General features: G+C 41.4%; 3 protein-coding genes and 1 long non-coding RNA gene across 4 annotated transcripts; 2 read left to right on the top strand and 2 right to left on the bottom strand.

Annotated features, from left to right (window-relative positions):
* The first annotated feature begins 35,544 nt into the window (after window positions 1–35,544).
* On the top strand, window positions 35,545–40,210 carry LOC139030389 (uncharacterized). Its single transcript, XR_011482754.1, has 2 exons — window positions 35,545–35,670; window positions 36,757–40,210. It is a non-coding gene; the product is annotated as an uncharacterized lncRNA (long non-coding RNA).
* Window positions 40,211–40,740: 530 nt separating this feature from the next.
* On the bottom strand, window positions 40,741–93,388 carry DSG2 (desmoglein 2). The gene is made up of 15 exons (XM_020902011.2): window positions 93,306–93,388; window positions 73,515–73,550; window positions 70,705–70,839; window positions 65,578–65,739; window positions 65,302–65,446; window positions 64,305–64,471; window positions 61,426–61,563; window positions 61,127–61,312; window positions 57,867–58,132; window positions 53,654–53,796; window positions 53,133–53,360; window positions 46,982–47,209; window positions 45,106–45,227; window positions 44,055–44,393; window positions 40,741–42,332 (listed from the first exon to the last, which is right to left on the bottom strand). Exons 1-15 carry the CDS (start codon window positions 93,342–93,344, stop codon window positions 41,307–41,309), a joined length of 3,360 nt encoding a protein of 1,119 aa, XP_020757670.2. The 5' UTR covers window positions 93,345–93,388; the 3' UTR covers window positions 40,741–41,306.
* On the top strand, window positions 93,388–107,746 carry LOC110142699 (uncharacterized). The gene is made up of 4 exons (XM_070452784.1): window positions 93,388–93,907; window positions 101,578–101,652; window positions 102,087–102,184; window positions 107,461–107,746. The coding sequence occupies exons 1-3, from the start codon at window positions 93,530–93,532 to the stop codon at window positions 102,099–102,101; spliced, it is 468 nt and encodes a 155-aa protein (XP_070308885.1). The 5' UTR covers window positions 93,388–93,529; the 3' UTR covers window positions 102,102–102,184; window positions 107,461–107,746.
* A 621-nt stretch (window positions 107,747–108,367) lies between these two features.
* DSG3 (desmoglein 3) lies at window positions 108,368–140,723 on the bottom strand. The gene is made up of 16 exons (XM_020902014.2): window positions 140,309–140,723; window positions 131,057–131,092; window positions 130,396–130,527; window positions 128,361–128,516; window positions 127,658–127,802; window positions 126,849–127,015; window positions 125,721–125,849; window positions 125,250–125,435; window positions 122,509–122,780; window positions 121,580–121,719; window positions 119,545–119,772; window positions 118,194–118,451; window positions 115,001–115,140; window positions 114,629–114,692; window positions 112,703–112,950; window positions 108,368–111,044 (listed from the first exon to the last, which is right to left on the bottom strand). Exons 1-16 carry the CDS (start codon window positions 140,354–140,356, stop codon window positions 110,424–110,426), a joined length of 2,970 nt encoding a protein of 989 aa, XP_020757673.2. The 5' UTR covers window positions 140,357–140,723; the 3' UTR covers window positions 108,368–110,423.
* Window positions 140,724–144,179: the final 3,456 nt, after the last annotated feature.

Here is a 144,179-nt window from a genome sequence, read left to right as displayed (position 1 = left end):
AACTGTTAGTGTCTGTAGGTAAAATTCAGAAAACCTGTGATGCGTGCGTGCTATGTCACTTCAATCATGTCCAACTCTTTGCAACCCTATGGACTGTAGCCCTCCAGGCTCCTCTGTCCATGGGATTCTCCAGGCAAGAATACTGGAGTGGGTTGCCATGCCCTTCTCCAGGGGATCTTCCTGACTCAGGGACTGAACCCAGGTTTCTTGCATTGCAGGTGGATTCTTTACCATCTGAGCCACTAGGGAAGCCTTATAAATGTCAACAAAAAACCAAAATAGATATTAGCAGTATCTATGACTTTGTCCCAAATAAAAACCACAGATATTTTCATAATCATCTAGTTGGTGGATATATTTTTAAATGGTCTTCATTACTTTGCCAACAAAGGTCCATCTAGTCAAGGCTATGGTTTTTCCAGTAGTCATGTATGGATGTGAAAGTTGGACCATAAAGAAAGGTGAGTGTAGAAGAATTGATGCTTTTGAACTGTGGTGTTGGAGAAGACTCTTGAAAGTCCCTTGGACTGCAAGGAAATCCAACTAGTCCATCCTGAAGGAAATCAGTCCTGAATATTCATTGGAATATTGGAATATTTATTGGAATATTCATTGGGAGGACTGATGCTGAAGCTGAAACTCCAATACTTTGGCCACCTGATGCGAAGAACTGACTCATTTGATGTTTTTAGTTTTTTGGCCGTGAGACATGTGGGGTCTTAGATCCCCGACCAGGGATCAAACCTGCACCCTCTGCACTGGAAGGTGAAGTCTTAACCCCTGGACCACCAGGAAAATCCCAAGAACTGACTCATTTGAAAAGACCCTGATGCTGGGAAAGACTGAAGGCAAGAGGAGAAGGGGATGACAGAGGATGAGATGGTTGGATGGCATCACCGACACGATGGACATGAGTTTGAGTAAACTCCAGGAGATCGGGAAGGACAGGGAGGCCTGGTATGCTGCAGTCCATGGGGTCGCAAAGAGTCGGACACAACTGAGCGACTGAATTGACTGACTGATGCTCATAACTACTTTGAAGTTATGGTAGTTGTTAGACCCAGTGCTAGATTTTGTAGTTAATAAAGATACACATGTATCACAATTTGAAAAATATTTTAAAGTGTCATTTCAATGTCATTGATTTCCTTTGTAATCCTCTATATTTAACTTTATGAACAATGAGATTAAGAATCTGGGGGAAGAGATAGGATGGACCCGAGGCCAGCATGGCATGACTGTGCTCTAATGGACTCTACTAGCATATGTAAAGTAAGAAAATGGGAGTTATCCTTAAGACTGGTTAGCAGTGGAAGGAAATAAAGAGGAAGTTGGATGTTGGTTGTTGGACTGAAGATTTACAGTTTTATGAATAGGATTTGCCCTGGATTAGGAAAGGGTGTCATAAAGAATTCCCCGAAAGGTAGAGAAATTATCTGTTGTTATGGCCTGTGTGGCGCTAAGTTTCTCATGGGATGTCACTACATCGAATTCTTATTGATACTTCAGTATTTGTGAGCATGGTTATGAGAGTCCATCTCTGAGATTGCAGATGAAACAGCGGTTCTGAGACTGCACAGTTGACTTTGAATGTTGATCAGCCCATGTGAATTGGCAAGTTCACCCAGGAAATGCCCCCTAGGGAGAGGCCAGCTGGGCTCCACCAGGAGACACTCACTGATCTCAGCAAAAGCCCCTCTTATAAGGTCAATAGCAGTAGGTGAGCTGGTGCGGTTTCACTGGTTTTGAAGGAAGGAGTGGATGCAATAGATAGTGCTGAGCAGATGGAGGCCAGAGGAACAGTGTCGAAAGTGGAGTGGGAGATGATTCTCCACTATTTAGAACCTGAGATGAAAGATGGGCTCTCTAACAGAAAGACAGAAGGCAGTGAATCAGAACAACAGCCAAGTAAGCTGAAGTTCTCATTTATGGAAAGAGCAGTCATCTGAATATTTAAAGGCAGAGGCCAGGGAGACCTTGCAAGTTCAATGTCCCCAAAACAGCCATGCTTCCCCAAAACATGGTCCGTACCCTTCCACTCCAGGGGGCACGTGTTCAATCTCTGGTCCAGGAACTAAGATCCTGCATGCATCTGGGGCGGGGGGGGGGGGGGGGGGGGGGGGGGGCCAAAAAAACTCCAAAAAACCCAAGGTTCTTAGTGTGCTAGAGGAGAACATTCTGGACCACTGGACCAAGAGAATGTAACAGTGCAGGGATTCTTAGGTTGATCTACATCATCACTTAAAGATGCAAAAGTATGATTGATTTTTCCAGTTGACATGACCTTGAGGCCTGCTGTGGGAAAAAAAAGGGGGGTTAACCCACAAACCAGCTTGTTCTTCTATGTCCCTATGGGCCGCAGACTCCCTCTTCTCTCCCTTTTCCGTTTTTCTGTTCACTTGTGCTCACTGCCACTTACATCACTCCCCTGCCCATTCTCTCCCCTGAGTTCCAGAAGACTTCAGTCCTCCTGTGCCCAGACTGCCGTTTCCTTAGCTGGTGTCCCCAGCGCTCTGTCTACCTCTTCATTGTAACTGAAATCTGGTTTCTCCCCAAAACTGCATTTCTTCTGAGCTTTCTTTCATGGTACCAACTTCCCCATCTGACCAAGAAACCCTAGAGTCCTCATTACTCCTGTTAGGGTTTTGCCTGCCTGTGTCCCACCATCAGACTTCAGTTTCTCTCACCAGGCACCCTATATGCCTCTTATCCTCAATCTTCTGCCATTTCCCCATCCAGGTATCCACCCACCATCTGACTGGAGGAAGATGGCAATGAGCTAAGCTTGCTTCAGGAAAAGTGGCAGAATTACCTTGATCATGCCCTCAAAAAATTCATTTAATTCTTGTGTAACCCTCATTTTAGCTTGCTTATTCTTATATCTGTACCCATGCCTCATTGATTCCTTGTTGCCCTTCCTATATATTCTTAGATTTGGGTTAAACACTCAACCTTCGTTTCTTTTGTGAACTATTCTGTGACCCTTCTGCTCCCATTTCCCCATTCAGAAGAGAGTTCATTATTTGTTTTTAAATTACCCTCCTAGTTTTCACCTTTCTAGACTGATGTTCCCACTTTGACCTTGATCTTGATTTGTCTTCTTTTAAGATCATCCATGACCTACTCTTCATTGTATTTCACTCGTTCTCCCCACCTCTTTCCTTCCTTTGTACCTGAAAACTAACTCATGTCAGCCAAGGTGACACCTCCCTCCCATCCTTCCGTTCCCACCACCACTACAGGGTAGTCACTTCTCCCTTCTCATCATGCACGGTGGTGATGACAGTCTAGTTTCCCTGCCACTTCCCTCTTCCAAGACCGCCTTTACTGCAAGGGTTCTTGTCATCACAAAACCCAGAGGTACCCTATCAGCTGTGTCTACCTTTATCCTTTACTCCATAGCTGCTCTATCACCTCTTGGTAGAAACATCCAACTTGGTTCTTTCTGGCCTGTCTCATTGGTCCCCTAATTGCTTGGCTATCTGGGCATCCCAATCATATCTCCAACAACATGTCTAAATGTAAACTTCGCAATCCCCATTGCCTCCCACCTTCTTCCTGCCCCCAATTCTCTTTCTCCAAGTGACATTACTATGCTCTCCGTTGGTCAGGATTAAACCTCTGGAGTTACATTTGAATTCTCCTCCTCTTTGGCACCAAAATTTAAAAGTAACAGCACTTCTGTGTCCAAAATATTTCCTCCACTTCTCACTTTCTGTTTCCACAGCTGCCAACTGAATTTCAACCTTCATTGCTAATCACATAGCCTTTTCTAAGTATGTCTAATTGGTCTCCTTCCTGCTAATCTATTTTCCATATAATCTTTTCTATAAGCTACTGCCAAGTTAATCTTCTTAATGCATACCTCTGATTACATCACATCTCTCTTCAAAAGCTTGCTCTCACTCCCCATGGTCAACTAAATAAAGTCAAATGTCCTTTGCCTGACATTCAGGAATGGCCAAGATTTGGTTCTATTCCATTGACTCCATTGACTGTGATGGTCCTCCAGCACGCTGGACTTTGGACAGATCCCGTGACATGCTGCCCCAGGGTCCTCACCCCTTCCTCCTCCTGGTGACTGCCCAAAGGAGCAAACAGAGTTGCACAGAGGCTTTTAGCATTTGAAAGGCAACCCACTAGGGATGGGTGAGACTTGAGGCCGAGGTCTCAAAGAGGAGGTGGTTTCAGTAAGCCAGAGAAGTGATGATGAAGGCAACGATAACAGAGAGAAAAGGCCAGGTGAGATGCGGTGTGTGTGTGTGTGTGTGTGTGTGTGCGTGTGTGCATGCTCAGTCATGTCCTCCTCTTTGCGACTACATGGACTGTAGCCTGCCCAGCTCCTCTGTCCATGGAATTTTCCAGGAGTGGATTGCCATTTCCTTCTCCAGGACATCTTCCTGGCCCACAGATCTAACCCCCGTCTCCTGCTTGTCAGACTGATTCTTTACCACTGTGCCACCTGTGAAGCCTTGAGACACAATGATGGAGGTAGAAATAAGAGATCCTGGTGACATCAGGAACAGAAAATGAGTGAGAGGGAAGAACCAAGCTCCGATTGAGTATTTTAGCTTGGCAGCTAAAATTAGATGTTTAGATGATAAAATCATTGGCTTATACAGTTAGAAATAGGAAAGAAAGTGAACCTTGCTTTGGACATGAAGGTTGATATCCAGGCACCCAAGCTCAGATAACAGTTGGAAATGATAGCCTGGGAGACAGAGCTTGGGAGAGATCATGCTGGAGATGGAGATTCAGGGTCATGAGCCTGTAGGATGGATCCAGCATTTGGAAGTCACCAATAGACATTAGCAGTAAGAAGTGTAAAGATAGAACGCTGGGGTAAAGTGACATTTAGTCAATGATAAGACCAAGGGAAGCCTGAAACCTAGGTTTTTCCTAGGCAGAAGTTACCTCTCTCCTTTAATATGTTTTATACATCCCTCAAGGGCTTCGCAGGTGGTGCTAGTGGTAAGGAACCCACCTGCTAATGCAGGAAACATGAGAGACATGGGTTCTATCCCTGGGTTGGTAAGATCCCCTAGAGGAGGGGATGGCAACCCACTCCAGTATTCTTGCCTGGAGAATCCCATGGATAGAGGTGCCTGGTGGTCTATAAGTCCATGGGGTCACAGAGTCCGACACTACTTGAAGCAACCTAGCATATAGCATACATCCCTTAAACATTTATGCTGTTCATCAGAGCTGTGTGTACTCACAGTTTCTTTTTCCTTGAGTGTACATGCCTTGAGAACAGAGACAACACCTTCTGATATTTTGGGTCCTAGTCTCTAGTTAGTGCAGGGCCTGGCACACAGGAAACACCCCCAAAATGCTGACCAAATAATTCAATAAATGCAACTGCACCTCCCGTTGCAGCTGGGTCTTGCTTACTCTCTTAATGAACCAACAGTTGCATTGCCCTCCACACCCAATTTTTGGCATGTCTGATGGCATATCAACAATCTAACTGACATTTTCCTATGTTCTCTTTTTAAAAAGTGTTTGTATTGAGGTATACTTGCTTTACAATATTATATAAGTTACAGGTATATAGTATAGTGGTTCACAACTCTTTAAGGTTAGACTATGTTTATAGTTATTGTAAAATACTGGCTATATCCCCCATGTTGTATAATATATCCTTATAGCTTATTTTATACCTGACAGTTTGTACCTCTTAACCCCATTCCTCTGTATTGCTCCTTCCCCTTCCCTCTCTCACTGCTAACCACTCGTCTGTTCTCTATATCTGTGAATCTGCTTCTTTTTTGTTATATTCTCCAGTTTGTTGTATTTTTTTGAGTCCACATATAGGTGATATTATATAGTTATTGTCTTTCTCTGTCTTATTTCACTTAGCATAATATCCTCCAAGTCCATCCATGTTGCTACAGAGCATAAAATGTCATTCTTTCCTAAGGCTGAGTAGTACTCCATCGTATATGTGTATCACATCTTCTTTATCTGTCCATCTGTTGAGGGATGCTTAGATTGCTCCCATATCTTTGCAACTATAAATAACGCTGCTGTGAACATTGGGGTGCATGTATATTTTGGAGTGTTATTTTTGTAAAATAAGTACCCAGGAGTGTAATTGCATGGTCCTATGGTAGTTCTTTTTTCAATTTTTTGAGAAACCTCCATGCTGTTTTCCACAGTGGCTGAGCCAGCATTGTTCTATGCGTTTGATTGCACGTGCCAGCAGGGCCAGACTGAGCATGAGCGCCAAAGTTCCTCGTTTCAGCCCTTGACCAGTACCTCTGTTTTCCTGCTCGCTCACCTGCTGTTCATCTGCTGTCTTCACCCTGGTTAATCTTCTATGCACCTCTACCTGGCTTCTGCATTTGTCTGAGGTTTCATTTCTTCATTCATTGATTTCAGACTCAATTTCAAAACTCCTTTCCTGTGGTTCAGCAGGAGGAGTAGAAGACTTTTCCTCTGACATTTCATTGCCTCCAAAATGTACATTCTAGATGACAATTTCACCTAAATTACTTAGCCCAGAACAGATTTAGAAACTGGAACAAACTGCTTTATTCTGAGCTTGGGGATAAATATATTGCGTCTTTGGATCCAAAGAGCAATTTCTCCTTCCTTATCGTACATCCTAGATCAGTGGTTCTTCAAGTGTTGGCTCCTGACGAACAGTTATCATCATTCCCCGGGAACTTACTAAGAAGTGTAAATTCCAGAGTCCCACTCTGGAAATGTGGAATCTGAAACTCTGGGAGTGGGGCCCCACAGTCTGCATTTTAACAAGGCCTCCAATCTGAAAACCATTGTCTTAGATGCAACACAGATTCAGGAGTGAGGTCGGGCAGTGGGGTCCAGAGTCTGGTTTCTTTAACAGCTCTGGCACCTTCTAGCTAGGTCACCTTGGCCAAGTTATTTACTTACCTTGTTACTTATCAAGCTACTTACCAAGTTACTTATCTTACCTCTGGATCTTAGTTTTCTTTTTAATAAGATTCACATTTCTGAGTCAGCGATTACAAATTTGAGTCATAGAATTCTTGGGCTCTGTGAACACCTATGAAGATAATATAAATCCCCACAGGTTCAAGTAATCCGAGCTTTAGGGCTGGCCAGACACATTAAAAGGGCTAGGCTGGTGGTGGCCAGGTATATGGCTGTCTTTAGAGCCCCTCAGTCTTGCTCAGGAGCAAATCCATTTGGCCAGGGGTCTATGAGGAAAATTAGAACCTCCTGGCCTCTGTGTCAAAGTCCAGTGTTGAGAGCAGCTAAGTAGATGATCGATGTCAAGTGGTTGTTATTGAATCAGTGTCTTTAACCTGTAAAGAAAGAACTATTTGCAGATACTAGTAGCTTAGGAAGGCTGATGCATGAACAATGATCAACCCAGATTTCAACAGGCAAAGTGTTGCTTGTTGGAAAGCCTAGAAATTGGCTCAGGGCTGCTGGGTGTTTGTTACTTATGAATTCAGCAGAAGAGCTTGTCCATTGTATTCTCCACTTCAAGAGTTTAAACTACAAGGTCACTCTGAAAATGAGCGCTGATTCATCTTGAGAAGTAAACCATGTCATTAGCTGCCTATAGAGTCAATACAACTTACTTGGAAGACACTCAATTTCTATTCTTTTAATGCATATTCATGCCAACACTGTAATTCTTCAGTTGGGACAAATGTTCGCATAAAGGACAAAATCAATTTATCCACAGCTTTATTTGAGTCATGTTTAACCCCACTTGGCCTTCTCCCCACTGCTTAGTTCTGAGAACTGCTCCACAGTCATCATGAAGACAAGGGCTATTGCTGACTGATTTGGACAGAGCTGTGTTTCTAGCAGCATAGTGGCAGTCAGCTCACAGCGTTCACAATCTCTTATCTCCATCCTTGAGGGTGCTGGGGGGTTCAAGACAGCTCCTGAAGCAGGTAAGCTGCCCCATCTTGCACCATGCCCATCCCCTGGGTCCTCAGACTTGGTTTCCATCTAGAGACCTCAAGGGCTATTGAAATGCTGCTCACACTTAGAACCCCAAATCGGTGACTCAGTGTCCATTTTTTAAAGAAGGTCACACATGTGAATAAGTGGGACGTGTCTGCTTATATTTGGTTGCTGTTGTTCAGTCTCTCTATGTGTCCAACCCTTGGCAACCCCATGGACTGTAGCACGCCAGGCTTCCCTGTCCTTCACTATCTCCTGGAGTTTGCTCATGTTTGGTTATGTATTTATTTGGCTGCATCAGGTCTTAGCTGTGGCACATGGGATCTTTTGTTGTGATGCACAGACTCTCCAGTGGTGGTGCTTGGGCTCAGTAGTTGAAGTACTTGGGCTGACTTGCTCCACGGCATGTGGGATCTTAGTTCCCTGACCAGGGATCAAACACATGTTCCCTGCATTGGAAGGCAGATTCTTAACCACTGGACCACCAGGGAAGTCTCTCATATTTGGTTTTTGAAATCTCTGTTAGCAGGGCTAGTTGAGGGCATATTGATAATGTACTTAACTAAACAGGGGTAAGAATAGCATCCTCTACCTGTTGGGGAGGATTGAACGCAATAATGAATAAGAAGCTTGGCAGGGTGATTGGGCACATAGTAATTCATCAATGGGCTTCCCAAGTGGCTCAGTGGTAAAGAATCCACCTGCCAATGCAGAAGACATGGGTTCAATTCCTGGGTCAGGAAGATCCCCTGGAGGAGCAAATGGCAACCCACCCCAGCATTCTTGCCTGGGAACTCCCATGGACGGAGGAGCCAGGAGGGCTGCAGTTCGTGGGGTAGCAAGGAGTTGGACACAACTGAGTGACTGAGCACACATGCAATTCATAAATGCTGGTCTAGTTGGTAGAGGTGGGAGAGGGGAGGGGGGTTGGCTGGTCCTCCTTGACTTTCTTAAGCTATTTATTTATTTTTAATTTTTATTGGAATATAATTGCTTTACAGTTTTATGTTAGTTTCTACTGTATAGCAAATTGAAAGCAGAGATTTGTATACACATATCCCCTCTCTTTTGAATGTTCCCATTTAAGTCACCACAGAGAACTGAGTTGTTTAAGCAATGTAAACTTTGGCTCAGTTTGGTGTGGACACCCCATAGAGAAAGTTGCAAGCCTCTGGCTTCTCGTTTCTAGGTCCCAGCTTTCGGGATAGGAATCACTATCTCATATCTCAGTCAAACAGTCATTGCATTTTTGCCCAAATGCAAAGGTTGATATCATAAACTATGGGAGCCCTGTCAGAATTAGGGTATCTGTTAGTTAACTTGGCAGTTGCTTCTTGGATTATGAAGCATGTAGAAATGAAGTGGAAGTAATAATCATAACATATCACTCATAACATTCGAGTGATATCTGTTTATTTCAGTGAAATTCACTATGTCCAGGGGTCCCCAACCTCCAGAATCTAATGCCTGATAATCAGAGGTGGAGCTGAGGTAGAACTGATGTTATAATAATATTAGAAATAAAGTGCACAATAAATATGATGTCCTTGAATCATCTCCAAACCACCCGTTCCACGCCCCTGGTCCGTTAAAAAATTGTCAGCCATGAAGCCAGTCCCTGATACCTAAAAGTTTGGGGAACACTGCTCTATTTGGTATGACTGTCACACCAGTTTGTGAAAATAAAAGTAGTACATTAGGTTAAGGAGCGGGAGGATCTCTGCTGTCTCCATTACTATTGGGAAATATGACGAAGTGTTGCAGTCTCTTCCTCCTGGCCATTCAAGGATGGGACTCTGAAGAATCTGCCCTGGGGAGGGGGAAGGGTTGGAACTGGACCTTGTTGATTGTCAGATGAACTAGAACTGCTCCAATCACACTTCTAGATTTCGTCTGACTGCAGAGGTCAAGGGTGACGATTGCATCAGTCGTATCTATACTTTGCCCTGGGCTTTGAGCTTCTGTGCATTCAGAACGGCATCTTTGGCAGGTTCCAAAAAATATTCACTCGGAGGCACTGACCCTGCAGCAGGTTGAGGTCATAAATGGGGACTCAAGGCCCTGGGCTCCGGTGAGCAGCATGTTGCCTGCATTCAGTGTGTGGCTCAAGCGTTCCAACCCCTTCTAATATGATATAGAAATTCTTTTTCTAAGGTGAAAAAATGTCTTGGACCCAAACTTCTAATATCTACCTGAAAACACCCTATGACAAAAAGTTAATAAGAGGTAATCAGTGCCTTGAAATGACTCTGTGTTTTATAAATCGAGTGTGTGTGTGTTTGAAAAGCAGTCATCGATTTCTGGATGAAATGCCAACTTCAAACACTTTCCGTGGTTGGGCTGGCAGGCCCCATCTAGTGCCTTCATCTAGGAGGCCCCTGAACCTGCAGTTGGTCCTGTAGGGGGAGCTCTCGAGTGTTCTTCTGCCAATGCCTGGTGGGAGGAAGTGCAATTAAGAGAGTCAACACATGCGTTGTGCTGAAGGTCTTAACTGCTATACTAGGTCTTAGCTGCAAGGGACGTTTGAGCATAATCTTGTCCTCAAACAACTGAGACCTCTTGCTGGAAGAGGAACCAGGTTCATACACTTGAAACCAGAGGCATGTTATCAAGCACTTGGCTGGCAGTTCAGACTGAAATTGCCCAACAAGCTTGGGGGAAAGAGAGGTTGCCAGAGTCAGGTGACGGTGAAGAAGACTCAATGGAGGGGAGTTTTGAAGAGGGGGGCAGGGCTAGAGCAAAATATGAGATTCAAAGATCCAGAAAAGAAGAGGGAGAGGGAAGGGAGGTGGGTTTTGCATCCTGACGTTTCCATGACTCTTTGCCAATCTAGACCCCATCTTCATTTCCCCAGCTGTCCTGCCTCCCCCACTCCTCACAGTCCCCTAGTCTCTCATACCCTCCTTTTGTCCATCCTGCTAGCGTGGTGTCTTTGTTTTGTGGCTGGCTAGCACCTCTAGGGGCTTCCCTTGTGGCTTAGCTGGTAAAGAATCTGCCTGCAATGTGGGAGACCTGGGTTCAATCCCTGGGTTGGGAAGATCCCCTGGAGAAGGGAAAGGCTACCCACTCCAGTATACTGGTTTATGGACTTCCCTCATCGCTCAGTTGGTAAAGAATCTGCCTGCAGTGCAGGAGACCCTGGTTTGATTCCTGGGTCAGGAAGATCTGCTGGAGAAGGGAATGGCAACCCACTCCAGTATTCTTGCCTGGGGAATTCCATGGACTGTATAGTCCCTGGGGTCACAAAGAGTTGGACATGACTAAGCGACTTTCATTCATCATAGCACCTCTAGAGGAGAGTCAGGAGAAGCACAAGGCAGGTAACTCTCCCACAGAAGGCTATATTGAGTCAGTGGTGAGGTACCTCCGGCTTTAACCTGGGCGACCAGGTAAAGATAGCATCCTGGGGAGAGGGCGGCAGTGGACCATCCTGGGACCAAGGTCCCCAGGCCCTCTGCTCAGTGTTAAGGACCCTTCCACAATTGATCTGGAAACCACTCTGGCTCTTTCTTGTTAGTTATTTCCTGGTTTTGCCCACTGGAGGCTTTTAGAGCCAAATCAGAGTTTAAGATCCCAAACTCAGAGGCAGACAGCCTGTGCTCTGACCTGGGCTGAGGGCAACAGGCTACTCTGCACCTGCTTCCTCCAGCCTAGAAGTGGTCTCCTTGCTTCTTCTGAGGCTGTAAGCCTGGGTCCGGAACTTTCTGAGAGGAATGGGCTTGAGAGCTGGAAGCTCCTTTGGGCCCTGGTGCCATGTTTGGTTAGATTCTTGGATTAGACTTGACATTCAAAGCCATCAACCCTTCTTTGCTTGTTTTTTCCATTTAGAGCTTGGGCTTTCTGGGAAAACAGTATTAAAAAAAAACGGCACAAATGAGGTTGGGGGATTATCTGGGGATTTCAACAATGGTTGATTCCCTTTAAGGATAATCTGGACTTGAATGTGTAAGGGCTGCAATTTCAAGTCTTACACAGCCTGCAGGGGGCCAAACTGGGTGAGTGAAAGCCAGTGAATAAGAGGGAAATGATGTCTCCACAAAGGACACATATCTCACCACTAGAACACAGGAAAATTGGTCATCTCATCACTGTTTCCTCTTCGCTCTAGGGCTGGAGCCGCTGGATCAGCAGGAAATCAGGGCTGAGAGGCACTCAGAAAATACTCCTGTTCTTAAAAGAGACAGGACAGACTCATTCAGTGCCGTCTTGCTGGGGCATCACTATGACTGTGAACCTTCTGAGATATTCATCTCTCTGTTTCTCTCTGGGATTTCTCTCATTTGTTAGCAGGATTCAGTATGTTCTGTTCTTGCAGAGAAAAATCTCCCTAGGCAATTGCATTGCATTGTTTTTAAAGTTACTTTATTTTTTTGTTTATTTTTGGTTGCCCTGGGTCTTCGCTGCTGCGCGTGGCTTTTCTGTAGTTGTGGTACATGGGCTTCTCATCACAGTGGCTTCTCTTGTGTGGAACACCGGCTTCAGAGCTCAGGCTCAGTAGCTGTTTTATTTTATTCACTTATTTATTTTTGGCTGCGCCTTGCCGCAGGTGGGATCTTAGTTCCCTGACCTGGGGTTGAACCCATGCCCCCCTGGCAGTACAGGGCTGGAGTCTTAACCACTGGACCACCAGGGAAGGCCGTGCTTTTTAAAAATCTACACTTTCTACAGGCAAATACATCATGACCAATTGGAATTTATCTTTTTTAAATAATTTTATTTATTTGTGGCTGGCCTGGGTCTTCGTTGCTGCATGGGCTTTCCTCTAGTGGTGAGGAGGGGCTACTCTCCAGTTGCCGTGTGTGGACTTCTCCACTGCATTAGCTCCTCTCGTGGAACACAGGCTCTAGGGCTCCAGGGCTTCAGTAGGCGAGGCTCCTGGGCTCTAGAGCAATAGCTGTGATACACGGGCTTAGTTGTTCTGCAACATGTGGGGTCTGTCCCGATCAGGGATCGAACCTGTGTCTCCTGCGCTGGCCCGCAGATTCTCAACCTTTGAGCCACCAGGGAAGCCCCAAACCTATGTTTTATAGATGAGAAATTGAGAAATATTTGGGCAAGGTTGACCTGTACCGGACCACTCAAGGCCATACACCTCTTCAGTGAGGAAACTAGAGCTGATACTAAAATAGGTTCCCCCTTTTTCCTGCATGAGAATACCTTTCCAAGGCCCTGAATGGGACACTCTGCCTCAAGGATGCTATGTGTTCTTTGAGATAAAGAAAGGTCCCTAACAACATCTAAGAGAGCATTATATATAAGGAAACACCTAGAAATGTTTTTTAAATAGAGAGTATTCTTAGAGCAGTTTTAGGTTTACCAAAAATGAGTACAGAGTTAAGAAGGTCCCACACACCCCCTCAAACACGGCCCCCCCACCCCACCCCCGCTACAATTTCGCCTATTAGCAACATCTTGCATTAACCTGGCATATTTGTTACAATTGATGGGGGAAATTCAATACATTATTATTAACTAAACTTGGTAGTTTGATTAGGACTGACTCTTTGTGTTATACATTCTAGTTCAGTTCAGTTCAGTTCAGTTGCTCAGTTGTCTTCGACTCTTTGCGACTCCATGAATTGCAGCACGCCAGGCCTCCCTGTCCATCACCAACTCCCGGAGTTTACCCAAACTCATGTCTGTCAAGTCGGTGATGCCATCCACCCATCTCATCCTCTGCCGACCCCTTCTCTTCCTGCCCCCAATCCCTCCCAGCATCAGGGTCTTTTCCAATGAATCAACTCTTAGCATGAGGTGGCCAAAGTACTGGAGTTTCAGCTTCAGCGTCAGCCCTTCCAATGAACACCCAGGACTGATCTCCTTTAGGATGGAATGGTTGTATCTCCTTGCAGTCCAAGGGACTCTCAAGAGTCTTCTCCAACACCACAGTTCAAAAGCATCAATTCTTCGGCACTTAGCTTTCTTCACAGTCCAACTCTCACATCCATACATGACCACTGGAAAAACCATAGCCTTGACCAGATGGACCTTTGTTGGCAAAGTAATGTCCCTGCTTTTTAATATGCTATCTGGTTTGGTCATAACTTTCCTTCCAAGGAGTAAGCGTCTTTTAATTTCATGGCTGCAATCACCATCCGCAGTGATTTTGATCCCAAAACCATACATTCCATGGTTTTAACAAATGCAGTGACATGTATTCACCACTGTCCTGTTACTCAGACTAATTACATTGCCCTAAAAATCCTCTCTGCTTCTCCTATTCATCCCTTTTCCCCCTGTCTTGCGTAATCACTGATCTTTTTACTCTCCACAGTTTTGTTTTTTCTGGAATGTCATCTAGTGGGAGCCATACAATATATCACTTCCCTGGTGACTCAGATGATAAAGAATCTGCCTGCCGGTGCAGGAGACCCTGGTTTGATCCCTGGGTCAGGAAGATCTGCTGGGGAAGGAAATGGCAACGCACTCAGTATCCTTGCCTGGAGAATCCCATGGGCAGAGGAACCTGGCAGGCTATAGTCCATGGGGTCTCAAACAGTCAGACATGACTGAGCAACTAAACATACATACAATACATAGCCTTTTGAATTGGCTTCTTTCACTTAGTAACATGTGTTTAAAGTTTCTCCATGTCTTTTCATGACTTCATAGTTCATTTTACTTTATGGCTGAATGACGTTTCATTGTATGGATGTACCACAGTTGGTTTATCCATTCACCACCTGGGGGACATCTTGGTTGCTTTCACATTTTGACAATTATGAACAAAGCCACTATACAAATCCATGTGCAGGCTGTTGTGTAGTAGAAATGGTTTTTGATTGGCAGCTACAATGACTGGCTGAGCTTTAAGAATACTCTCAACTTCTCCAGCTACACTTATTCTAGTCTGGTTTACTTCATCTAATACACATGGAGATTCCTTGGTTCCCCAAGCCCATGCTCTCTTTAAAGAGGAACAGTCTATACCATATAACAGAACTCTGAAGCTTGGGAACTTCTCAGACTGATGTCCCCTTGGCCCCCAGATTTGATTAGACTTAAGGGAACTTCTCATTCTCAGAAACAACAACCAAGGAGTCTTAACCCATGCCAATTTCACATGAAGGATTCTGGAACATTGCAGGCAATTTTTGACACCTTGGTCACAGGCAAGATTCTTCTTGAATTTCAGTCTCATTGTTCCTTCTAAAGTTGCCTCAGGGAAGAATGATTTCTCAACAGCTAATGTTCTCCAGAGCACCACTCACGTTCAGGAGAGCGAATGTGAGAGACATTAGACCACATGTAGACCAAGGGGGAAAGACCAAATTTTAATGTTGCCCTGTTACTATTTAGGCAAAGCGGTTGTCTCCACAATCACACATTTCCCAATCACCCTGCTGACTCAGCCCCGTCCTTCCTTTCACTCGTGGCCTAAGACTTGCAAAATTCTCATGTTTAGTTTGCTTCTGTTAACATTTTTACAAATGCATTTCTTTTCCTCTCACCTTTATTTACCTCCATGGAAAGAACCCTGCTAGAGAGAACTCTTCTAGTGATAATGGTGTCATGTTTTAGTTCAAGCCACTAGGATTTTCATTTGATTATTACTCCCTGTTCTTTTTGGTAACCTTGGTCAAAACTTGAAATGAAAATAAAAATATGTTCTTGCAGTCGTTTGGGAATGATTTGTTGGGGTGATGGAATTTAAACATCCCCTTTTTAGTTGCTAATGTTGAAAAAAGGAAGGAACTGAGGTGAGAGAAGGCAAAAATAAAATGAGACAGACACCCTTTTTTTTTCATGTCAGAGATGTCTTTGTATTTTTCAAAAATTTTTGTTGGAGTATAGTTGAACTACAGTGTTGTGATAGTTTCGGTGTATAGCAAAGTGAATCAGTTATATAAATATCTGATAACATATATATAATATGTATATCCTTTTTCAGATTCTATTTCCCACATAGAATATTGAGTAGAGTTCCCTCTGCTATACAGTAGGTCCTTATTATAATAGTTACCTATTTTATATATAGTAGTGTGTATATGTTAATCCTAATCTCCTAATTTTTCACTTCCCCCCACGTTTTGCCTTTGGTAACCATGAGTTTGATTTCGAGATCTGTGAGTCTCTTTCTGTTTTGCAAATAAATTCATTTGTATCATTTTTAAAGATTCCACATAGAAGTGACATCATATGATATTTGTCTTTGTCTGGCTTACTTTGCTTAGTTTGATAATCTCTAGGTCCATCCATGTTGCTGCAAATGGCATTATTTTGTTCTTTTTATGGCTGAGTAATATTCCATTGTATATATGTACCACATCTTCTTTATCCATGCCTCTGCTGATGGACATTTAGGTTGCTTCCATGTCTTGGCTATTGTAAACAGTACAGAAGCTGACTGGTTCTAGTGTTATTAATGAAAGAGCCCTGGGGATGCATATTCCAATAAACCACATGTGAAAGTACAGTCATATTACATTTATAAACTGGGTGTACAGGTAGTTTGACACTTAGAAATAAATACACAAAGGACCCCAATTGAAGGTGGAGTAGAGGGAAGGGACAGAGTTAAGGGGAGTGGTAGGTGGGCCCGGGCAAACAGGCAACACTTAGAACAGTTTGATATCGATTCGTGGGGCCAAGAGGCAGCATTTAACCTGTGGTAGACCTAGCTGCTGAAGTTGCCGCCCTATGTCAGGAACAGGCTCAGTACGTGTGATGGGAAAATGTTTGATGGCCTGGCCCTGTTCTCTGTCTAGATAAGGATGTCAGAATAATGTGTGTCCAAATGTATTTAATGTTAGAGCTGAGCCAAGACTGAAGTCTTCGACCAAGAAGGGTGATTAACAAAATTCACGCCGAAGATCCTGCTTACTTTTTATGGTGAAGTATATGTGCTTTTATTATGAAGCAAGTCACTTCAGTATGTCTGACTCTTGCGACCCCATGGACAGCAGCCTGCCAGGCTCCTCTGTCCATGGGATTCTCCAGGCAAGAATACTGGAGTGGGTTCCCATACCCTTCTCCAGGGGATCTTCCTGGTGCAGGGATCAAACCCGTGTCTCCTGCATCTCCTTGATTGGCAGGAGAGTTCTTTACCACTAGTGCCATGTGGGAAGCCCATTATGAAGTATGCACAAACTCAAGGCTGATGGGATGCCTTGATTATAACATAAATAATTATTGAAATGAGTGTTTAACTTTGAAATAGATGGCAGTACAATTCTCACCTGTGCCTACAGTGAAAATTTGATTACATTCTTTATGTTAATAAAGACAGCCTCTTCTATGAAGTATGATAAGAATTATTTGTTCAATGAATTATCCATCAATAGTATCAGTGTTGCTGCCATTATTATTGCAGAAGACTGCCAAGCAAACAAATACTTGATTAGGGTTGATACACAAAAATGTCTTAAGTCTCTAGTGAACTTGATATTATTCCTCCTCTAGGCATTATATCTGATTTCCACAGTTCCTTCTTTTGTGGTGGACATACATTCAACTCTAAGGAATCACATAAAGGAGCATATATTGTAAATCTAGAAAAATCCCATGAGGCTGTCCTGCAATCTTCTGGGCAAGACCTCATGGTCTCCATTTATCCTTCTGAGGCCTGTAGGGGGAGCAGTGGGACCGGTCCGGTGGGTGTGGAGTGGTCCTGGCTGACAGTATCAGGTTGGAGCATGAGGTTACCGGGGATACAAAGATGCTCTGGGCAAGAACTGGAAGTCATATTCAGAAGGAGAGCAAAGGTCAACGTGTGTTAATACCTCCAAAGCCTACAATGAATGAAAAAGACTACCTGGCCCGCAAATCTTTGACAAGAGAAAGTAGCAAAGCCAAGAGTCAGCAGAATCTGACCAGGAGAATGAAAGGAAAGCCTGGAGGTCAAGGGCAGACCGCTGGGGGCTTCAGTGGATTGAATGTCCTAGGGCAGTGGATTCCTTGCAAAACTGGGAATGCTGAGATGGTATAAAGCTTGGAGGTGAGTCTGTGGAGGAAGAGTGCCTGGAACACGTGCTTCTCTGCTCAGCTATGAGTGGTCGAGACATAGACGGGTCAGAAGTCTCAACCTGTGGTGTCATTGCTCTGAGCCCAGCTTCTCTGTGACTTGCTTGACTTTCCCGAGGGCTGTTGCCCACCCACCATGGTTGCCCCATGTGTCTTCATTATTATTTTTTTCCCTGCACCACATGTTATGTGGGATCTTAGTTCCCTGACAAGGGATGGAACCATGTTCCCTGCAGTGGAAGCACTGAATCCTAACCACTGGACCACCAGGGAAGTCCCCTGCATTGCATCTTCAAACAACAGCAACCTGAACAGAAGAAGGGCATTTCTGTTTATTAGAAAGAAAAGCCTTTCCCACGACTTTCCGTCTGAGCCTGTTAGCCAGGATGAGGCCATAAACCCAGGACCTGGCACCAGGGTGGGCTGTAAAGCTGGTGTCTGGCATTTTCGCCTTGAATCAGCCAGAAAGGAAGCCAGTCCAAGGAACGGCAATTGTGATTCTGCAGACAGTGCTGGCTGCAGTGTGTACATACATTGGGCCTCTTTTAAGTCTTGCTCAAAACGTATAAAGTTCAACCACGTTACTCTTTCACAACTCAGCCAGCTCATTTGACTGTGCTCCATCCTGGTTGAAAGAAGAGTTATAGACGTGCCAAGTGTTGTTGAGAAGCTAAGTCTGAGCCAGACAGGAAGTGGTATTTCCTACCCTCTTGTTTCCCGTATCCTGCTGTTGTTTGTGGAGTCGCTGGAGACGGAAGGACCTGGTCAAGAGCTCTCTGCTGAGGAGGAGTGAGCGTTTGGGCGGAAGTGCAAGTATCAGGGATGGAACGTGTGTGGGTCATGAACTATGTTGTTCATCAGAGAATCTGTCCCATGCCAACTACCATGTGACAAACACTTCCTCTGTAACAAGAATTTTAGATCTGCTCTTACAGTCAGCTTTTGTCCTGGCATTCTCTGAATTCAACTGACTTAGACATTGCTCTGTGCCCATGTGTCTAGTAAGCTTCCAGCTGTTCTGAGCAGGAGGAAAACGTAGACACTACGTGCTGTGTTGTTGTTGTTTAATATATTTATTTATTTATTTTTGGCTGTGCTGGGTTTTCATTGCTGCGTGGGCTTTCTCTATTTGTGGCGAGTGGGGGCTACTCTCTAGCTGTGGTTGAGGGCTTCTCACTGTGGGGGATTCTTTTGCCATGAAGCACAGGCTCTTGGCTCACAGGCTCAGTAGTTGTGATGCATGGGCTTAGTTGCCCCATGGCACGTGGGATCTTCCCAGACCAGGGATTGAACCCATGCCACCTGCATTGGCAGACAGATTTTTAACCACTGGACCACCAGGGAAGTCCCTGGTATGTTCTGTAACCACTTTTAAGGAACAGAGGTTTAACAATCCAGGAATTCAGGAAACCAGGAGGGTCCACGTTGGGGACATGGAGATACTGAAAAGACAGGTGAGCCGGGGGAGACCTGGGGTCAGGAGGTGAGGGCAGAGTGTGTGGCTGCCTCAGCAGCCCAGGAAAATGTCAGGGGCTTTAGGGGACTTCCCTGGTGGGCTAGTGGTTGACTCCACGCTTCCAATGCAGGGGACACAGGTTCGATCCCTGGTTGGGGACTAGAATCCCACATACCACGCAGCACAGCCAAAATAAAACAGTCAGAGATCTTGGTTCTGATGTGTTCCAGGGTCCCCTTCCCTCTATGTCTGAGTGAGAGTTGGCTATCAGAGACACCTGCATGAGATTTGAGAGGCAGATAGTGACCTGTAGTGAAGTAGTGAACTGTAGGCTTTAAAGCTCTTTGCAGGTTGATATGGTGGCACCTGGAAGGAGGTGTCCAGTGGCTTCAGCCTGTCCTCACTGCATCCCTCTGGTGTCCAGCTCTTTTTCCTGATTGTTGGCCCATCTGAATGACAATCTAGCACCAGCCATGTGGCTGTGGATCTGTAGTGCACCCCCCGCCCCACCTCCACCCCATACAAGTGACTACTGCTGTTCTCCTAGTGACTAGCCGGCACTTGGCCAGCTCTGATCAGCCCACCCAGCCACCACTTCAGGAGTCTGGATAGTGAGTTTTCTCCGATTGTCTCGCTTCTCTGTCCAGATTTTTTGCTTCCTGATCTCCTCCCACAGTTGGGCCAGGTCCACTTCCTAGACTAAATCTTACCCCATAACATACATGGCAGCTCTCCTTTCCTGAGCTGGCTAAGGAAAGCAGGCAGCCTGCCTGAGACACATACTACTCCAATGTGCATAAAGCTAGCCTCCATTCATCTTCTCTACACCGTGTTTGGAGCTCCCATCTCTGCTAGGGTGGGGAGTGTGGGGTGCTACTTAAACTTGCCAAATTAAGGAAATTCTGTCTCTTAGAGTTTAAAACACTGATTTCTGGGTTAACTTAAGCTGCTTTGCATCCCCCTCCCTCCTCTGTTCGCTGGGTGCCCTGTCCCTGGGAGGCAGGAGAAAGACCCATATTCCTGGTGGGACAACCCTCTCTTGGCATGTGGATCTCCGCTTGGTCCAATCAAGCCACCCTCTGGAGGCCCTGGACTGCTGTCCCTTGAGACAGGGCTAATTCCACATGGTCTTCCAGTAAAGGTGCTGGACCCTTCTACTGGATTCCAAGATCTCTGACTTGTTTTTTTTTTTGGCTGTGCTGCATGGCATGTGGGATCCTAGTTCCCCAGCCAGGGATCAAACCTGTGTCCCCTGCGTTGGAAGCGTGGAGTCAACCACTAGCCCACCAGGGAAGTCCCCCAAAGGCCTTGACATTTGCTTGGGCAGCTGAGACGGCCGCCCTCTCTGCCCTCATCTCCTGACCCCAGGTCTCCCCCGGTTCACCTGTCTTCTCAGTATCTCCATGTCCCCAACGTGGACATGGTTTCCTGAATTCCTGAATGCCCAGGCTGTGTAGGAACTAGGGCACGGTCAGAACCATTTAGGGAGTGTCTAGAATCCACGAGGAGGGGAGAGGGTTTCCAGAAGTCTCCAGAAGATTGAAGAGTAGATGCAGTGGGAATGGAGACCCGCCTGGGAAAGTGGGACTTGAGACTGAGGTATTCGAGGTGGAGGAGTTTTCTGGAGCTGACAGACCCAAGGATATTCCTCAGAAGTGGGGATGGAGTGAAATGGGCCGGAAATGGAGCACATGGCCAAGTTACCTTCCTGAGTGGAAGCTCACCTGTGAACGTGCTGGGGAGAGGCTCCAAGGAGAGCAGCAGAACGCCTAAGAAGGAAGCTTAGGAGACTGGAATGATGGTGGACTTTGCAAGTCAACTTCCTGAGTTTAAATCCTGGGTCTAAGGTTGAGGTAAATGCTTTTGTAACCAAAGGTGGGATCCAGCTGCTCACTGTTCAAAAAGCCAATAAAGAGGCCAGGTTGGTGGAAAGGAAAGTTTCTTTATTTTGGAAGCTGGCGAGGGGGAGGGGAGAGAGGGTGGGCTCCTGTCCAAAGGTCAACTCCCCCTACTCGGACAAGCATTGGGCGAGAGCTTTTATAGACAGAGGGAGGGGTCTACACCCAGAAACAGCACAGTCAGCTCAGGTGCTCATCCTGAAACTGATCTGACTGATGTCATCTTGATTGTTTTAAGTACAGTTAATCTGGCGTGCTGTGATTCATGGGGTCGCAAAGAGTCGGACACGACTGAGCGACTGAACTGACTGACTGAACTGAATCTTCAGCTCTGGGGTTGGTTTGTTCCCATTTTCTGGAGGCCAGTTCTCAGAACTGTGGCAGCTCATGTCACGGCTACCCTGGTGGCTCAGAGGTTAAAGCGTCTGCCTGCAATGCGGGAGACCTGGGTGCGATCCCTGGGTCGGGAAGATCCCCTGGAGAAGGAAACGGCAACCCACTCCAGTACTCTTGCCTGGAGAACCCCAGGGACGGAGGAGCCTGGTGGGCTACAGTCCACGGGGTCGCGAAGAGTCGGACACGACTGAGCGACTTCACTTTCACTTTCATGTCATGGCTCCAGTCATTGTGTATTTACCTTCTTCCATCCAGTGGGCATTTCAGTGTCTGTAAGACAGCTCACAGGGTATAGTGAAGTGAAGTCACTCAGTTGTATCTGACTCTTTGCAACCCCATGGACTGTAGCCCACCAGGCTCCCCTGTCCATGGGATTTTCCAGGCAAGGGTACTGGAGTGGGTTGCCATTTCCTTCTCCAGGGACTCTTCCCAACCCAGGGATCAAACCCAGGTCTACCCGCATTGTGGGCAGACACTTTACCGTCTGAGCCGTTAGGGAAGTCTTCACAGGGTATTGTTCAGAATATTGTCTATAGGTCTTGAGAAGGAATTGAAGGTCCTTGACTTTGCCTACTCACTAAACTAGTCTTGTTTTGTCCTGTTTGACTGCTTTTATTTGCTTCTGCATTTTCTTATTTCTCTGATTAAACTTATTCTTTGGCTGAAGTTTTTCCACAAACAAAAGGCAGGCAGAGATCATGGGCGGGGAAGGCCCCTAGGGTCCTGCTCTGTTTCACTATCTTTGAGCCTCGCTTTGCCCAGTGTTAAACAGGGGCCTTGATGGTCCTTCTACAGGACGACCGAAATAGTCAGTGGGTACTTGGCGCTCTGCAATCCGTCATTAGTTGCATTCATCACTCATCATTAGCTGGCAACAGCCAGAAAGGAAAATAATAAAAACGCACTACCATATTTCCATGGACTGGCCCCTTGCACTTCCCTTGGATTTCTAGAATCCAGAGGGCATGGGCATTTGTTGTACTCACTCCCACTTCTGTCCTCTTAGTAAAGCAGTGGGTCCATCTTATAATTATGGACAAGACCAGGAAAGATATGAATTTACTGCCACTCCATGTAATACCTGGGAACAGGACAGGATTTGATGTTCCTTTTATCCCATTTTGCAACTAGAGGGCGTCAGTCAGTTGAGTCGCTCAGTTGGTACTCTTTGCAGCCCAGTGGACTGCAGCACGCCAGGCCTCCCTGTCCATCACCAACTCCCGGAGCTTGCTCAAACTCATGTCCACTGAATCGGTGATGCCATCCAGCCATCTCATCCTTTGTCATCCCCTTCTCCTGCCTTCAGTCTTTCCCAGCATCAGGGTCCTTTCCAAGGAGTCAGTTCTTTGCATCAGCAGAGGGCGTGCCCACCTGCTCTTTCTGCCCCAACCCTTCCTGGCTCTGCGCCTCTCTCTCCCAGAGGAAATTAAGAAATGATTGGGTTTTAGTGTAAAAACAGAGTTGAAACTTTGAAATGGAAAATTTAAGGTAGTTTTGGTTGGTAGCTCATCAAAATGCAAAATTTCAAGAGAGAGCATTCCTGGGATTTCCCTGGTGGTCCAGTGGTTAAAACTCCTCACTTCCACTTCCAGGGGGTGCAGGTTCGGTCCCTGGTCTGGAAACTGGAGTCCCATATGCCACATGGCGAGGCCAAAACGATTAAAAAATTTAAAAAAAAGAAAAAAAGGAGCACTCCTGAAATTCACACAGCTAGTCTGCTGCCATTATTTCATTAAATATCTGTCTCACCACAGGAGACCACAAGTTCCTTGCCAGCGAGGACCATGCCTTAAGAATCTTTGTATAGGACTTAGCCTAGAACCAGACCCAGCAAATGTCTTTCTAATGAGTGATTGAAAATTTGAACCTAGAGAAGAGAAAGGTCCATGTGAATTTATGATGCCTGTCAACTTAATAAGAGACTAAGGAAAATCTTAAGAAAAATAGATTCCTCTGTTACGAACAATAGAGGAAGATATTGGCTTAGAACAGTAGCATGAGGGATTCCAGTGAGACCTAGGGAAGAACTTCCTGACATAGAAGCTGTGAATGGTAGTGGATAACGAAGAACAATGGTGACCACCCATGTGCCGCTTTCCTTTCGTTGGTCAGGAGGTGCCTCTGAATGGGAGGATGCTTCTAGCTATATTCCAAGATCCTTTTTAGCTCTGAGACTCTGAATGTGATTTTTCTTCACTTACTGCAAATTGTTGCTGCTTTCTCTGATGCCTTGACAAATTTTTTGGAGGCTTCAGAGCATTTGACTGCTTATCTTAACTGTCATGGGCTGGAGTGGATTTCTATGGATGTAGAAAGTTTGAGAAGTTTCAGAGACTGAGTAATGAGTGCAAAGCCCACCTGGGTGGAGGGAGACTGAGTGAGCTTGGAGACCCTCCCCACAGCCCAGAATCTGGTCTCTTTCAAAGACTACATGCAGTTTATAAGCCCAACAAGCGATGAAGACTTGCTTTGCACTGAAGAAAAAAAACCAAACCAAACTGAAAACAACTTTGCCTGACCTTTTAAAACCCCTTAAGCCTCAGGGCTGTTGGCTGTATTTTGCAATAACTCTGATCTTTTGACTAAAAAAGAATGCTGATCAGTCCCGGGAGGCCAACTTCCATTTGTTACCCGGTTGCTAAGTGATAGCTAAAGAGGATTAGCCATCACAGATCACAGGTGCATGGAAATTTCTGCCCTCTGCTTTTGTTTGTAGTGATGAAAAATAGTTTAGAGCATTTGAAGAAAAAAATCTTTTCCTGTGTCTTTGGCTCTTGAATTGTTTTTAAAGAGCTGCTCTCTGCCCCAACAAATCAAAGATGGAAGCTGGAATTCAGATTTCTGCAGACCTGCAGTGCCTCTTAAACTTAGTTTTTTCTTCTTCCATCATTATTTCTTTAGCTTGGGCTAAATGTCTGATGATGCAGAAGGCATGAGACAGATCCTCTAGATTTATATATTGTTTAACTGTGCTAACCCTCAACTTACTCATCCATAAAATGAGGGAAAATGATAGGAGGTATTTCTAGGATTGTTGAGAGGATAAAAATAGATTAGTATGAGAAATGTTTAATTAGCATTGTATTTGCCCATAGAAAGTACCCAGTAAATACTGAATGCTGTTATTAGTACCATTGCTATTGTCATGCGTAAGTTTTCTCTGGCCTTAGAGTATTATTATTTCAAAGTGAAATGTGCATTTATTTTCCTGTCTTAAAGACTGACTGCAGTTACAACAAGTTTTGACCAGGGTGAGGACCACCCAGGGACAAGGGTCACCGAATGCAACAACTTTGCCCAGCAGCATGTACACGGGGCCACATACTTTGGTTTGCTTGTCTGAAAAGTGAGTTTTTAAGCCCACTATAACTGACACGCTGTCATGAAGGTCGGATGGAGCAGTAGAAATATGGATTCCATGTCCCCTTTTATCCTTGGAGTTGTACGTGTGTGTGTGCTAAGTCACTTCAGTCGTGTCCAACTCTTTGCAACCCTATGGACTGTAGCCTGCCAGGCTCTTCTGTCCATGGGATTCTCCAGGCAAGAATACTGGAGTGGGTTGCCATTTCCTTCTCCAGGGAATCTTCCCAACCCAGGGATGGAACCCAAGACTCTCATGTCTCCTACATTGGCAGGCGGGTTCTTTACCACTGAGCCACCTCAGAAGCCCCATCCTTGGAGTTCCTGAAAGTAATTTAAGAAATGTCACCCGTATTCTTGGGGCTTCCCTGCTGGCTCACACATAAAAGCAAGAGACCCGGGCTCAATCCCTGGGTCGGGGAGATCCCCTGGAGAAGGAAGTGGCAGCCCACTCCAGTATTCTTGCCTGGAGAATCCCATGGACAGAGGAGGCTGGTGGGCTACAGTCCACAGCGTTGCAAAGAGTCAGACACTACCGAGTGACTAACACTAGCTAACTAGCTAGCGGTATCACAGGAAGCCCCCCGCTGGAAGCAGAGTTCCCTCAATTCTGTTATTAGAGCTGTGTCAGAGCTGAGGGCAGGGGGCAGTGGGGAAGACCTGGAGAATTTGTTTCCCTCTGTATTTCTTCCCCTTCTTTGCATGTTTCTCTGCTGCTTTTTTCAAACATCCTGATTTGTACTTAGGATCAAACATTACTGGAGACAGACAGACAGACAGAAAGACAGAAGAGAGAGAGAGAGAGAAAATATTCCTCTTGATTGTTGCCTTTATATTTATTTCAACCAAGCGATTGTCTGTGGATATGGGTCCCTAAACCAATTTTTTCCTAATTTTTAAGAATTGAAATCTTGCATGAACAATAATAAGGTGGATTATAACACCCTTTCTGAGAATGCTCTAGATTATTTCTCTTCATTTGTAAGGGAAGATCCTGGATGAAAAAGCTCATTCCTTAGAAAAGCAAGAATCCCTATTTGTCTCTTTAACTACCAGCTTTAACTGTTCTCAAAGAAATCAGAAGAGTGATTAGTTTCTTTTTTCTTCTGTGTCCACTTTTAACTAAATGCTTCCTTCCAGTGTCTCCAGTTTCAAATTCTCAGAGAGAGGAATTAACTGGGCCAGTTACTCACCATCAGTGTGCCGTGAGCAGATCTTTGAATCAGTCTTTTTGGCTTCTAGACATCCTGCAGATGACCACTCTTGGGTTAAACATTCCTCTCTCATCTAATCAGCTTTCAGTTCAGTGTGTGTGTGTGTGTGTGTGTGTGACATGTGTGTGTGGGGGGGGGGTTTGCCATTCTGTTTGAGCTGCTATAATAGAGTGGGAGGCTAAAAAACAAATTATAAGAACAAATTAATTTCTCACAGTTCTGGAGGCTCAGAAATCCAAGGACAAGAACATATTCAGTGTCTGGTGAGAATCCACTTCCTGGTTCACAGACCAGGAAGTGTCTTCCCAGGGTGGAAGGGATGAGGGAGTTAGTTCTCTGGGGTCTTAAGGGCACTAATCCTGTTCATGAGGGCTTCATCCTCACAACTTAATCACCTCCCAAAGGCCCCACCTCCTAATGCCATCACCCTGGAAGTTAGTTTGAATTGTGGGGGACACAAGTATTTTTTCTATAGTGAGTGTGTATCACATGGAGTGGGAAAATTCCTCTGAAGTTCTGGAGTTCTGAATGAGCATTCAGTGGACACACTCCAGGTTTCTCTTGGATTGTCAAGCCAGGGGAGATAAAGTAGACTGTGAATTACCAAACATTTTATAAAAAGGAACTCCTGAAAATATCTAACCATTTACACTGGGCCCAGCAATCGCAGTCTTAGTTATTTGCCCAGGAGAAATGAAAATATATGGCTGCAAATACCTGAAAAGGAATGTTCGTAGTATCTTTATTCTTGATAACACAAAATTGGAAAACCCCCCAGCTGTCCATAAAAATGAGAATGGGTAACCAACTTTACATAATTAAATATAGAATACTGCTGCTAACAAAAAGAAATATATTACTGATACACACAACATAAGGGAATCTCAAAAACATTATTCTGAATGAAAAAAAGACTCCCAAACACACATTCTATATGACTCCATTATGAAGTCATAAAGAGGCAAAACTAAAAAATTTTTAAATGATTAAAGAAGGTGATAAAATGAAAAAAAAATGATTTTAAAAAATGTTTGGGAGTGGGGCTTTGGCAGGAAGAGGCATTAGTATTTTCTGTTGTGATGATAATTTCTACATCTTGAAAGGGATTTGAGTTGCACAGGTATAAGCATTTGTCAAAACTTAGCAAATGTACACTTAAAATTGATACATTATCTGTAATTTTACATCTGAGGGGGAAAAATGTAAGCAAATCTTGAACTCTAGTTAAAGATATGCACACTGACATATATAGGCAGAAGTTTACTTATGGCTATATTGTAATTTGAAATTGACTAAAAAATAAGATGGATTGATGGATGGAAAGAGAAATGAGTGGGTAAATAGCTATGTGATAAAGAAAGAATAATGAAATATTAGTGGTGGAGTTTGGTGATGGGATTTTGGGTATTCTCTGAAAATGCTTTCAAATTCACTGCATGTATAAAATTTCTCAATAAAATATAAAGGAAATATCTCACAAGTAATGCCTTTCAAATAATTTCATTAGTCCTCAGTTTAAGGAGAATTCAATAACAACAAAAAATAATTGAGCACCTGTCATCTATAAAGCAGTGTTATGTATTATACTAAGATAAGAATAAAGACAAAGTACTTGGCTCAGAAAGCTTACAATTTCATTTTTGTTGTTGTTCAGTTGCTAAGTCATGCCCGACTCTTTTTGACCCCATGGACTGCAGTATGCCAGGCTTCCCTATCCCTCACCTTCTCCTGGAGTTGGTTCAAACTCATGTCCGTTGATTCAGGGATGCCATCCAACCACCTCATCCTCTGTCTCCCTCTTCTCCTCCTGCCCTCAATCTTTTGCAGCATCAGGGTCTTTTTCATTGAGTCAGCTTTTCCCTTCAGGTGGCCAACGTATTGGAGCTTCAGCTTCAGCATCAGTCCTTCCAGTGAAATTTCATAAGGCAGACCAAACCCAACCCAAACTGTCACGGGCACAAACACAGGTCAGTGACTTTCTGGAATAGTCTAATTGCAAGTACTTTCATTATTTTTTTAAAAAATAAGGGATTCATTAATAAATAACTCGGTGTTCTTTTGATTGCTTAACTTTGAAGACTTTGTATATAAACAAATTCAGAAGTCAGGAAAAAATCTTTTGTCAAGTTCTGTCTGCTGATTTTGTTTAGGAAAAAGTTTTTTGCTATAATTGTATCTGGCCTCTCTGTTGGTTCAGGGACCTTGTTGACATGACATTTAAAATTTACTTTACACCAAGGAAACAGGCACCGGAATACATGGAAAAATCAATGAACGTCAGAGAAAAATAAGGTTACTATTTAAGGTTCACTCGGGTTGGAGTTATTTTCAACTTTCCCCCACTCTCTTGCTTTAGGATTTCCCACCTGCAGCCCAGCCGCCACAACAACCTAGGGCTCTTTCTAAACCCTGATCATAAGATTTTCCTGCTCAGAAATTTCTTGTGGCTTTCAATTACAGAGTCTGGTCCCATGGTCTTCACCTGTGTTCTATATGGATTCCTTCATTCATACCTTCTGCTGAGTCCTCTGCATGTTGTTTAGTCGCTGAGTTGTGTTCGACTCTTTGCAACTCCATGGACTGTAGCCCCCCAGGCTCCTCTGTCTGTGGGATTCTACAGACAAGAATACTGGAGTGGGTTGTCATTTCCTCCTCCAGGGGATCTTCCCGATCGAACCTGCATCTCCTGCATTGGCAGACCAATTCTTTACCACTGAACCACCAGGGAAGCCCAATGCATCCTCTGTGTGGCATTTCCCAAACACTAACTACCCACAGCTCTGGGAGATGAGCCTCTGGTGCAGCTGATCCCTGTTACTCAATCCTTACTTTTCATGAAAAGCCCTCCTCTCTCAGAAGGCTCTTTAAATATTCCCATCCCCAACCTCATAGAAGAATTAATCTTGCCCAGCAGCTTTGGGGCTTTTGATCTTTGAAGTCTTGTTTGTTACAGACCGTCTTGGTTTTCAGAATAAGGTGTTTGTAACCAGTACCTCCACTACTGGGTGGGCCCCTGAAGCGCAAAGTCTGGGCCTTACTCACCTTTGAATAAACTTGAAGTCACCTAACAATGCTCTGCACGTCGTGAGAAGATGACAAATGTTGGTTTAATTGAATGCTGTTTTGCAGAAAAAGTCAACATTTCTTCTTAAAATCAGCCCACACCAGGCTGTGTTATTTGTAAATCCATTGGCCAATCCTTCCTCCAAAGTGCAGCATTTTTAACAGAGCCAAAATCCCATGACTGACCTTCTGAAAGGAGTTTTGTATTTCGACACCAAAGGAGCCTACAGGTTTTGTCAGACTTCCATAGCTGGGCCTTGTTTCCCAGGCACTTCTGAAGGAGATCATACGTTACCTGGGAGGAGCACAGTTAGCAAGCAAAGGCAGGTATGGGCATTTGTGAGTTTGCATTACTAGTGAACTTATTCAGTTCTGTTCAGTCGATCAGTCATGTCTAACTCTTTGTGACCCTATGGACTGCAGTACGCCAGGCCTGCCTGTCCATCACCAACTCCTTGAGCCTACTCAAACTCATATCCATCAGGTCGGTGATGTCATCCAACAATCTTATCCTCTGTTGTCCCCTTGTCCTCCCGCCTTCAACCTTTCCTAGGATCAGAGTCTTTTCAAACGAGTCAGCTCTTCCCATCAGGTGGCCAAAGTATTGGAGTTTCAGCCTCAGCATCAGTCCTTCCAATGAATATTCAGGAATGATTTCCTTTAGGATGGACTGGTTGGATCTCCTTGCAGTCCAAGGGACTCTCAAGAGTCTTCTCCAACACCACAGTTCAAAAGCATCAATTCTTTGGCACTCAGCTTTCTTTGCAGTCTAACTCTCACATCCATACATGACTACTGGAAAAACCATAGCTTTGACTAGATGGGCCTTTGTTGGCAAAGTAATGTCTCTGCTTTTTAATATGCTGTCTAGGTTGGTCATAGCTTTTCTTCCAAGGAGCAAGTGTCTTTTAATTTCATGGCTGCAGTCACCATCTGCAAGTGGTTTTGAAGCCTAAGAAAATAAAGTCTGTCACTGTTTCCATTGTTTCCTCATCTATTTGCCAAGAAGGGATGAGACCAGATGCCATGCCCTTCATTTTCTGAATGTTGAGTTTTAAGCCAACTTTTTCACTCCCCTCTTTCACTTTTATCAAGAGGCTCTTTAGTTCTTCTCTTTCTGCTATAAGGGTGGTGTCATCTGCATATCTGAGGTTATTGATATTTCTCCTGACAATCTTGATTCCAGCTTGTGCTTCATCCAGCCCAGCATTTTGCATGACGTACCCTGAATATAAGTTAAATAAGCAGGGTGACGATATACAGCCTTGATGTATTCCTTTCCAGATTTGGAACCAGTCTGTTGTTCCGTGTCCAGTTCTAACTGTTGCTTCTTGACCTGTATGCAGATTTCTCAGGAGGCAGGTCAGGTGCTCTGGTAATTCCCATCCCTTTAAGAATTTTCCATAGCTAGTTGTGATCCACACAGTCAAAGGCTTTGGCATAGTCAGTAAAGCAGAAGTAGATATTTTTCTGGAACTCTCTTGCTTTTTCGATTATCCAAAGGATGTTGGCAATTTGATCTCTGGTTCCTCTGCCTTTTCTAAATCCAGCTTGAACATGTGGAAATTCATGGTTCATGTTCTGTTGAAGCCTGGCTTGGAGAATTTTGAGCATTACTTTGCTAGTGTGTGAGATGAGTGCAATTGTGTGGTAGTTTGAACATACTTTTAGCATTGCCTTTCTTTGGGATTGGAATGAAAACTGACCTTTTCCAGTCCTGCAGCCACTGCTAAGTTTTCCAAATTTGCTGGCATATTGAGTGCAGCACTTTCACAGCATTATCTTTTAGGATTTGAAATAGCTCAACTGGAATTCCATCACCTCCACTAGCTTTGTTCATAGTGATGCTTCCTAAGGCCCACTTGATTTCAAATTCCAGGATGTCTGGCTCTAGGTGAGTGATCACACCATCATGGTAATCTGGGTCATGAAGATCTTTTTTTGTATAGTTCTTCTGTGTATTCTTGCCACCTCTTCTTAATATATTCTGCTTCTGTTAGGTCCATACCATTTCTGTCCTTAATTGTGCCCATCTTTGCATGACATGTTCCCTTGGTATCTCTAATTTTCTTGAAGAGATCTCTAGTCTTCCCTATTTTACTGTTTCCCTCTATTTCTTTGCATTGATCACTGAGGAAGGCTTTCTTATCTCTCTTTGCTATTCTTTGGAACTTTGCATTCAAGTGGGTATATCTTTCCTTTTCTCCTTTGCCTTTTGTGTCTTTTCTCAACTATTTGTAAGGCTTCCTCAGACAACCATTCTGCCTTTTTGCATTTCTTTTTCTTGGGGATGGTCTTGATCACTGCCTCTTGTACAATGTCACGAACCTCTATCCATAGTTCTTTAGGCACTCTGTCTATCAGATCTAATCCCTTGAATCTATTTGTCACTTCCACTGTATAATTGTAAGGGATTTGATTTAGGTCATACCTGAATGTGGTTTTCCCTACTTTCTTCAATTTCAGGCTGAATTTGGCAATAAGGAGTTCCTGATGTGAGCCACAGTCAGCTCCCAGTCTTATTTTTGCTGATTGTATAGAACTTCTCCATCTTTGGCTGCAAAGAATGTAACCAATATGATTTTTGTATTGACCATCTGGTGATGTCCATATGTAGAGTCTTCTCTTGTGTTTTTGGAAGAGGGTGTTTGCTATGACCAGTGTGTTCTCTTGGCAAAACTCTGTTAGCCTTTGACCTGCTTCATTTTGTACCCCAAGGCCAAATTTGCCTGTTATTCCAGGTATTTCTTGACTTCCTACTTTTGCAATCCAGTCCCCATAATAGAAAGGATATCTTTTTTGGGTATTCTAGAAGGTCTTGTAGGTCTTCATAGAACCATTCAACTTCAGCTTCTTCAGCATTACTGGTTGGGGCATAGACTTGGATTACTGTAATATTGAATGGTTTGCCTTGGAAATGAACAGAGATCATTCTGTCGTTTTTGAGATTGCATCCATACATATTGCTTAATTTTTTTCCCCAGCCTAATTTTGGGACTGATTGACTTTGCCTCCTTTGCTGCATGCATAGTGCCATCCTGTGGCCAAGATGCATATAACACCCATTTATTCCAATAAATACTGTGGTAAGCTGACTTATTTGAAAAGATCCTGATGCTGGGAAAGATTGAGGGCAGGAGAAGGGGACGACAGAGGATGAGGTGGTTGGATGGCATCACCGACTCAATGGATGTGAGTTTGGGTGGACTCCGGGAGTTGGTGATGGACAGGGAGGCCTGGCGTGCTGCGGTTCATGCGGTTGCAAAGAGTCGGACACGAATGAGCGACTGAACTGAACTGAGCTGAATGGTTTTTGAGCACGTACTCTCTTAGGTTGTTGTGCTCTGCCATTCCATCTCTTTCTGTGGTCCAGAGGATCTACAAATGGAGAAACATGTGATCTCCCACTAGGAATGTACACGTAATTGAGTGCTAAGCCAACTCAGCTTGCTTCATCTAATGAAAGTAGTTTTAGAAGGATTTATGATGTTTGTACTTTGTGTGTTTTCTCACCATTTCATAGCAGTGCTCCAAGGCATGTTTTTCGCTTCTCACCCCAGTAGTTTTCCTCTGAGAAAGAGTCCTGTAAAACTGGGCCGATGGTAGGTGTGGTCCTTGGAGGGATTGGGAATAACAAAGCTGGAGAATACTCTGACTGGGTCCAGCTCAAAGAGGGTTGTGAAACCACTTCCTGCTAGAAGAAGCTGAATGCAGTAGACGAAGGGAAGCAGAACATCTGGGTTCCATCGCAAGGTCAGCTGTGGGTAAGAGGACAGAACAATGAAACGAGTCTTTAATACAGTGAGTAAAATGTCTTGACCATCTAAGCAACCAGATTATAGAGAGAAACTCTGAAATAAACAGACTTTTTGAGTCATTGCAAATAGTTCCCACTGTGCACTGAAACCTTTATAGTTTTTTTAAAAAAGATTTTTTATATGAACCATTTTAAAAGTCTTTATTCATTGTAATATTGCTGTATTTTATGTTTTGGTTTTTTGGCCCCAAGTGGGATCGTAGCTCCCCAACCAGCACCAGCATTTCTACTCTTTGCCCTAACCTAGATCTGCACCTCCTGCATTGGAAGGCGAAGTCTTAACTACTGGACTGCCAGGGAAGTCCGCATAGTTCTCTTTATATCAAAACCCCTTGGTCCCTTCTCAGAATTTACTTATAAGACTCTACAGTGAGAACAAACTTGAGTTTTGGATGCAGCAAGTTAGAGGTTGCAAGTTAAATGAAGCATCGACAGATGAGACAGTGAGATCATGGAACAAACAGATTTAGGAAATCCACTTTCAAAATTTTGTTGGATTTTCAAAATTCACAATTCAAAATTGTTTGAGTACATCACGAGAAGACACATCAAAAAGGCCCATTTCTGCCTTCAGTGATCTCAATTCCTAGGGTGGATAGAGATAAGAAACAAGAATAGTATACACAAAATAGTTTGTCTTTTGCTTCTTTAATCTGTATTTTGCCTTTCATTCCCCAACAAAGTACATATAATACAATAAAACATTTTGGTAAAATGATACTTTAAAAGTGAGAAAATTGGAGTGACAGAGAAAAGAGGTTGAACCCAGGCAGTAGTACATCTTCAAAGAAAAATAATTGGATTAAATGAATATTCTGTTTAGCAAATGACAACTGTTTAAGATTTTAAATATTGATATTTCTACTAGTTGGAGGTAATTAGGGGGCCATACCAAGGGTTTATTACAAAGCAAGTAAATATTAAACCAAGTCGACAAAATGTACAAATATTTATTAGCAGACAAGCTAATAAAGTCAAACAACCTGATTTTGTAACTCAGGGCATTTCTACTCTCTGCCCTAACCCTTCTGACTAGCAGTTGATGAGAGGTGGACGGAATTGTGTTCAGATGACAGGACGAGCCAGCATTATTTAGCTAGATGGCGGGAATCTCCCAGAAGAAGGACACACGGGTGGTGAAACTCCAGTGCTTCAGTGGACCCATCAGAGTCTTGGGGCTGCTATATTCTCATGCTTCCTTCATGGATCTTGCATGTTGGGGGGTGATGTACCCAATGTCTCAACAATCACCAGTCTCAAAACCACTTGAGATTGTTCAGTCGCTCAGTCGTTTCTGACTCTTTGTGAGCCCATGGACTGTAGCACGCCAGGCCTCCCTGTCACTCACCGTCTCCCGGTGATGCCATCTAGCCATCTCATCCTCTGACACCCTCTTCTCTTTCTGCTTTCAATCTTTCCCAGCATCAGGGACTTTTCCAATGAATCATCTGTTCACAGTCAGATAACCAAAATACTAGAGCTTCAGCTTCAGCATCAGTCCTTCCAGTGAATATTCAGGGTTGATCTCTCTTAAGATTGAGTTACCACTTATTTCACCAATTAACGAACTTCTATCCCTTGTACTAATTAGCAAATCTTCCAATGTGGATTTTTTAAAATATATTTTTAATTGAAGTATAATTGGTTTACAATATGTTGATTACTGCTGTACTGATTTAGTTATACACACACACACACACACACACACATATATACACACATTCTTTTTAGATATTCCTTTCCGTTATTATTTATCACAGCATAGTGACTATAGTGGGATTCCCAGTTAGCGCAGTGGTGTAGAATCCACATACCAAGCAGGAGACCTGGCGTTTGATCCCTGGGTTGGGAAGGTCCTTTGGAGAAGGAAATGGCAACCCACTCCAGTATTCTTGCCTGGAGAATCCCAGGGACAGAGGAGACTGTTGGGCTACAGTCCAGGTGGTCACAAAGAACTGGAGATGATTGAGTGACTGAGCACACATCATTTTGTAAAACTAGAAGGCAAGATAGAGGGAGAGTAATTTGTACTGACCTAAATTTAGACTACAAGATAAAAAGGCCCCATGGGCTATATATAGAAGCCCTAGAAGCAAGTGAAAAAAAAAATTAATTCTTAGAATGAGTTCCATGGGAGAGGATCATTGTGCTTCCCCTCGATTAGCTGAAGAATCACTTGTGGTGCTGCGACAGCCTCTGAGGAAGCAGAACTTTTCTACATAAAGCCTGTGTCTGATGCCACTGAACTGGGGTGTCAACAATCGTGGGTCTTGGACTCTGGAACCTGTACATATCACAAGTGTACTTTTGCTTTGAGTGCCTTTGAAGTTTTCTCTAAAGATTCAATAGATACTCTGCAGTCTCTTCATTCAGGCTACTTTCAAGCCAGCTTTAAATTTTATTACTGTTTCAAGCAATCTGTGTTAATTATTAACCAAATAGTTGGATGAAGAAACTCCTGGATTACATGGGAAAAAAAACAGTGCAGCTTTTCAAACTAAGTCTGTTTGTTTACTGCTTCCCTGATCGCTCCGCAGGAAAAGATTCCGCCTCCAACTCAGGAGTCACCGGAGACATGGCCTTGATCCCTGGGTCGGTAAGATCCCTTGGAGGAGGACATGGCAACCCACTTCAGTATTCCTGCTTGGAAAATCCCATGGATGGGGCAGTCTGGCGGGCTACAGTCCATGGGGTGACATGACTAAAGCGACTGAGCATGCATGCATGCTATTTGTTTACTGGGTGTTACCAGCTGAGTTCTGTTCCCTCAAAGTTCATCTGTGGAAATCCTAGTTCTTAGAACCCCAGAATGTGACTACATGTGGAGCTAAGTTAAAATGGGGTAGTTAAGTTAAAATGGGGTAGTTAAAATGAGGTCATCAAGATGGGCCTAATTCAGTATAACCTGTGTCCTTATAAGAAAAATTTGGACATAGACATGTATAGAGGGAAGATCATGTAATGATACAGGGGAAGGCAGCTGTTTACAACCAAGAAAAGAGGCCTCAGAGGAAACCAACCCTGCTGACACCTTGACATTAGCCTTCTGGTCTCTAGATGTGTGAGAAGATAAATGTCTATGGTTTAAGCCCCCCAGTCTGAGGTGCTGGTATTGGCAGTCCAAGATGACTTATATAACAGTGTTAGACACGGGGGTTCTTATGGTCTTTTGTTAATTAGTTTGGCTGTTCTGTGTCTTTGTGTGGGGGATCTTCCCGTTTTGGCACGTGCAGACTCTCCAGTTTTGGCCGCAGGCCCAGTAGCTCTGCGGCAAGTGGGATCTTAGTTCTCTGCCCAGGGATCGAACCCGAGCCCTCTGCATCCAAAGGCTGATTCTTAACCACTGGACCACCAGGGAAGTCCCTCTTATGACTTTACAAATGAATCATCATTTCGCTGCTGAATGCCTGAGTCAGTGAGAGTGGAGGCAGGCAGACGTGAGGGGGTTTAACGCATCAGATACAAAAGGTGGGGCAGGTGGGGGAATCCTCATGGAATGGTCAAGTACTTCAACAAGTCTGGTGACATTTGAGGAGGAGACGATCACACCAGCAGGCCTCCAGATGCAGAAGGGAAGTCAGACGGAGTTGCTGTGCTAGAGAGACGCCTGGCTGGTGCAGGAAGTAGGAGATGGAGAAGAAATGCCCGCATCTTATTTTTCTTCCTCTCCAATCCCAGCCAATGCCTCGCACTGGCCAAACTCATTTACAAATCAGGGGGCAAGGATGCCCGGTGAAGCATTTGTTGTTAAAACAGGAGAGGAAGGGCGGAGAACAACATGAAGAGACAGCTGAAGAATTGACAACTCCAGGTATGTGTGGATTTATAAGAGGTATACATTCCTCAACTCATTTTCTCCACTTGATTCCTGGGTGTGTGGAGCGTCTGTAATCTGTGAACTTTTGAGTCCATTTCCACTCATAAATGCGCTTGATGGAGTTTCAGAATCTTCACGCCAATAACACATCAGTCACTGAGGTGTATCAAGGAAGGGGTGGGGGACAGAAGACCATGTTTGAGGGTCTCTGAATGACAGTATTGGTGTGAAGGTCAGATACTAGTGACTTTCAAAATCCACGAAGTGAAAGTTCAAAGCTTATGTACATCGTGAAGTAGAATATTTGAAGGCAGACTACAATAAAGATGCACACTGTAATTCTAGAAATGGTGCCAAAAACCTCCCCACAAAGATAAAAATGGTCTATATGTGTGTTGTTCAGTTGATAGTCATTTGCCACTTACAGTGCAGCCCTAGAATTTAAGGGCAAGTAGAAATCTTAAAAATGAAAAAATGGAATTTTCCTGATGCAAAAAAGGAAATGTACCCTCCCTGACTCCTCTTTAGAAAACTTGTCATTGTTAAATTGATCTTTTAAAAACTAAATGAGCCTCTTGCCAGCTTTATAAGCAGGGATATCTTTCTCAAGGACTCGGGAAATGTCTCTTTGCACATCAAGGAAGTAAGGACCCTTTTCTCTCTTTCTCTATGGGTGTGTGCACTGTCACTTCAGTCCTGTCTGACTCTTTGCGACCCTATGGACTATAGCCTACCAGGCTTCTCTGTTCATGGGATTCTCCAGGCAATAATACCGGAGTGGGTCGCCATGCCCTCCTCTAGGGCATCTTCCCGACCCAGGGATCAAACCCTTGTCTCCGCCATCTACCTGTACTCCCAGGTGGGTTCTTTTTATCACTTTTTATCACCACCAGGTGCCTGGCTCCAATTTGTAACTACCTGCCATAGATATTAGAAGTTTTATTTCTTTGGATAAAGGTAATCAACAAACACAATGGCCACCTCAGTTATCAGCTGAATGTAAGATGAGCTGTGTATGAAAACGGTGCTGGTAAGCCTTGCTTGAGGACAACCTATCGTTTATTTTGTGAACAAGTATGTAATCAGTTGTGTCTGCCTGGTGAAGATTTCTTTCCATCTTTGCAGTTTCCTCATGGGTTGCCTGTGACGCTCATCACATTCTGACTTGGCGCTTATTCAATCATAAAACTGTTTTCTATTTTTGTGACAGTTTTTCTAGGTGGGCAGGAGATTTTGGTTTTGATTAGATTTCCACAAGAGCAACCGGTTATTAAATAAACACAAAGAAGTATAGTTGAAAGGTGAGTAGAACCATGAGTGGAATTCTAGAATACGCAGCACACAAAAGGCAGAAAAGAGGCAAAGAAATATAAGGACAGACGGGACCAAGGGAAAGCAAAGACCACGATGGAAGGTTTAAAGTCATCCATGTGAGTAACTGCTGTTAAGTAGATTAAAATTTCCCCTAAGAAAGCAAGATCTACCTGTATGATATTTACAAGAATCACACATTAGAAATATAAAGGCATAGGCAGGGTTAGAGTAGAAGGATAAAAAAAAAATGTACCATGCTAACAGTAGGCATCAGAAAGCTGGTGTGGTGACGTTAATATTAGGAAAAGTAGATTCAAGACAAAAAATATAACCAGAGAAAATACTTTCTATGAGTCAGTTCTTTGGAAAGACAATAATTCTAAATGTATTTGTATCTAATAACACAGGTGTAACAAGTTTCAAGGTATTATATGAAATAGAAAGAAATAAAGAGGAAACAGGGAAAACCACAATCAATTGGTGACTGTAACTTTCCTCTCTCAACAACTAATGGAAAAAGTAGACAAAAAAAATCAATAATCATACTGAGGATTTTAGATACACCAATATAGTGAAACTGAGAAATTTGTGTTAAGGAATATTTAACTGATAGTTGTTATGTGAAAACGCCTCATTTCTAGATGACACTTGATAAGCAATGTTTACTGTATAAATTTTGATGTCATGGTGATTGGCATGTGTCTGTAGTGTTTCATGAAATCAATGAAGAATTGCTCTCATGTATCACTTGGAATAGGAGTCTGGGGGTTACACCAGTGCAGGCTTCACACTTCAGGGTGTGTTGACACACCTGTGTTAGGAAATGCTTACTGATGTGACACTTCAGTATAGGCAGAAACTCACCTTTTCTCTTGTAACCAAAAGCAATTAAAACAGCCTCTCTACAATAGTTGAATGATTTCATCTCCTGGAGTCAAATATGCAAGACTTCTTCAGCCAAATCCACTGGTTCCTGCATTGTTACTTTCTGGGCAGAGAGCAAACCTTGGCCCCTTAGAACAAGCTTCCCACACTTGGCAAATAGAAATACAGAGCTCCCTGTTAAATTTGAATTTCAGATAAAATGTAATCTTTTACTATGGGACATAATTTACACTAAAAATACTATTCATTATTGATCTGAAACTCGTTTCAGACGGGCCTTCTGTGTTCTACCCTACTTAGGAAGGGAAATATATTCTTCCAAGGAGTCTGGCTGGGCAGGATGTAAGCAGTTCTGTTAATAATTAAAGCACCAAGGTCCACAAACATCTGCCTCCTCCCTAACGACGGACTGTATTCCTTGTAAAATATGATGGGGGCAATAAAAAGATACAGGCAGAGAGTTGCACAAAGATCATCTTTTTATTTAAATATTTTGATGATATACATACAAATATAGTGTTTCTTCTGTAGAACAAATGTAAAAACTAATACAAATTATCACCCTTTCAGGAACAAAGAAAATCATCTACAGAATGTGATGACTTTATGTAGAGGAAGTTTAAGACCAGGTTTTGCTTGGAGTATGCAGGTCACATTCACAAGTTCACACAGTAGTGATAGTCTTGTTGCAGACTTGGCAAACAATAACTACTAAGTCTATAATGCAAAGACAAAAGCAACAGTTACAAGTAGAGAGTACAAGAGTTAGAGTATCAGAGAGAGACCTTCATTTTGGCCACAGGTTTAAGGAGTCTGAAGATATTTGCTTTTTCTTCGTACATATTAGTGGAAGTAGAAAAGTATAAATCTTTTGCATAACACAGGTCATCAATATTTTTTTAAAAATGTGCTACAAAATGAGTTTTTTGAGATTTCATTTTCCTAGTAAAATATACTCAAAATTCACAAAATTACAGCCTTTAAAGCTTATGGAAATGATTTTGTTGTGGAGAATATTTATATAATTGATGACTGATAGGCACTTACACTTTGAAACTTGAAATGGATCATTTCTTCAAGGAGGAATAAAAATACAATCTATTTATTTGGCCAAAACATCCAGATAACTTTTCAGAAAGAAAGGCAAGATGCTGTAGAAATTCAGGTCAGCTCTACAATATTCAATAGTCCATGTAGTCAGCCATGGCCAACTAGCCAATGACTTTGAGACATGGAATAAATCATAATTTCAAACTCAAAATTACAGCAATTATAAGGTCTTCCAATATTTGTTTTGCAATCATAGATAAAAGAGAGTGGGTTCTAAAATTTGCCTAATTGTACACATATTGAGACACCCACAGTAGGCACTTGAGGATATACAGCAGTGAAAAGGGCTCTTAGCACAGTGCATATGGTTTACTGTGTTTTACTAAATTAGAAGATAATGTATCCTGAGTTTTTTTAATATTCTATTATTGCTATAAAAATAAAGTGATTTTATATTTATGAATTTCGCCCTGGATTATTCTACTGAACTTGAAGTATTTAATATTTTCATGATTACTGAGAGACAAAGGGAAGGAATGATGCTATTTTTAAGGTCATACAACACACACACACACTTACATGCACAGAACACATAATGTTTTACCATATCATGTTCCAAAATTCAATTAACCTTACATGGATTGAAGGGCATCTAGTTTTAAAGAATCCAAACAAGCAAAACAGGTCATTCAGACTGTACAAGTATCTTTGGATAAAAAAGCTGCTGGTAATCTGCTAGGTGCAAGAAGCACGGAAAACAGAAGAGCAAAGTTAAACGTTAACACGGGAGGCCAAGAACCCATTCAGTTTCATGGATGGCTCTACCAGAAGGCTCATGCACTAGAGACACTGCTAATCTGATAAATCAGAAGCCAGACTGACTCCCTACTTAACTTTTCCTGTGAGTATTATTTGGCCATAAGTCACTCAAAGACACCTAAGACCAGCTTCATCATTCTGTCCCTTCAGGAAGTCCCAGGGTATCTCTGAAGTGCAATCCTAGAAGCTGAGACATGAAGCTCTTTGCACAGTAGTGACTGAGAAAAATTTGAGGCCCATGGGATATGTGCCTCTTACACCTACAAGGCTCTTGAAAAGCCAGGTCCTCTGAGAACATGACATGAGTCCCTGCTGGCTAAACTCTGGTGTGGCTGATGGCTGCTTAGGAGAAGGACTGCTGGATGGTGCTCTGCTTGGAGACCCTGGTGGAAGATGTGGTTACCGTGTAATTAGAATGACTAGACTCCTCTAAGCCTGAGTCTGGCAGGGGACCCGGGACTCCAGCTGCAGAAACCACAGTCTTTTTGGCCATTACCGAGGTTTCGGCAGGGATCTGGTAACTAGATTGCAGCGTGGAGGCTGGCGTCAGCACTCTTTCGGTCACTGTCACGTTCTGACCTGAGGCTACACTGGGCGCGGCCAGCGGGGGCTGCAGGCTGGAGCTGGGGGTGAGGAAGCGCTCTCTTTCCTGCACCATGACATAGTGAGCGTCGGGCAGAGGCGGGGTGTCTTCCAGGGGGCCAGACGTGTCCCCGTGGGGTTGGATGACCCTCTCGGTGACCACCACGTGCCCCTTGCTAGCGTACTGCTGGTTCCCTAGGGTGGACGCCGGGGCGTAGACCCGCTCGGTCACGATCAGGCCCTGGGACTGTTGGGGGCCCAGGACCACTGTGCTTGGGGGCCCCGTGGCGCCCGTGGCATAGGACGTTTCGGTCACTATCATGCTTCCAGAAGCCAGTGTATCAGGAAGTGGTGCAGCGACCTTTTGAGCCTGCCTAGCGGATACAACAGACTTTTCAGTGACTATTTCCTGAGTTACCTTCTCTGTGTCTGCCTCATGCAAAGGCTTGGGACCCTGAAAGCTGCCACCTGAGGCATAAACGTTCTTGGAGTTAAGCCTGGTTTGCTCATAGAGGGACCGTGAAACTACCTTCTCATCTGCTTCTCTCGTGGGTTTTGCCCTCTGCTGAGTTTCTGCATCCATCTCTATTTTTCGACCCAAGCAGACTTCAGCGAGGGTCTTGAATTTCAATCCTAAGTCATCTAAGAAACGGTCATCTAGCTCTCCTTCAATGAAACTGCAGCAGCCGATGGAACCCCGGAGAGACTCTGTTTCTTCCTGAGAATAAACCAGAAGGCAATCTTTGGCTGTGTGGATGTCATCTTCCTCGGTGTAAGAGGCCACTTTCTGAAACAGAAAGAGAAACAGGCATACAGCCAGTGACACACTTCGTTTAAGGATAATGCTCTTGATTCCTGCTCAAAATGTGAAACCTCTAATTATAAGGAAACATCAGAGAAACACAAATTGAAGGACATCCTACCACACGACTGGCCTGTATTCTTAAAATAGTATTAATAAATGAGAAAGGCAGAGGGAATGGTTTCAGATTAAGAGGAGACACAAGGGTCATGACAAGTAAATGGAAAGCAGCACCCTAGAGTGGGTCTGAGATGGGAAAAACAATGGCTATAAAAGACATTATTGGGATCACTGGCTAAACTGAGACATGGAATGTGTTATTAAGTCTCTATACCATGGTGACGTAAGAGGATGTGTGCGCGTCTGTGAGAGAGAAAGCAAGCAAAAGCAAATGTGGCAAAATGTTAATATGTTAATGTTAATCTGAATAAAGGGTGTGTGTGTGCATGCTAAGTCACTTCAGTTGTGTCTGTTTGTTTGCGACCCCATAGACTGCAGCCCACCAGGCTCTTCTGTCCATGGGATTCTCCAGGCAAGAAAACTGGAGTGGGTTGCCATGCCCTCCTCCTGGGGATCTTCCCAACCCAGGGATCATACTTGCATCTCTATGTCTCTTGCATTGGCAGACAGGTTCTTTACCACTAGCACCACCTGGGAGGCCCCGAGGAAAGCATACATAGGAGTTCAAACTTTATATTATTCTTGCAAATTTCCAGATGAGTTTGAAATTATTTCCCAATTAAAAGCTGCACACACATACATAATCAAGACTGACTCACGAAGGATTAGAGCAGAGTGGGAAAAAGATACTGAGATAAAACAAACAGGGTAGCAGAATGGAGCCTGGCCATGAGACAGAAAAAGGATGAGAATCGCTTTTCCTCGACACTGACCAGACCACCGTCTCCCTGGGGTCTAGCTGATCCTTGGGGGTGGGCAGGTGGGGTGAAAGCAGAAAGCAGGGAAGCACTCAGGTACTTTGTGGCCGTGCAGAAAGGAGGTAGCAGGAATAAAGTGGCCTCTATGGAAGCCCATCGGGTCCCCAGCAATCTGACTCTACCCATCTCATGCTCAGGCATGATCTTGTTCCCCAGAAAGGCTTCTAATTCCTAATTCCAGGAATCAACTTCCTGACTGCATTGCATCATCTTTCCTGCAACTTTCCTCCTAATTTTATGTGAACCGCCTCAAAGATGAACCAAGTACTTGCCTTCAAAAGAAAACACTTAATCAGGCGTAGTAGATTGTGTTTTTTAGGTCACATTGTCTCTCCCCTCCAACCCTACCTGCTCTGCAGAGGACCGCATTTTCTGACCCGCCCACATCAGCCTGGCCACGTGACCTGCTCTGGCCAATGACACGCGAGTGGGGAAAGGCAGCGGCTTTACGGGTACTATTACCAGGTTCTCACTGATCTGGTCTCTGCACCCCAAGGACGGGCGCTTCCTGGGCACAACCTGAGCAGAGCTGAGCTGAATGGCAAGAGCATGACTGTGAGAAATACGCCCTGGTGAGAAGTAAGACTGTGAGGTCACTTGTCACCACCACATACTGAACTAGTTTGGTCCCATCTCTCCTTCCTCACTGCCTGTAAGCACCCTCTTCAAAGTAACACCGTCCCATTCAGATCCAAGAAAATGATTTCCCTAATAACATCACGTTCACATATAAATGCAACGTCCCCCCCACAGAGGAACCAACGCTTACCTCAGTGAAGTAACTTCTCAGGAACTCCTCGTTCACCGCCGCCGCGCCTGCTCGAGCTCCGGCCACTTCTCTGGCCGCCCCCGTGGCTCTCGTGGTCCTGAAGGTGTCCGAGGTCACCACGGCCCCGGTCGTCCCCGTAACCTGGGTGGCTCCGCCCGAGACGAGGCTTCTGTATTCTTCCCAGCGGCCTTCCGCCTCGGACATCTCCTGCTGCCCTTTGGTGAAGGAGGCGGAGCTGCCTCCTTTCACCAGAGCTTCCTTGGCCGTCACACCTCCGCCTGCCCCAGCGCCTACCGCGGCACCATCTCTGAGATCCGCCCCCAGAAGAGGCAGCACCACCTGTGGGAGCACACACCGTGAGCCGCGGACGGTCAGTACGCCTGGTGGACGGTCTGAGCTAAGTGAGCCGGTGAGAGTGTTAGTCGCTCAGTCACTTTTTGTGACCCCAGAGGCTGTAGCCCGCCAGGCTCCTCTGTCCACGGAATTCTCCAGGCCAGAATACTGGAGTGGGTTGCCTTTTCTTTCTTCAGGGGGTCTTCCCCACCCTAGGATCGAACCTGTGTCTCTTTATGTCTCCTGCATGGGCAGGCGGGTTCTTTACCACTAGTGCCACCTGGGACGCCCAGTAAGTAGGTAGGGAAGGGAATTTTGCAACATTTTACAAATGTCACGGGGGCTGTGGGTGCACCTCTGCGGACCTTATGTATCGTGTGGACTGGAAATGGAGAAGCACCTGGTTGTGAAAGACTGCCCATGCAAATACTGGGACAAACCTTCCTACCTAAACCCTACACACTCGTGTTCTATTTAGCCTTTGTCTGACGTTCCTGGTGTCACTACCTGACCCTCTGTCTACGTTCTCTATGACTCAGGACCTGACCTGTCGTAGTAGAGCAAATCCACCCCAACTCGGCCCCTACAAAGTAGGCGGTGTTTAACGAAGGCACGTGAATGAAATCTGTAGGAACTGGTTTACTCTCATGACCTATGATGTCAGAGACACTTCCTAAGACTCCTTTAAAGCAGCAAAGAAGACACTGGATTATCTCACCTTGTCTTCAGGCGGCGCCCCCTCATTGTTCCACGGATGCAGCATCTCTATGGTACCCGGGATGGGGGTAAAGCCTTTGGCGCCGTTTCCACAATGGCACACCAGCAGTAGAAGTGGTATAACTGAACAGAAACAAAATCCAGTACAGAGAAGGTTAATCTCGACAGATTTTCAAATTTATCTTGCATAGTCTTGGAATGTGCATATCACTTTCAAGAGTTCGGTCTTCACTTACTTATAGCCCTACTTTTCTGTTTTTCTTTTCTTCCCCTGATCCAAACTCAACAAGTCTGTTTTGGGTGAGTCATACCAAAGCCGAAAGGCAGGATGAAGGAGTCTTACAGATTCAGAGTTCCTGTCCATCACAAAGACTGTGGTCACTGCCTGTGGTCACTCAGTGGAACATCAAGACTGGATATGACACTATCCAAATCATCAAAATCAATTTAATAGCTTAATTTTTTAAAAACCACTTTAATTTTTAACATGTGCTTCCGTGGTGGCTCAAAAGGTAAAGAATCTGCCTGCAACGCAGGAGACTCAAGTTTGATTCCTGGGTCGGGAAGATCCCCTGGAGAAGGGAATGGCTATCCATTCCAGTACTTAAGCCTGAGAATTCTATGGGCAGAGGACCTTGACGGGCCACCGTCTGTGGGGTTGCAAAGAGTCAGACACGACTGAGTGACTAATACTTTCACAGACTATGGTTACTGTGTGTAATAAAAAGACCGAAGACAGCAAACGTTTATCAAGTGTCTGCCATGTACTAAGCACCCCCACTAAACCTGGGAAATCTGAGGTGAAACGGTAGTGCAAGGAATCCCAGGTGAAACAAGTTACTATCGTCAGGTCAGTATCTTAACCCATTAAATGGAGATGATGATATAGAAGTGCACTGCAAACTGTTGAGTGCTGTGTATTCAACTGCACATATGCTAATGGCTTGGATGCACCCCTCTTCTGGCAGAAAAACAGCAGAGGCTGCCTTGGAGGTGGGGGTCTGCCCATGAGCAGTGGGTAGATGGAGTGGCTCCATGTGCCCTCAGGCTGCAGTCTTCTGTTCTCCCATGAGAGGAAACTCAGTCCCTGGAGGGCGCTGGAGGACAGGCAGGAAGGGACGGCCGGTTGTCACTGCTGGGAAACATGTACGTGCTCAGAGGGTCTGGCTCCTGTTGGTGCAGGGGGAGGGGCAAGCCAAGCAGAGCCTGTGGGGAGGTGGAGCTCTGACAAGTCAAGGGTGCAAAAAGCAAGAACTGATGGGAATCAGATGGGTTTGTAAAATAACCTTGTACCACGCAACAAGTCTTTTCTGAGAGTTTTCCACACACAAGGCACTGTGTGGGGAAGAACAGACAACTCACCTCCCTCAGAGAGCTTAACAAAATGGGGACACCCACAAGGTTGAAACGTATGTCTAATCATCTTGGTTACTGCAATCGGAAATTATATTTTTATAAAACAAAATTCTGAAGAGAGCTCTGATAGCTTTTGGTAAACTGATCAATGATCAATTCTTGCTTCCCTTCTCACCCTCAATAGCATTCTAGTGTGATTACAGAAAAACTAAAGAAATCAATGAGTACTATAGTAACAAAATACTAAAAACACCCTAAAAAGACACTAGAAATTACTAAAAGAGGAAGTACTCAGTGATGTCCAGCTCTTCACAGCCCCATGGACTGTGTAGCCCACCAGGCTCCTCTGTCCATGGGATTTTCCAGGCAAGAATACTGGAGTGTGTTGTCATTTCTTCCTCCAGGGGATCCTTCTGACTCAGGAATCGAACCTGACTCTCCTGCTTGGCAGGCAGATTCTTGGCCACTGAGCCACCTGGGAAGGCCCCCAAAAGGGAACGTACAGCTTTTCAAGTACTCACGTAGCAAGAGCAGAAGGGCAAGAATTATGAGTGCAATTGCGGCAGGTCCCAGGCCAACGTACGAGTCAGCCCACGTTTCTACACAGCCACTGCCTTCCACACACTTGCAAACTGTGAGTGCAAGGATCTGCTCTTCAGGACAGCTGAAGCCTTGACTATCTGCGATCCGGAAGTGAATTTCACTTCTCCCGTGCTGTCTTTTGGTTTGTTGCAGTAGTACATTGGTGTCTGTAAGGGACAAAAAAATAAAGTGAATGGTTACTGAGAAAGGGGCAAGATTAAATTACAGAAACATTTTTTTTTTCCCTCCAATTTATTGAGGTATATTTAATTTACAGTATTATATAAGTTTCAGGTATACAACACTGCAATTCACACTTTTTAAAGGTTATACTCCATTTACAGTTATTGTAAAATATTGGCTATAACCCCTGTGACATACAATATATCCTTACAGCTTATTTATGTTAACATAGTAGACTGTACCTCTTAATCCTATACCCCCGTCTAGTCCCTCCTCACTTGCCTCCCCCAGTGGTAACCATCAGTCTGTTCACTGCATCTCTGAGTCTACAGAAACATTCTTTAATTGCTAATCATATATAGCCCCGGTTAGTTTTATTATTCCATAACTTCTCTGTTGAATTCACAGTGTGCTCGATGAGATTAGTCCAAATATGCAGGTGAAGATCACAGCATCATTTCTGAACACACCTTCCTTTTATGACTAATGTTAACCAATATGCGTGATCTACCTGATGCTAGGAACTCTTTCCATTACTGGGATACAGTGACAAACAAGTGGTGAGTTAAATGATACTTCCATCGAATGACCATTTTTTTAAAATTTAGTTTTTCCTGTTTAAAATAACTACTTATTTATTTGGCTGCACTGGGTCTTAGTTTCAGGATCTCTGAACTTCACTGTGGAATTTGGGATCTTAGCGTTTCATGTGAACTCTTAGTTGTGACCTGTGGGGTCTAGTTCCCTTGAGCAGGGATCGAACCCGGCCTCCCTGCATCAGGAGCTCAGAGTCTTAGCTACTGGACCAGCAGGGAAGTTCCTATTCTACCATTTCTTAAAAGAACTTTATTAAGGCAAATTTCAAACAGAGGGTGATCAAGGAAAGAACATAACTAACCCTCATGGTACTCATCTCCAGCTTTAATAATTTTCAACAATGGGCCAATCTTGTTTCATCCAGTTCCATCCTTTTTGTTCCCAACATGGTATGTTTGAAATTTTGAAAAATTTCAAATCTACAGAAAACTTGAAAGACTATGACTGATACAATGAGTTTTGATATACTCTTCATGAATTGTTTACATTTTATAACAATACTATCTCTCTACATGCACACTCTTTTTTTAAACTGAAGGATAATTGCTCTACAGAATTTTGTTGTTTTCTGTCAAACCTCAACATGAATCAGCCATAGGTATATATATATCCCCTCCCTTTTGAACCTCCTTCCCATCTCCCTCCTCATCCCACCCCTCTATTTTAAGGTAAGTTGCAGATCTCATGACCTTCTTCAGCATATACCTTCTAACACCAAAGGATATTAAGCCCTTCTAAGAATTAATTATTGAAAAAATAATCTAACATATAACTCATATTCAAACTTTTCAACTGTTATAAAAACATCCTGTATAATTCTCTCTCTATGGCTTTTTTTTTTTGGTAATCCTAGATCCAACTGAAGATTATGCCCTGCAATTAGTTGTCACCTAGTCTCTGTTAATAATCTACAAGAGTACCACCTTCCTTTTGGCCCTTTAAAATCTTGACCTTGTTGAAGCCCACTTATTTTAAAGGATGCTCCACAGTTTGAATCTGTTTCCTCATGATTGGATTCAGGTTATACATTCTTGGCAAGAATATTACACAGAAAGTGTTGCGCAAATGACCTTTAATCATATATTTTAAAAATGTGACTGATTATTTAAAATTTTTTCCTTCAACATGAATAAAAATCATGACCAGTTTTCATGAGTAAAAGGACTGATCAATTAAAATAGCTTAAACCTTTTCCTGATATATGTTTAACTCATTAAAATATAGTTTACTTGGGGACTGCCCTGGCAGTCCAGCAGTTAAGAATATGCCCTGCAACACAGGATAGCGATTCCTGGTTAGCGAACTAAGATCCCACACACCTCAGAGAAACTAAGGCCATGCACCCCAACTACCAAGCCCACTTACCACAACTACTGAAGCCCGCAGGCCACAACTAGAGTGTCTGTGTGCTAAAATGAAGATCCTGTGTGCCCCAACTAACACCCGACAAAGACAAATCAATAAACAAATATTTAAAAAGTTTACTTGCAAGACATGTAAAGATGGATAAATACCAAAATAAAAATGAGGTATTTGGCGTTTTTCAAATTTATTTTTGGAAGTAAGAGATAGTCTCTTTACATCTTAAGGTGCAAATTTTACGGAATCTTGATAACCATAGCTAGAAATTTCCTTATTAGATAATCCCCAAAGTTCTGTAGAAGTGTGGAAAGTATCTAGTCATTCATTTGAGGAATATGAGCTTGTTAAAAGCAATCTAGGAAAACATGGGTGAAGAATACAACTAAATTCACAATTGGCTCTGAGGGTTAGGGAAGGTGGAGGTGGAAGGAAGGGTACAGAAGGGCCATCCACTTTATCAGTGAATATTAAAAAATAAAAGCCTGATGCAAATATGACATATTGTTAATATTTTTTAATTTTAAGTGGGAAGTACAAAGGTGTCTGCCTTATTAGTGAAGTCACTCAGTCATGTCTGACTCTTTGTGACTGTAGCCCACCAGACTCCTCGGTCCATGGGATTTTCCAGGCATGAATACTGGAGTGGGTTGCCATTTCCTTCTCCAGGGGATCTTCCCAACCCAGGGATTGAACCTGGGTCTCCTGCATTGTAAACAGAGGCTTTACCGTCTGAGTCACCGGGGAAGCCCTTTGTAGCTGTCTGTACTTAAAAAACTTCTCAAGTAAATAAAATAGTTACCAGTCAATCCTAAAGGAAATGAACCCTGAATATTCATTGGAAGGACGGATGCTGTAGCTCCAATACTTTGGCCACCTGATGAGAAAAGCCAACTCATTGGAAAAGACCTTGATGCTGAGAAAGATTGAGGAGAGGAGGAGAAGGGGGTGACAGAGGATGCAATGGTTGGATGGCATCATCGACTCAATGGAATGAGTTTGAGCAAATCCCGAGTGACAGTGAAAGGCAAGGAAGCCTGGTGTGCTATGGTCCATGGGGTCGCAGAGGGTGGGACATGACTGCATGACTGAACAACAACAACAAAAACAACAACAACAACATCTATTATCATGACAGGTGGTCACACATCTCATTATATAGGGCTTCCCTGGTGGCTCAGATGGTAAAGAATCCGCCTGCAATGCAGGAGACCTGGGTTCAACCCCTGGGTTGAGAAGATTCCCTGGAGAAGGGAATGGCTACCTACGCCAGTATTCTTGCCTGGAGAATTCCACGGACAGAGGAGACTAGCAGGATACAGTCCATGGGGTCGCAAAGTTGGACACGACCAGGCGACTAATACTTGCTCACTCACTCATTATATAACCAAGGAGAAAAAAGGCAAAAAGCCTGGAATACAGCATCATGTCTCTCCCAATTGCCGAGATAAATAAAGTATAATCTCAGTGACTTTCTGGTATAACACTCTAACACCTATGTGTATCCTAAAGAGCTTTACATTCCTCAGGCTAGGAAAAAATTCAAGAGCTCAAATTCAAATGTTTTTATCTTTAGATAGAAAATTCACTGTGTATTTGGAGAGGCAATAGAACATAAAAGTGGAGAGTAGAGACTCCACAGCCAGACTGCGTGGGTTCAAATCCTATTATTCCATCAGCTCTTAACTAGCTGTGACTTTGACGTTAGTAAAACTTCCTGCACATTTGTTTACTCATCTGTAAGATGTTGATGACAGTAATGCCAAACTTCTAGCATTGATAATATTAGTTAAAGTGCTTAGACTAGTGCCTGGCATCTCAAAACATCATGTTCATTAGATAAAATAAATACATCTTGGAATCCCAGCAGATTCAATGCAAAAACACATTTACATATCTTAGTCAAAGAAAAGCAAACTGCAATCAAGCAGTCAACCTAGGTGGGAATATCAGACTTCCATGAGTACAGAAGGAGATAATGCGAACCAGGGGACCAACGTATCTTGAGTCCTGGGATCTGTGACTTAATTACCATTAAGAAGAATCATCTGGATGTCTACATCCCAAGGCTCATGATAGCTGAAAACTTGATCTTAAGTAACCTCAATTAATCAGGATTGTAACTGTCTTCCCTTACTGGGGAGACAACAACAATGTAACTATCTTTTGCAAGTGAATCATAAACCTTAAGAAGATTCAGAATTAAGTATAGGGATATTTAAGGAAACTAAAGACAAGTTTTAGTATTTTTGTAAAGAAATTACTTGCATATGTTATTGTATTTCTACACTTACAATATTTAAAGGAAAATTAGCTCTACTGACATGATAGCTTTGTAAGTCCAATTTAAAATGTGTAATTATGTTATTCATTTAGATTTATAGTTTTAGGTTGAAATATCACTGGTTTGTTGTAGTGGACCACAAAAGAGGATTTCAGGTGTGATATACTTAGAAGTTAAATTTATTGGAATTTTAAAGTATCAAGAATCATAAGAAAGTTTTATTTAATTCAGATCATTGGAATACAAAAAAAGGAAGCCAAATATACTAAATGTATAAATGTATTAAAACGTTGAAGGTGTTTACTTTGTAAATTGGACCAAACACAGTTCGAAGCCTCTTAAAATTACTGCAAGTGTAAATTTGCTAAGCCTAAAAAACCAGTGAACTTGTAAGTTAGGAAAAATTGGGGTATTATATTTAAAACTCTTCTGAAATGAATACCAACTGTTTAAAACGAGAGTCTTTTGGAGATCATTTTTCAGCATTTGAAATCCAAAAGAACATGTCAATAAGGGAGTATGTCCCAAGGTTTGGATATATGCTCACGTCCTTCTGGCATGGGGGAAGGAGGACAGACAGCTTCCTTTTCATGTTATGTCCGTCACTCACCAGCTTTGTGACTTCAGACAAGCTACCTAACTCTAGTTAAGTCAAAGCTCTCTCAGCTGTGATCAGGGAATGATGGTATGGGGTAAGGAGTAAATGTGATAAAGCATAAGAAGGGTTAGCAGAGTGTCTGGCACATGGTATTGCTCCATAAGTGTTATTTTTAATGGAATCATCATTAACGTACCTCAAGATTTCTAGAAGGCACCTACTAGGATTACTGTGCTTAGAAAGGCAAAGTACTCCTCAAGCTTATGAGACAACTACTTCAAGAGTGATTTGGGGAATACCCAGCTACTTTTAAAATATTAAAGGGGACTTCCCTGGTAGTCCAGTGGTTAAGAATCCACAATACACTGCAGGGGACGTGGGTTTGATTCCTGGTCTGGGAACTAGGATCCAGCCCACTACAACCACCGCGTGCGTGTGTGCGTGCACCTGATGTCGCTTCAGTTGAGTCTAACTCTTTGCGACCCCATGGACTGTAGCCCACCAGGCTCCTCTGTCCATGGGATTCTCCAGGCAAGAATACTGGAGTGGGTTGCCATGCCCTCCTCCAGGGGATCTTCCTAACCCATGGATCAAACCTATGTCTCTTATGTCTCCTGCGTTGGCAGGCGGGTTCTTTACCACTAGCGCCACCTGGGAAGCCTTGACAACTACTGCTGAGCCTGGCACCATAACTAGAAAGTCGATATACCACAAGGAAGATCCTGCATGCTGCAACTAAGATCTGATGCAACCAAATAAATAAATAAAAATTAAAAAAAAAAAAAAAGAGAGATATTAGACATCTATTTTTCTTCTTTCCCTCCAGGTAGATTATTTATCATTAGGCAGATCAAACACACTATGCCTGAGGTTCAGAACTTCATTTTATAAACTCGACTGTATTGGAAATACAATTTATGCAAAGCAAATAAATAACTGTATTATGAACATTTTATATGCTTTGCAAATATTTTAGTATATGTGCTGCTGAAGCGAGCACTATTTGCTTTGCAAATAGATTTCTATCTTGTTAAACATTTAAATATATAGTCTAGAGATTTTTGCTTACCTTCTCGGCGTACTATTTTCCATCTTTCTGCCATTCCGGCTGGTTTATCAATGACAGAGAAACTGAAAGGCCAGCTGTTTTGAGGTCCGTCCAGGTCCTGAGCGGTCACGTTCACAAACGGCACGTTGTCACAGACGGTCTGCACAGGTTCGACCAGCGTGGGACAATTGTCATTGATGTCTTCAACATTGACAACAACAGTGCCAGTGATGGTTTTCCTAGGATATTCTTAAAGATAGGAAAAAAAAAAAAAAACCATTCTGGTCATACTGCTCAAAATGGACATAGTTTGCATTCTCTAGTCAATTTCATAAGGAGAAATAGTATCCAATTAGGACACTTCTTATCTTAGATTTGTTTTAGTATTCAGATCAAGTAATGTCTTTTAATCCACTAAATATGTAGAAATGTGAGGGTTTACCCATTTGACCTTTCTATAAAGCCAAAACAAAGGTCTCCATGGTTGGAAAATAAAATCTAAATACATATAACCAAGAAGAGATGTTTCTTTAATAACTTACCTTCTGTTATAGCCAAAATCTTTGCAGTGTATGTACCATTTTGGACATATCTGGATTCATAATCAGGAATCTTCACAAGTTTAATTTCAGAGGTGGCAGAATTCACAGAGATCCAATTGTCTATATCATCAAATTTGGCATATCTGTTAGAAAAGAGAAAATTAATTCTGAACTCTGGATAAACTGAGACTGTTTATAACTAATATCTACAACTTTTTTAAGCTTAATTTCTGCTTTATTATGTATGTTCTTATTACAGGCATGTTTGGAATGTTTTTAAATTTCTTGAGACTATCCTAAAAGCCCCTCTGTTTATCACTTTCTCACACCTACTTTGGAATCCTCCTTATTTCTTACTCACCTGGGAAGGTTATGAGTTGCTCTTAGCCTGTCTTACAGCTTTCAATCTAGTTTCCCTTAAATTTGGAGTTAACCTTTTGAGGATAACTTAAGTCATCCAACAAGAACTCGTGGAAAAAAGCCACCTTACATCCTATTGTTTCTTGGCATATTATCAATATTTAAAAATAAGTTTTTTTTTTTTTAAATAACAGTTTGAAAAAAAAATCAATGCCTTAAATGGAAGTGCTTTAAATTTGCTGGACATATGTACACCTATGGCTGATTCATGTTGATGTCTGACAAAAAACAACAAAATTCTGTAAAGCAATTATCCTTCAACTAAAAAATAAATAAATTTGCAGGATATTTTTAGTTGTTAGGAGCAACAGTCTCCTTTTTGTTAGAAATAGCTAAAAGTGAAAACAAAGCTGATAAGATGATTTCTGGTTTTCTTCTCTCAAAGCAAAGGAAAATTATAGAGTGGAAAGACAGCTTCAGGAAGGCAAGTAGAACTTTCATAGTATATTTTCACAAAAGTATGTCAATTTAATCCCATCAAGTTTAAAACACATCCAAATACAAACATAAACTAAATAAACATATGAGTATTTGGTTCAAGCAATTAGATTATTATTTTGTATTAAGTGGCAGTTTAGGCATACAAAAATGAGTGGCTAACATGTAGCAATATTTATTTATAGTTGCTATTAAAAAATTCCAATTATACACTTGAACTAAATTTTCCTGCCTTTTAATAATTTTACCAGTAAATGATGATACTTTTGGATATTCACAAATATTTTTGAATTTCATGGCTGGAATTTTAAAGCTTGAACTTCGCTCAATGTTTTCCCACATTATACTTATAACCAAGACAGAGTTACAGTGATAAGAATCACATTTCACAATGGAAAGCTTTGTGTGATCTCATTTAAGGAATTTTCTGTTTTCTATTGTTAAAATTATACACCATTCAAGACAGGATGGTGGCTCACATGTCATGTCAAATATCCATAACAACTGATGCACATGGATAATCAAAGTAAATCATGACAAAGTTGAGAGTGTTTCTTCTACTGTTCTCATCGACATTTCAATTAGGTGAATACTGGAAAATTATTTCACTTAGCTGTGCCTCTCATTCCTTATCTGTAAATAATGATCTTACAGATAAGGTTTGAGTTAATCTTTAAGATCACTCTCATTCTAAAGTTGTATGCAAAAGAATAAGGTACTTTTGACAAGAAACATGTTTCATTATTTTTCAAGGTAGCACACATCATCTTTTGATACGGTCATAACTCTTACTGAAAACAACAAACAAAATTAAACAGGTAGATCGAAACAGAAGTTCCAGTAGACAGCCACAGTATTATTGAAGAGTAATTAATCAGAACATTTAAGCCTCTCAGCGGACAGCCTGAGAAGTCATAAGGAATGCACATCCTCAGGTTTAGAGCCACAGAAATAAAAATTAGGCTACAAAACTCAAAAGAAGCTGGACTGGTGCCTGAAGGTAAGCTGCACAAAAAAGGATCACCAAGACATTGCAGAAAACACAATGCAAACTGTTTGTTAATATTATTTTAGAAAAAGGTCATTTGCTACTATTGGTTGATGAATTCTTTGAGATTTTCCAAAACGAAAGAGACTGCTGAAAAGGTTCCTCCATATCCCCATTCTTGCTATGGCTGGCAGTGTTTCACGAAGTGCTGGCACCCGGGGACAAAGGCCCAAGCAGAGTGAAGCAACCGAACAACTCTGGTACTGACAGCAGGAAAACAGGAGCCACGTGATGGACATCCAGGATTCCACGGAGGCCGTAGACATCAGGAGCACGTGCTGAAGCACACGGCTGCCCCTGGTCGGCCACTGCAAGACCTTCAAGAAAGCCAGGCATGATGCTTGCAGCGCCCCCTGACGGTCATCTTGGGTGGCAGGTGAGGATTCTTGGCCTGTGCTGTGCTTAGGCGCTCAGTTCCGACTCTCTGTGACCCCGTGGACTGCAGCCCACCAGGCTCCTCTGTCATGGGGATTCTCCAGGCAAGAATATTGGAGTGGGTTGCCATGCCCTCCTCCAAGCGATCTTCCCAACCCAGGGACCAAACCCAGGTCTCCCGCATTGCAGGCAGCTTCTTTACTGTCTTGCGCCACCAGGGAAGCTCAAGAATACCAGAGTGGGTAGCCTATCCCTTCTCCAGGGAATCTCCCCAACCCAGGAATTGAACCAGGGTCTCCTTCATTGCAGGCAGATTCTTTACCAGCTGAGCTACCAGGGAAGCTTAACTTCAACCAAATAACTACAGGTAAGCAGAGCTTCATAAATTACAGCCCTGTAGAGAGCTAAGATGTAAACTCAAAGATGTAAACTCACTTTGCAGATGTGAATGGACCATGAAAACCTAAGGTGCTGCTACAGAATGGGTCTAATAGAGGGTTGACATATGATGGGTTCTTTAAAAATTTTTAATTTAAATTTTTTGGGCTTCCCTGGTGGCTCAGATGGTAAAGCATCTGCGATGCCGAAGACCCTGGTACAATCCTTGGGTCGGGAAGATCCCCTAGAGAAGGAAATGGCAAGCCACTCCAGTACTCTTGCCTGGAAAATTCCATGGACAGAGGAGCCTGGTAGGCTACAGTCCATGGGCTCGCAAAGAGTCGGAAAATGACTGAGCAACTTCACTTTCACAGCCCATTAACAATGTTGCCATAGTTTCAGGTGGACAGCAAAGGGATTCAGCCTTACATGGATATGTATCCATTCTCCCCCAAACTCCCCTCCCATCCAGGCTGCTCTATAACATTGAACAGAATTCCCTGTGCGTAGGTCCTTGTTGGTTATCCATTTGAAATTTAGCAGTGTGTACATGTTGAACCCAAACTCTATCCTGTCCCCACCATTCTTCACCTCGGCAACCATAAGTTGGTTCTCAAAGTCTGTGAGTCTCTTTCTGTTTTGTGAGGAAGTTCGTTTGTATCATTTCTTTTCAGGCATCTAGTAGGTTCCTCATAAATACGTTTTGAATAAAGGTCACCAGGATCAAGACAAACATTACAAGTTTCATCAATCCCTGGACCAAAGAGCCTAGTTTGAATGAAGATCAATTTTCAAGGCTGATGATCAATTAAAACTGGTTTTCCCATTATTAAAATTTTAATGCATTATGCAGCTTTTTTCCCCTCTTAATCAAAAGTATGTAAAGTGAACTTGCAGCAAATTTTACTTGCTACTTTCTTACCTCTAAAGACAGATTTAAAAAAGTTTCTTTCTGAACTTTCTCTTTGTTGCTATTTAGCCTTCTCAGCCCAGAACTTTTTTTTTTAATTAAAAAAATTTTTACAGTGTTGCGTTGGTTTCTGTCATACAACAATGCAAATCAGCCATAATTATACATACATTCCCTCCCTCCCTAGTCTCCCTCCCCTCCCCCAATCCCATCTCTCCAGGTCATCACGGAGCAGCAAACTAGGCTCCCTGTGCTACATACATCTTCTCACCAGCTAACCATCTTACACCCGGATAGTCTATGTACATTGATGCCACCTTCTCCATTCTTCTCTTTCCCTCCCCCACTGTGTCCACAAGTCCCTTCTCTGTATCTGCGTCTCCTCTCCTCCCCTGCATCATTTTTCTGAACCCAGCCAGCCTTTGCCTCATACTTGGGTCATGGAGGGAAGGGGTTCCTGGGGAAATGCCTGGCCTCTCAGTGACAACGCAACTCCAGGAATTTCATTTACAGGCCTTTTGGGGTCTGTAGGCTCCCCAAGCAGGGTTCAAAGGACTGAAGTGTCCAAATTCCATTATGATTTTTGAAAAGAGGCATTCAAAGTCACTTAGAATGAGGAAATAATATTCACAACCATCTCTTACTTTACATTGGCCACTTTTCCAGTGTCTTCATCAAAAGCTTGAAATTTTCCCAGTATTTGGCCCTGGCTTGATTTCTCCATGCTCTCGCTAGTGTGAAATTGGATTGTGCTGCTTTTAAAATAAACGCCTTCTTTCACATTTTTCACTTTGACTTTGATGGGAATGGATGTCGGCTTGTATTTATCCTTAATTGATTTGTGAAAAGCTGCTCTGTTAGTGACAATAACGCTCAAGTCAAGATTCTTCATTGTTTCATAGTCTACTTCCTAGAAAGGCAAAATCAGAGGGAATTCTTTTAAAAGGGAAAACAACAGAACACACGTGTGTGGTTTCGGTGTCAGATATTATATAATCATTTAAAACATGAAAAATACAGCAATACTGAGTACAGTAAATCCCCAATATATCAATTCCATTCTGAGAGCATGTTCGTAGTCCAACTTTGTTCATTAAGTCCAACAAAGTTAGCCTAGGTATCCAACTAACACATTTGGCTATACAGTACTGTACTGTAATAGGCTTATAATACTGTCAATCAAATAATACATAAAAAAACAAACACAAAAAATAAAGAGAACACTTTTAATCTTACAGTACAGTACCCTGAGAAGTTCAGTAGTACCATACAACAGATGGCATCCAGGGGCTGGCATCCAGTGAACAGGCAAGAAGAGTTATGGAGTGGAGGAGGGAGAGGAGGAGGGCGGTGGTAGAGCTGAAGGACTGTCAGCGATAGGAGATGGAGGGCGAGCTGCAGTTTCACTCATAGTTTAATGTGATTGGACACGCAAACATACGTTCTCATTTTTGAAAAGTTCACTACTTGAAGGCTTGTATATAGGGCACTCTTATATTGATACCATGTCATTAAAAATCTGCAGCCCCATGGACTGCAGCCCACTAGTCTCCTCTGTCCATGGGATTTCCCAGGCAAGAATACTGCAGCAGGTTGCCATTTCCTTCTCCAAGGGATAGTCCTGAACCAGGAATCGAACCCATGAGTCTTGCATCTCCTGCATTTGCAGGAGGATTCTTTATCACTAGCGCCACCTGGGAAGCCTAAGGATGTTTATGAAGCATCCCCAATTTTATTTTAAGATCAAAATCACTTCAAATATATATATTTTTATTTTTAGCAATCTGAAGTGATTCTTTGCTTAATTAAAAAAAAGTTATGGGACATTCAATATAGGTTAATATTCCTTAAAAAGTGTTCCATGGGTTTGTTCTGGCAAAAAGGGCTACATAAGTAGCAGCAGACTGCCAGCTCTGTCCCATAGCATATCATAAAGCTGAGACCTCACTGCATCTTATTAGGTAGCATATAATATTAATATGTCTCTTTATTAATGATGTTCATTTTGATCATTTGATCTGAGGCTTCCCCACTGTAAAGTTTTTTTTTGGCCTTTGTAATTCACGTGTATTTTGTGTGGTGGTACTTTGAAACTATTTAAGTACCCCATTTCTCTGCATATTTTCTATTTATGTTTGTTTATATTAGTATAAAAAAAAATAAAAGGAGACCTCCTGGAGAAAAAAATTATTTGACTATATTAACCCGGGAAGGGGTTTTCAAATTTGTTTAAACAGAGAATCTAACCCCCTTCTTTATACCATGATGTCTATTAATAACTGGTTTGCTATTAATGCCATAAAAGATTAACCCTCTTCCAAATACTCTATTCTTTGCGAATTGTGGTATTACATTTGATTTGATCAGTTTATCACCCTCTCTATATATTTTCCAATTTGTCCATTTTCTTTTTAAAAACATTTCTATAGTGTTCTACTATTTAGATACACTTAATTTACTTAGCTATTCTGTTATTAGGCATTTGGACTATTTGCAATTAACATTGCTCTGAACATCTACATGCAAGTTTTTTTTTTTAGATACTATATATGTTTTTATTTTTCTTGGGTGAACACCTAGGACTAAATTGTTGGGTCACTGGATTAGTACTCTATTTAACTTTTTTACAAAACTGCCAAACTGGCTCTACCATTTAATGCTTCCACTGGCAATGTACAGGAGTTCTGGTTTCTCTATATGCTTGCTGATATTTGGTGGTGTCAGTCTTGTTTGATTGCAGCTTCTTTCTAGCCAGGTGTGCAGTGATAGCCCACATAGACTTAATCTGCACCTTCCCTAATGTCTAATGATGCCGGCTATCCTTTACGTGCACACTTGCTATTTGTATATCTTCTCTAACTTCCTGTGAATGGAATCTGACGGTTGCCCTTATACTTTGGAAGCGATTCTTTATATAACTGAGAAAGTAAATTCATAATTTTCTTAACCTGGTGCTGTCATTTTACTACTAAATTTACAGTAACTCTGTCCCTTTTTGTGCTGCCGTGGTGCATTGAGGGTGTTTTTATTATTCATCACTATGTTCATCACTATGTGACTGCTTCTCCTTCCGTGCAGTACTGGCTTTTAATCTCAAGCACTGAGGATGGCTGCACCTATAATCTATGACTAAAAAATGATGCTTAGTTCTATACAAGCAGGTAAATTGATTTTGTCTCTAATGCCATTATCCATTTATTCAGTAATCATAAAATTTGTCTTCCCTTTAAACATGAGCTAATCATTCTGTTTTCCTCTGCTTTACAAAAAGAGGTCTATGTACATACAGTAGTCTATTGATAAATGGTATCCATAATTATTACAATAAAAATTCAAGTTAACTTTCCTCTATTCTGTTATATATTATATTATCATTATTCCTCTATTAGGGTTTACTTACTTTACCATATAATAAGTTTTGTAAAAATGTGGATGCTTCTGGAATCAATTTTTGTCTGTGACTTAATGAAATGTTTTGAAAGCTTTAGCTTTGCATTTTATTTTAAAATCTGACATTCTATCATGAACCATTTAACATATAGTGGTATTCTTCCTTTTTAATTTTGTTAAAAAAAAAAAATTCATCCTCTAACTTTGTTTAAAAAATTCTGTAGGAGTCAGGGTTTTAAATGTTTAAGACCCATATACTTATAACACTATTTAATTTTCATTGATTCAATTAAGCAGAATTATACACTGTGTTTCAAAATGTGACCCTCACACCACTGACATTAGAAATACAAAGAGTATGACCACTTACAACCACAGAACTTGGGCAAACACGGATGGCGCCTATCTCTAACATTGTGGCACCAGTACTTATAAATATTTGGAGCTCAAAATACATCAGTATCCTCCTCTGGACCAACTTCTCTCATTTCAGGTTTGAACACTAAGTCCTTACCTTAATCAGGGTCACGATTCCTTCATTAGTTTGAGTATCAGTTTCTATGCGGAAATAACCCCCTTCGTTTCCTGATGCAAAAGTAAAATTTGCTAACCAATTATCGGAGCCTACTTCATCTGCGTCGGACACTTTTATGCGTAAAACCTCTACGTTGGCTTGGTTTTCTTCAATTGATCCTTCGTACTGCAAAACACAAACAGGAGGTTTTTAATCTGATGGAACACAAACGTAAGTGATATACTTTTAGTTACGACTGACATGTAAGTAGGCACAAATGTTATAAAAATAGTAGTTACCATGTTACTGTCGACTACAGGTATATTGTCATTGACGTCCAAAATACGAATCTGAACTTGAGCTTGTTTTACTGGTTTATCTGTTATTTGTCCATTGCCATCTCTTGCTTCTACTGTCAAAGTGTAGCTGCTGTATTCCTGCAGGGCAATGAAAAAGATCCGGCTGGGGTGAAAATGAATTGCTCCGAAATCTGTCTTTCTTTTCACTTTATCATCAGGGGAATGAACCACAGTACATTTTATTCATAAGTAAGTTTCATGGGGGCTTCCCTGGTGGCTCAGTGGTGAAGAATCTGCCTGCCAATGCAGGACACACAGGTTCGATCCCCGATCTGGGATGATCCCACAGACCTCGGAGCAAGTAAGCCTGTACACCACAACTACTGAGTCTGTAGTCTAGACCCCAGGAGCTGCAACTACAGAAGCCCGAGGGCCCTACAGTCTTTGCTAAACAAGAGAAGCCACAGCAACGAGCAGTCTGCGCACCACAACTAAAGAAAAGCCAGTACAGCAACAGAGACCCAAAGCAGCCAAATATAAATAAATATTTTAAAAAGTTTCATGACCTGCTGTTAATTCTGTGAAGACGTTGTTTGTTTGCCATCAGAGCTTTTTTTAAATTATTTATTTATTTATTTTTTTTTTTAGAGCTTTTTTTTTAAGGGCAGAAAAGCCCAGAGCAGTTGTTGACATCAAATTCTTAATTACATCATTGGTGATATTTATCAGGAGATGAATCTCTCCTTTAAATAGTCTGAGCACAAAAGTGCTTTCAAAAGGTAGTCAGCATTACACTGGAAGTGATGAGACTCTAGGAACTTGTTTTTTCGAGCCCACGCTTCATTTTAGGTTAAAAGTTAAGCCGTGAAGACTTAACCTCCCAAGAACACTGGGTCAGTAAAGGCAAAACTTGGTGCACTTTTTATCCTCGGGAGAGAAGATTCCTGGAGAACATGTCCTAGAGAACAACGTCTCAGATGTTACTCCAAAGGGGACCCGTCTCTTCCACATGGTCCCTTCTGACGGCTCCATCAATGTGGCTGAAGTTTAAGACGGAGCGAGGCAGCGAGTGCCCACGCCCGGGACCCTGTGCAGAGCAAACCTGCTCAGCGAAAGGCAGGACGGCAGAGACTCTGGGACCAGCTGCCTGAGTTCCAATTCTGACATGCTAGTTATGTCGGCCACACATTATCCCTTTGACCCTTGGTTTCCTTCTATATAAAATGAGGATAATAACTGGATCTGCTTCACAGGGTTTACAGGTTCATTAACTGAGTTAATCCACATAAAAGGCTTGGAATAGCACTGGGCACATGGCTTGCCCAGGAAGTGACAGCCAGTATTTTTTTTTGCTAAATGTTTCAGATACAGAATCACACTACTACTTCAAAATAGTACTTTTCCATTCTCATTTTATGTGAAAAGGTAGAGTAGAATTCTAGGAGTAATAATATCCTTTAGGGCTTTCCTGGTGGTTCAGATGGTAAAGAATGTGCCTGCAGTGCGGGAGACCCGGGTTCAATCCCTGGGTCAGGAATATCCCCTAGAGAAGGGAATAGCAAGTCACTTCAGTACTCTTGTCTGGAGAATCACACGGACAGAGAAGTCTGGCTGGCTACAGTCCATGGGGTTGTAAAGAGTCAGATACAACTGAGCGACTAACACTTTCACTATCCTTTACAAAGATATCACAGGAATGTTGACCAGCATCCTCTTCTTCTCTGGCCAGAGTTAAATCATTTTTTTAAGGATTACAAAATACACTGACTGTGTCTGATGATGATTTATATTTGATGACAATACAGCGCTCCTAAGGATCATCATTTTACCAGGCATGCTGTTAACATCTTTATGCATGTAGCATTTATGAAAACTTGTCTTCCCTTTTCAACTAAAATGTTCCCTTTGACTTAGAAATAAAAAAATGAAGTGTTTGAGAAAATATCCTTTAGGAAACAACTCAAGTTTTCCTCCAATTTGGGATTCACAATAACTCTTTTCTTTACAAATACTTCTATTACTCTAAACAGGACTTCTATTTCAATCTCTTTTCCTCCCTCTGAAAATGTATTAGCAGTAGGAAAGATTCCTGAAGTGTCATTACAGAACCACAAAGTAAGGAACACTGCTTTAGAACTCTCTAGCAAACAGATCCTGACTGGAGAGGCCCTAGGCCAATGCTTATGTAATTTAAAAATTTCCAGCAGTCACATTAAAAAAATAAAGAGGAAATTCCTTGGTGGTCCAGTGATTAGGACTTGGCACTTCACTGCTGTGGCCTGGGTTCAATCCTTGGTTAGGGAACTAAAATCCTACAACCACATGGTGTGTCCAGATAAATAAATCATTTAAAAAAAAAAGTAAAAGGAAATAGTTGATCCTAATTTTATTTTTGCTTTGGGAGAGTAGAGGTATACTGGTTTGCCTTTTCATTTATAAAAACATTTGGGGGGTTTTCTGTTCCTTTACCATGATTCCTACATACAGTAATGACAGGGAATTGTTTAAACACCACATAATACTAATTTTAAACAAAGATATTTCATTTAACCCATGGTATCTGAAATGTTATCAACAAGTGATCAACCAAAAATTATTAAGGTGATATTTTAACATTCTTTTTTTTTTTCATATCATGTCTTCCCAGTCTGGTGTATATTTTCCACTTACAGCACATCTCAACTGGGACTAGTTCCATTTCGAGTGGCCAATGGCCACGTATGACTGATGGCTGTGATACTAGACAGCACATCCTTAGAGAAGGATGATTCTGAGTTATCCTATGAGTGAGTGACACAAAACAGTCAGAAAATTAGAGAGAGAATAAACTGGAAAGAGAGGAGAGCAGAAAAGATGAATGACATGAAATATTAATTTACCTCTCTGTCCAAGGTAATACTGGTTGTGTAGATCTCTCCTGTATCTTTATTTAGGAAAAACACTGGAGAATTAGCAGGCTCCTGAGACACGATCCTATAGGAAATTTTAGAATTCAGAGTGTTGGGCTCATCTGCATCGGTTGCGGTGATTTTCATCACAAGTGTATCTGGCAGCAGAAATGAAGGGATCCAAGATGAAACACAACTTTTAGCACACTTATGTATGTGATTTATTTTATTTATCACATCAGCTTGTTCCAGAAAGGATTTTAGGTATTTATCAAATTCAGTTTACTAAGATTAAAGAATTTAATTGTTTGGGGGTAAGTGTGAATGGAGGTAGGAATAGGAAAAATAAGATGAGAGTGAGGCTCAGGTTAGTATAATACAATTTTAAAGATGAAGTTCTGGACACGCTATAGGAGGCCCACAGATTTGCTGATCACATTTCTAATAGCCAATACAAAGAAAGAAAAATGAACAGATACATAGACATGCTTATTAAAATATAAGCAATTCAGGAGAAGCATAGCTATTCTTTACATTCTGATCAAAGAGAAATTTCTCCTCCAAGACCCAAATAGAAAGCTGCATTTAACACTTGCATTGAAACCTGGAGGTAGAAATAATATGTCTAAGGTTAGCGAACTATGGACAGTGGGCCCAAGCCAGCCAGCCACCTGATTTTGTGAATGAAATTTTATTGGAATACAACCATACCTATTTGTTTACACAGTATCTACAGATCTTTTCCTGACACCTGGTGAAACTGAATAGTTGCTACACAGACCTAACCTATCATATCAATCTACCATATCTGTTTTGAGGTAAAAAACTTACAATGAAAAATCAGTTCCTAACCTAGATCAATCAGTTTATTATTATTTTTCCTGTGGGTAATATTCACCCTCCACTAAGACAGAGGTTTCAGCGTTCAGTGACATGCTGGGGATACAGTGGTCTTGGGTACTCATTCATAAAAATAATGAACTCTTACTTGCTGCGCTCAGCTCTTCAACAGACCCAACAAAGACGTCCTGTGTGAACACTGGCTCGTTGTCATTTATGTCAAGAACTTTAATTCTGAGTTCTATTGGTTTCTCTAAGTTGTTTCCTCTTTCATCCAAAGCGTAACCAATTAGCTGAAATCATGACATACATAATAGAAGGAATTTAGGCTGAGATCATTCGAGTAGCATCATTTCAAAAAAATAATAAAACATAACTATTACCCAAGAAAAGCTACAAATGCATAATGTAAAACTGTTCTTACCAGAAAAAATGGTGTTTCTTCTCGATCTAGAATGGTGGTAACGTTTAGTTCTCCGGTGTCTTTATTAAAGACAAACACGCCGAAGGGCGGCTCTGTGATCCCCTTTCCAGTGTATTTGTAGGTAATTTTTAGTTTTTTTTCTTCTGCAAGATCAGAGTGTATCTAACATAAAAATAAGAGAGGAATGCTTCAAGTTAAACTCTAACTTACAGGTAACTGTTTTTAATTGAAAATTTCGCTCGGAAGCTGTTGGCTGTTGAAAGGAGGAGGTGGGAGGACAGAGGTGATCCACAGCAGAGGTGCTGGTGTCAGAGAACCCGGGTCTAGTCGTGTCACAGCTGCTTACGAGGTGTGATGCTAATGGCTATTTACCCTCCTACGCTTCAGTGTTCTTACCTGTAACGTGAAGAGACACTTCTGCCTACCTCTTAGGGTTGTTAGGAAATTAAGATATCATTAGGGGGTACATCTTGGTGGGAGTGAATTTTAAATACAGGTAAGGTAAAATTTGTAGACTCAAAATCACCTTTATAACTTCGATCATCGAGAACGTATGAGTAAGGCATCCTTTCACAGGAGGGTTAAAAGAGTCAAGCGCTTCTCCTACTTGAAATGCTCTTGCAGATCGGTGTTTCTAACCTGGGAGACTTCTGTAGTTAACACCTTTGTCCTCTAGAAAGAGCTCTATTTGTTTCTCTAACTTGTTTGTTTGCCATTTCTGTTGTCTCTAATTCTTCACTGGTAAGTGTATCTCTGTCGCCCCCTACTGGATCCTCAATTTCTCTTTTCAGACATCACTGAAGCCATCACCCCACCTCTGCCCCGCCAGTTCTTCATCCTGAAATCTCAGAATTAGCTACACATGCTTCCCACAGGATTTCCAACATGCTCTGGGGCTGAGGGTGCTGCTGAGAATGAGATGCGGCTCCAACCTCCTGCTACACCTGCTCTGCTCCTAGAGGAATGGGGACCCTGGGGCAGCCCCGTGATCATTTCTCACTGAGCCTCTGTCTGTCTTTCCCTTTCTCTGTGTTTCTGTCTCTTCTTTTTTTTGCCAAGTACATGCATATACACACACAACCCATGTGTATGTGTATACACATACATCGGTATTTATAGAGAACATTCTAGATCTTTATGTGCTGACTATATATTTATATAATTTCACTTATGTTAAAAATAAAATCAAACTGTGTATGGACCTAGCAGTTGGTTTGCATATACATATGTATGCACATAAGAGTATGTAGGTATATACATACTTATGTATTTCAAAAGATATGGAAGATACGAAGCTGCTGACAGTATGACAGTATTACTTTTAGACAGAGAATCTATAAAGTTGGGGAAATACAACAGAATGTTTTGTTTTTTAGGTAAATTTTACTCTTAACAACTTTTATAATTAAAATGAGTAAGAAGAATAGCTAATGCCTACTGAACCCCAAAGAATCCATGTATTTTAGGGAAACCTACTGAAAGAATGAGTGAATGACTCAGATGTCTCATCAAACCAGCACTAATCAAACCAGAAAGCTTAACTGCTTGTATACAAACTATTATGTAAAGTCACGGGCTTGACGGGAGGCTGAAACTGTAAAGAATCTGCTTGCAATGCAGGAAACCCGGGTTTGATCTCTGAGTGGGGAAGATCCCCTGGAGAAGGGAATGACTACCCACTCCAGCATTCTTGCCTGGGAAATCCTATGGACAGAGGAGCCTGACAGACTACTGTCCTTGCGGTCACATAGAGTCGGACACGACTGAGTGACTTTCACTCACTTTATGTAAAGCCATAATCAATTGAATGTTTAGATTTAAGAGGGCTTTTATCAAAATAATATATTGCTGGAAAAAGGAAAGTGTCTTCTGTTCCTGGCTGCTCTTTGTTAAAAGGAGCTTGTCGTGTGTGCTGTTTATAAGGTTGGAAAGATGAAGGTACCACTTGCCTATGAACACTTATTCATTCACACAAATGTTTACTGAGTACCTACAGGATGTTGGCTCTGCTCGGGGCACAGGGTGTGCATGAGCTGTGAGCCCTGAGGACCAAGCCCCTGCCCAGGGAGCCTACACTCTACTGAGGGAACCAGAGGACAAGCAAGCAACTTACGACGTAATGTTCTGGAGGTGAATGAGCTATAAACCGAGCTGATTGGAGTGAGGGGACTGAGATGGGGTGAGGTCGGGAAGGAAATTCTGGGCCAGAAGCTTTATGCTGTGATGCAAATACCTATGGGGAGTGGGTTCCAGGCAGAGGGAACAGCAAGTGCTAAGGACCGAGGCTGAAGCTCTAACACTTCGGCCACCTGATGAGAAGAGCTGACTCACTGGAAAAGACCCTGATGCTGGGCAAGACTGGGCAGGAGAAGGGGAAGACAGAGGATGAGATGGTTGGATGGCATCACCAACTCAATGGACACGAGTTTGAGCAAACTCTGGGAGACAGAGAAGGACAGGGAAGCCTGGAGTGCTGAAGTCCATGGGGTTGCCAAGAGTCTGACAGGACTAAGCAACTGAACAACGAAAGAGTGGGAGGCTGGCATGGGCTTTGGGCTTGGGTCAGCTTAGGGAGGTGTCAGAGTGTGGCATGAGGGCTGACAGGAGCTGGGGTCAGAGAGGAGGTCAAGGTCAACAAATCCTAAGAAAGCTCTTGTTGGCCAAGGTGAGGAGTGTATTTCTTCCACTGCAGTGGGCAGCTGTTGAAAGGGCCTCAGGAAGGGGATGAAAATTTCGGTTCAGAAGATCACTTTGGCTGCTTTCTGGAGAATGGACTGTGGTGGGGGAGAGGCAGGAAAGAGTGAAGTCAGGGGGACCACATCAGGGTGCTTTTGGTAACACAGGTCAGAGCTGACACTCACGGGAACAAGGAGGGTAGCAGTGGAGAGAAGTGGGCAGATTCAGAATCCACTTTTGGCACAGAACTGACAGTATCTGCTGCAGTTTTGAAAATACTGGACAAAATTATAGTACCATTTACTGAAATGGATAGAACTTGGGGAGAACAGCTTTTGGAAAAATCAAGGGTTCAGACTTTGCACATGCTAAGTCTGAGATACAAATGAATGGAACTACCATACAATTTATAGGGCATTTTGAGAGCTGAAAGCAGAGTTATTAATAATTAGGCCAGGACAATGGTTGTAAACCCAGACTGTTTCAGGCAAGATGTGTGGTCGTCCTACCGCAAGTTAGATATCAGTTCTTTTCATTTTGAAAACTATTTTCGTGGGTAGGGTGGCAGAATGTGTGACTCTGATATAAGAATTGTTTCAAGCTGAAAGCGATTGAGAAGCAGCAGATACCAGAAAAACTCTCCGCCCTCCCCCTATCTGCCTAAGACTGTTGTGGTTTAGTCACTAAGTCATGTCTGACTCTTGCGACCTCATAGATTGCAGCCCACCAGGCTCCTCTTTCCATAGGATTTCCCAGGTAAGAATCCTGGAGTGGGTTGCCGTGCCATTCTCCAAGGGATCTTCCCAACTCATGGATCTAACTCGCGTGTCTTACATCTCCTGCATTGGCAGGTGGGTTCCTTAACAGTGAGCCACCTGGGAAGCCCCGCTTGCCTAAGAGCAGGACATAAGTTTGTAAAGGTGCCTTTTCTACCCCTCTCTACAGGAAGGACAAAAAGGTTCATCACTGGAGGGGAGTTTAGATTCCTATCAGCCTGGAGACAGGACCAGAAGAATCTACAAAACAAACCTGACTAACTAGCTTTTTCTATTATTAGTTGCCCATCCATTTGCCTTCCCAGGTTGCTGCCCGTGGGGACTCAAGGTCTTTCTTGTCTGTCTTGTCATTTTTCTAAAAATTTATTGTCCTTCTACTAAGTAGCCTGCTGCTGCTACTGCTAAGTTGCTTCAGTCGTGTCTGACTCTGTGCGACCCCACAGACGGCAGCCCCCCAGGCTCCGCTGTCCCTGGGATTCTCCAGGCAAGAACACTGGAGTGGGTTGCCATTTCCTTCTCCAATGGATGAAAGTGAAAAGTGAAAGTGAAGTCGCTCAGTTGTGTCTAACTCTCAGAGACCCCAGGGACTGCAGCCCACCAGACTCCTCCATCCATGGGATTTTCCAGACAAGAGTACTAGAGTGGGTTGCCATTGCCTTCTCCAACTAAGTAGCTTATATTAAACCCAAATCCTAACCAAACCTTTGATTTACTCATCTCTGGGTACTCCCACGTGTTACACGTGGGATAGACAAGTTTTTAGGGGCTTCCCAGATCACTCAATGGGTAAAGAATCTCCCTGTAATGTAGGAGACACAGGCGATGCGGTTCAATCTCTGGGTCTGGAAAATCCCCTGGAGGAGGGCATGGCAACCCACTCCAGTATTCTTGCCTGGAGACTCCCATGGACAGAGGAGCCTGGCGGGCTATAGTCCACTGGGCAGCAAAGAGTCAGACAGGATTGAAGTGACTGAGCACAGTGCATGTACAGACACGTTCCTAAGCTTGTTTTTCTCTTGTTAATTGTTTTTTGTCAGTCCAATTTACAGGGCTCCTGCCAGAGAACCTAGGTAGGCGCTAGGGAAAACAGATGATGGGATCTCCTTTTCAGCACTGTTAACACTCTGTTAAAAAAGGATTCAACTAGTGCCTGAGTCCACCCTTAGTTGAATCAAACAGTGCAAGTCACTCAGTTATGTCCAACTCTTTGAGACCCCATGGACTTCTCCATGGAATTCTCCAGGCCAGAATACTGGAGTGGGTAGCTGTTCCCTTCTCCAGGGGATCTTCCTAACCCAGGGATCGAACCCAGGTCTCCTGCATTGCAGATGGATTCTTTACCAACTGAGCTACCAGGGAAGCCCAAGAATACTGGAGTGGGTCACCTATACCTTCTGCAGCAGATCTTCCCAACCCAGGAATCAAACTGGGGTCTCCTGCATTGCAGATGGATTCTTTACCAGCTGAGCTACCAGGAAGGCCCAGTTGAATCAAAGCCCTCCGTTAAATACATGTTCACCACTAATGCTGCATCTTCTAGAATAGGAAAGTGGATCTGCAAGGTGACATCTAGAATATTAAAAAGTTCAGTGAATAAATACATCACGTGACATTCCTAAAACTTTACAGTGAACATGGATGATCTCATGTACTTCCTTTTCTCTTTAGACAGTACCTTGGCGATCGGATTCTTCCTGGACAGGTCCTCTCCCTCCCGGAGGGCCACAGGGGCGGTGATCCAGGCGCGCTTTTGTCTCACTGGGTGAGTGTGTTTAAGAAGCAGCTTGCTTTCATTTCTTGAGTGTAAGGCCTAAAGCAATAAAATGTTGCCAAAAAATTAGTAAAACATTAGTATGGAATCATAAAATGTACTAAAAGTTGAAAGAGAGCTGTGCAAATTCTAAGGTATAAATTATTTCATACTTTTTGATATGGCTTTAATATAGGCTTTGGATTTCCCAGGTGGTGCTAGTGGTAAAGAACCCACCTGCTAATGCAGGAGACATAAGAGACGCGGGTTCAATCCCTGGGTCAGGAACATCCCCTGGAGGAGGGCATGGCAACCCACTCCAGTATTCTTGCCTGGAGAATCCCATGGACAGAGGAGCCTGGTAGGCTACAGTCCATATGGTTACAGAATTGGACATGACAAGCGACTTGCACTCACACACAGGTTTCATTTTCAAAGGGAAAATACATACACTGGGAACAAACACTATCTACTTGAAGAGCTTGTTTCCAAACCAGTAAAGCAGTTTTGTTTTGTTTTGTTTTTTTATATCAGTAAGGAAAGAGCTCCCAGAGGGAAGACTTAAAAAGGCTACAGTAATTTAGTGACCTTACAAATGGGCAAATTACAATTAACACAGCAAGTCAAGAAATGTTTCTAACTGAAAATAAAGTCTTATTTTTCTGTGGCGGCTTATAATTTTAAAATGAATTACTAATGCTTTAAGGCAAAATTATCAGTAACCTGTTGATATCAACTTAACTAAAACTAGTGAATGAGGTTAGAGGATTAAATGGCCCATCTCTGGTTTATCAAAAACTAGGCAGAAAATTAATCTATAAGTTTTCAGTTGGGCTTTAATAGATGAATATATATTTTGTCCAAGGAAAATTTTAATGCAGCTGTCCTAGTATTTTAAGATCAGAGATGATTTTTATACTAGGTTTACCATTTTACTCATTTTATTGCTCTATATAACTTGTATTTTATTTCAAAATATTTACACTGGTTATCACTAGGTCACTGATTTTTTTCCTTTGTTTTCAGTGGAAAAATTTTTCTATAACTAAAAAATTAATTATGTATCAAAACATTGGAATAATATTAAAGTTTATAATGCAAAAATGTAAAACATCCTCCCAGTTTTTCACTCATACTTTGGAATATGCACTGTTAATGGCTTTGATATTTTCTTATGATCATACAGCTGCACATGTAAAAAGGTCTCCTTTTTTTCTCCCATAAAAATGGAATTATATTAGGATGGCCAAAAAGTTCATTCAGGTGTTTTTCTGAAACAGCTTATGGAAAACCCCAAACAAACTTCATGGCCAGTCCAACACTACACATCACATTCTGTCCCTTGATTTTTCATTCAGTACCTCATCATGGATATTCTTCCATGTATCATGAGTTGTTTTACCATTCTCTCACTGGTGGATATTTAGATTGTCAAAAATGCAGCACAATTGTCCCTGGGTAGAGGTCCCTGTGCATGTGGTTGAGTGGGAATGGCTGAGTCTGAGGTGACAGGATAGAGCTGTTGTTTAGTTGCTAAGTCATGTCTGACTCTTTGCAACCCCATAGACTGCAGCCCAGCGCATAGACTGTCGAGTTGGTGATGGACAGGGAAGCCTAGTGTGCTGCAGTCCATGGGGTCGCAAAGGGTCAGACATGACTGAGCGACTGACCTGACCGAGACTGCAGCCCACCAGGCTCCTCTGACCATGGGATTTCCCAGGCAAGAATACTGGAGTGGGTAGTCATTTCTTTCTCCAAGGGGTCTTCCTGACCCAGGGATTAAACCCACATTTCCTTCTTGGTAGGCAAGAAATGATCCACCCGGGAATTTACCTGAAATCTACCTGAATCCACCTGAAATTTACAACTGATCCACCTAGGAAGCCCCAGGGATAGAGTAGGATAACCAAAAGCTAGCTCAGAAATCCCATTAGGAGACTGTTAATAGAGAGGGAACTTCAGTGGGCTTTGGGAGACCACGGTAAATAAATAATCACTCAAGCAAGTAATGGAAAAATCCCGAAACAGTGTGGGCTTACTTAATTCATAAAGCTGAACAAGTCGCTTAGCAGCAAAGCTAGATGGGTTTGCTTAACAACAAAACCAAGTTAACTTGCTTAACAACAAAACTATGTAACAGAAGCAAGAGACATGTCCCCAAATAAACAAAAAAACAATAGTGGAAAATAAGACCTGAAACCTGCCCAGGGACATCAACAAGTTAATGACCCCTAAGACACACTCTCTGCAAACACAAAAAACAATAATTTATGGGAAGGTGACATTTCAAAGTGAAAGACCCTCACTGTACCGAGACCTGATATAATTTTTCCAAAGTGCTATGAGGGATGCACCATATAGGGTCAATAACTCCACCACCCAACACACAGGAGTTAATGACAGAAGACTCAAAGAATGAAAAACAAGGTGATCTTTTCCATCCATTTTCTTCCTTTTATTTATAAAAATGTAATCCACTAAATATTCGGGGCAGCACAACATTTGACCACCTGCCTGGAAGCCTCACAATCATCCTATTCTGATAAATCTCTTACCTATCACTACGCTTCTCACTGAATTCTTTCCTGTGCTAAGACATAAAGGACTGCAGCTCCTTGGCACCCCCCTCAAAACGCCACCTAGCGGTTTCAGTGGGAGTGTGTGCTTTCAATCTGGTAAAGGCACAACTGTCTTCTATAAACTTCAAGATAGGAATAACCCCCTTTGTTTCTTACCTCAAAATGGAGTCCATTTCCAAAGTCAAAGCAGATCTAGAAAATAAAAATTATTTGTTAATACAACAGTCAACTCAGCTTAAATATTTTGCTAATGAATAATCTACCACCTAGGATATTATAGACATTAAAAAGGATGTGTGTGTTTAACCACCACTCTCCTCCTTTGCCAAAAGGAAACACATTTTAATTCTCCTGTTTGGTCTCCACCATGACCAGAGCCAGAGAGCAGAACCCAAATCCAGCTTCTTTTAGATGCCTACTGCCTCCCCCAGGAAACTCAAGAACACAGCTAACATCTGAAAAACAAAGACAAAAACTCTCATCTTGAAATCTTAGCCACTCCCTGATCCTTCTCTCCTTACCTGGTGGTTTTCACCTCATGTTCTCGGGGTCCCACGCAGCTTTCCTCAAGGTCTTTAGTGTGAGATGCGCCCCCCCCAGCCCTGCCCCCTGCTCACTCCCATCATCCCCTGTAGGTCACACGTGACTGCCCATATTCAGACTTCATTCCTCACCACCCCCCCAGTCCCACTAGCTGTTTTCTTTGGTTCTCATCAAGAACTGTCACACTGGGGACTTCATCGCTATTCACAACTAAATACATCATCATTCACAATTAAATATAGTTACATTTACACTCAATCTGCACAACAAACTCCCATCTTGCCTTCTGACACCTGCTGCATTCTTTACAGTCCATTAATCTCTTGGCTTCACTCTTTTCTTGGCTTAATATAAACCAGCACTTCTAGTAGGGCAGCTTCATGAAGCTTGTTGCTGTTTAGTTAATAAGTCGGGTCTGACTCTTTTTCAACCCCATGGGCTGTAGCCCATCGGGCTCCTCTGTCCATGGGATTTCCCAGGCAAGAATACTGGAGTGTGTTACCATTTCCTTCTCTAGGGTGTATTCCCCATCCAGGGATTGAACCCGTGTCTCCTGCATTGGCAGGCGAATTCTTTACCGCTGAGACACCGGGGAAGCTAATTATTTGCAATTAATAATTCATTTGCCCGGTTGCCACATGAGGCAAGAGGCTTAAGAACACTTCCATCATTGCAGACAATTCTATTGGACAATGCTAGCACAAGACTGCAGCCATTCCAAAGTTGTTGTCTATGACTCAGGGATTCTCAGTCTCATGATCTTCTAATATTCCGGTCTCACTTTTCCCCCAACTCTGGAAACCTAACTATGATTCTCTTTGACCCTGTATTGGCAACATTGCTGGGGAGGCCCAGAGGGGCTGAACGGACCCATCACACATCCATGCTTCCTTCACAGTAGTGATGTTTGTTTCCAGGGTATGTTTACGTTTGTTCAGAAGAGTCCTGTTGTGCAGACATGCTGTCTGTGAGCATCTCTTTCATCCTCTAAAGTGTGCTCATTCAGACCATAAACTATACAATCCCCTTATCTTTGCTTCTTGTATTGCATCCCTCACACTGAACACATTCCTGAGCCCAATCACTCTTAGGAAATAACCCCACATTTTATTTGACGGATTGTATCTCTGATTCCCCTTTCCTTCCCTTCTTTCCCCACGGAAGAGCTGTCCTAATGCCTTTTCAAGGTTAACCATCATCTGTGGGCTTTATTTGCAACTTTTCCATTTACTCTCCCACATTAACCTTGTCAAGAACCTTGTTCCTTCCATTAATCTTTTACCTGGATTTACTACTTCATTTGTAATCAAACATGTTTAATTCCTTCCCGAATAGCGGCCAAATATACCATCTTAAAAATAATCAAAACTTTTCCTTGTTTCTGCTAACATTTAATCTACTGTTCCATATCCTGATACTATTCCAAACTGAAATCTCTATTTATTGCCTTTACTTCCCCACCTGCTATTTATGTCTTCTTTGTCATCTGTCTTAAATTTGGATTTTTCTCAGTCTTTCCTGCCTTTTTGCATGTGGCATCTCAGGTTACATGGATACATGAAGCCTTGATCGGTAAATCATGGAAAGCAGGGCTTTCCCTAAAATCCCTAAGTCTCTTTCGCTTATATCCTTTTGAAGCGCCTTGCAGGGTCTGTTCTACACGTCGATCTTTCATCTTCCTTTCTTTCCTCTACCTTGTAGTACGTGTTCTTGTTTCCACGATCTGGCAAAGAGATACTTAAGGATAGTGGCTGTTCAGCCTCTAGTATGAGTTTCCCTTGCGCAGATGAACAACCATGGCTAATTTTCTATTTTCTAGTCAGAATATTATCTCTTCCTCATCCTGTTACTAGTTTACCAGCTAGCAATGGCTAGAGATATCTCTAACCAAAGTCGTGCTCCCCAAATTATGTACTTTCAAAGGTGGTATGATGTAACAAAAAAGGGAAAGCAATGCTGAATGGATTGCTCCTCTCTGCATGTTTCTCTCATGGGTATTTTCAAAGGGAAAGAATAGGGATGAAATTCAGGATTCCTCATTGTCACATCATCAGCGGACATTGTCAAATCATCAGGGGACATTCTTAAAATGTGATATATTTTTTGCCCAGTCTCCTAACCATTGTTTTTTCCATACAAACTCTCCTGAGGAGTTGGCTGGGTAATATATTCACACTTTTATCTTCCTTAGAATGTTATTGGGCCTAGCAAAGGTGTGATATTATATGTAATTTTAAGTAAATGTTATTATGACCAAGTATCTATTCCAGGATATAAGTAAAGGGGGGCAATTTATAGTCTTCAATCAAATGTAAACTCTTTATAAGGAGTGTACCTTTTCAAATGTTACTTGTTAAGAAATGTAGAAAACCACAAGACTATAAAGTGCTTCGTTAAGTTTTAATCTGTATTTTGTTCACTGGGGTTCTTGTTAAAATGATGATTTCATTTCAGTATGCCTGAATTTAAGCTTTACCCTTGGCATTTCTAACCAGCTCTCAGATGATGCCTAGTTGCAGGTTCTTGAACGGCACTTTAAGTAGCAAAGTTGTATAAATGTGATATGCAACATCATTCATTCATTGAGGGATACAGACAACAAAGTTCACCTATTCATTATCTCAGTAGTTACCACAAGAAACTTTGTCACTCTTGACTGCTAAATTATCTTGAAAGCAGAGAATCATTTATTTCATGAATTTACTTATTTTTAACTGCTTAAAACATTTAAACTGCAATTTACTCATCACTCTGTGAATGGAGAACTTCGGATATAGAACTTACAGATATGGAGTAAGATGCGCTATGACTGCATTTAGAAAAGCAGAGTTAACAGGACAATGAACATCCACATAACCAGTTTCAACAGCTGACTAGCATACACTTTGTTTTTTTCACTGCCCATTGCTTCTCAAGGGGCTTTATCCCATTTATATTTTACTGTTGTTACATGCTTTTGCAGCATTTGATTTTTGAGAATTTCTCTGAATTCTTTAATTGAAATATTATCTGACATACAATATTGGTTTCCTCACACATTTCTTTTTAACTGAATTTTTAATTCAGGGCTATTTGTAGGTTTACACAAATATTGTAAAGAGAGTGCCAAGTGCCTTTACTCATTTCCCCCTAAAGTTAACAGTTTAAATAACTGTGGTACATTTTTGAAAACTAAGAGCTCAAAATTGGTACAGTTAACTAAATTCCATACTTCATTCAGATTTCAGTATTTCCTCCATTAATGCCCCATGTTGCATGAAGTTGCCATGCTTCCTTAATCTACTCTAGTCTGTGACCATGTATCTGACTTTCCTTGTTTATGACCTTGAGAGCTTCCAGGACTACTGGCCAATTATCCTGCAGAGTATCTTCTTACTTGGATGTATCTGTTATTCTTCTGACATTCAGAGCTGGGCGGTGTGTTTTTGTAAAGAATACCAGAGTGGTGGTGAAGTGCCCTTTTCATCAGAGCATATCAGCGGTACACGATACCCACGCGACAGGATTTGTTAAGGCAGTCTTTGTAGGTTTCTGCTTTGTAAAGCTGCTACTTTCCCTTACGTGCTGTATTCTTTGAAGTGAATCATTAAGTCAAGCTCACCTCAGAGTGGAGATGCTGAATGGGCATGTGCCGGGAGGAGAGAGGTTAAGCTCTGCTTCAGAGGAGTGGGGCATCTATGCTTACTGTTTGGAATTCTTTTGTGAGAAAGATTTGTCTCTTCTCTCATTTACTAATTCAATCATTTTTATCAGTCTGGACTCATACATATTGATTTTACTCTGTGGGTTATAATCCAATACTATTTTATTTACTTCGTGTTCAAATAGCTCCAGCTGTGGCCACGGGAAGATCTCGATGGTTAAATTCTATGTCCCTCTGACACATCCCATGCTTTGGATTTTGAACTTTCTTATTGTCTAGCATTACCAGATATTCCAGACCCATCTTGTATTTTCTCTGTCCCAGCTTTAGAATGAACCATTTTCATCAAGAAGCCTTGATTTCTGATAGTGAATGGTATTCAGAAGCCAAGATCTGGGTGTGTAGGTGCAGTACCTTACAATATTGTTTCTAGTTTCCTCGCCACTTTTTAGGAGAGGGAATAAAGATAGGGCTTTTCTTCTGAACTTTATTATTACTAGAGGCTGTTTTAATTATTTGGAGTAGCAAAAGGTTCATCTAAACCTAATTACCTCCCAAAGGCACCACCTTCAAATGCTATCACACTGGAAGTTAGGGCTTCCGAATGTGAATTCAGGTGAGGACACAAACATTCTGTTCACAACAACGTGTAAGAGAATTCAGCCAATGAGATATCAAGGAGCTTCCGGGAAGAAGATTCTTCCCTCTGATAAGAAGAATAGCAAATGCACAGCCTCTCTTTGTACCTGCTTCTGGAGACTGCTGAGCAAGGATGTGACATGTGGAATGGCGAGGGCCACCTGTGACCATGAGCAGAAAGCTTATAAGATGGCAGAGAAGCCAAACTGAAGGCAAAACCATCTTTGAGTTATAGGACCACTCAAATATGGAACTAGCCCCTATCTCTGGGCCATTTCTTATGAGATAGTAAGTATTCTTTTTATTTAATCTTTTAGTTGGCTTTTGGTACTTAAATCTGAAAGCAGCCTAATAACATCTATTTTGCAGAGTTATTATACAAATTTTGCAACAACTGGCACATAGCAGGCACTCAGTGAACAGAATTATGATACTATTTCCTCATTTCTAAGACTTGACTGAATTTTCCTCACCTTAAAGTTTCAGAAATTTGGATTTACCCAGGCCTTTAATTTTCCAAGCTCCCACCATATGCTAAGTTAGAGTGTTTCTGTCCTCTTGGATTCTTACATGTTGGGGAGATGGACACAAATAGGGAGTGATAAGGAAAATTCAAGCAGGTTCAGGGTGGTAGAGAGGGATTTAGGACTTCAGGGAGGCTCTCAGAGGTTCTATCTTTAGAGAGACTGGAATGGGATGAGAGAGCAAGTCAGACATAGCCTCCTGCAAAAGGAACAGCCAGGCCAGGAGTGTGAGAGAGAGCAGCGTGGTCAAGGCGGCGCTGCTGGGGCAGGGAGTCAGTGGAAACGGTGTCGCGGTGCTGGTTATGTTTCCTGATCTGGCTGCTGTTTACAAGGCAGACTCAATTTGTGAAAATCCAGTAATTCAGTATGCATCCTTAAAAACTTAGCGGAATAGATTCTGAAGCCCCTGGGGGCTCTGAAGGTAAAGAATCAGCCTGCAAAGCAGGAGACCCGGCCGGGGTTTGATCCCTGGGTGGGGAAGATTCCCTGGAGAAGGAAACTGCAATCCCTTCCAGTATTCTTGCCTGAAGAACGTCATGGACAGAGGAGGCTGGCGGGCTACAGTCCATGGGGTCACAAAGAGTCAGACACGGCCGAATGACTAACACTTAAAACTAAGGGTTTCTTGGAATCAACCTTAGTTCTGCTGTTTGCGTTTTAGAGCATTGACTGCAGGAGCCTATTTTCACAGACACTTAATAAAGATCTGACAGACTGAAACATTTGCTCCACATTCATGGTGCAAAACCCCCAAGGGACGTGTACCAACGTTTTGTCAACTGTGGAACTCTTTCTGTGACTAAGGAGATAGCTGAGATCTTAACTACTCCTTCCTAAAGAAGATGGTTTGGATGTTTCCTTAGGGCTGTGTACCTCACAGACCACACTCTCTTAAAAGTTCGAACAGTAGTTCTCAGCTGGGGGAGATTTTGTGCACACACACTCCCCAAACCCGCCCGCACTTCCCTGTGGTCACCTGGGATACTGGGTAAAGTCTGGAGACATTTTTATCGAAGCGGAGTTCTGTGTTGGGGGTGGGGAGTGGAGGAAGTGAGTGCTCCTGACAGCTACTGGGAAGAGGCCAGAGAAGCTGCTCAACATCCTGGATGCACAGGACGGCCCTCCGCCAACACGGCACTCTGGCTCTAACTGGCAGAGCGCCAAGGCTGAGAAACCCTAACTTAGACCACGTGTTTCTAATTCGAAGTTATCGCAATAACTAGGATCAAGAAGGTCATATAAATTCTGGAGGACCCTGAATTGCTCTAAAGTTCCAAACTGGTGCAGACAATATAAATGGAGTAATTGATACACGCTGTCTTCTGTCCCGCATTTCTACTCCTTCCCCCTTCTCTTTGCATAGTTTCAGTTCTGTACGTTTGAGTGATGGCCAGTGGGGACGGTATGAAAAGATCTCAAGCATTAGAAGGAAGTCTGGACAAAGCGAACCTTATGGTTTCTCTCAACTATGAAATCTGTAACTTTTTTTTTTTCTCACAAGGAACTTGGTGATTGAAAAATGTCACATATGACATGCCTTCAGCCTTTAAGACTTAAGAAGAAAAGTAAGCTTCTAGTTTCTGTAGCCAAAGAAGTAGTGTTTTTGGATGAACCAGACAAATCCTTTAAAAGATTCCCAATTTACTGGTTTAGAAAAATTAAAAAAAAATTCTATCGTTAGAAGAACCTATGAATCTTGTAAAAACTGGCCTTCTTGGTAACTGGAAAGAAAATATATATATATATATTTTTTTGGCAAAGGAATGAAGGAAGGTCAGTTTTACAATCAATCAATGACTCTTTGTTCCCGAGGTCAGCACCTTTAGAAAAGACTTCCTTTTCTGAAGTCACCTTGATAAGCTTAACAAACAGAACCCTGGAGGACAAGTTTAACAGAGCCCTGGAGGACTTACAAGTCACTGGATGACAACTGCTCCCTGCTAATAGGCTACCGGCCTTAAGCAGATGATTTTCAAGCTTTCTGTTGTGAGTCTTTGAGTCCATTGTTAAGTGACCCCTTAGCTTTAATATCTCAGACTAACCGATAACTTATTGCAGATGAGATGTAGAGGAGTACAAAGAAGTTTAAAACATTGTTTTAACTTTGAGGCATTACAATGGCTTATTATTTCCATTCAGCCAGAAAGAACCGTAGCTTGCTTTAGTCGGGTGGTCAATGGATTATGTTTAGGGACCCAAATAGAGGTGACCTAACATGTCTGCTGCTGCTCTTCCATCTCATGCCCACCACCCGACAGTCACAGAAACACCTGTTACTTCCCTTTCTTTTTTTTTTTTTTTTATTTTTACTAGTTGGAGGCTAATTACTTTACAATATTGTAGTGGTTTTGTCATACATTGACATGAATCAACCATGGAGTTACATGTATTCCCCATCCCAGTCCCCCCTCCCACCTCCCTCTCCACCCGATCCCTCTGGGTCTTCCCAGTGCACCAGGCCCGAGCACTTGTCTCATGCATCCAACCTGGACTGGTGATCTGTTTCACCCTAGATAATATACATGTTTCGATGCTGTTCTCTCTAAACATCCCACCCTCGCCTTCTCCCACAGAGTCCAAAAGTCTGTTCTGTACATCTGTGTCTCTTTTTCTGTTTTGCATATAGGGTTATCATTACCATCTTTCTAAATTCCATATATATGTGTTAGTATACTGTAATGGTCTTTATCTTTCTGGCTTACTTCCTTCACTCTGTATAATGGGCTCCAGTTTCATCCATCTCATTAGAACTGATTCAAATGAATTCTTTTTAATGGCTGAGTAAGTTACTTCCCTTTCTTATCCACCCTTCAACCAGGCCAAGCGAGTGTTTTACAAATTCTGTTTCCTTTCATTGAACAGAAGGCAGAATCAGAAACTGCCCTTAGGGTCCCTAGCTTACACCCAACCCGTTCTTAAAGAGTGTTCAGCTTTGGCTAAAATAATTTAAGAGAAATAAAATGAGATAAATAAAGGCCACACCTGACATTTGTTTCCTCTGATCAGTTCAGTTCCTCGCTCAGTCGTGTCTGACTCTTTGAGACCCTATGGACTGCAGCATGCCAGGCTTCTCTATCCATCACCAACTCCTGTAGCTTGCTTAAACTCATGTCCATTGAGTCGGTGATGCCATCAAACCACCTCATCCTCTGTCGTCCCCTTCTCCTCCCACCTTCAATCTTTCCCAGCACTACGGTCTTTTCCAATGAGTCAGTTATTTACATCAGGTGGTCAAAGTATTGGCGCTTTAACTTCTGCATCAATCCTTGCAATGAATATTCAGGACCAAGTTCCTTTAGGATTGACTGGTTTGATCTCCTTGAGAGTTCAAGAGTCTTCTCCAACATCACAGTTCAAAAGCATCAATTCTTTGGCACTCAGCTTTGTTTATGGTCCAACTCTCACATCCATCCATACATGACTACTGGAAAACAATACCTTTGACTAGGTGGACCTTTGTTGGCAAAGTATGTCTCTGCTTTTTAATATGCTGTCTAGGTTGGTCTGACCTAGGTTCCTCTGATCACACATCCGAGATTTTCTAATTGTAACTCTGAATATTTATTGAAAGGACTGATGCCGAAGCTCCCATACTTCGGCCACCCAATACAAAGAGCCGATCATTGGAAAAGACCGTGATACTGGGAGAGGTTGAGGGCAAGAGGAGAAGCAGGCAACAGAGGATGAGATGGTTAGATAGCATCACTGACTCAACGGATAGGAATCTGAGCAAACTTCAGGAGATAGTAAAGGACAGGGGAGCCTGGCATGTTGCAGTCAGTCCATGGGGTCACAACGAGTTGGACAAGACTTAGCAACTGAACAACAACAACATAGAACTGGTCCTCTGTAGACTCCACAGGAAGGTCTGATAAGCCTGATGTTAGGTTTATGTTAGAATTTCATCTACCATACTATTTTCCTCTTGGTATTTTCTTTTTTTTCCCTGAAGGAGGCGAGATGTCTAAAATTTCTTATTTTCTGGCTAAACATCGTACCTTATTTAGACATTCCCAACTTAAAGATCCAACTTAAAAATAACTCATACGTAAGTACAATTCCTAAGGCAGCTTCCCTTCATAGCTAGTTTAAACATATATTTGTTTTCATGGATGCTGTTTAAAAAAACTCAGCAACCAAGAAAAGCAGTATTTTGACCTTTAATTTTTAGTTCTGAATTTGAATTTTCTAAATTCTATGATCGATCATAATCTTTTGCCCACTCTTTAGATGTTTGGGTTAATCTTAATGTAATAAATATGATTTGGAGTGAGTCGTATTGAACTTAGCTTTAAAGGGGAAGATATTTTCTTTAGAAACATTTATGACACCAAGAATTTTAAAACACAGAGTTAACAATGAATGCTTGGGCTACACTTGAGTTGTTAGATCATGTTGTGAACCGTCATTTCAAGGGAAGTCGTGTTAATCTTGGACAGCTCCTATTTATATATTTATTTATTTATTTTTAGCTCCTATTTTTAACTTGGCATAGACAAACTGAAGACCCAAAAAAGCTAGTATTTTATTTAGTGTCAATTTCCTTGGCCCCTAAAACATCTTAAAAAAATTAGAGTTACTAACAAATATCTAAATATGCTTTTTATTTAATTTATTTATTTTTTCCTAAATATGCTTTTTAATATTTAACTTTCTTTTCCATTCCCAATTATTTTCCAAGAGGGATGTTAATAAGCAGTGATTCTCAAGTATGAGTGGCATGTGAAACATCTTGTTAAAACACAAGACTTCCGGGCCCCACCAGGGAGTTTCTGAGTCAGTAGGTCTGGGATGGGCTTCCCAAGCGGCGCAGTGGTAAGGAACCTGCCTGCCAATGCAGGAGACATAGGAAACTCGGGTTCCATCCCTGGATCAGGAAGATCCTCCGGAGGAGGGAATCGCAAACCAATCCAGTGTTCTTGCCTGGAGAATCCCATGGACAGACAAGCCTGGCAGGCTATGGTCCACAGGTTTGCAAAGAGTTGGACAGGAATGAAGCAACTTAGTATGCACACACCCAGGTCTGGAGAGGGGTATAAGAATCTGTATTTCTTACACAAGTTTCCAGGTAATGCTGATGCTGCTGGTCTAGGGACCACACTTGTGAAAACAACTGTGTAAAATCACAGAGTAGCAGGGGAATGAGAAGGAGAGCCTGCATAATTCATAGCCTGGATAAGGAGCCCTTAATTACAGAGATGCATGCAATGATATATTCCAAATAAGGACATTCAGCAACTGAATTATTCCCACCACAAGATTTTCCACTTCACAAGCAGTAATCAAATAGACTACAAGATTGCCTTAAATGGTGTTCACACCTTTCTCCCGATTCATACCTCTTTTTCTGGCTTATGTTTTACTGACCCTGAGAATTTATCATTTTTGAAATATTTTATTTACCACTGTATTGGTGTTTTCTATAGTTGCTACAAATGCTTTGAAGATCAGCACAATATAAGGAAACCTGTATAATTCATCTTTTCAGATATATCTATATAATACACAATTTCTTAGACAAAAGTGACAGGCTGTTTCAACCTTTAGGCTGCAATGTACTCCTGAAAATGACACTAAAAAATAGAATGGAGAAAACCAGATTTCCCCCGACCCCTCCCACCCAGAAGCTTAAGAAAACCAAGAGCTTCAAGTTTTCCTTTTTCATCACTAGATGGCACTGTTCTGTCAGTAAGTCAAACTGCAGGAATTGCCAAAAACTGACCAACAACTTGACTCCAAGGTCCCAAGTGGTAAACAGGCTTTTCAATTGACTTCAAATAAGCAAACTGGCAAAATCCAACAGTGAAAAGCAATGGTTTTAGAAGCTGTGAGAATACTTCCGCAGGACTGTGAAATTAGGCAAATTTCAATGTATGTTTCTCCTTTTTGCCCCTTCTTGAATGATTCTACCTTGTAATGAAACGAAACCAATTACGTAATTCCATAAATTTAGGCCTTCATATGACTAACTACAGGAAACTGCTTATTTTGGAGGTGGTGGTCTAACGAACTATAGGAAGCTGCTACAATGGAGGTGGTGGTCTCGCCTTTGGATTGACAGAGAGGCATTTGGCGTGGGGGTACGTGGGCTCCGCTCAGCTTCATCCATTAACAACAATCACCAAATCCAGCTCCTGGCACGATTTGCTGCTCAGTCACTAAATCGTGTCCGACTCTGTGTCCCCATGGACTGTAGCACGCCAGGCTCCCCTGTCCTTCACCATTTCCCAGAGCTTGCTCAAACTCACGTGCATCGAGTTGGTGATGCCATCCAATCATCTCATCCGAAAAGAATTTGCCATTTTTGGAGCACCCACTGTGTTCAGTATGAAGAGGCGCACTGCGGCTGCTCCAAAAACGTCAAACTATTTTCCCTACACCTGCCTTTCCCCTACTGTAGGCTCTATGATTGTGGGGCTGCTCACAAGCATCTAGAAGCCTGGTTGGCACATAGTGGAAGCACAGCTAGTAACTGCTGAATGTGTTCAAGTCGAACATAAATTTACCCCTCACTCCATCCAAACATTAAAGATTTCTTCTAAACAAATGAAATTTAGATTGTTATTCCAACTTTTTCCAAACACAGAAAGATACATTAACTCTTGAGTTTTTGAAGGATTCTTCTGTGTCCAAGGCATTGAGCTAGTTTATAGATAAATGGTACAGAGATTCTATTTCAAAGAGATTCAGTCATCAGAAGAGATAAAGTGGACATAAAGGTTTCCCTAATGGCTCAGATGGTAAAGAATCTGCCTGCAGTGGAGGAGACTGGGGCTGGATCCCTGAGTCAGGAAAATCCCCTGGAGAAGGAAATGGCAACCCACTCCAGTATTCTTGCCTGGAGAATCCCAGGGACATAGGAGTTTGGTGGGCTACGGTCCACAGGGTCGCAAAGAGGTAGACCCGACTGAGTGACTAACACATACATTATTATTAGGGGTTGTTGTTATTTAGTTGCTTTGTGACCCCGTGGACTGTAGCCCACCAGGCTCCTCTGCCCCTGGGATGTCCCCGGCAAGAATACTGGAGTGGGTTGCCATTTCCTTCTCCAACTTTATTACTGTAAGAGGCAGGACAACTTCATTGTGTGAACAACAGCTGCAAAAATGGTTCTGGGGAGCTCAGGAAAGGCAGAAAGGATCTCCTCTAGAGAATTCGGGAGAGGTTCAGGGAAGGGAGCAGATGGGAGGAGGAAGGAAACGATCTGCTGTAAGGACTGTAGGTGTCAGAACATGGAGAGTGAAGAAGAACAAGAAGGGGTGGATTCTGACACCGAGATCATATGAGCAGAAAAGAAGGACAAAGTCTTGTGCTAAGGATCGTTACAGATCCTATAAGGATGAACTTCCAAAGAGGGATTCTGTGCCTTCAGAGCTTTGAGGAGATGTTTTTGGCAGTACTGCAGGCTGGGAGGCAGGAGACAGTTTGAGGGTTAAAGTAGTAAGCCAAGGGAGATGCAGGGAGGACCTGGAATATGGTCATGGCGCCCCGATGGATGGGTGGGGTGAGAGTCTTCATGGGGACAACATGAACCCCTGGCAACACCCTGCGTGTGAAGGACAGGAGAAGGGGGCAGATGGTATCAACATTTTAAGTGTGAGTAGCTAGAAGGATGCAGTTCTCAGAGCCCAGGTTGCAGAGACGCTGAGGCAGCATCCTGAGGAAATCCTTTGGGTAGGGAGGCGATAGCAGACACCGGATGATACAGCGCTGCGGCTCAAAGGGAGGCAGGGGTTACACGCAGCGTCCCAAGGGCACACCCCTGCCAGCCACTGCCGCCGCCCACTCTCTGCCTCCCACCTGTATCTTCTGGTGACGAGGGTCCAGCATGTCCTTCTGTGCTGGGTCAGAAAACCACTATAGCCTGCCGGAGGTGAACAGACCCCCGGCAGAGTGCCATGCAAATAAAGGAGGGAGGAAATTGAAAGAAGAGCTGATTGGTTGGGAGCCTGTAATACAGAGTGAGTCAGAAAGAGAAAACCAAATATTGTATAGTAGTGTATATATGTGGAATCGAGAAAAATGGGACTGATGAACCTATTTGCGGGGCAGGAATAGAGACACAGAAAGAGGATGAGTTTGCAGACATCGTGAGGGAATGGGAGGGTGGGAACTGAGACAGTAGCAATGAAACATACATTACCATATGCAAAAGAGCTAATGGGAGGCGGTGGTATAACACAGGGGCCTCAACCCGGTGCTCTGTGACAACCTAGAGGGGGCGGGGGGAGGTCCAGGAGGGAGGGGACGGATGTATCCCTATGGCTGGTTGACGACGCTGTTGTATGGTAGAAACCAACATGACACTGTGAAGCAATTACCCTCCAGTTAAAAACAAATTTTAAAAAATAAGAAAAACAAAAGATGACTGAGCCAGGCCACTGGTGCCATTTCTCAGTTAGCACTCTTGGGGTCTAAGGAGACGGTCTCTAACACAAAGCAGTTTATGGGCCATTTATTTTAGCTGATTTAGTTTGCATCGTTGGGAACTTGGAAGAATAGTGGGATGGAGCTATTTTAGAATAGGGAAAATTGGACCTCTCACTTCTCTCCACCCAAATCTGCCTTCTCATTTCCCCATCAGCCAGACAGCACCTGTTGGACTGACGAAATGCATTCCCATGAAGGTGTGATTTTGAGATAAGACCTAGGGAAGTGTTTGGCACAGACTAGGTAGGTGCTCAATAATACCCGTTGAGTAAATGAATATATCAAGGCTTAATCAGCCTAGAGGATATTTGCATTTTAAAAAGAGGTAAGATGAATCCCTAATGAGAATCTCTCACAATCTGTCTATCACCGTTTCTCACTGGGGGAGCTATTGGCATTTCTGATAGGGAAAGTCTTTTTGAGTGGCTGATTTTTTTCTTGAAGATTCTGTGGATTGCTGGAAGTTTAGCATCCTGCCTTTGGAGCAGTAAATACCAGCAGCATTCTGTGCCCATCAGGCTCCTCTGTCCATGGGATTTTCTAGGCAAGAATACTGGAGTGGCTTGCCATTTACTTCTCCAGGGGATCTTCCTGATCCAGGGATCAAACCTGTGTCTCCTGTGTTTGCTGCATCAGCAGGCAGATTCTTTGCCACTGCGCCACTTGGGAAGTCCCTTGTTCCCAAACCAAGCCTCCTGCCACACTGCACACTCCCTCCTCTGTACTGTTTAGGCTTTTCTCTCAGCCTTAGATCACAGCATCCCAAATTCTGAAAGCTCTTTTTTAAAATATTGAGGCAAAATTATTTTTGCCTCATTATTAAATGAGTTGACTACAATCTCTTCTTTCTCCACCCTTTCATGACCAACTCAACTAACACTCAGTTTTTCATTTTCTTAATGATTTGAACACCTCCCTAAAAACACTCACTTTTGAGGCTTCCTTGGTACCAAGAAGGCTGCAGGCTCATCTTTCTGCATGTCCTTCTGTCTTGCATGCTGTGTTCCAGCTACATGGACTCCGTTCAAGAAACCATGCACCCTTGTCTTCAGGCCTTTGCATATGCTCTTCTCTCTACCTGAAGACTTCTTCCCCCTTCTTCTCTTCGTATCATCTTAATTTATAATTCTTCTCAGGTCTTTGTTGGGACACTCAGTGCTGGAGCCCCTTCTGTAGGTTTCATGGCACAGTGTGTTCTTTTATCATTACTCTTTCTATCATCACCCATCTGGGATTTTGCCATTTACTTTTTTACTAGACTGTAAGCATCATGTGTAAGCATCTGTGAAGAAAGCTGACAGCTGAAAAATTGATGCTTTTGAACTGTGGTGTTGGAGAAGACTCTTGAAAGTCCCTTGGACTGCAAGGAGATCCAACCAGTCCATCCTAGAGGAGATCAGTCCTGGGTGTTCACTGGAAGGTCTGATGCTGAAGCTGAAACTCTAGTACTTTGGCCACCTGATGAGAAGAGCTGACTCATTTGAAAAGACCCTGATGCTGGGAAAGATTGAGGGCAGGAGGAGAAGGGGACGACAGAGGATGAGATGGTTGGATGGCATCACCAACTCAATGGACGTGAGTTTGAGAAGACTCCAGGAGTTGGTGATGGTCAGGGAGGCCTGGTGTGCTGCAATTCATGGGGTTGCAAAGAGTCCGACATGACTGAGCGACTGAACTGAAATGATGCATCATGAGGGCAGAACACTTCTTGTCTCCCAACATCTGATACATTATCTAGATTGAGTAGGGAGTTGCTAAACTGTGGTCATCTGTGGTTATCTCTTAGCTAGTTTATTTTCTTGAGGGCATTGTTCATCTTACCATTAGACTATGGTATAAATCTTGATGCTCCAGCTTCTGTAATTCTAATCACCAAGCTTTGCATAAGATAAAAATCTCAAAAAATTTAAAAAATAATTTGAAATCAACAAAATAGTGTAATGTCATATGTGGTATACATTTGAAACTTTAAGATAAACTTAACTAAGAAAATAATCTTTAATCATATTTGGGCTATATGTTTGAAAAGTGTTATCAGTTAAAATATGTGGCACATGGAAAGACAAATAGCTGGGATTTTTTGGTTGTTGCTGCTGTTTATTAAAAAATACTAAAATTGATCTAAAGCACATTTATAATTTTAATTAAGGTCTCTGATTTTTACTGCAATTTTGCAGTTTTAAAAATACAAACCCTTATTCGATGTGTAATTTCTTTTCCAAATAAATATTTGTGTACATCACTGGTCAATAAACTATTTTTCAAAATTGAGACTGGTAAGTCTCACTCTTATACTTGTCTGATAACTAAATTAACTGGGAAGTTTCTAAGGGCTTCCCTGATGGATTAGACAGTAAAGAACCTGCCTGCAATGCAGGAGACCTGGGTTTGAACCCTGGGTCAGAAAGTTCCCCTGGAGGAGGAAATGGCAACCCACTCTAGTATTCCTGCCTGAAAAATCCTATGAAGAGAGGAGCCTGGCGGGCTACACTCCATGAGGTCACAAAGACTCAGATACAACTAAGTGAAATTTTCTAGCGATATATATTTCTGGACTTTAGCCTTGGGGATTTTAATATATTTCATCAGATATTTCTAATAATCAGGGAGAATTTAAACTCAATTCTCATGTCTTCTTGCAAAGTACTTTCCCCTAATTTTATACCTAAAGAAATTTCTGTTAAAGAGTTGACATTTCCCATTAATTTTTAGGAACAAAAACAGATGTGAAATCATACATTTCTAAAAGTCCCTGGATATGATAGTTTACTCTTATAAGCTTCAATACTTACCATCTCACTTAGATTTTAATTTCTTCTAAAATCTGTCATCCACTTGCGTATTAGAATCCGAAGCACAACTCAAGTGTTACTAAAATTTTATAAATAGCCGCACCTACTTGCTATGAGTTAAATTATGTCTCTTAAAAGAAGATCTATTGAAGTCTTAACCCCAGCACATCAGAATGTGACTTTATTTGGAAACAAGGTCTTTGCGGGTTTAACCAAGTTGAGGTCATTAGCATGAGTCCTGATATAATTGTTGCTGTTGCTTAGTTGCTAAGCTGTTTCTGACTCTTGCAACCCCATGGACTGTAGGTCACCAGGCTCCTCTGTCCATGGGATTTCTCAGGCAAGGATACTGGAGTGGGTTGCCATTTCCTTCTTCAGGGGATCTTCCCAACCCAGGGATCAAACCCGCCTTTCCTGCACTGGCAGGCACATTCTTTAGCACTGAGCCACCAGGAAAGCCCTAAAGCTATGCTATGGCTAAGCTATTGCAGTGTCTTTCCTACATTCATAATTTAAAGGAATACTAAATTTCAGATAGATATTAATGAGACTGGACACAGAATTTATTCCCAGCCATGACTAAGAATCTTCTGAATTCTATCCAGCGACCATTTGGGAGTTGGTAGGTCCTATGTAAAGAACTCACGGAAAGCAAAGGTTCTCTGACTTTATTTACAAAATTGCTTCTATTTCCCATTTGACAGAGTTGGGCTCTATTTGTGTGCTAGGTCTGTGAGTGCCACTCAGCATCTTGCTTCTGGTTTGTCTCCTGGAACTTGAGAAGAAAGTTAGAGACCACATATCACAGACTCAGCAGCTAAGGTTCAGTGTATGATTTAACATTAACAATCAGCATTTACATGAGATTTAAAAGAAGGAAGTGAAGCAGAAGCCATGTGGCTGCTCTTCTTGCTGGCAAGCACAGATGTGGATGGAGCTGGGTCCTTGCAGTCATCTTTCTCTAGCTCTAGGGTCCATCTAGTAAAATCCATACTAGATTCCTGAGTGCCAAGATGTAGGGTCCCAGTACATATCAGTGTTATACATCCTAGCAAACATGGCGTGGTTCTGGAGCTGGCAACAGAAGTAACACCCGATTTGTCTGTTTTCACATTGTGGGTGGCAGTGTGGGTTCCTGATCACGGGAGAGGCAGCAGGTCCCTAAGTGCTTGGGCTTGGGTGGATGGCTCTGAAGCCATTACTGACAGCTCAAAATGGAGTGTTTCCTCAGTCTTTGGCACACAGATGTAATGGACACAATGCCCTTCCTGCTTTAACTAGCTAGAGTGAATTCTGTGATCTGCAACTGAACTCTGACTCACAGACACTACAATTTATATTCCCTTCCATAAAAGATCCGTGTCCTGGAGAACTACTTCTGTCAGAATAGAAGCTTTTCATATATTCTTCCCTGAAATCTAGAATTCCAACTTCAAACACATCAGGGGCAAAATGCTGAACTGCCCACTGTTCTCTGATCAAAAATAAACATACTCAAATTCATATCATTTAAAGTACTACAGAAAATACAAAGAACTGTCCAAGAGTTTGCTTATTCAATTAGTTATGATCACTTTTTAAAGAGGCGGTCAATTCATGCCCAGTAAACAAAAAATACTGAATTGCCAGAGTAAAAAATATGCCGAAGTTATGTACCTATTTTTCTGTAAATGTACTTTAATCGGCCTGCTTGTTAAACCACTTGAGGATAAAGGCAATTTCTTTACTAGGATTTAATATTTAAACTTCAAACTGAGCCAGGTGCTATGCTAGTGTGATAACTTCCTTTAGTTAGGAAATACCACGAGGACGGAACTAGATGCTCTGTTATTCTGAAGGCCAGAAAGGAAACTGCAAATTATCTTTGAAAAGTTTTACTAACAAAATAAACTTGAACATCACCTCAACAACCTCAATGGCTTAGGCAAAATGAAATAAAAAGCAGGAAAATTAACAGGTGTGACAAAGGTCTGCAGGTCCTAAACAGCTCAAAGTGATAATTCACTGAAATTCCTAGATTGTATTAGCCATGTTTCTTCTTATGCGATAAATATGTGTGCCTTTGTTGTTCAGTCTCTAAATTGTGTCCGACTTTTATAAGAATATATACATACAAAACCCACAGGGGAAAATGTCCTCCCTTCACTGTAATTCTGGGATAGAGAGAAGGCAATCTTTTGGAAGTTAGAACTTTCAATACAGGGAATGTACTTGTATTTCTTATTTTTACTATTATATAAGAATACAGAATACGATTTTTTACCTAATCTCTCTGAACACACATTTAAGTCTCTGGAAGCTGAAGGCAAGCCTGTATCAGGAGGATAACTGTCACTTTATCAAAACCCATTCGGCAAGCCTCTTCCAGAGTCAAGTACATCTCAGTCCTGTCCAACTCATTGCGACCCCAAGGACTGCAGTTCGCCAGGCTCCGCTATCCATGGGATTCTCTAGGCAAGAATACTGGAGTGGATTGCCATGCTCTCCTCCAGGGGATCTTTCTGACCAGGGTCTCCTGAACTGCAGGCGGATTCTTTATCGTTTAAGCCACCAGAGAAGCCAAACCCTTTACTTATGCGCAATTCCCTCAACAAACAGAAAACAAATGTATTTAAAAACCAACCCGAGCATAAGCAGTAAAGCATAAGAAATGCAGATCTAGAAAGCGAACACTGTTTGCCAGTTTAATAACCTCTGAAAACCCCATTTGACTGTTGCGCTGCACGTCGCCTTTCTGTAATCTTTTAAAGTGAAAAAAAAACCTTAGAACTATTACATATGTTCATTACCTTTAATACTAGGCGATGTCTTAAAACATCAACTTTGTGAACTTTAAGCTTGAGCTATAGGTGGGTGATTTGAAGCGTAACGTGGCTTTAACAAAAAAAAATTAAACTTTGTAAAATACATTAGAGAAACTCTCTGGGCCCCCTTCCGCAGCCTCAGAATACAGGTGTGTCCCCAGGTCACTGCCGCGCTCGGGCGGTGGGAGCCCGGGGAGGTAGGCGCGGCCGCAGCCTCCATGTTGCGGTCTGAGGAGACTCGGGACAAAGCCCGGGTCTCCAGGAAAGGTGTCCCCGCCTCAGGGCTCCCTGCACCCGCAGATCGCAGATCCACAAACGCGCTGGGGCCTGTGTATGACCGCAAGAGAAACGGAACTGCAGCCCGCTTCCCACCGGCCGCCCGGCCCCAGCGGAGCCGCAGGGTCCCCGCTCGCCGGCGCCTGTCCGGCCCTCTCCCACCTCCGGGCACAAAGAGGGATCTCCGGGCGGGCCGGCCCTCCCCCGGCGGAAGCGGGCAGGTCGAGGCGCGGGTCGGGAGCCCGCCGCCGCCCCGACCAGCCCGGGGCTCCGTGCCGCCGGCTCCACGCACTTACCAGGAGAAGCAGCAGCGCGCCCTCCGCGCCCCGCGCCATCGCGCCTCCGCCGCCGGCTCCCAGTCCCCGCGCGCGCGCGCGCCGGCCCCTCCCTGGCGCCCCCGCCCCGAGGGTCCCCTCCCAGGCGGCGCCCGCACGGCCCTGCCCAGAGGGCGGCTCCAGGTGTGGCCTCCGCGAGAAAATGGAGCCCGGAGCCAGGCCGAGCGGCTCGGGCCGGGGTGGGAATGGCGCGGAGGAGGGAGGTGCCCGGGGGACGCCCGCCCCCCGCCGCACGCGCACCTGGAGCCGTGACGGCCCCGGGCTGGGGACTCCGAGCGGCCGGCCCCGCCCCGCCGCCTCCCTGCCCGAGCCCCTCTCCGCCCGGGGCGGCCGGCTCTCTACGCCCGGGGCCGCCGCGGGGACCGTGCGCTGGGTGGCCGCGAGCGGGGCCCAGGTGGCGCCGAGGAGAAGGACGAGCGACGCGCGGACCCGTGTCCTCCCTGCGTCCTCCGCGCGGCCTGCTGGCCGGGGCCAGCTCCCCGGGAGCGAAGGTTCTGGAGCCGGATTCCAGGGGTGGTCTCCGTGAAGGCGTCTCACGTCCTTCCCACGGCCCCTTCCCACAGGTTTGCCGCGTGTCTGACTCAGGGAGAAACAGTTAATAGAAGAATCACAAAGGATCCCAAGGAACGGCTTTTTTTTTTTTTTTTTTCCTTACCCCTTGTTAACTAACCTCGACTGGGAGAAAAGTCTAGAAGGGTTTAGGGAAAGACACACTCTTCCCTATATTTACAAAATGACAAAGCGTCACTAGGGGTCAGAATCCTCTAGCCCATAGTTATTTAGCTGTGTGACCTGGAGAATAGATACCACCCACTGCATAGAGGGGACTACCCTCATAGCTCAGTCGGTAAAGAATCTGCCTGCAATGCAGGAGCCCTGGGTTTGAGCCCTGGTTCGGGAAGATCTGCCTGGAGAAGGAAATGGCAACCCACTCCAGCATTCTTACCTGGGAAATTTCATGGACAGAGGACCCTGGTGGGCTACAGCCCACACGACTTGGCTACTCGACCACCAGCAAACAGGGCTGCTATGAAGATTAAATCAGAAAAATCTTTATGATGCATTCTATAGTGTCTAGCGCCTAACGCACCGGGTTCAACTAAGAGTGATAGTACGATTACTTTTGCAAGCGTAAATATTAAGTTGAAAAGTCTTCTTGAAAAATAGAAGCTCTGGAATAAGCACCAGATTAGGAGATTTATAAGAAAGGCTAATTATTGACACTGACCTATTGGAAGAGCCTGTAATAGTATAAAGGGTTGATTTGCTACTAGAAAGAGATGTTTGGCATCAAAGCTGATCGACAAGGCAGAGTTCCCTTTGTGATTAAATGTGCCTCCCTCTCTCTTTGCCCAGGGTCTCCTACTTTCTTTCTCCTTTTCTCCTCTTGCCACTTTTCAAGATCCAGTACAATGGCCTTAATCCCTTTCTTCCTCAACTGCGGAGGACCACTCCCTCTTTGAGCTGAGAACCACCTTTTACTTTCTTTGTTTAGGGATTAACTGGCCGGTAACTTTTCTGATAGTGTTACTTAACTGTCAGCTAAACAGAGGACTGAATGTCTAGGAGTGTCTGCTTAATTTTTCACTCTGTTTGCAGTGCCTAGAACAGTGCCGAGAACCATGATAGCCTCTCAATAAATACTGGTCACGTCGTTGAGTCAGGAGGGAAGAATGTCTTCTAGTTTCCACACCTTTTTCTTTGAATTACTGTGGATGGTAACCTTCGTGATAATTCTCATTCCCCCTCATTGCTGGGAGGATTCCTAATTAAACAAGGCAGACTTGACCAAAACACTCTCATATCATCCCTGGAAACTATACATAAGCCCTACCCAAAATGAGTGCTCTTGCAAATGAGTCCTATAGGCAAGTATTTATGCCTCATTATCTAGAATTTGATCTCTGTTCAGTAATGAAGATAATTGTAGCTTCCAGAATGAGAAAAGCTAATGCCAATTGTATTTCTCTTGGATTATTTACTCTCCGCTGGAGGCTGTCAAAGGCAATTTAAGGATAATGTTCCTCTGTGAGACATGTATTGCAAGGCTTTGAGAGAAGATGTACAATCCAGTGCCGCTGGATGACATTCTTGAATTAGCTCCTCTTTAAAAACCTATGACTGAAACCTATGACTCAGTGAGCTGAAGGCACTTGGAAGTTAGATCATACACAGCTCATTCTCTCACTCCTGACTTCTTTCTGCTGGCATGAGAGTCAATCTATTTCAAAAATCTCTTTGTACAACATCAGATGCCATTACCAATGACGTGCTGATGGCTTTAAAATGAATTAACAAGATGTGAAAGATTACTTGCAGGTTTTTCTTCCTCTAAACTAGTTGAACGTTATGGTAAATATACTTTTCTTAAGACTTAATTTTCTTAAGACATACTTGCAATACATCAGTTAAAAACTGTACCTTGTGCAAATAATTGGCTTTAACATTTATATATATTCAAAATGTCTGTGTTATATTTCCCAGCATATTTTGTCTCACATGTACACATAGGTGATTAGCTTATTAGAATCATCTCTTAGTATTATCTAAAACAAAAATGTTATTTAAAAAAAAGACTTCATAAAGACCAACAAAAATTAACATGTCCCCTTTCTACCATCACCTCTTCCTTACTCCCCACCCACTCCAGCATTAAAAAAAATCACTTTATAAATCATCATGATATAAATGGCTAATGGTTTGATAGATGATTGATTATTTAATTCCATTGAAAATCCCAACGAGTGTATGTATTAGAATTAACGTCTAAGAGGTACATGCTGAATCTGGTGCTATCCTACAACATGCCTTAGAAGCAAAGAACAGAAATGTGTGGCTGTTCCAACATAAGAATTGGTTATCATGGCTGGGAGGCTTACTCATGTGACATTGATTAATAAAGGGTATGTGTAACAGGGAATATAGCCAATATTTTGTAATAGCTATAAATGGAGCATAGCCTTTAAAAATTATGAATCACTGTAGGGTATACCTGTAACTTATATAACACATCAACTGTACTTCAGTTAAAAAAAAAGGTTACTTGGATACAGGGAAAATTTATGATATGCATCTAGGTAAATAAAGTAAGAAAGGTGAAAAAAGGAGGAGATTGTTTTCTGGTTTAGTTATACTCATTTGTTTCTTCATTTATTCAACACTGAGTTTGTTTGCCAAGCATTTAATTTGCATTTTATTGGCAATACCAATAAGTAATCCAAGAAACAAAAATAGACGCTTATGAAATAGTGTAGCTATAATTAACATAAACTTATCGATGCAGTGGTAGAACTCTTTGCTTGGTATGAAGCAAACAGAGGGAAGGGAGTAGTGAACTCACGCTTTGGTTGGTGAGGTTGAGGTGGAGTGGTGTGGTGAGCTGGTTCTTAAAGGATGAATAATTGTAAAGGAGACATGACACCAGTCAGGATAAAGTCACTCAAAGCATAAATGCTGCTGGTGAAGAGTCGGGGATTCGTGAAGAGTCAAGAGTTTCAGATTTATCTGAAAAAAAAAAAAAAAAAAAATTTTTTTTTATCACATTGACAAAATTGAATTTGAGATATTAGAGCAGTGTCCCATGAGAAAAGTCTCGCAAGTAGTTTGAAATGAGAATACAACTACAGGTCGATTTAGGAGGCAGAAAAAGTTGCCTAATTTTCTTTCTCTTGGCTGTTGTTTCTCAATACATTTCTTATTCTTTGCCTACCTGCTAAATGCTTACGCCTCTTGAGTTCTTTCCTTTCCATCTTTTCTTACTTGGTACCCAGCCTGACTCTGTAGCCATTCCCATTGTGCAAATCCTTCACAGCCTTCTCTCCTGAGCTTCAAACATGGGACATTATCATTTGGATGTCTCATAGGGATCTCAAACTATCATCCTAACTTTGTGAAAGTCGCTCATTCATGTCTAACTCTTTGCGACTCTATGGACTACACAGTCCATGGAATTCTCCAGGCAAGAATACCAGAGTGGGTTGTCATGCCATTCTCCAGGGTATCTTCCCAACCCAGGGATCGAACCCAAGTCTCACCCATTGCAAGCAGATTCTTTACCAGCAGAACCACCAGGGAAGCCCTCACAGAATACTGACAAACAGCATACTGTCTGTCTCAAACAGCATACTGATAAAAAAGATTTCCCCATCCCTCTACACCTCTCCAGCTCAAGCTTGCTACTTCCTCCTGTGCTTGGTCAACTTGACCATTCAAGGTGGGCACCTGAAAGTCATTCTCAATTCTTCTTGTTGTCTTTTCTGCAATTATTGTACTTTCATTCTCTGTGGCTCTGTTCAAGATGATTCACACAATGTGCATCACAGCATCACACTGTGATGTATGGTTAATTCATTGATGTCTGCTGCTGTGATGCCTTTTCTTCCCCAAGATGGTTACTTCTTTAAGAGCAGAGGCTATATCATATCCGTAGTGGGCCCAGACTTCCGTATCCAGCACATATAAGATGATCAATAAAGAGTTGTTGAACCAAGTTCACATGGAAGGGATTAATTACAAGTGAAAAAAGAGCATTATAGGGGCAGGTATTTGAATATATCCACTCTGGGTGTATTAATAGTGGATCTGGCCAGAAAATGGTCTGGGATTGTGTGGAGGGGAGCTATGCACATGCATACAGGCATGCAGACATACATGCAGGTGTGTTGGTGGACGTTTGTGTGTTTCCCCCAAGGATACTACAGTCGAGGAGCAGGAGAGGAATGGCAGATGGTGGGTGTGAGTCAGAGTTTCAGAGTGGCCTGATTGATAGAAGTGTAAGTGTCGGATGTGGTGTCTCCAGGGTTGAGTGTGGCAGGAGGGGTTTGGACAGAGCAAAGCTGAAGGAGTTCAGGCACAGGTTGAGAAGAGAATGTGTTAGCTGGGGGTGGAGAAATGGCAAGGGATTGTCCACCCGCTTAATCCTGGAGAAGGAGTATGGTCCTTTTCCCCAGAAGCCAAAGCAGGAGTGACATCACAGACATTAGGTGTCTGGGTATTGAAATTTTCATGGCTTAGCTGAACCAAGAACCTTAGGCAGTGAGAGGGGAGAACTGGGTGACTTGCAGGTGGGGGATGATCTCTTAATAACAGGGTGGGAAAAAGCTTTGCTGCTTTTCTGAGCTGGGACTTGCAGAGTAATAATCAAAGCCCAGCAGGCTGCAAGCCCCATGGTCTACTGTAGAGAAACCAGCATGTCCTTCGTGAACAGTCACCACTGTGTATGGCAGCAGCAGTCAGCCCTGAGAACACAGCCACAGACGCCACACCCCGCCCGAGAGATAGAGAGCCGCAGGTGGTGAGTCATGGGCTGTAGCTGAGCTGTTCACCGCAGGCTCCTCCTGTGAGTCAGTAGATGAGGACTGACTCCTTGCATGCAAAGTTCTGAACTGGAATGACTTCAGGAAATTGTCAGCGGTGTTTGTGGACCAGAGAATTAGAGGAAGACACAACAGTGGCAAAATGAAGACTTGACTCAGCAGAGAAAACAAAGTTGTCTGTTTTGGGGTCTAAGTAGAGTGCTAAACCAACATCATAAGAGATTTTTTTTCGAAATACATCACACACTAGTTTTACAAGGTGATGAGACTATAGTAGTCCTAAATTGAGGTGTGTCTAAAACAGGGGTTGTCTAGAAAACCTTGGCAAGGTCTTGATGGCCCATTAGAATGCCTCGCCCTCCTAAGATCTGACATCCCTTAGCTGAAGGCTCCCTTGACTGCTCTGTGCATATTCCTGGGAGGGTGGCATGCTGATCCTTCTCAATCATTTACATCATAGCCTGACACCACAGTCACACCAGGCAAGCTCCACCTGAGAGCCCTTGTCCTCTCTGTTCCTTTTCTCGAGAAGGTTCTGTTCCAGCCACATACAAGGGTTACTCCCTCGCTCTTCACTTCTCAAATATTCGTTTCTCAGTGACATATTCTTTGGCTACTCGTATAAAAATTATAATAAAACTCCCACCCCCAAAGCTCCCCACCCACCTTTCTTACTTTATTTTTCTTCTTTGCACATTGCAACTTAAAAGGCTGTGCATTTACTTATTTATTACCTGTCACCGTTCATTAGAATGTAAACTTCCTGAAGGCTGAGGTCTTTATCTGTGAACTGCTATGGATTCTGGTGGGGACTTCCCTGGTGGTCCAGTGGCTAAGACTCGTTACTCCCAATGCAGGAGGCCTGGGTTCGGTCCCTGGTTGGGAAACAGAGCCCACATGCTGCAACTAAGACCCAGCACAGCCAAATAGATGGGATGGTTGGATGGCACCACCAACTCAACGGATATGACTTTTGAGTGAACTCTGGGAGTTGGTGATGGACAGGGAGGCCTGGCATGCTGCATTCCATGGGGTTGCAAAGAGTCGGACACGACTGAGCGAACTGAACTGAACTGAACTGAACTGATGGTTCTGGTGCTCCAGATGGTAAAGAATCTGCCTGCAATGCAAGAGACCTGGTTTCGATTCCCAGGTGGGGAATATCCCCTGGAGAAGGGAATGGCCACCCACCCCAGTATTCTTGCCTGGAGAATTCCATAGACCTAGGAGCCTGGTGGGCTACAGTCCATGGGATCGCAGAGTCAGACATGACTGAGTGACTAATGCACACAAAACTTAGATTACTTAAACAGTGCTTGATCAATTATAAGTCTTCGGTTTATTCTAGTTGAATGTGTGAATGGAAGAATAGCAAATATATTTTCAAGGTTATTTTGGAAGAAAGTATGTGTGTGTGTGTGTGTGTGTGTGTGTGTGTGTGTGTGAGACAGTGTACGTGTAAAATGAAGAGAGACTAATATTCCTGGAAGGATGTAAATCTCACCAAACTGAAGTGGGGGTGTACTGGAAGGTCTCCAGTACCATGGACAACCTCCCCCTACCATGCAAAGTTAGCCCGGACAAGCTTGCTAAGGCTTCTTGAGCCATGTCAAGTTGGAGGAGTCCAGAGGCCAGTGGAGAGTGTTTCTGTGTTCTTCCTCTTCTGCGAGACTCCCTTCCTTACAGGGGGGACAAAGTGCAAAACCATAAACCGCATGGAGAATCCCTTTTCCCTCTGGAGATGAACAAAGCTAGCATTCATTTCCAGAGCTGGCACTTGGGAATGTTGATTTTATCTCCTCACCTATGTTTTCTGAAAAAATCTCAGAATAAATCTCTAGTTTTGATTTCACCTTAGGGTTTGTTTATAAGAATTCTTGGAAAGATAAGGGAAGTGGCTGGGAAGAAGGGGGGAGAGTTTGGTTGTTAATAGCAGCACTGAAGTGGTGTCCATCGCCTGTGAGATGCGAGCTGTAGGGCTTATGGGCAGTATAGGAGTGTTTACTGAGAGTGTCAGACGTGTTGACCCAAGTGTGACTGATGAGCCTCCGAAGGAAGACCTACCAAAAAAAAAACCCCTCAGGAGACAGAAAAGAATACTGGTTTCTCAGCAGTTACTTCAGTCATTCACAGGTGGACAAGTAACATTCTTGCATATCAAGAAAAGATGAGAAGGAAGTGATATAATGGCTTTGGAAAAGGTGGATGTAAAATACTGGCTTTGAAGATCTGTTCAAAGCAGTCCAATGGATGATTATAAATAGCAGAGAGCAGAATTTCAAAAATAAACAATTTCCATGTTAAAGAGAAAGCAAGGATTTAGAGAAATTAACTCATTTTGATTTACTTTCCGAACTAACCATGTTGGTGTGACTTGTTAAGTATCAAGTTCTGAAATCTGTGATTGATTTACTTGTTATAAAATGATTAGAGCACATTTAAAGTTATTTAGTAATGATGTTATTTACTTACATTTTTGACATCCCCTCAAGTGGAAAAGGAGGCTTGATTCCAGTGGGGGAGGCAAACGGTGCCCGAGGGTGAACTTATCCAAGGGAGGGTGTGACCTTGTGAAGGTCATTTGTCACACGTTACACAGAATATTGGGAACCACTGCTCTGCAGAGCATAAGTTAGGATATTGTTATTCTTGAATCCCAGATTTGATATTATGAGTGCAAATTGTTTTTATGCAGTAACTTTATAACAAATATAACTGAAAGTTTCTTAATATGATAAATAATAACTTAATTAACTCACATCTATATGTGCCCAGGGAATTGGAAAGTTGGAGCAGTCCTTTAGCTATCATAACAGAAGAAAATAAAAATGTCCCTGGTGCCTGAGCATTTTAGAAAAGTGTTCTTAAAGCTGTTCTGCTTGAACTGTACAGTTTTTTGTTTTGTTTTGTTTTTGCAGTGGACTTGGTTTGAGTTTCAGACTTCCCTGGTGGCTCAGATGATAAAGAATCTACCTGCAATGCAGGAGATCCAGGTTCGAATCCTGGGTTGGGAAGATCCCCTGGAGAAGGGAATGGCTACCCACTCCAGTATTCTTGCCTGGAGAATTCCATGGACCCTCGTAGGCTACAGTCCGTGGGGTTGCAGGGAGTTAGATGTGACTCATTTAGTTTGAGTTTTATTACCTTCTCTACTCCCATTTAGAGATTTTATTAGATAGAAATGTGTTCAAACATTATCAAACCAGTTAAGCAAAATTTAGTTACAAAAAAGGCAATAGTAAAGAATTTGCTCCTGATATTTTAAATGACCACAGTAACCCTTACTAGCTTGTCTGAGAACATTTGTGGTTAAAGATTTTTTTAAAAACCATAATATTTATTATGAACATTACTGTATGCCCTTGAAAGCAGACCTTTTATTTTACAAGGCAATTGTCTGCTAATTTACTTTAACATATTATTTTAGGTGAACTTCTCTTAATTTCTACTGAAACAGTATCTGAATGAGTCATACCTTTGGAGAGAGAGTCACGCCCATTTCATGCAGAATCAGCTACAATAAAGGTAAGTCAGCCAATAAAGACTTCTTGTGACTAATTCTTCTGTGAGTATGAAAGAAGAAGAGAGTGTATCCTTGTACTTCTTTCTTAACTTTAGGATTAGAACATTGAAATGAGAGCTCATGTGGAGAGTTGTTTTATGATTCATAAAGTGTGGTTGTGAGTTTCCATTGTTTGGACCTTGAGATTTCAGTAATTAGAATCTCAAGTCCACAGAGTATGATTTACTGTTCTTTATACCTGCGATTTTCCCTCTAGAAGTGTGAATAAGCCATCTAAAACTAAATACATACAGGAAAAAAAACAGAGGAAGATTTTTATTCTAAGGCTTTCAGGAATAAAAAGATGATGGGATTTCTAAGGAACATTTTATTTACTTTTATTTCTAGAGATGATGCATTAGGTCAGTTGGTCAGAATATGAAACCTGAGTCTTGGGTTTGCCCTGGGTGGTCCTAATGGACAGGTAGATGCCCACATATGTGATTTGGAAGGTAAATGTCCCTGCAGGAAACACTCCACCTCCTGACCTGAAATGAAATTTCATTTTGTTTTCTAAGTCAGCAGATATTTAAGATACATACTCCAAGGAGGAGAACAAAGCATTTTCTGTGATTTATACTTTGCTGTGAATTAATTTTTAAAACAATTAAAAACTTTATTAACTAGTTATGATCACATTTTAAAGGAAATAGGAAGAATTATGAAAACCCTTATTGTTGTATCTGACTCTTTGTGACCCCATGAACTGCAGCACGCCAGGCTTCCCTGTCCTTCACAATCTCCCATATTATATTCTGGAAATAAGGTAATAAAATATGCAAAGGTAAAAACAATTTAACTTCCTTCTATTTTATATTGAGTCAACTGGCTTTTGTAAATAAAATTCCTTTTCGCCTGGCTCCATAAATCCTGTAAAACTGTAAAGTGAGGTCATTTTCTTCATCCAGTAATTACTATGCTACCAGCATCTCCTCACATGTCTCCTACTGGAGGTTGGGTCAGTAGCAGCATTCTTTTTATGCTGATTGCTGATTTTCAAGAATAACTACTTTTTTTTTTCCCACCTAAAGCTACCTGGCTGCCCTGTTCTACTTGATGGAAATGACATAGTTAGAACTCTTATGGGAAAAAAAGCCTTCCATTCTGTCCTTTTCTAAGGAGGCCCAGCTGAAAAATTCCAATAATCTGGTGATTCTCATCAGTTTGGCTACAAGATCACAATTTGATATGAATGAATTCATCTCTATTTGCTTGTGTATTCAGAGGGATTTCTAGTGCCATGTAGGGTATACAGGACAGGCTCTGTGGCTAAAGTGAAAGATTAGCAAAAAAGAAATCGTGCACCTGCAGTTTGGAGTCACAGGAAGAGAATTGGCTTAGTTAGTTCCTAATTCTACCTTTGATCAACAGATTACTTTTCAGCCTGTTTGAGCATCTGTAAAACAGGATTTTGGATCAGGTAATCTAGAAGTTTTGAGTTTGTTTGGTTTCAGTGGTTTTGTTGTCAACCTCATAACTTTCTGAGTTTAGTTCATTTTGAAGATTGAAAAAAGATTCTTTTATGTCAGATCTCCATGAGTACTTCTATTAACATGTCCTAAGGGCGTTCTGTGTTTTGTGTGTGTGTGTTTGTGGTATAGGGGATCTATTTCCCTGACTGGTGATCGAACCCAGGCCCCCTGCATTGGGAATGTGGAGTCTTAGCCACTGGACCTAAGTACATTCTTATTACTTCTTGACAGAAATTTCATGAAGTAGGGATGGTTACTATCTCCATAAGAGTAGTCCAGAGAGGTATGAAAAGTTGAAGTAACTTGCCAAAGACACACAGCTAGTAAGTGATGAAGCTCTGATTTAAACTCAAGTAGTTTGTCTCCAAAACCTGAAGTCTTAACCATTAACTTAAACACACAATTGAAAACAAAACAAAAACATTTTAAATTTATCTTTTGTTAATTATTAAAGTATATGTTCCATCTATTGATTGACTAGATGGAATGAAATTTTAAATTTTTTTCTTAGACCTTCCTAATAAGTTTTGATTTTTCACCACTAGCAGATTTTCTTTGCTTGACAACTCATAGTTTCCTATCAAAATATTCAACAACATCTCCCGGCTTGTTCTTTCAGTGGAGACATCCTTCTCTAACCAAGGTTGGCAAAATGGTAATAGCATGCATTGGCTTGTTTTGGAGGCCTGGGAGAATCTTTGATTCCTAGAATAGAAGGTCTTATGTCATCCTGACAGCATATGCCTTTGTTGTTAGTTTGCAATTTGAAAGAATATTCAAAGACCAACACAAAGAGGGCCCATGAAAGTGTGTACAGAAAAAGTGGCTAGTTAGAAAATCAGCTTAGATTTCAACCACTAGCAGCCATAAATATCTTCTGAGGAAGAATCCATAGCAGTTTATAACAACTTAGAGGAAAGGGAAGATACAGAAAAATATTGTCAAAAGATGTTGGACTTAGGGTTTATTGTATATTAAAAATTTTTGACATACAAAAAAGTTTTAATATTTAATATATACAACTTGACGAGTTTGGGATAAGTATAAACCATGAAACCATTATCATAATCTATACCATAAACTTATGTATCACCTTCAAAAGTTTCCTCCTACACTCTTTTTATTACTGTTACTTTGTGCATGTGACAAGAATACTTAACATAAGACTTACCCTCTTAAGAAAATTTTAAGTATACAATACAGAGTTGTTAACTATAAGCTTTATGCTAAAAAAAAAAAAAAAGCTTTATGCTACACATTAGTCTGTAGAACTTATTCACCTGGTACAACAACTGAAACTTTGTACCCATTGACTACTATCTTCATTTCCTATTACACATGTTTTTACTAATCAAAAGTTGTGGGTGTCCTCCCTGGATAAGCATAATTAAGATTAGTTAAAAAAAGATAAACGTTTGGTCAAACAAGGCCGCTTCATTGTGTCTTACTGAAAGAAATTTAGGTGGAAAATCTGGGTGATTCTTTTCTTTTTAATTATGCATCTAGAGAGCAGATTCCTTGTATGGAAAAAACTTTGTGTCTGCAGCACCACTAAACATTAGTATTTGGTCCATGGGTCTAAGAATGAAAGACACTGCTTCAGCTATACCAAGCTACATGGTTACTGGTGGCAAATGCATGTGCTTGTGGTGCATGTGTATATGTGTGTGTATGTATGTATGTTTCTCCTTGTAGTTAGGACCATAACAATCAGTACTAGTGAGTAGGACTTGGAAGGCATGACTTAGTTAATCTCACATTTTGTGTTTAAATACCCAATTTTGGTTTAGTAACAATGCCTCCTTGCAGGAGCATAAACCATATCATTATGCCATTTACATAAATCCAGGATTACCTGATTCTGTACTGCTTTATAATTAAGAAAGTTCTTTGCAATCCTCTTTTGATTATGAAAGAATATAAATATTTCCTCTACCTTCTGCAGAAATGAGGACATACTTATTCGGTATCAACATTTTGCTTTTATCATAATTCGATGCTCTGTTTTTATACAAAATTTATTGCTTGCTAACTTAATAGTGACAAATTCAGCCCACATAAAACATCAGGGATATCCTGAGGCATAAAATTAAAAATAAGGTGGTCCCATATCCTTCATGGGAATAAAGATATAAGTAGAATTGGCTTTAAGTAGTAAAATATTTGCTGTAGTTGTTAAAAATGTGTTGTTTCCCACAAATCATGGAAACACTGACGTGGAAGGACTCATTTAAAGTTATTATTTAAAAAAAATAAAACAAAAACTAAGTTCACAGATACAGAGAACAGACTGGTGATTGCCAGAGGTGAAGTGGTTGGGAGATGGGCAAAATGGGTGGAATCAAAAGGTACAAACCTCTAGCTATAAAATAAATAACTTCTGGGGATGTAAGGTACAGCAGGGTCATATAGTTAGCAGCACTGAAATGCATATTTAAAAGTTGCTAAAAGAGTAAACCTTAAAAGTCCTTATCACAGGGAAAAGATTTTTTTGTATGGTGAAGGATGTTAACTAGACCTATTATAATAATTTTGCAATAGACATAAATATCAAATAAAAAGTTTAACATATAAAGTTATTTTTATATGTAGATGCAGGTCACATTACCTCTTCTGTTAAAGTGTGTTATCAAAGTAATTTTTAAGGAGTTTACTGGGAAAGAGGTTCTGTGACCTCCAGGTAGCTTGTTTCTGTTATTAAATGTAGAGGAAAGCTGCTTACTGTGACCTGAAAAATAAACTCACATAGTCTTCAAAATAGGGGCAAATCAAGTGTGTGCATTCTTTCATCTGTCCCTACATTTTTATTTCTCTGTCTGTATCTTTCAGTCATAATATATATATGCCAACATTGTACTGCTTCTTTAATCTTTAGAATTATATTTGGATTTATGATCTTTTTATTTTACAATTTTCATTGTTTTCTTTCCCATTTTTCATGTTCTACTTAAAGCCTTAGATCTGAAAATAAACAGATTATTCTCAGAAACTAATGAGTATTAATATTGCTGAATGATATAGACCAGCTTTTACATTTGTGTCACTTATTCTATGGTCTTAAGGAAGTTACTTTGATTCTCTGAGTTTCTGTTTTTGTGGCTGTAATCTCAAAGTTACCATAAGAGATAAATTAGAATATAACTCTCTTGGCTGTCTGGTAGACCTCAAAAGTGTCATTCTTCCTTTTTTGGTAACTGCATCCTTTTGCATTTAGACCATCATTATGTTGAGTTTTAATTATACCTGCACTGTACTTAGATTTGTTTGTTTTGCATTTGTTTTAAAAAAAAAAGGCAATATATAAAAGAAAAAGAAAGCAAAGACACCAACCTGTGGAATGGTCTGTGTCTTGTCTTGGAGGGGATCATGGTGAACTCTGGATCAGGCAAAACAGAAGGAATCTCAGTATTCTTTGTGGAAGATGTGTTGTTTCTGGCACCTGAAATTTAAATGATTACCTTCTTTTCTCATCAAATATCCCCCTTACGTAAAAAAAAGGTCTTAGACTATGTTGTTGAGCAAGCACTAAATCATGTGATCTCTGATTCACAATTACTCTTGTAGACTCAGGTAAAGCAGTTGGGAAAATACTGGATTGCCAATAACAGGAAGGAAAGATCCTTAACTTTTACTTAATTGCTAGTTGTTTCTTAATCACCAGTTACATCGAAGCTAGTCAGTTGAATGTATTCATTTACACCTTACTTGACTTTTGAAAATTAGAGAGGAGAAACTGATCTTGCTGTTTTTATTCCTTCACCTTCTAGGAATAAGAGGAACTGGTGATATTTTTGGAATTTACCTGCGTGGTTTTCATTTTCCTGGGATTGATCTAGGACATCTGAGTTAAGCCATCCACTTTTCTTCACTCAACATTCACTGGAATCCACTTTCTGCTTACCTTACCCCAGGTCCAAGTTGAATTGTCTGTATTTAAGAATGAGGAGGGTCAGCGAAACCAAGATGTGAGGCTCTGAAGGGACTTGTTTTGTGGTATCCCTTCAAAGGAAGACAAAAATAACAGACATTTGTTGTTGTTGTTCAGTTACTAAATTGTTTCTGATCTTTTGTGACCCCGTGGACTGTAACCTGCCAAGCTCCTCTGTCCGTGGGATTTTCCAGGTGAGATTACTGGAGTGGGTTGCCATTTCCTTTTCCAGGGATCTTCCCAACCCGGGGATCAAACCTGTGTCTCCTGCTTGGCAGGCAGATCCTTTGCCACTGAGCCACCTCACACATTTACGGGCAGACAGACTCACTGCAAGGGCTGATGGCTGTCACCAATGTCATCTTACATTTTTGTCATCATGTTAGGCTAGAAACCTTACCTTCTCCTCCACCTTTTCTCTCTTGAGTCTTCATAGGGTGTCAACATTTTCGCCTGAGAGACCATTCCAAATTACCCAATAGATCATAAATGAGTTAAATCATCCAGTTAATAAAAATCTGCCCTGACCTCATCCAACATCTATTTCCACCTGAAGAAGAGATCCCAAGTCCCCATGTACTTCCTGTTGGGGAGGATTCAGAAAAAGTGTCAGCTTTAAAAAAAAAAAGGGAAAAATACTGATAAAAATACACATGCAATCACTTTCTTACATCATATTTCTTAACAGTTATTAACTGCAGAGAGTAGTTCAGTTTTTGCTAAATGGTTAAGGAAGAACTCATAAATTTGTTGCCAAACAGTTTTATTATAACAATGTTACCACTCTATAAGTTTTAATATATACTGTTTAAAATTTATAATACATCAAGTAACAAGATAGTTTTTAAAGAGTTTTTCTGCTTAAAACATTTTTTATTTTTAGTGAAAAAATACAGATACATTTTTGCTTTGAATTTAATTTTACATGGCAGATTAAAATTACAGGTCCTCTTAGATAAGAGTGATCTACTTTTCTTTCAAAACTTCTCTAATTTCACTTTCCCCCTTATTTGACTTTACTACTGTGGCATAGTTTCCTCTGCAGTTTGGCAGTGCAGCAAAATTCTCATTTCATGAGTTGGATTTTAAGAGGAAATATTAGAATACCTTGAGGATCCTGAGAACACTTCTGAACTTGGAACAAGGGTTATTCTGATTATTAGTCTAATTCTCACCCATAAACAGAGTCACAAGTCAACTCTGTGTGTTCTAGACCCCAGAGCAAGCTTCTGTTGAGAATAGGCCCCAGAGGTAATAGCCAGGCAACTTCCTCAGGAACTGCAAGACTGCTCCAAAGGGTCTAGTTCCTCTCGCCTCAAGTGGGCACCCTGCAGACCTTGTTGCTATAGCAACCTTGTCTTGGAGGAAGAGATTGCCTGTGCTTCTTGGGCTTCCTGGTAGTCAGGACACCAGGGAGAGGGAAGAATTCTAGATGTAAGGACATTTTAGGGGGTCTCTTCCCCACCAGGAATCCTCAGGAGTGCCCCCTTCTGGGTTAAAACACAAACACTTTATACTTTGTCTTTCATCTGAAAACAAATATAGATTTGAAATATGGCAAAAACCAGAAAAGAGTATTTTATATACAATTAGAGATAATAGAGCCAAACAGTGACCTTGTAGAGACTCGGCTAAGACAATAATGTTAATGAGAGGTAGGGTGCTGTCTATGGGCTAAAGGATGAGGACCTTGAATTATCAGAAATGATTTGAAGAACTACATTGTCATCAGGGTAACACACGTGAAATGACATATTCTAAGCCATCACTAACCTAACATGGTTTTACTCAAGGATTAAATTGTGGTAGCAGCTTCATTTAAAAGGAGTGAGGCTTAATAAAATTAAGTTACTCATAATCTCTTTCTATATCCCTTTTTGACCTGAAACACGGCATATAATACACATTCACAAATTTCACTATGTGTTACTCTAGTCAGAGGCCTCTTTTCCTTGTGAGACAAGCCGTATTTTGTATTCCTAGGAAGTCTATAGACATTGTTAACATGATAAATATCACTACACGTCATATGTAAGTTATATCTACCTCCTAACATTTAAAAAATAGAGAGTAATTTTCAAAGACTATTAACACAGGATTGCTGTTATTGAGAAGTGTAGGGAGGGGCTTAATGTAAAATATTTTCTTTAGGTAGATCCTTTCAAGGTGATTTAAAAAAACACAAAAATATTTACACCATACTGAACTTTCCTAAATTTCCTATGATACTTCTATTTCAAAACTGTCTTATTGTGAGAGTATGAGGAATATAGATGCAGCAGATTTAATGTGTAAACCAGTACCCTTAGCTTGAGCAAAAGATGTCCCTAGGGTCTCCCAACACCAAGAAGATGGCAGAAGTTTAAATGCAACTATTTTCTTTTTCCCAAGCAGTTCAAAATGCTTTAGCAAAGACTTTATGATTCTTACATCATTACTAATGATGTAAGCAAAGGTGAAAAATTCAAGAACTGGGGGTCTTGACTCCAAGTCCTTAATCCACTAAAACACACTGCATTTGAAGTTTAAAAATTATTAGGAAAATTTCCCACTGAATATGATCTTAAGATATTTCGGAAAACATTTAAGATCTACTAGGACTTGAATTTGAGAAGTAAGAGTGACCACACATCCAGTGTGGGGACATAAACTAGACAATTTAGACTGTAATCATGACCAGTTTATGAAAGAGTAGCAAATAAGTGCCAAATCAGACCAATACTGTGAGATTTGCTGTGCTATTTTGAATAATTTGGTTCAAGTATCTGTATTTGGCCAGTATGTAATTCCAGTTCACTCTGCTTATATCAGACGGGAACAAGGATCTTCTGTAAAGATCTTACTGCCTGATCCTCGTAGCTCTGTAGGACCATGTAGGTTGCCAGTAATACTAGGAATCGGACAAATCACTCTTTCCGTCACTATCACATTTTGCGTGAGAAGTGGATCAAAAACAGCAGCGGGAGGTTGCACAAGGGAACCAGAAGAAGCTGAGTAAGTCTCCGTTACCAGATAGCTACCATGCTGCAAAGGGTCAGCGATGGGAACGGCGGGCTGGAGGACAGAGCTGGAAGCAGACAGTGCAGATGCTCCCTGGCTGCCTGACAAAGTCTGGTACCTAACAGACTCTGACTGCTGGACTTGAACGTGTTGGCCACAGGCGTCAACCCTAGAACTGCTGTCTTTGGCATGCAGCTGAGAGCTTTTGGTTTCATCATCCATCCCGAGGCTTATCTCGGCCAGCTTTTTAAATTTGGGGCCAAGTGAGTCCAAGAAGCTCTCGTCAAAATCGTCAGCAATAAAACTGCAACAACCCAGGGAGCCGACGGGAGAACTGGGGGCATCGATTCCTTCATTATCATAGATCAGCAAGCAGTCATTTGCTTCCTGGCCATCGTCTTCGTCTGCACAGGCAAATGCTTTCTAAAGGTGGAGAGAAGAGGAGAAAATGAACTATAAGAGACACTCGGGGGAAGGATGTGATACCTTTCGTAGAACTCAACATTTGATCGTGACTATGTGATTGAGGTAATCCATCGAAGTCATGTACGGATGTGAGAGTTGGACAGTAAGGAAGGCTGAGCAGCCAAAGAATTGATGCTTTTGAATTGCAGTGCTGGAGAAGACTCTTGAGAGTCCCTTGCACAGCAAGGAGATCAAACCAGTCAATCCTAAAGGAAATCAACCCTGGATATTCACTGGAAGGGCTGATGCTGTGCTCTTTGACCACATGATGCAAAAACCAACTCACTGGAAAAAACTCTGATGCTGGGAAAGATTGAGGGCAGGAGAAGGGGGCGACAGAGGATGAGATGGTTGGATGGCATCACTGACTCAATGGACATGAGTTTGAGCAAAATCAGGGAGATAGTGATGGACAGGGAAGCCTGGCGTGCTGCAATTCACGGGGTCCCAAAGAGTCAAATACGACTTATCGGCTGAACAGCAACAACAACAATAGAAGTGAGGGCATACTCCATACCAGCAATCTTGTTACAGAAGTTATCTGTGTTTGGAGAATGATGCAATTGACATTCGTTCCAACTTGAGTCTGTTGTAGGCTCATATTTGAACTCTTGAGTTTTAAGACTTGCATTGACATGGACTTAGCCATACAGAGCAAATGTGTACGGAGCCTGGAGGTTATTTGCTGGGCCCTCTGTGAGGGTCCCTGTGTGTGTTTGGGTCATTGTGTGGGGCAGGGTGCAGGCATCCTCACCATCTGAGGCAGCTCTCACCAGCCTGGGGCCTTGACCCAGACACCGTAACCCTCGTGAGAGTCTGATCCCTACCTGGGAGTCTGATCCTTCCTGTCAGTCTGTCCTCAAACACTGTGTCAGCCTTCATCTGCGTGGCCACCAGGCCAAATGCCATCACTTAGGGCTCTGATAGCGCAGCTGTAGGTGAGATCCGTTCTGGTGATGCACCAACCAGGAGGCAAGCTACCTGCCTCTCAATGTCCTCTCTGTCCTTGCATCCCTGTCCCTTTTTTTTTTTTTTAACTTTTATTTATTTAAAAAAAATTTTTTTTCATTTATTTTTATTAGTTGGAGGCTAATTACTTTACAAGTCCCTTTGTAGATTCTCTGCTTCCTGACACTTCACCTCATCTTGGACCACATCCTTGTTTCCCCTTTTATGTTTGGGTCATTAATGTTTCTTCAACATTTTTGGACATGGACTCCTTGACAATGTGAAGAATACTATAACCCTCTTGGAAAAATGTATGCTGATGTATTCTGACATACTTCATGGTACAGGAAATGAGAAATAACTGCTTTGTATGTCTAAAGAGGATGCCGCTGATCGAAAAGCAAAGGGTTTTGCTTCCTCCCAGTGGGAGGAAGGAGGTGCCATATTCTCTCATTTTGTGTCTACCCATCCCTTCTTTCTTTTGACTAGTAGCTGGATTTTGGCAGCCACCTTAGGTTATCCTTGTTATTTTAACAGGAGCCTTTACCTCTTTTTTCTTGTCTTACCAAGCTGCAAAAGAACCAAACTGTGCAACTGAAGTACAGTCAGGTAGAAAGATCTCTAATGTAAACAAGATAACAAAGCCACAGCGTTTTCCACCAGATTACCTGAGAAAAGTAGGAGTCCAGGAATTTCATGTTTATTGCCCCTTCCCCAAAGTCCTTGTTGGTTCCTCCCGTGGAATGCCTTGTTCTCATCGTCCCGGACTGCCCCACGGAAAAGTTGCTCAGACCAGTGGTTGCTGCGAACCCCGCGGCTCCCCCAGATCCTGCAGCTGCTCCAAGCTTGGTGGTCAGTTCCATTCCCGACGCTCCTTCTACCACCGTCCCTCCAGCATATGTATTCGTACAAACTTCTAAAAACAGGGGAGAAAGTGCTGTGACATCTCATGCTGTGATTTGTTTTGTTTTGGTTTTTACTGATCTTTGATATCTGAGAGCACCTGCCGAGTAAAGCCAGCTTGTGGGAGAAAATATGGTTTTATGACTCAAGGTGAGAACACCCCACAGTCTGTAATGTGAGAGTAACAGGGGAGGTGAGGGGGTAACAGAGGGTATTAACAGATGAAATAGCTCTGAAAACTTACCAATTAAAAAAATAAAATTTCCAGTGACAACAGCCAGAAATGGAAAAGTATGAATGAAATATTCAGTGCACAGCCATAGAAAGCTGCTAATGCGATGCTTGTTTTCAAGAAAAAAGAAGTTGTAATTTAGCTGTCATATTGGCTCAATATGGAAACCAAAGAGGAAACATACATAATGTAATCATGCAAATTAGCAAATGCTAATTAGGTGTCTTAATGCCTAATGAAAATTTAATGAGCTGTGACTATTCTGCCTGTTACCTTTACAATGCGTTTTCATGGAAAGCTATTTTTCCTAGAGAATTCAAAATATTGTTTTTGTGATGTAATTGTATGGGAGAAGCAAATAAGGATTAAGGTAACTGATAAAGACAGATATATTTTGGGGGCGATCTTATGTAGATGTTTCAGGCTGGACATTTAAAAACAATTTATTGCTAAGCATGAAATTAAGAACAGTTTGAATATTAGGCATTAGATCTTATTGTTCTATAGGCTTCCCAGGTAGTGCTAGTGATAAGGAATGTGCCTGCCAATGCAGGAGACATGGGGGATCTGGGTTCGACTGAAGCAACTTAGCATGCTTGGTGTTCTAGTTTATACCTTAGTGTGGCACTGAGATAAGATGAATGAAATAGTCGTTTGGTAAACTACAGAAATAAATAATTTCACCTATATGACAACACAAGCGATCCTTGTCCCATTATGATTAAATATATTATTGTTGTTGTTTAGTTGCTCGGTTGTGTCCAATTCTTTTGCAATCCCGTGGACTGTAGCCCACTAGGCTCCTCTGTCCATAGGATTTTCCAGGCAAGAATACTGAGTGGGTTGTCATTTCCTTCTGTAGGGGATCTTCCTGACCCAGGGATCAAACCCTCAACTCCTGCATTGGCAAGCGGATTCTTTACCACAGAGCCACCAGGGAAGCCCATGATTAAATACAGGAATTGGTTATTTGAATTGAAATCAGGTTCCTGTTCTGGGGAAGAAAGAAGGGCAGCAAGATCTAGGATAGGCACACATGACACTTTAACTGCAAATATTACCAGTGTTAACAGGCAGAGTTGGATGGTGGGTTCATAGTGTGTTTTATATTTTCCTTTACATTTTTCTATATATGTAAAATCCTTAACTTATTAAAAAATTAGTAATCAACTATCAGAGAGCTATACTTCAGTTTACTGAAGTTTGGGGAAGTATAACAAATCTTCTGCCAGTAAAAATGGTGACATCAGTAGACAATGAACTTACTGAAGTCAGAACTAGGTCACAAAATTGACTGCTATACTAACAGTAAACCAATTCACTGAAACCCTGTTTCAGTGGTAACATCTCTCAGTATGTGCACAAATTATTAAGAAAAGAATTTAGAACATTTCTTAGTTTTTAATATTTCTTATTTAACCCATTGTTCCTTTCAAAAATAAATTTGATGTTCACTTACCAGAATTTTCCATGAAATCAACTCCATTGGCAGTTATAGGTGGCACACAGATATTTGTGATTTCCTACAAACAATATGCAAAAAATATATTTGAAAATTAACCAGATTTCACCAATATATGTGAAATATGCTCCCTTTTAAATGGGGACATTACAAGAATTTCAAATTCTTGCAGGAGTAACCATTTTTATGATTTGACATCTGAAGAGCTAAGATCTTAAAAGGCTCCATTCACTTCAGCACTGACTCTCATAGGTCTTTGATGGTCAGGAGTCTTATTTTTTATACCCCATTACCCCCTTTTCTATCTAGTATGTAAATCGAATTTGCTCTGTATGAGTGAAGTAAATGTTTTACAAAGTGGATCATCACCTTGTCTTCAGGTTGGGCACCTTCGATTCCCCATGGGTGAATTGTTCCTTCTGAACCATCCGGCACTGGGACAAATCCACCGGTCACTCCCCCAATAGGACCTGCCCCACAGTCACAGGTCAGAAGCAGGAGGAGGGCCACTAGAATGAAGGAAAATAAAATATCAGAACATTTGAATCACTTGGAAATGATTTGACAGGGCAATTGTTGGAAACATTACAAAGAAATACAGTAGCTTTAATGCTTATGGAAAATCTAATAGAAAGCAAAATTAATTTCTACAAGGTAAAATTTGATTAAGTGTACTAAAATTTCACATAATTATGAAACTGAAGGAGACAGATCAGATTATTCTTGTGACCCATATATTTTCTTAAAAGAGGCACTGTTCGATGAATGATAAAAGTGGTCATTCATTTCCTCAATTATTTTCTATAATATGCTTTTATTATTATTGCTTTTATTTGTACATATTTCAGCTCAGTGTATGATGTTGGGTGAATACACACCTGAATAGTCAAGATTTTAGGTGGGCATTATAATGATATGGTAATCTGGTAAACAGCTGTTTATAGAACAGCCATTAACCTGCAGACTCCCTCTGCAACTGGTGATCTAATATCATTACACTCTTAATGGTGACTTAGGAATCCTTAGCTTGGAGGGGCCTTCCTGCCTGGGTAATTATCATTCTTTCTGTGCAGATAGGTCACATCTTGGCAATAAAGATTAGCATCATTCTCAGGCTAATAGGCCAAGAGAGAAATGAAACACTTCCCAGGCGGGGTGGTCGATGACCGCACCTCCACCTCTGCCCTGCATGCTGGATGTTCATGTCCGATTGAGTTCGTGTCTGATTCTTGTGATCCCATGGACTGTAGCCTGCTAGGCTTCTCTGTCCATGGGATTCTCCAGGCGAGTATACTGGAGTGGGTTGCCATTTCCTTCTCTAGAGAATCTTCCCATCCCAGGAATCTAACTTGGGTCTCCTGCATTGCAGGCAGATTCTTTACTGAGCTATGAGGGAAGTCCTGCCCTGAGGAAGGAAGGCACTAAATCCTAGTTTGAATTCTTTCACTTGCTGGCAGCTTAGTGAGGGGTTTGAGTATATAGTCGCTGGAGTCAGTCTTCTAGGGTTTGAATTTTGGCTTCACCATTCACCAGCTGAACAAATTACATCATCTTTTCTTGCCTCCATTAACTATCCAAAGAATGGGAGAATATATAGTATCATAGATTATTGTGAGGATTATGAGTTAATGGAGATAAAGGATGGTACTGAGTGCCGTGAGGACTCCACAGTATTGTTTGAATGAGCTACATCAGTTATACAAATTAGGTCAGTTACATATATATATATATATATATGTAAATATTTGATGAAAAATTAGGCCAAGTATATAAAATAAAATAAGTTGGACAAAGCATACTTTCTCAGAATTTACCATAATGTTCATATAGTGATACTTCTAAAGGCTTTCTTTATTGCCATTCTCAATTCTATGACTTAAGTAAATGTATGGGAAGGGTTGAATATTTTAAGTGGGCAAATTAGTTTTGAAAACTGATGAATATATATATATGTACGGTCAGTATTTTTAGATGAGTATAACAGTCTTTTAGAAATCTTGTTGATCATTGTATGTACAATATGTATTCGATTTTTATATACGCATCCAGAGAAAGTTTTTCAAAGTGTTGATTGTGTTTCCACAGAAACATGTTTATGTTCTGTCCACCAAATTCAAGATATGACCTTTTGAAAATGGTAGGATCACATGAAGCAAATATGACTGTGGGAATAACACTGTATATTTTCTCTGACTGCCATCCTGAGCCACAATCCCAAATGCACAGTAGTCTAGAGGATATATCTGTACCTCAAAATTCAACATTACAAAATCAGATTTATGATTGCTATCCTACATGTCTGCACTTTCTCTGATATTGTCAATTTCACTTAATGGTTTCAGTAGCAACTGAATTTAGTGGTTCATCTGGACTTTTCATCCATCCATTCTATCCATTAGTCTCCAGATCTTCTCCATTTACTCCAACCGTGCCTCCCATACCTATTCGTTCCTTTCCAGTCTTATGTTGTGACTTGAAACCTGGCCTCCACCATCCCATGGGAGCTATAATATTACAATAACCTCCTAACTGTTCTTCCCTTTTTAATTTGCAGTACACACTGCTGTCAGTGTTATCTTTCTAAAATACAAATAAGATCATGTTGGTCCTTTATTCAGATATTCTCAGCAACTTTCCCTCTTGGAATGGAACTTATGTCCCTGGGTATGGTCCAGTGTCTCCTAGTTTATAGTCTATGGGAACTTGAATAGAATTTGTATCTTACTATTGTGTGAAAACGGTATAAATCTTAATTATGTTGAATTGGTTCATAGTGCTTTTCAGGTCTACTCTATCCTTCTACATTTCTGTACATTCTGTTAGGATTTGAGAGTTTGATATTGCGACTCTAAAAATCTTCATTTACCTACTTAAAAAATAATTGTCATATGTAGTGGAACTGTAAATAACTTTGCATTTTCCAACTCTCTCCTGTAAATGTGTTATCATACTTTCATAATTTAAAAATATAAAAAAGAAAGAGAAAAAAATACATGTATGTAAATTCCCTAAATGTGTTCAGTAAACTTCATCATACTAAGTTTGAGCCTTAAAGGAGTGTATTTTCAGATGAAAAGCTGTTTTGAGGAAATTCTGGATTAAGCAACAACTTCTCAGAGTGTAATATATTTATCTGCATTGTAAAGCTCAAAGCTTATACTGTCTTAGAATTTTTCCTAAATTTTTTCGGTCAGAACTCTTAGAATTTCATGAGACTTGTAGAGGGAAAAGACATTTTAGAAAGTGCTGCGATCCTGGGTAAAGTCATTATTTTGACTGTGAACATCACAGGCAGTGTGTAGACTATCCATGCTTTTTCGCCTTTCTTTGGTTCTCTGGTGATGGTTTCTGTATGTCTGACATACACGACTTGCTCTGCTGTGTTATAAATATAGATTGTTGGCAAGTCACGTGTTAACTTGAAACATTTCTGGTTCTTCCTGAGAATGTCAGCGCGCCCCCCGCCCCCACGTCACCCCGTGAGCTCTGCCTCTAAGACAACTGCGGAGATGCTTTGTCCACCCACATGCTACCATCCCGGTGAGTGCCCTGGGATACTCACACAGAAGCAGCAGAAGCCCGAGGAACAGCAGGCCGATGGCGGCAGCCCCCATCCTCCCAGACTCCTCTCCAGTTCTGCTGCCAGGGACTTTGGTCGGATACACACTTCGGCAGACGTCCCTGTAGTCACACTGACAGACTTCCAGGGTCAAGCTCTCTGGTGCCTCGCACCGCCGGCCCTCACTGTCGGTGACCACGACCGAGATTCTGTACACTCCGGGAGAGACTGGCTGCGGGGCTGTGAGGTGTGCGGACGTAGCTGTAGGGGAACCGGCAAACACATCAGCAGTAGGACAAGGTGTCTTTGGCTCTTAAAACTACCTGTTGTTTTGGGTGAACAGGGCCACAGTTGACACATCACTGTCACAAATAGTAGGGGGAAACTGGAGAAGTTATGAGGGCTGTTGGGGTTCAGTTGGGTATACATTATTTCAGAAAAGAGCAAGAGATAGATGGGGTCATTTACAAAGGACTTGAAGTGGCCTGATGGTCACTTTTGTTGTTTTTTAGTTGCTAGGTCATGTCCAACTCTTTTGCAACAGAGGAGCCTGGCCAGAGGAGCCTGGCGGCCTCCAGTTCATGGGATTTCCCAAGCAAGAATACTGGAGTAGGCTACCATTTACTTCTCCAGGGGATCTTCCCGACCCAGGGATTGAACCTGCGTCTCCTACTTGGCAGGCAGGCTCTTTACCACTGAGCCACCTGGGAAGCCCAGCTGGTCACTGTGCAATCCAAAAAGAGAGAAGATTCTTATTATGTCTAATGGCTTTTTCTATGAGACTCCTGGAAAACATAGGAAATGTGAAATTAGCATGATAAAAGTTAGGAGAAAAGTAAGGATGGATTAATTCTTGCCCATTGGCTAATGACTTTGAGAACTTCAGCCTACCATGCTTTCAAGATTCCTGACTAGTGACAGACTAGGGGCAGCCTTGAGCAGGCTGACCCCTCCAGTACTTCATGTCTGCTGACAGCCTGGCTAGTTAGGAAAAGTTTATGTATTTAGAAATCTAAACAGCTCAGCAGTAAAATAGGTGCCTGGCTGTAATCTTTTCATGATTTATTTATTTTTGGTATACTGAGGAGATACAGATAAAAAATTGAAAATATAAACATATCCAATTAGGGTCCACATGAGAAAAACAGAAAATTTTAAATAGTGCTAATATCTTATATTGTTCCTTTTCTGAAGACAGAGGAAATTCATGAGGATAGGGCATCATCTTCATTGCAAAGAATTTTTAAAATTACTCTTGGAAAGGACCTGCTCCCAAATGGACTCTCTCTTAACTTTCTGGAAACATAAAGAAGCAGCAGTTGTCATTTGCAGAAGCAGCTTTACAATTACTCACCATCTGTTTCTGCGATACTCCACGCAACTGGAAGTTTTACGCTTTGCTCTTCCACCGAAAATTGGTAGGGGCCAGCATATTTATCCTTTTCCAGTGGTAAAGCTCTGACAACCACGGAAGGTGACGAACTACAGACTTCTTCCTTGTCCAGGGCAATTGTTGGACAATTTTCATTAAAATCAGGTACTTGGACATATATGGTGCCTGTAGAAGTTTTACCGGTGTTTTCTATAAGAATAACATTTTAGAGTTAGAGAACTATACAGAGCAAGTTGTGCAAAATAAAGAAACAAATAAATAAGCCCTTAAAATTTCTCTCACATGCATGGACTTCTCTGGTGGCACAGTGGATAAAAATCCACCTGCCGGCACAGGGGACATGGGTTTGATCCCTGGTCCGGGAAGACACCACATGCTGTGGAGTAACTAAGCCCATGCACCTCAACTACTAAGCCTGTGCTTTAGTGTCTGTGAGTTGCAACTACTGAGCCCACATGCTACAACTACTGACGCTGAGAGCCTGTGCTCCACAACAAGGGAAGCCACCACAATGAAAATCCTGTGCACCACAACTAGAGAGTAGCCCCCACTTGCTGCAACTAGAGAAGGCCTGAATACAGCAAAGAAGACCCAGTGCAACAAGAAATAAATAAGTATTAGAGAAAAATTATCTCACATGCACCAGATTAGAGTATGTGCTCATGAAATTGTGTCTGTTATTCCTACAAATAAAAAGATGTCACCCAATTTCTGTACCTTGTTAAAAGGAAATCTGATTATCAGTGTGGCTACTGTCTTTAATTAGTAGCTTCTTGTTGTTCGGTCACTGAGTCATGTCTGACTCTTTGTGACCCCATGGACTGTAGCCCTCCAGTATCCTCCATCCATGGCATTCTCTGGGCAAGAATACTGGAGTGGGTTACCATTTCCTTCTCCAGGGGATCTTCCCAACCCACAGATGGAATCCTGCATTAGCAGGTGGATTCTTTGACCTCTGAGCCACCTTAATTAGTAGCATCAGCTATTAATTCAGTGTGATTGGAACCAAGACCTTTAAGGTGATAAATTCACTGATTATGAATGAAATCAACATAAAAATAAAAGTTTTCTTAAATATATTCTACTGCACGAGCCCAGACTATGTGGAAGATTTTTGCTTTTAAAGCTTGAGCCAAAGTATTTGGAATAAACTATGATTTATTTTTATTACCCAAGATATAAGATCTCTCAGTGGTGAGATTAAGAATTATTTCTGTTGTGTCCCTTAGTGCTTTTTTCTGTTTTTCCAGATAATATGATTTTTTATTTTATTTTTATGTTTGCTGAAATTGCCTTGCATATAAATTAATTTTACACTTAGAGAAGCACATAGTCAATGTGCTTTGACCAGGTGCTTCATTTAGAAGATTTTTCAGAAGATTTTTACTGTTCCATGATATAAGCATATAGGTCTCTATAAGTAACTCACTTTGTGTGTAAGTAACTCACAAAGGCACCTCACATTTGAGCTGAGCTTCCCTGATAGGCTTCCTATATCAATCTTTGTCCACTTTCTCAAATCAAGAAATTCTTGCTCCAACCACAGCAAACAATAGGACTAAACCCAGAATTCACTGGTGCAACGAACTCCAGTGAGAAGCTAGGATGCCTAGATTTAGCCACCTCAGACTTAACACCCAAGGCCCCTAAGGTAACTAACTTTATCTAGTTAATTCTTTATCTAGTTAATATCTAGTTAAAGGTTCTTCCCTAGTGTCTCAGTGGTAAAGAATCTGCCTGCAATGCAGGAGATGTGGGTTCAGTCCCTGGGTCAGGAAGATCCCTTGGAGAAGGCAATGGCAACTCACTCTAGGATTCTTGCCTGGGAAATCTCATGGACAGAGGAACCTGGTGGGCTACAGTTCATGGGGTTGCAAAGAGTTGGACACAACTGAAGTGACTTAGCACATATACATGCAGTGATAAAGGTAATATGTTAGTAATCAAAAGCATCTATTCATAAAGAAATGCCAATTTGAATAATATTTTTTCTTACCATCTATGGCCAGAACCTCAGCTGTGATTGTCTTGTTAATTATGAAAGTAACATCTCGTTCAATGTTTTTGACAAATTTGATTTCAGCAGTTTTTGAATCAATCATTAGCAAACCACCATCATTACGTCCCAAGACATATCTGTTTTGTAACAGAAAACAGTAAGTTTTTTTCCAAACATGGGATGATACCTATTTAATGAAAATGACTTATATTTAATGTATTTTCATAAGACTCAGAAACATGCTTTTTAAAAAGCAGCAGAAAATTAGCATATTAGCCTAGACAAGGAGTATTTCATAAGCCTTAAGAATATGTTAGCCTGGTTTTTAAATTTTCTGCTCTGCTCAGTAAAATAACTGTGTCCTTGTTCTTTATACTATAGTGGCAACTTTTTATGGTGCTTTACTATTTTAGGCACCATTCTTTGTATGTACTGTTCTATGTCTGACTACACCACGATCTTCTGGTGAAATTCTACTCTTCTTTAAGGCTCAACTGAAAGTTTCCATGAAACTTTTTCTTGATCTCACTAGACAGGCTGTCATTCTTCATTTCCACTTCCACTTATGTTTATGCTACCTTAGCTCATAGCACATCTCTTCTTGAGTTATATAGGTCCTTGAGTTGGTTACCACTGTATCTCTTTATATTATTGGCATGGAGTAGTTTAGATATTATTTTGCAATAGTTTATAAATTAAAACTAGTCAAGGTAAACAGCAAGGTCCTACTGTCCAGCCCTGGGAATTATATTCAATATGCTGTGATAAACTGAAATGGAGAAGAATATGAAAAAGATTATATCTGTATAACTTAGTCACTTTACTATACATCAGAAATGAACACAACATTGTAAACCAATACACTTCAATAAAATTAAAAGAAATTTCATCAAGGAATAAAGAGATATTAAAAAAATTATTCTTACCTGACAAATAAAGCAGCTTCACCAGTGTCTTCATCAATGGCTTGATAGGTTCCCAGGATGTAATTGATCAACTGGCTTCTTCTTATGCCTTTTTGGACAATAAATGTCTTGGAAGAAGGACGGAATGTAATTCCTTCCCTCACATTTATTACTTGAACTATGAGTGGGGTTGACTGGACTCGATATTGAGAGATTACGGATTGGTGAAATTCAGCTTTGTTTTTGACGGCAATACCAAGTTGCATGCTTTGTACTTGTTCATAATCTAGAGACTAGAGTAAAAATAAAAATAGAAAGAAAGAGGTGTCACAAAAATATGATCAGGTAAGAGGACCAGAGAACTCTATGTTATGTGCTATGAACGACTCCTTTATTTCTAGGCATGAATCCTTTATTTCTATACAGCAAAACGGTTTCACAGATGAATGTAATGCTCTGATGAGGGTCCTTCAGAATTCTTCGTTCATGAAACCTCAGTTTGGTGACTGATACTTAAGAAGCACAGTTATCTCTTTTAAGACTAACAAAACACCTTTATAATTTCTTTAGGCTGTGTGATGCAGTGGAAAGAATTCCAAATTTGTTGTTGTTGCTTGGTTTGAATCCTGGTTCTGCTACTTAATAGCTGTGTGACTCAGGGCACAATATTTAATATCTCTGATCCTCAACTATTTACTTCTGAAAAAGAAAAAAAACCTCTCACCTCATCAGATTGTTGTAAGGACTGAACAAATTACAACCCACAATACATTCCTGTAAAGGGTAGCTACATCCACTCACAGAAGAGTGAATTCTGTGCAGTGGATATAGTGGATTCATGTGCAGTAATATCTTTCCTGACTTAAAAAAATTCAGAAATGGCAAATTATCTTACTAAACTTGGTTGGCACATAGGCTTCTGTAAAGCCGTGAGAGGGTGGCCCACTAGCTCTTCATAGAACCGTTTTCACCTGGTCTTATGTGTTCACTATTTGTTTGACTCTTATATTGAAGTGGCAAAAGTCAAGGCCAAGGATATCCCAGGATAGCTCGTTTCATTCACTAGTAAATTTTCTAAGGGTGATGGGATAAGGAAATGTTCATTTTGGTTACATTGGAGTATAACTGAAAATAATATATGAGATCTAGATTTGAGTTTTAATTTGGCAGTGGCTGGTTTTGTGGGACTCAAGTGTTTCCTAGTGGAGAGGAAGAGAAAGCTGCTCAAACTGGTCATTATAATGTAAGGGCTAAGTGACGAAAGAGATGGTAGAGTCTCTGTGAAGGCGAGTGAAGACTTGGACTTGAGAAAAATCAGGAAAGGTTTCCTAGAGGTTTTCGTGTGAGCGTTTCAGGGTGAGGAAGAGTCATTCAGGCATAGTAAATGCCAGACTTAGCAGAAGGTGACAGAGAGCTGGTGATCGTGAGAGGCCTGGGGTACAGCTCTGAGGGGGCTGAAGGTCATCCCCAAGGCCAGCGGGTGGTCATCAACCCTGGCTGCACGTCAGAGCCCCCTGGGGAGCCGCTCGGCCTTCCCTGAAGACAGACTGGACCAAGCGCTCCTGTGTTCCCACGGGCTAGGAGGAGCTGCAGGGGACTCAAAGGGACAGTCCTAACTGAGGGCCGTTCTCACAGCCAATGAGAACAAGGAAAGTTTTTAAGGGAGAGTAATTGGTCCAAACTGTTTTTCAGAAACATGTGGTAGAGGAGAATGAAGAGGGGTAGGCTCGGGAGGTGGGGGTGGGGAAGTCTACCAGAAGGAATTGCCAGGCAGCACCGGCCATAGGAAGGAAGGCCAGGGCAGACTATAAATATGGTTTCTAGGGCAGAGTTTGATGTGTGGCTCTAGGTGGTGAGAAGATGCCACAGTTGAAAGATAAGGCCCAGGTTTCTAGTTTGGGAGACTGGGAGATGCCAATACAGAAGACTGGGAACATCTGGTCCCAGGTATTCTTGGGAGTTTATAATAAAACCTTGCAACTGAGGAGGGCTGTAGCTCACTCTCTGAAAAGCAGAGTAATAGGAACTCTTATGGGGCTTCCAGCAATCCGGAATTGCAGCAGTCGCCCTGTTAAGGGAATATTATAGGTCTGTCATTCTGCTGGACTCACGGAATTAAAGAGAGAAGCTCATATAGTCCAATGTCCTATGCCAAGGAATGTTCTAAAACAGTGGTAATATTTTTCTAGTCTATACAATAGCCAAACATAAATAGGTTTATGTTATTTCAGATGAAGAGTCTGTTGTAACCAAGCCTGTTAAATGGAAGTTTTACTCAATTGTTTATTTTGCAAACTTAATTTATATATTCCCATTTTCTAGAAAAAGTTGCAGTTTTTCCCTTCTGAGGACTGTAGCTAATCCATTTAAAGGAAGTTGACAAATTCACAAGCCACTATTCCATGTATTCTTGTCTGTTCCTGAGTTTAAGTCAGGAAATGTTTTACTTTCTTGTGCTTAAAACAGGCACACTGATAAATAAATGTCCATTAGTGTGTTTGTGTTTCTGTAGAAAGGATGATAGTTTGGAAGGATTTATTAATTGATTTATTAATCAACATGTTAAGAAAAGTCTCCTTAGGAAATGGGGCTGTGTTTTCAAAATTCTCTCTACTTTTGTGTGTTTTTTATATTTTCTGTAGAGAAGTGGTATTATTATTTGTAAGTGAATAAAGTTTATTTATGACAGTTTCGGCTAACATAAAGTAACGGTTTTGGTTAATACAGAATGTTTTTCCCACTGAAAGGAAATCAGACCTTACCTTAACTACTTTCAGGATACCTTCGTTAGTTCTGGGATCAGTTTGTATTTCAAACCAATTCCCTTCATTTCCAGAGGTAAAGAAGAACTCTGCAAGCCAATTATCAGTGAACTCTTCATCCAAATCTATTACTTGAAATCGAAGCAACTCAGAACTTAAAGTGTTTTCTTCAATGCGTGCTAAATACTAAAAAAAAAAAAAAGGGCAGAATTTAAGTTTTAATGTCAGGTTTTATCTAAAAGAATTATAGTCATTCTGAATGGCATTAATCATTAATTCTCAAATTATGGATTGCCTTTTTGCTGGTTCCTGAATTCTTATTTTTATAATAGCTTATTTTAAAAGAAAAGTGCAGAGAATGTAACTAAAAGCCTGCAAGCCAGCAAATCCTGAATTATGGTGGTAAGGTATAACAATATTTATATATAATTATGTTTTAAATAATTATTTTTCAAGGAATAAAAGGCACACCTGTGATTCTCTGAATGTTGGGAAATTATCATTGACATCTTTCACTTTAATACTACATTCACACTGAGCTGATAGTCCTTCTCCATCTTTGTCTGCACCACTCACAACCAGGCGATAGCTGCTAACTTGCTAAATTTGGAGAAAAAAATAAAGAAAAATGATTAATCTCTAGTGTCAGGGATACAAATGACAACTACTTGCTTCCTATGGGAAGGAAGTGAAAATATTTAAATTCATGGCTCATTCTCTAGAAGGACTGCATGCACTTTCATTGTCCACCATAGAAGAGGCATGAGGAACACAGGCCCCACATTGGGGAAAGTCTCAACAGGGCTGACACAAGTTTTCTCTTTTGTGAGCTTCTTAGGGCAGGAAGGTGCGCTAACAGCAAAAATGGACAATGAGGATGGTACTCTGTTTATCTGAGGGAAGCTCATTTATAGAGCTTCCTTGCTGGTCTGATCAGAAAATCATTTGTGTAAAAGTAATACAGAGTCTGATGGGGTCTTGTGTGTTGTTGGAGATGTGTTGGTAGGACAATGGAGAAGAGAGGGTAAGGGGATTCTTTTTTCTTTCTCCCTTGTGGCTGCTCCATGTAATTTATGGGACCTTAGTTTCCTAACCAAGGATTGAATCCGGGTTGCTCAGCAGAGAGAGCATGAAGCCCTACCACTGGACCATCAGGTAATTCCTGGGGATTCTCTAGTGTTCTAGAAACAGGAGTAACATGGAAAGAAGTCAGGAGAAAAAGCACGGCATCAGAGATGGCTTTATTCCAGATACAAATTTCTCCCTAGGAAATTTCCTTTTCCTCCATCACATGAGGGATTAGCCCCAGTTCAGTCTCTGCCTGTGGATACAATGCCTTCTCTTATTCCCTCAGTTTAACTTCCATGGATATGGGATACTCATTTGTTGAGGTACAATCAATTGTGCAGGTCTCAGACACACAGCCCACCCCAGCAAAATCACAGTAGAATGCAAGGAGCTTCCCTTGATTGGGTCAGTTGAATCCAGGGAACCCCTCTTCCTTCCCTCTTTCATTCTTAGGTAGAAGGGAGTCACCTCTTTTGGGTTTCTTACAACTAAATCCTGAGTTATTGAATGCTCCCAAGTGCCTTGCTTTACCTCTCGATCAAGTGAATTGGTCAAAGTGCGGACTTCCCCTGTGTGTCTGCTTAGGAGGAACATGGGTGTGCCTGCAGGTTCCTGAGAGATGATTTTGAAGGCAATTTTAGAGTTCAAGTGGTTCGGTTCATCTGCGTCTGTGGCATTTAGGATCATCACCAGTGAGTCTAGGAGTACAGAAGTTCATTAAAGACAATGTAAAGATTGACATTATATTCACATTAAATATTCAACACAATTTCAAATTGATCTTTGTGTTTTAAGATCTTAAAACTATCTGTATGCTAAAAAACTACACGTCATGTGCAATATCTCTTACCCAGTCAGGTGACTGAATCAGGTGACCCTTGCTGCCTCCCATAAAAATCCTCCACTTCTCACTAAGCCTTGGTTGGTTGTGTTGAGCTTGAGACTGTTTTCTCTTCATTTTTTTGCCCTTGCTGAATGGCTTCCCTTCTCGCTTTCCCCCCAATTATCCATGTAAGGAGTGTGTCTCTGTCTCTTATAATCTAAGAAAGCCCAGCTGATGCATCTGGGTTGTCTAAAGCTACCTCTTCACCTTTGTGACTAGAATAAGCTTTGACTTGATAACACAACCACAACCTAGATATACAATGGCAGTGGATGAGTAGCTCAATCACAAATATTAGCAAGGGAGACCCAGACTGTCTTCATGAATTTTTCTACAAAACTACTGACGAAACTAAGAGAGTAAATTAGCTTGTAAAAATGATGTACTATAAATGATGCTTGTATCTGAAAGTTAAACAAAAAAAAATTAAAAGTGGTATTTACTGCAGAAGACTTACTTGAAGCACTATTTTCTTCAATTTCACCCTGGAATATGCTTTGTGAAAATACTGGAGCATTGTCATTTATATCTAAAATTTTGACCGTTAGTATAAGTGGTTTTTCTACCTCTTGTCCTAGGGCATTGAAAGCACGACATGTAATCTAGAAAAGGAGAGGACATGTTAATGAATGTTCTACAACATCAGTTTGCTTATTATTAAAACTTGTTGAGATAAGGCCTCTCCTAGCATGTATAGTATTTTTGTGCAAAGAGGAAAAATATTTTTCCCAAAGAGGAGACAAAGTAGGAAAGTGTCTACTCTGGGTAGACTAGTTGGCCAAGTTTCCCCTTCTTGGGGGCTGGTACTTTGTCTCCTGGTACCCAGAAGGTCTTGGCCAGAAGCCTGCTGGAGTTCAGTGTTTATACACCCTCCTGGGTTGTTCCTTCAGAGGCACAACCTTCAGAGGCTATTTGTTTTATTTTTTTACTTTTATGCTGCACATTGCAGCCTGTGGGATTTTAGTTTCCCAGCCCGGAGTTGAACCTGTGGCCCCTGCAGTAGAAGCCCAGAGTCCTGACCACTGGATCATTAGGGAAGTCCAAGGAAGACTCTTTGTTATTTGATGGTGAATGAATTCATGCACTGATATCCTTCTCGATTAACCTTCTAAAGTCACTGCCACAAGGGAAAGGGTGGCTGATATCAAGGACACACTTACCTGGAAGCTTGGGGTTACTTCTCGATCAACTATGGCCGTTATGTTAATTTCTCCAGTGTTTTTGTCAATGACAAAGATTCCAAAGGGGGGCTGATCAATTCCTATTCCAGAGATGCGGTAGGTAATTTTCTGGGTTGCTTCGCAGTCTGAAGTAATCTGCAGCCCAAAATACCCAAAATGTTAAGGTGATCATCACCCAGGCCTCTTCCTTCCCCCCTGTCCTCCACACTTTCAAGTCATCGGTTCATTTTATTCATGCTTTCTGACACTGCGTTGTTTATTCTTTGCCTTGATAGCCTGGAAAATCCCATGGATGGAGAAGCCTGGTGGGCTGCAGTCCATGGGGTTGCTGAGAGTCGGACACAACTAAGCGACTTCTCTTTCACTTTTCACTTTCATGTGTTGGAGAAGGAAACGGCAACCCCACTCCAGTGTTCTTGCCTGGGAAAACCCCAGGGACTGGGGAGCCTGGTGGGCTGCCGTCGATGGGGTTGCACAGAGTCAGGCACGACTGAAGTGACTTAGCAGCAGCAGCAGCTACTAGGAATATGAAATAAATTCAAATTGTTTCCTCTGTTGCCCAGTATGGACCAATGTGCATTAACCTTTCCAGCTTTAGAATATTTGCCCAGATTGTGGTCACCATAGTGATGTTAAAAGGTTGAGAGAAAGTCAAGGACACCTAATGTTGACAAGGCTATTACTGAATGCCTCCTTGCTTAGCAGATAACACACACACAAAATGACATTTAGTTGTAAATAGGAGGAGCTGGAGAAAAAATGGAAGGGAATAATATACTAAGTATTAAAAATATTAGAATGAATTGCTTTTATTATTATTAATCTTTAAATTTTAAATAGGGAAAATTTCAAATATAAAGTTAGAAGGTATAATGAACCTGATATATCTCATCACCCAACTTCAACAGTTCTGAATACATGGCCAATCCAATGTTGACTCTCTACCATCTTGTCTTATTGCTGTATATTGGTTTGCTATGATTTCAAATCTACTTTTTTATTTTTATCTAGGAATAGAGTTGCTTTGTTTTAAGAGTGCGGTTGTTTGCATTGAGGAAGCTGTCAGAATGTTGTTGTGGACATCTGTGGCTGTCAATATCCACTCAGCTCAGCTGTCGCGGAGCAACATTGGGGGCTTATTGATACAAACATGTGGAGAAGTCACTATGGCTGGGAGACATTTAAGCTTTAAATAGGAAGAGTTTGTGAGGACTTCTTAAGAGTGTTCCAGTCTGGGCAAGGCAACCCTTAGCTGATCTAAATGCCTCTCTGAAGACCTTGGGGCATTCGCTCCTGCCTGGGCAAGGCATCTTTTGCCTGGCAGTGGTGAAAACTGTAATCTTGCCTGCCACTACCTCTGTTCCCTAGCAACGTGCTCTAGTGATAAGGGGCTTTTGCTTTTGCACTGGTAGCCAGACATCAGCTTGTGATTGACTAAACTGACTCTCCTGAGAACCAACTGGTAGAAAGGTCCACCTTAACTTAATCTGGACTCTCTTCCTTTAACCTCTCTTGCCTGGAACAATACTGTGATTAATCTACACTTGATTAGGAGTATGGTATTTTGTGGTTTATTGAGAGACATTATCCTATATGTTTTTGGCTTGTGAAATTTTTATAACTCCTGCAGTGAACCCATGTTAAATAAATTATTGGTAAAGACAGTCACATTCTCTGAGGATAATTTGCTGCCCCAAACAAAGAACTTATCCATATACATTTTTCTATTCGTTTGCTAGAATCTGAATCCCAAAAGGCATACCATTGAATATATTGATATGGCTCTTAATTATTTTTAATTACTCTGGAAGCTGTAACTCCTTCATCTTTCTCTTTTATATTGATATTATTAATACTATTATTGTTGTATTTTTTGTGTTGTTGAAAATACCAGGTTATTTGTTGTATGGACTCCTCAATTTGTATTTTGCTAATTGGAATTTCTGCATTATTCTAATTTACACCTAGTGCATTTTTTCTCAAAACTCACATTGCTTCTGCTTATAAGACTTACTTTGGCAATTGGATTTCTGTACGAGTTGTCTTCTCCTTCTCTGCAGGGTCTTGCGAATTTCACCCACTCACGTTTGTATCTCCTTTTGCCTTGTTGTATTGCTGTCTCATATTCTTCGTATTGTCCTTTTGTCTTATTCAAAAAGGGGTTACATTTTATTATGCACATTGTTGGAAATATTTGCTTTAAATTTTGTTTTTTTGAGTATTAATTACAGACACCTAGGTTGAGGAGTCTCCTATGTTTCAAGATATTTAAGATGGTTAAATACCCAATTTTCTCTCCCTTACACTATCATGCAAAGAAGAAACAGTAAATAACTAAAACAGCTACAGAGCTATATGATTTTTTAATATTAGCATTTAATCATATTTTATATTTCCTATATATATTACACAACATCTAACTGTTCTGGGCACATAATACTGGTTTAATGAAATCCTGTTGATATTTTAAGATAAGACGAAAGAATGCATGAGGTAAATTACGAAAATGACATCGATTCATGCTTGTATTTAAGTATTACTAGGTTAGTTGTTAGAATTGTATTTTCACAATTAAATTTTTTAGTAACTTAAAATATTAAATAAATATTTATTTTTCATGAGTACAATTTTTTAACTAAACTATTTTAATTGCAAAAAACTTTTTCATACTTTACCTGTATTCTCAATTCTCCATGAACCAACAGAACCACCTGTAGACATTTAAATAAAGTCAAATTAAACATGAATTCCTCAAATAAGTAATTACATAAGATAATAATTCTGATTTTTACATTCTGCTGTTCATATTGTAGTTGTTTGTTTCAAGAGGGAAGGAACACAAGAATACCTATGACTGACTCATGTTGATGTGTGGCAGAAACCAGCACAGCATTGTAAAGCAATTATCCTCCGGTTAAAAATAATAAAAACAGCAAAGAAGTAGGTTTGAACAAGCAGTATTCAAAGAGCAAAAAAAATAGTCTTCATGTAAGCAGTTCCTTCAGTTGTGTAATCTGATTATAGAATTTTAATGACGTTCAGGAGAATCTATTGGACTTTTCAAAATTCTAACAATTGTTGCAACAACCAGACGTTTCTTACCTGTCTGCTCTATAAGCACTTACCAGGAGCTGTGGAAGCTCTTGCTTTGGGAAACAATGATGAGCATTATTATAATAAGCTTCAGAAAGTACCACAGGAGGTTATTAAAAGCCATGACCTACTCTACTGACTTGGCAATGCCGTTTTCGTTAGTTGCAATTCCAGGGTAAGGCATTTTCTTAGTCATATAAGAGTTGAGAGAATGGAAAGGACCTAGTCTAATTTAGAGAATGAAATGTAAAAGATGGGGATGTACTATTCCAATCACAAAACTGTTTGCTATGGAATGTGGATTTGTGCATCTCTGCTCTACTAGTTCAATTTAAATTTGAGCTTAATTTTCCTACTGATCTGAAAGAAATAAAGATAAGATGAAGTCAGGCCAGGCTAGGTCTTCACCTTCTCAAGAGTATATAGGACCTTCATCTGTGTGATTTTCAGTGTTGTTTTCTACCTGGAATGCATTCTTACCTTCACACACTTGAATACTGTATTACTCATCCCTGAAGATCATGAAGTCTCCATGAAACTGTCCTTACTGATGTCTCCTTTTCTAAGTTTGTAAAACACATATTCTGTACTGTGCAATTTAGCCCATAATGGTTTACCGTGATTTATTATTTCTTATGCTTTTATGTACATTATATGGTGTTGAGCCAAGAGAATTGCAAACTTTCCAAATCAGTGCTTCTATATTATTATTATTGTTTTTGCAATCTTTACAATGCTGATCCCTTAGCAGATGTTTAAAAACTGTTTTCTGACTCACTGACTCACTGATTTGAAGACAATCTGGAAGGGAAAAGATTATGAAAAATAAATCAGGACAAAGGAAATTGTTTTATGTGTCAGATGCTGTTCATAGAGCTTTATGTTTAATATCTCACTTAACACAGCAGCCATCTGAAGGATGCTGTAATCCCTCTTTCAGGGATGAAGTAAAGGAGAATACTCATGAGAAAATGAGTACTTTGCTCCAACTAACAGGCCTCGGATTTGAATCTCTGCAGCCTGACTCTAAAGTGTGCACATCACCACTACACTAGATTCTTAAGTCAGAGTAGGAAAGTATAAGTCAGTCAGTATAGAAAATAAAAACGAGTCATAGAAAAAAAGTTATGTGGTAGTCAATTTAGATTTCTTCCTGGCAAAGGCTGCAGTTAATCCTGAAACAATGTAGATTTATTACATCGCTTATTTTGGAAGGCTATAATAAAGAGGCAAGTCCCAGTCTGAATCAAAGGAAAAATGATATCAGACGTAGGATGCGAGGACCCTTCCATTCTAAAAATTTCAATAAAATCTTTATTTCAAAGGATGTTTGTTAAAATTGTCATGGAAGAGAACCATGACTTGTGGTTATAACAAGTCTGAAAATGATTTAACAGCATTGCTGCTCTTTTTAAAACAGTATCATGAGTTACTTGGGGGCTTCCCAGGTGGCGCTAGTGGTAAAGAATCTGCTTGCCAATGCAGGAGACGAGATGTAGGTTTGAACCCTGGGTTGGGAAGATCCCCTGAGGAAGGAAATGGCAACCCACTTCAGTATCCTTGCCTGGAAAGTTCCATGGACAGAGGAGCCCAGTGGGCTGCTCTGCAGTCCATGGAGTCGCAGAGAGGCAGACACGACTGAGTACACAGGCACACATGCATTACGTGGGAGAAAAGGCCAGGGCAATGTAGTCATTATACACCTTTCCAGTTCCTAAGAACAACTCAGCCACACGTAAGGGGAGGGGTGGACCAGGTATGATCCCTTTTACAGGAAAACTGGAGTCATCCTGAAAATATGAATCACGTTTGTACTAGCCCTGTGGAGAATGATTCTTCTAATAGACATTAAGATTTCTGTTTTTCTGGGAAGTGAAGAAAGGACAAACCCTAAACTGTGGAAAACGAGCATTGCAGACAGGTGTTTCTTACTTGTTAAGTCATTTCTTTGACTCGGAACCCTTAAAGAAGCTGCTCGGCCACACCTTTACTCTTTCCCATCCTCTCTTTCAAAGTCAGACCACCAGGAATGTTTTCCAATTTTAGGGAATATTGTGAAAATATAATCTTTGTTGTGTTTTTAGGAATATGGGGACAGTTACTAAGAACACTTTTGAATAATGCAGTGCTTTTTAAATATGTATTTAGACATATAGTCATAGCTTCACATTATTCCCAAGTATTTTTTTAAAAAATGTTACTATTTGAGTTAATTAGTACTTACATGCAGCTACTTAGTTGTTTTAGTTACATTGTTCATATAATTGTTTTGAATATCTAATAAATATTTCCATAGCTTCTTGACAATGTAAATCAATTGTCTTTTTTGTGGCCTAGAGTCTAGAAAATAGCAGTGTGGGGAAAACACTCTGTATCTTGTGAATTCATTTTTCTTTCTTCCCTGTGTTCCCTGGTTATGGTTTTATAATTTTGACTGTATGATTTATAAAGAAGTGACATGGTCTAAATGCCTTGGTATACATAGGAATTAGAAATGTTTTATTAAAAGCAAATAAGATTATTAAGTTAATAAAAAGCATGCGACATAAAGTGGCTTGATATTCATGTGCCCTGTTTGCTAACTAAAATGTATATGGTTATATCATTAAGATTCCTATTGAGTATGGTAGGTTTGTAATAAATATATTTTGAGGATGTGGGTGACTGGATTTTTAAAAATCTTATATAATAACAATTGCTTTTTACTGAGTTTGGCTAAGGTTTTGTTTAGAGTAATCTGAAACTTCAGCCTGGGGAAGGAAGGTCAGACTGTTTGAGTATGCATTGGATTCAGGAACCTAGTCCTAGCCAGCATAAGGCATGGCCATTTTTCTCTGCATGGGATAAGATCACACCCACTCCTCTCTGGGAAATTTGCAGAATGAGCGGGGTAATTCAAAGGAATCATTACAAATTTTCAACTTGATTTTTAAAATTAATAATTATTTTTGAAAAGTTCATGAAACACATGTATGTATACAGGTTGGTGATACTATTTTTATAATTGGTTAGATGCAAGATTATGTGTCAGATTAAAGAGGTCAATAAATATGTATTGACTTTCTGAAGTTAAGATTTAAAAAATCCAGAAGTATTTTAATAAGCTTCGTGTATATCAAGGAAAATTCCTTAATTGAACAAAAATGGTTTATATTTAATTACTTAAGAAGTATTTAATTTAGGAGAGTTCAACACTTTAATAACTGATGTTTAGAGTAAATTCTATTTAGAAAATTAAGCCCTTTTTCAGGAGCTCATTTTAAGTACTGTGTAAGACACAGTTTATCCCAGGTGGCTCAGTGGTAAAGAATCTGCCAGCCAATGCAGGAGATGTAAGAGATGTGGGTTCAATCCCTGGGTTGGGAAGATCCTCTGGAGAAGAAAATGGCAACCCACTCCAGTATTCTTGCCTGGGAAATCCTATGGACAGAGGAGCCTTGTGGGCCATAGTCCATGGGGTCACAAAGAGTCAGACACAACCTATTCACTAAACAACAGGAACAAAGGTGCAGTTAAGTGTAGAAATACAAAACTGGACATTGGATCCTAAATCCCTCAATTAAAATCCTAGTCTTATCATGTACTAGCTGAAAAACTTGGGAACATTATTTAATTTTTCAGTTTCCTCATCTATAAAATAGTTATAATAATTCTACTAACTTGATAGATTTGTTGTGAGGATTAAATGAATTAACAGGTCTAAAACAGAGATGAACCCTAGCCTACAGTAACTGCTTAATAAGTGTTAATTACCTCTGTTTGGACTTAAAAAAGATGTAAAAGAGCCACTGTGATATGATCTTTCATTATTGTTACTCATGTCAAGGCACATAGAACTCATTCTTGAGCCTCAGAAAGAGATAAGAAGCAGTGTTCCACTGTCCAATTGTGTGATTTGCCCGCTGTGCAACTCCAGGGGACATTGTTCACATTGGAGTTTATGTGAATGTGCTGTCTGGCATTGTGCAGTGTACAGCCTGGTCAACTGTGCAGCGGTCATACAAGGAAAATGTGCACATTACATGGATTCAATTATTTATAGTATAATTATGGATAGTAACCAGTTGCCTCTGTAATTCTTATAATCAACTTCACAAAGCAAGCTGTCTCCTTGGTGGTTTAGTTGCCAAGTCGTGTCCGACTCTTGCCCTAATTCTTGTAATGGACTTCACAAAGCAAACCCTCTCCTGAGGCTATCAGACTGACTTAACTGGAAAGGAAGAGCCAAAGGCTAAGAGGTTTATGAGAAGCATCATGGACACCAAGTCTTCCAGTTCTAAATGAAAACCGGTTTCGAGTATTAAGCAACTGGGAGTGGTAATTGGTGGAAGTAAATAATTACATCTTTCCTATGGTTTGTCCATCAGTCAGGGCTGGCTGGAATCGCTTGGCAAGGTTATTCTGATTTTAGAATTTTAACTGTTGGAGAGGTTCAGGAGGAAATTAACTTTCATATATTTACCAGCATTGGAAATTGGATTGCTTCATCAGTGAAGAGAAGGAAGGATATGTCGAAGATTTTCCTTCTTTGTAGAGTTTGTTTTCAGTAATATGTTCTTGAACTTATACTCTCCTTTCCCTGCTCCTGCTTTCAAGTTTCTATGTTTTTCTTTCAGATAAAACTTAACAAAGATCTTGTGAATTAGCACTAATGGAACCAAGAAATAAAGCAATTATTTTAATTAAAAAAAAAAAATCTGGGCCACTTAGCATACACTTCTTTTGTTAACAGTTTGCTTTCTGGATGTTCTGTAGAGAAAGTGGTTGAAGGGTGTTCTGCTCTATTTGGGGTTTCCCTCATAGCTCAGTCAGTAAAGAATCTGCCTGCAATGTTGGAAACTCTGGTTCGATCCCTGGGTCGGAAAGATCCTCTGGAGAAAGAAATGGCAACCCACTCCAGTCTTCTTGCCTGGAGAATCCCATGGACAGAGGAGCCTGGCAGGCTACAGTCTATGGTATCCCAAGAGTCGGACACGACTTAGCAACTAAATCACCGCCGCTGCTGTATTTAGAACACATTCTAACTCAGAACTTGGTATTTAAACTTTTCTTTTTTTTCCAGCATGAACACTATTAACTTGTTTAAAACATCGTGCTTTAAACATCTGTGGATTTCAAATGCCTGTATTAGTTTTGTAATGAGTAAATCTTTACATAATAATACTGTAACATGAAATTAAATGGCTTATTGTCCAGATGCTATGGGAGTGTTATTTGACAGACCATGTTTCAGATTTAATGGACTTTTGTAATAACTGACCAGTAGTCTCCTTTGAAGACAAACATTGTTTTGGAAAGTTTAAATCTTTGAAGACAAGTATTTTTCAATCACAAAACCTTTCCCCAAAATGTTTACTTGGTATTGTGTAAAACAGATCAAGCAAACAAGGGAAACAGATAAGTGTTAAATTTTACACCAGGCTGGTGTTCCTCACACAGTGCCCTCTCAATGAATCTAGAAGACTAAACAGTTAAAATTTGGGGTAATGCTCCAAGTTTAAAATTTTGTTATTTCCCTAAGCCCACTATCATAATTATTTAAAATTCAGGTTTAATTTTTTTCTGTCAATTTTCAAAAAATTAATCTCGTAATTGTTTTTGATATGCCCTTTCACTCAAGAAAAATGTAGGTTCTTTCTTGACATTAAAACTGATGTTGGTAGTTGTTTAACATAGGAAGGCAGAATATTAAGGCGTTATCAAGTTTCATCTTTATTACTAAAATATTACAAATAATAGGAAGTAGAGTCTTACAAAGCACTTTATATTTTCCGGAACACTTTTTTGCATTCATTGCTGTTTTATTTTTTCTATGGTCATTCTCATTAGTCAGGGGGATATGATTATTCTTATTTGACAGCTGAGGAAGCAAAACCTGGAGTGAGTCAGTGGTACAGGCATAGATTGAAGTCAGTGACTTAGCTTTTATGTATTACCTCTCTAGGCAACCTTTGTATGGTCATAGGTTGGTGGAATTAACTCAAAACCTCCGAACAGGTCTTCCAACTTTCACACCCCACCCTTCAATAACAAAAGATGTACAGTCCAACTCCACAATGCTTTTGAGAACATTGTTCTTTTCCCATCACCACACCATTTCGAAACTCTGGGTGGCTCCCCACTTCTAAAAGGATTTCACTACCCTTCACAGAATGCACTTTTCTGTCTGACCCTCATCTGCCATCCTAACTCACATCTGGGTTCTCCAATGCAGCCAAACTAGTATGTCCCTCGCCCCTAGGCAAGCGCTATAGTTGCGCCTGCCTTAGCTCATGCTGGGCTGACGACGAAATACATGTCCCTGTGGCCCATCTATATTTATCAGAGGGCAGCCCGAATCTCTCCTGGTCCATGGAGCCTGGTTTGCCTACCTCACTTTTTTTTTTTAAATTTTTTTTTTATGTGGACTGTTTTCTAAATCTTTATTGAATTTGTTACAATACTGTTTCTGTACTTTTTATGTTTTGGTTTTTTGGCCCCAAGGCATGTAGGGTCTTAGCTCCCCAACTTGGAATCGAACCCACACCCCCAGCATTGGAAGGCAAAGTCTTAACCACTGGACCACCAGGGAAGTCCCTGCCTAGCTCACTTCTGACTGACACTGCCTTCCACTAATGGGATTAATAGTAGACCAGCCCTGTCCAGTTGAAATAAAGTAACAAATGTGAATCACATATTGAATTTAAAAATTTTTAATATTCATATTAAAAAGGTTAAAAAGATGAAATTAATTTTTTCAATGTACCCCAAGTACGTTGAATACCCAAGTATTTTAAGGTACCCAAAATACTGTCATTTCAATATATAGTTGACATAAAAATTATTGATGACATATTTTATGTTCTTTTTTGGGCTTCCCCTGTGGCTCAGTGGTAAAGAATCTGCCTGCAGTTCAGGAGACACAGATTCAATTCCTGGGTCGAGAAGATCCCCTGGAGGAAGGCATGGCAATCCACTCCAGTATTCTTGCATGGAGAGGAGCCTGGCAGGCTGCAGTCCATAGGGTCACAAAGGGTTGGATGCAATTGAGCACATATGCATGCATGTTCTTTTTTTTCATACAGTCTTCAAAATGAAATGTATACTTTACGCTTAACAGCACATCTCAATACAGATCAACCACGTTTCATTTGGTTAATAGCCACATGTGGCTAGTGGCTACCGTATTGGACAGAGCAGTTCTAGACCACTTAGTTTAATAATTATATATGACGCTATATTGTTGTGTAAATAACTTGTGTATTTTTGTATATGAGCCTGTAAAATTTTCCTGAGGGAGCTTCCCCCATGACTGGCATTATAGAGGCACTGTGGTGGGGGTTATAGTTTAGAGAGGCCTCAATCATTCATTTACCCATTCTTTGAACAACTGTGTGTCCACTGTAAGGTAGATATTATGGTAGGCGTTGGGGATGCAAAGAGGAACAAAACAGCCCTCTGTGTAAGGATCTTACAGCCACTCCAGAACCAGAAGGGTAACTGAGAGGGGTACACATCAGAGAAGGGAAAGAAACTCCCCTAAGCGTGTGGCAGTCCGATTCTGCAACAACACTATTCCAGCATTCCCTGCCGCATATCCCCTAGCTTCCCAGGCTGGTCATTGGTCGGGACACATGGCTTACCAGGCTACCTGCAGTTCCTTTAGTTCAGAAATGACCATCTGGAAAGGTGGGGAAGTCATACAACTGCCGGATTGCTCTTTACAACATTCTTGGGTCAATTAAATTCATTAGATTGACATTCGTTAGTTACACTGTCATAATAGAAGCAGACTCGAACAGGAGGGTGTGATACCAATTTTCTGCTTGACCATTGCCATGACAGAGAAGGCTAAGAAATGCTGGCTACCAGGTGTCTATTCTAATTTTAAGCATATTTAATTTTTAGAAAGTTGTTTCGTGAGCTCTATCTCCCTGTAACTTCTTGAAGTCCAATTATCTCGATTGTTTAGATGAGGACGTGGGGGAAACTGATGCTTAGGCCAACCCAACTTATTGTTGATAAAATGAGGAATTAGTATTAGGGATTTAAAAAATACTCATTATGGTATATTTCACTATTTTTATATCTATGTGGAACTGATTGTGACCAGTTTTTTTCTTCATTAAAACAGCACAGTTAAAGAGCACACGGGCCTGTAACATCTAGTCTAGTTCTTTGCTCTCCAGATTCCACTACTCTTTTATCTAATATTATAGAAAACTTTCCCAGTCAGTAAAAGTTTTAGTTTTCTGGAAAACTGGCTTATAACATATTTTTTTCTCCCTAAAGATTAGATATCTTTTGCACATAATGGCTAAACATAAACACGCTTTTCTTAATAACCCTCCCAGCTTCTCCAGAATCAAACATTGCTTTGATTTTAATTCAATGGTCTTAGACTAGTTAAAAACATGTCAGGTATCAAGACCAGGCATGTACAATTCTTAGCCATGTGCTTAAGACATATATATAACCTTGGGAACTAGACCTCGTTCTCTTTTATGTGTTTTCCTTTGTGTACTAGAATAAAAGCATGACTTTAAAGAAAGTGAAGATACTGTGGAAAATAAAGGTGCAATCAGGATTAATTAGTTCACCAACTAAATATGCTAAATGGCGACTTCCAAATTCGTTTCTATCTGGCTTAGTTTTCCACGTGAAAATACTGCACTAAAATAAAAAGCAACAAAAGGGGGAAATTGGTAATCTTTGCAGTTTCATTTTAAAATGTTTATTTCCACTGAACTCTTTTTAGAATTTATAATAGGGATTCAGCAATCAAATTAACATTCTCTAACAAGGAGGGAAACAGGGAAAGTTTGCAATTATTAGGGAAAAAAAAAAGAACTTACCATTAAAATGGCCAGAGCCCCTGTGGTTCTGAAAGGGAGCCAAGCCATGGTTTCTGATTTCCCTGGTGAACGAAGGGAGCTGCCGCTTTAGTCCTTCCAACCGTCGGCATACGATGTCTCAGGAAAGCCCTTTCTCAGCGACTCTCCTGTCTTCAGGAGTCGGCAGATGGCCTGTTATGCAGAGCCTCCCCGCCCTAAACCAAGGATTGGTCTCACCAGAAACGCTTGCATCACTTTTGCTCCCAGGTAAAAACTTAGACACACCTCAGTTCCTGAAGCAATGAAATCCTTTGTTGGAAGCTGAAAGAGAAGTTCACAGGCTAAAAACCAGTTCTAATAGGAAGGTACCAGATGAATAATAAATTAATCACAGTGTGGAAGGGCAAAAGCTAGCCTTGACTACACTGTAAAAGGATCTAGTTGGCTGGCTCTCATGGTGCCAATTAAAACTGAAAAGTGAAACAAAACATTCAAAATTCCCCCAATCTAACTTGTGGAAGAGCACTTATTTTTAGCTTGAGTATGTGTGAGTAGATTTAAAGTTGAGCAAAATATATTTGGGGAGCTTCCCAGGTGGCACAGTGGTAAAGAATCTGTCTGCCAGTGCAGGAGATGTTGGTTTGATCCCTGAGTTGGAAAGATCTCCTGGAGAAGGAAATGGCAATCCACTCCAGTATTCTTGCCTGAAAAATTCCATGAACAGAGGAGCTTAGTGGGCTACAGTCCATGGGGATCTTAAAGTGTTAGACACAACTGGGCAATTGAGCACACACATGCAAAATATATTTTAGGTGTTAAGCAATATATACATTTTTTGAAAGAAACTGCAGATCTGAAGAAGAAAATCATCACATCAAGCAGTTATTAATAATAGGTTTTGAGTGAAAACAATTAGAAATAAAATTAGACTAAACACAAATGGTGCCTTGGATATTTGAAATCTATAAACCGTGTGTTGCAAAATCAGGTATCTGATAATACTCAGTTGACATCTTTCTGCTGTATTTCTTTTCATTTATAAATTTTAAAAAACGTAGTTTGCAGGGACTTCCCTGGTGGCCCAGTGGTTGAGAATCCACCTCCTGGTGCAGGGGACGTGGGTTTGATCATAGGTTGGAGAACTAAGATCCCACATGCTGTGGTGCAACTAAGCTTGTATGCCACTGCTACTGAAGCCTTTGTGCTTTCAGCATTCCAGATTTTTTTAAAGGTTTGGTAGAAGAACAATATTATCTTTAGAAGTATTTATGCATCAGGTTTTGGAAGCTTTTTAGTTTCAGAAAAACCATTTAATGAGAGTATTTCAGACAGAAAGGACTTCATAGTCAAGGAGTTGGGAAAAAAACACCTTATAGGCGAGATGTTGTGCATTTGGGGGTTTTGTGTGTGTATTTGTAAAAATTTTGGTAAAGTACATGTAATAAAATTTACTATTTTAACTATTTTCAAGTTACAGCTGAGTGACATTAAAGGTATTCACATTGTTGTACAGCCATCACTACCACCCATTTCCGGAAAAAAATTTTGATTTTGTGATAAAGTTTTTGTAAATGAAGTTTTATTGGAACACAGCCACTCCCATTTGTTTATGTGTTGTAAATGGCTGCCTTTGTGGTGAGGGGAGGGCCAAGTTGAGGGGAGTTGAGAATTGGACAGAGACTGTATGGCTGCAAAGCCAAAACTATTCAATACTAACTTATAGGAAATGGGCTTCTCTGGTGGCTCAGACAATAAAGAATCTGCCTTCAAGGCAGGAAACTCAGGTTTGATCCTGGGTTGGGAAGATCCCCTGGAGAAAGTAATGGCAATCCACTCCAGTATTCTTGCCTGGAAAATCCCATGGACAGAGAATCCTGGTGGTCTATAGTCATGGGGTCACAAAGAGTGGGGCACAACTTAGTGACTGAAGTTCTACCACCACCACCAATTTATAAGAAATATTGGCTTTATTTATTTACTTTCAGAAAACACTTGAAAACTGGTGACTAACACTGTATACCTTAAATAGCATTTGTGGCAAATCTGTTGGGTGTTGATGCTAATGGAGGAATAATTAATGAATCGTTTAAACTTAAAAACTTGGAAATTTTCCAAAGATCAAGTTTGATATCCTTTGTAGAATTCCCTCTGAGTTTCATAATGTGTATTTTATTCACTTTTTGATTAGAATCATAAAGTGAACAAACACTGAATCCTTTCTAACATGGAAAGACCGAAGCACAAGCAAAGTCTTTCTTGAATTAGGAAGTGGTTTCTCCATGACAGGACTAGCTAACAAATTTAGGAGGATAGAAGCTGAGATGAGCTTTATTGAACTTATTATTGATTTGTGTAATGCAGAATTCAGCAGTTGAAATGTTTGTTACTTGTGAATTTAGCATCTGAATTTGTTTAACATTGGTGAGAGTTTTGGGTTTAGATGTATGTGTACTGGGGCCATTTTTCTTATAAGATAATGAAAAGAAATGCATATGGGTAAAGTAGAATGGTTAAAAAAATTTTTTTTAAAGAGAGCTTATTAGCTTTACAATTAGAAAAGAAAGTTCTTTAAAAATAAAATGAGCACAGAAAGTCTTTATGTATAACATTCTAAACTTTGGGGTAGGGAAAAAGAGAAGAAATGAACTTCAGTTGCTTCCTTTTCTATAATATCTTGCAATTTCTTCAAAGCAGAGTTAGTGGAGGATGAAGAAGCTTGTTATACTACAGTTCATGGGGTTGCAAAGAGTCAGACATTACTTGCAAAACAATTATTCTGCTAAAGACAAAAGAGATTTTAAAATGATAGCAGTGAATTATGATATTCCTAGGAATACCCATAAATTGCATTGTGGACTAAATTCTAGATATGGCTCATCTTTTTTCCTCCTGATTTGCCTTTCCTAAAATTCTAGTTCTTTGACAATTTTAATTAATTAGGCTTAAAAATATTAATTATCACTTTGCTCTTTCCTCACCTAAACACAGGTTAAGGATTTAACTGGTACTTCCTTTTTGTATTTTGAAATACCAGTAAGTAAATTCTTGGTTGGGTGGTGAAAATAGAGTATGGGCACCCTTGCAGGAGAGTTATATATCATACATAGCCTGATGCAGGCTAAGTTAAAGAGGGTTGTAGAAAGGAAGGACAGATCCCATTGTCCACAGGTAGGCAGACAGGACTCCCCTAATCTTCTAGGCGCTCTAGATAATGCTTTAAGCTAGCACTTCTTTTTCTTTGTAGGACTGGGAAGCTCAGTAAGGTAATACAACATCCTTGTATTGGGGCTACATTTACAAGACAACAGGAAGGGACACTGAGGTTACCCCTGCTGGGTAGTGCCTTTGCCTTCTGGACTCAGCGTGTTTTCACTTGCTAATTTGTTTGTTTTTGTTTGTGAAAAGGAAAGAAGGGAGGATTTTCCAGTGGTTTCTGTTGAGAGATTATGTTATTACTCTCCAAATAATGGCTTTGGAAACATAAGCCCCAACTTGAAGCTAGCTTTTACTCAAGAAGCTGAAATGAAAATGAGGATCATAATAATAATCATAATCATGGAAAAGAAGCTTCATTGTACGTGTGTATTGTGCTTCATTTGATGCATAGTATTAAAAATATAAGAATGGAACAATAGATACATCATAGGTTAAAGAAGAAACTGTTCTTCAGTCTGCTGAAAACTGAACGTGAAATAAGAAGTGAAGCAATAAGTATGAGTGTTTATTTAAGTGGCAGGGGCTTCAGAGGTTCCCATGATGTCCCCAGTGTCCCTAATTTCCTACAGTAGTTCTGTTATTCATCAAGTAGAGAATCTTAATAAGACTGCCTTCACTGTCAAGCCTTTACTGGTTTTAGCTAGATTTAACTGGAAATGCATATAATGTATCTTAC

Source organism: Odocoileus virginianus, chromosome 22, assembly GCF_023699985.2.
Source record: "Odocoileus virginianus isolate 20LAN1187 ecotype Illinois chromosome 22, Ovbor_1.2, whole genome shotgun sequence".
Taxonomy (NCBI): domain Eukaryota; kingdom Metazoa; phylum Chordata; class Mammalia; order Artiodactyla; family Cervidae; genus Odocoileus; species Odocoileus virginianus.
Note: the sequence above shows the minus strand (reverse complement) of the source record. Positions and strands in the feature narration are given on the sequence as shown.

Excerpts from the sequence above, each read along its gene's own strand:
- LOC110142699 (XM_070452784.1), top strand. The coding sequence starts at position 93,530 with ATGGCGCGGAGGAGGGAGGTGCCCGGGGGACGCCCGCCCCCCGCCGCA. Across the intron at positions 93,908-101,577 it reads CCCACGGCCCCTTCCCACAG|TGGACTTGGTTTGAGTTTCA; the intron begins GTTTGCCGCGTG and ends TTGTTTTTGCAG.
- DSG2 (XM_020902011.2), bottom strand. The coding sequence starts at position 93,344 with ATGGCGCGGGGCGCGGAGGGCGCGCTGCTGCTTCTCCTG. Across the intron at positions 61,313-61,425 it reads CTGTAGTCGACAGTAACATG|TACGAAGGATCAATTGAAGA; the intron begins GTAACTACTATT and ends TGTGTTTTGCAG. Across the intron at positions 45,228-46,981 it reads TGCCCTTCTGCTCTTGCTAC|TTATACCACTTCTACTGCTG; the intron begins GTGAGTACTTGA and ends GTTTCTGTTCAG.
- DSG3 (XM_020902014.2), bottom strand. The coding sequence starts at position 140,356 with ATGGCTTGGCTCCCTTTCAGAACCACAGGGGCTCTGGCCATTTTAATG. Across the intron at positions 128,517-130,395 it reads ACAGAAATCCAATTGCCAAA|ATTACTTCAGACTGCGAAGC; the intron begins GTAAGTCTTATA and ends TTTGGGCTGCAG. Across the intron at positions 112,951-114,628 it reads TGATTTCATGGAAAATTCTG|AAGTTTGTACGAATACATAT; the intron begins GTAAGTGAACAT and ends CCCTGTTTTTAG.